General features: G+C 45.0%; 16 protein-coding genes, 1 long non-coding RNA gene and 1 other non-coding gene across 46 annotated transcripts; 10 read left to right on the top strand and 8 right to left on the bottom strand.

Annotated features, from left to right (window-relative positions):
• Positions 1 to 5,277: 5,277 nt before the first annotated feature.
• LOC100842784 (protein transport protein SEC13 homolog B) lies at positions 5,278 to 7,932 on the bottom strand. 2 transcript variants are annotated; one of them, XM_014896280.2, is made up of 2 exons: positions 7,614 to 7,932; positions 5,278 to 6,471 (listed from the first exon to the last, which is right to left on the bottom strand). In XM_014896280.2, the coding sequence occupies exon 2, from the start codon at positions 6,422 to 6,424 to the stop codon at positions 5,519 to 5,521; it is 906 nt and encodes a 301-aa protein (XP_014751766.1). In that variant the 5' UTR covers positions 6,425 to 6,471; positions 7,614 to 7,932; the 3' UTR covers positions 5,278 to 5,518. The 2 variants fall into 2 exon arrangements, with proteins under 2 accessions (XP_014751766.1, XP_014751770.1); XM_014896284.2 differs by having other exon boundaries at positions 7,736 to 7,932.
• Positions 7,933 to 10,693: 2,761 nt separating this feature from the next.
• On the bottom strand, positions 10,694 to 17,229 carry LOC100842270. Of its 2 annotated transcripts, none has more exons than XM_010229897.3 (6): positions 16,528 to 17,229; positions 15,453 to 15,700; positions 12,628 to 12,853; positions 12,460 to 12,545; positions 11,364 to 11,455; positions 10,694 to 11,255 (listed from the first exon to the last, which is right to left on the bottom strand). In XM_010229897.3, the coding sequence occupies exons 1-6, from the start codon at positions 16,951 to 16,953 to the stop codon at positions 10,996 to 10,998; spliced, it is 1,338 nt and encodes a 445-aa protein (XP_010228199.1). In that variant the 5' UTR covers positions 16,954 to 17,229; the 3' UTR covers positions 10,694 to 10,995. The 2 variants fall into 2 exon arrangements, with proteins under 2 accessions (XP_010228199.1, XP_003557341.1); XM_003557293.4 differs by having other exon boundaries at positions 15,453 to 15,667.
• Positions 17,230 to 37,331: 20,102 nt separating this feature from the next.
• Positions 37,332 to 38,081, top strand: LOC104581679 (leucine-rich repeat extensin-like protein 3). The gene has a single exon (XM_010229896.3). It carries the CDS (start codon positions 37,524 to 37,526, stop codon positions 37,872 to 37,874), a length of 351 nt encoding a protein of 116 aa, XP_010228198.1. The 5' UTR covers positions 37,332 to 37,523; the 3' UTR covers positions 37,875 to 38,081.
• A 1,642-nt stretch (positions 38,082 to 39,723) lies between these two features.
• On the top strand, positions 39,724 to 45,289 carry LOC104581678 (probable endo-1,3(4)-beta-glucanase An02g00850). Of its 10 annotated transcripts, none has more exons than XM_024457522.1 (4): positions 39,726 to 41,217; positions 41,508 to 41,615; positions 42,035 to 42,087; positions 42,516 to 45,289. In XM_024457522.1, the coding sequence occupies exon 4, from the start codon at positions 43,560 to 43,562 to the stop codon at positions 44,697 to 44,699; it is 1,140 nt and encodes a 379-aa protein (XP_024313290.1). In that variant the 5' UTR covers positions 39,726 to 41,217; positions 41,508 to 41,615; positions 42,035 to 42,087; positions 42,516 to 43,559; the 3' UTR covers positions 44,700 to 45,289. The 10 variants fall into 10 exon arrangements, with proteins under 10 accessions (XP_024313292.1, XP_024313290.1, XP_024313287.1 ...); XM_024457518.1 differs by having other exon boundaries at positions 39,733 to 40,486; positions 40,583 to 40,698; positions 41,179 to 41,217; positions 41,508 to 45,289; XM_024457524.1 differs by lacking the exon at positions 42,035 to 42,087 and having other exon boundaries at positions 39,724 to 41,217; positions 41,513 to 41,615.
• A 225-nt stretch (positions 45,290 to 45,514) lies between these two features.
• On the top strand, positions 45,515 to 47,760 carry LOC100841972 (epoxide hydrolase A). Its single transcript, XM_003557292.4, has 4 exons — positions 45,515 to 45,805; positions 46,113 to 46,650; positions 47,005 to 47,243; positions 47,345 to 47,760. The coding sequence occupies exons 2-4, from the start codon at positions 46,171 to 46,173 to the stop codon at positions 47,586 to 47,588; spliced, it is 963 nt and encodes a 320-aa protein (XP_003557340.1). The 5' UTR covers positions 45,515 to 45,805; positions 46,113 to 46,170; the 3' UTR covers positions 47,589 to 47,760.
• Positions 47,761 to 52,309: 4,549 nt separating this feature from the next.
• Positions 52,310 to 59,583, top strand: LOC100841668 (putative S-adenosyl-L-methionine-dependent methyltransferase MAV_4873). Of its 2 annotated transcripts, none has more exons than XM_010229895.3 (7): positions 52,310 to 52,607; positions 53,181 to 53,356; positions 53,429 to 53,549; positions 53,932 to 54,056; positions 56,353 to 56,481; positions 56,560 to 56,785; positions 59,139 to 59,583. In XM_010229895.3, exons 1-6 carry the CDS (start codon positions 52,334 to 52,336, stop codon positions 56,773 to 56,775), a joined length of 1,041 nt encoding a protein of 346 aa, XP_010228197.1. In that variant the 5' UTR covers positions 52,310 to 52,333; the 3' UTR covers positions 56,776 to 56,785; positions 59,139 to 59,583. The 2 variants fall into 2 exon arrangements, with proteins under 2 accessions (XP_010228197.1, XP_003557339.2); XM_003557291.4 differs by having other exon boundaries at positions 52,313 to 52,607; positions 56,560 to 56,730.
• A 2,151-nt stretch (positions 59,584 to 61,734) lies between these two features.
• LOC100841364 (pentatricopeptide repeat-containing protein At3g06920) lies at positions 61,735 to 68,039 on the bottom strand. Of its 11 annotated transcripts, XM_024462302.1 has the most exons (5): positions 64,940 to 68,039; positions 64,679 to 64,817; positions 63,200 to 63,264; positions 62,136 to 62,293; positions 61,735 to 62,007 (listed from the first exon to the last, which is right to left on the bottom strand). In XM_024462302.1, the coding sequence occupies exon 1, from the start codon at positions 67,962 to 67,964 to the stop codon at positions 65,328 to 65,330; it is 2,637 nt and encodes an 878-aa protein (XP_024318070.1). In that variant the 5' UTR covers positions 67,965 to 68,039; the 3' UTR covers positions 61,735 to 62,007; positions 62,136 to 62,293; positions 63,200 to 63,264; positions 64,679 to 64,817; positions 64,940 to 65,327. The 11 variants fall into 11 exon arrangements, with proteins under 11 accessions (XP_024318070.1, XP_024318063.1, XP_024318064.1 ...); XM_024462295.1 differs by having other exon boundaries at positions 61,735 to 63,066; XM_024462296.1 differs by having other exon boundaries at positions 61,735 to 62,293.
• On the bottom strand, positions 63,251 to 63,359 carry LOC112270315. Its single transcript, XR_002962708.1, has one exon. It is a non-coding gene; the product is annotated as a small nucleolar RNA snoR127 (small nucleolar RNA).
• Positions 68,040 to 72,945: 4,906 nt separating the features above from the next.
• Positions 72,946 to 79,241, bottom strand: LOC100829665 (vesicle-associated membrane protein 724). Its single transcript, XM_003561227.4, has 5 exons — positions 78,764 to 79,241; positions 76,751 to 76,892; positions 76,529 to 76,649; positions 73,502 to 73,564; positions 72,946 to 73,416 (listed from the first exon to the last, which is right to left on the bottom strand). Exons 1-5 carry the CDS (start codon positions 79,002 to 79,004, stop codon positions 73,264 to 73,266), a joined length of 720 nt encoding a protein of 239 aa, XP_003561275.1. The 5' UTR covers positions 79,005 to 79,241; the 3' UTR covers positions 72,946 to 73,263.
• A 2,323-nt stretch (positions 79,242 to 81,564) lies between these two features.
• Positions 81,565 to 86,895, top strand: LOC100841064 (mRNA-decapping enzyme-like protein). Its single transcript, XM_003557289.4, has 8 exons — positions 81,565 to 81,978; positions 82,067 to 82,107; positions 82,890 to 82,939; positions 84,267 to 84,411; positions 84,973 to 85,029; positions 85,528 to 85,648; positions 85,806 to 86,318; positions 86,558 to 86,895. The coding sequence occupies exons 1-8, from the start codon at positions 81,802 to 81,804 to the stop codon at positions 86,606 to 86,608; spliced, it is 1,155 nt and encodes a 384-aa protein (XP_003557337.1). The 5' UTR covers positions 81,565 to 81,801; the 3' UTR covers positions 86,609 to 86,895.
• A 542-nt stretch (positions 86,896 to 87,437) lies between these two features.
• Positions 87,438 to 90,366, bottom strand: LOC100840760 (IAA-amino acid hydrolase ILR1-like 7). The gene is made up of 5 exons (XM_003557288.4): positions 89,974 to 90,366; positions 89,154 to 89,279; positions 88,691 to 89,005; positions 88,438 to 88,566; positions 87,438 to 88,172 (listed from the first exon to the last, which is right to left on the bottom strand). Exons 1-5 carry the CDS (start codon positions 90,301 to 90,303, stop codon positions 87,795 to 87,797), a joined length of 1,278 nt encoding a protein of 425 aa, XP_003557336.1. The 5' UTR covers positions 90,304 to 90,366; the 3' UTR covers positions 87,438 to 87,794.
• A 572-nt stretch (positions 90,367 to 90,938) lies between these two features.
• On the bottom strand, positions 90,939 to 93,584 carry LOC100840150 (IAA-amino acid hydrolase ILR1-like 9). The gene is made up of 5 exons (XM_003557286.4): positions 93,176 to 93,584; positions 92,532 to 92,657; positions 92,128 to 92,442; positions 91,910 to 92,038; positions 90,939 to 91,817 (listed from the first exon to the last, which is right to left on the bottom strand). Exons 1-5 carry the CDS (start codon positions 93,527 to 93,529, stop codon positions 91,431 to 91,433), a joined length of 1,311 nt encoding a protein of 436 aa, XP_003557334.1. The 5' UTR covers positions 93,530 to 93,584; the 3' UTR covers positions 90,939 to 91,430.
• A 4,485-nt stretch (positions 93,585 to 98,069) lies between these two features.
• LOC100839851 lies at positions 98,070 to 102,984 on the top strand. Its single transcript, XM_003557285.4, has 2 exons — positions 98,070 to 98,642; positions 102,584 to 102,984. Exons 1-2 carry the CDS (start codon positions 98,481 to 98,483, stop codon positions 102,746 to 102,748), a joined length of 327 nt encoding a protein of 108 aa, XP_003557333.1. The 5' UTR covers positions 98,070 to 98,480; the 3' UTR covers positions 102,749 to 102,984.
• Positions 102,985 to 103,322: 338 nt separating this feature from the next.
• Positions 103,323 to 107,097, top strand: LOC104581677. Of its 6 annotated transcripts, none has more exons than XR_002962116.1 (8): positions 103,323 to 103,792; positions 104,144 to 104,397; positions 104,485 to 105,149; positions 105,252 to 105,320; positions 105,424 to 105,885; positions 106,061 to 106,390; positions 106,490 to 106,710; positions 106,777 to 107,097. It is a non-coding gene; the product is annotated as an uncharacterized LOC104581677 (long non-coding RNA). The 6 variants fall into 6 exon arrangements; XR_001406161.2 differs by having other exon boundaries at positions 103,324 to 103,792; positions 105,424 to 105,607; positions 105,726 to 105,885; positions 106,061 to 106,710; XR_002962114.1 differs by having other exon boundaries at positions 106,061 to 106,710; positions 106,768 to 107,097.
• Positions 107,098 to 108,883: 1,786 nt separating this feature from the next.
• On the bottom strand, positions 108,884 to 109,991 carry LOC100839548. Its single transcript, XM_003557284.4, has one exon. The coding sequence runs from the start codon at positions 109,764 to 109,766 to the stop codon at positions 109,098 to 109,100; it is 669 nt and encodes a 222-aa protein (XP_003557332.1). The 5' UTR covers positions 109,767 to 109,991; the 3' UTR covers positions 108,884 to 109,097.
• Positions 109,992 to 111,334: 1,343 nt separating this feature from the next.
• On the top strand, positions 111,335 to 111,970 carry LOC112270598. Its single transcript, XM_024458371.1, has one exon. The coding sequence runs from the start codon at positions 111,335 to 111,337 to the stop codon at positions 111,968 to 111,970; it is 636 nt and encodes a 211-aa protein (XP_024314139.1).
• Positions 111,971 to 121,779: 9,809 nt separating this feature from the next.
• Positions 121,780 to 122,866, top strand: LOC100829059. Its single transcript, XM_024458368.1, has 3 exons — positions 121,780 to 121,976; positions 122,047 to 122,366; positions 122,586 to 122,866. The coding sequence occupies exons 1-3, from the start codon at positions 121,780 to 121,782 to the stop codon at positions 122,864 to 122,866; spliced, it is 798 nt and encodes a 265-aa protein (XP_024314136.1).
• Positions 122,867 to 126,536: 3,670 nt separating this feature from the next.
• On the top strand, positions 126,537 to 135,590 carry LOC106865684 (protein ACCELERATED CELL DEATH 6). 2 transcript variants are annotated; one of them, XM_024457547.1, is made up of 3 exons: positions 133,731 to 134,317; positions 134,491 to 135,113; positions 135,210 to 135,590. In XM_024457547.1, exons 1-3 carry the CDS (start codon positions 133,736 to 133,738, stop codon positions 135,277 to 135,279), a joined length of 1,275 nt encoding a protein of 424 aa, XP_024313315.1. In that variant the 5' UTR covers positions 133,731 to 133,735; the 3' UTR covers positions 135,280 to 135,590. The 2 variants fall into 2 exon arrangements, with proteins under 2 accessions (XP_024313316.1, XP_024313315.1); XM_024457548.1 differs by lacking the exons at positions 133,731 to 134,317; positions 134,491 to 135,113 and adding an exon at positions 126,537 to 127,347.
• The last annotated feature ends 1,536 nt before the right edge of the window (positions 135,591 to 137,126 follow it).

The following is a 137,126-nucleotide window of genomic DNA, read 5'->3' as shown; positions in this document are numbered from 1 at the left end:
ATCTTTCCGAAGCCCAACTCTCTCCACACCATTTCTAAAGTTTCAAAGTGCTATATCTCCCTCCATAGAACTCTCCCCTTGTTGATTCTTTGAGGATTGGAGGAGGACATCTAGATCTAGGGTTTCACCAAAGCAAAAAGTTGATTCTCCTTGTTTCCTTTGTGGATTTTGTTACTCTTGGGATTTTGGGATCCCTAGCCGGAAGGTGTCTCTTCAAGGCCTCCAATCTTGTGAGGAGGTGCCTGAGGATTCGGGAAGGAGCCTCCAATTAAGTTGTGGAGTTGTGCCCTTCTCCTTGTTTGTAAGGGTTCGGCATTCGTCCTCAAAGAAGCCACTAGTGGAACTCACCTCACCTTCGTGGTGTTGTGAGAGCTCATCCCACCTTTGTGGTGTGGTGAGTTGGAGAATAGAGTGAGCCTTTGTGGCGCCTCTACTTTTGTGGTAGAGCACTCCTCCAAACGGAGACGTACACTGACCCCAATAGGTGGAACTCCGGTGAAATCTTCGTCTCCCCGTGTGGTATCATTCTTACCCCTTTACTTACTCGCAAAGCTTAATTGTTTATCTTGTACTTCGGCTAGTGCTTCGGCTATCGCATCATACTAGGGGTGTTCATCATTTAGACGTTTTAGTGAACCCTTGTATTGTATTGATGCTTGTATCCTTAAAAGTGAAAATAAAAAGTAAAAGTGTTAGTCTCCTATTCACCCCGCCCCCCCTCTAGTCGACCATACTGATCTTTCAGGTGGCAGCCCTGCCGACACAACAATCGTACGCCCCTTCGGTGTATACTCCAACGCCTACAAGGCAAACCCTTTTCATCCTTGTGGATTTCGGTAGCCGATTGGTGTTTCCTTGCTCACTAAAACGATCCTCGTTCCATTCGTAGCTTCGATTTCGATTCTTCGTATGTCGATTTGTTGCATGAGAATACGGTGAGCATCGATTCGGCGCCTTTGGAGGACTATGACGACACTGGATTGGGTGCCGAGGGAGCCGGGGGAGGAGAGGAGAATGATCTTGAGGAGATAGAGGAGGGGGGTTTCAACGGATCCCAACCTAAATGCGCTCGGCGGGAGAGCAATTACTCCGAAGTCAAAGACGTGACATTGGTGAGAGCATGGGAGAGTGTATCGCTCGATGCCGCAGCCGAAAATGATCAAACCGGCAAGAAGTATTGGCAAACGATCGAGGACAAATATCATCGTATGATGAAGGTTCCTTCGGCGCGTACATTGAGGTCACTCTAAGGAAGATTTGAGACGATGAAGACTTGTTGCAGCCGGTGGAGTGGTTGTTTGGAGCAAGTGCGCAATGTGCCGCCAAGTGGGTGCACGATTGATGACTATGTGAGTGAAATTGAGTCAATACATGTTTGTTTGATTCTTCCCATTGGACAATTTTGACTGTTATGTCCATTTTAAGGACGAGATTGCAATGGCGAGGTACAAGGAGATGCCGGCATCAAAGGGGAGGCCATTCGTACTGTACCATTGCTGGAAGGTTTTAGAGCATAGCAAGAAGTCGAGATTGAGGGATGAAGAAACACCTTCGAAGAATGGGGCCTTCGTTGAGTTGGATGATGTTTAGTGATGCACCGCAGGGTGGAAGGAACCTGCGCAGGCTGGATGGAAGGAAGAAAGAGAAGGAGAGGTTGAATAAGCAAGGAAAGACCTCAAGTTTGACGGCCAAATTTGATGAACTGATGAAATCAAAAGAGGTTACCGCGGCTAAGAAATTGGAGGTGAAACTCGCATTGGCCGGCAAGAAGCATGCGCACAAATTGGAAAAGTGGCAAGCGGTGAAAGAAGTGGAGCAAGAGAGAATGAAGATCGATGCCTGGAGGACTGCAATTGAGGAAGAGAGGGGAAAGATTGATGCACCGCGGACTGCAATTGAGGAGGCCAAAGCGGCAAAGGATTTGGAGGAGGAGGAGAAAAGAGTCATGACAATGGATCCTAGCGGCCTTGATGAACTCGGCCGACACTGGTGGCAGATGAAGATGGAGGACATCATGTTGCGTCGCCGCCAAGCTCAAGCTGTCGCGGCCGCTGCTGCCGAAGTTGCAGCCTCCACCTCTGCTCAAGCTGCCATTACCGCCGCTGCCGCCGCTACTGAGACCGCCGCCGCTAGCGATGCTACCTTTGCTCCATCTGAAGGCAACAACGTTTGATTGTCTTAATTTGAACTTTCATGTGATGTGCAAGTATTTTGTGAACTGTCAAACTGTGAACTGACGAAGTGTCGATTTCTATTTTTGGTGGGCGTATTTTCGGTTTTGCAAGCCCGGGTAGAACAGATCCCGCAAACCTCACGGAACTCGTTTTTCGGTCTGGTTTGAGGGATATGTTCTGGCCGGGTCTTTTTCGCACCCCAAAACACAGATTCAGCTCATCGAAACGCGTTTTTCGGGTTCAGAATATGCGAGAGCCGGTAGAGATGCTCTTACTCTTGATCCCCATATAGTACAAATCAAGTATTATGAGGTAGCGATATTTCATCCCTTGACGATCACTATCCGCAAATTCTGCATGTAAAATTACACTCAAGCATGAGCACAATAGTAACCAAGAGGGTTGCGAATAAGCTAGTTGTTAGCAAACTCAGGAAGACTGTAATTGGTCTGCCCGAGGGAGTAGGATAATGCCCTTTCGCCTTCGCTTGAGCTCCAAGTTTAAGAAATAAAGGAATGGTAACGTGATGAAGTTCCTCGATAAGAAAACCTTATGGATGATTTGTAAAGGATACATGACCTGGAGACCAGCCTAACGCGTCATGGAGTCCTACTCGGAGACTAGGATGCAACCGCTATGCCGCGCATATATAGGTGGTCAAGTGTCCACAAGGAGTAGCAATTGCAGAACCGCAGCAAACCGCAATGTCACACCAGTGGCACCCGGGGTACCACCGTTGCACGACGCGTGGGCCTCGTCGCCGAGTTCCCGGGAGGATCTCATCCCGGATAGCAACTACAAGCAGCCCGGCAAGCTACCAGCCTTGAAGGGCTAGCGGGACTTCAGAAAATATTCCCTCCTGGGCGCCTCCCGAGAAGTCACTTGCCGGGAGGAGGGGTTCCCGGGCGCAGTCCCACCTGGGCGCCTCCCGTGAAGTCACTTGCCGGGAGGAGGGGTTCCCGGGCGCAGTCCCACCTGGGCGCCTCCCGGGAAGTCACTTGCCGGGAGGAGGGGTTCCCGGGCGCAGGCTCCCATCGTGTGGGCGGGGCCGAGCAAGCAGAGCAACGGCGCCACGTGGATGCGCGCTGGGCGCACAGTGTGCAGTCTCACCAGGGCGAGGAGTGAGCCGCACGACGCATTTAATAAGCCGACAGGAGGGGCGTTATCCGTCTTGTCGGGCAAACAGTGGTTGTCTAGTCCTATTCTCTTAGGCTCTAGACCCCTAGCAGCGGGGTTGGCGCTCATGCATGCATGCCAGCGCACCGAGGAGGAGTCGCCCAAGCTCCTTGTTCGCCACTTGTAAACCATGCACCGTGGCACCTGTGGTATCCCTTTGGCTATAAAAGGAGGACCCCCGCTAACGGTCAAAGGGTTGGACGTTCGGTTGGGTTCTGTTCGGTTCGATCAGCTCACAGTTAGCCTCTAGCATTAGCAGAGAATAGTAAGGAACACTTAGCCAGAGGAAGAGAGTACCCGGGAACTCACCCGGCAACCTGTAAACACTTGGTTTTGTGATAATACGAGTTCAGACAAGCAGGACGTAGGGTTTTACACCTCCGGGTGGTCCGAACCCTGGTAAAACGTGCGTGCATATGTTCCTAGCTTGCATGCATTCTGGGTGCATCTCTTTGCAGGTTTCGTACGCCATCGGCCACGCCGGCAATCGCCGGAGCGATCCCCGACGCCCCCGCCGAATCTAAAAGGGGGTGTGCTAGCACGCCCCCGGTGTCGGAGCCCCGTGCGACGACACGCAACAAGATCATAACACCGATATTAGGAACCATGTGAAGACACAACATAAGTTTAGGTCGGGCAGAAGCTCACTTTGGGAAAATTGCTGGTTCTAAAACCGTTGCAACTCGTGTATGTGTCCATCATGTTTGGACTCGTTCGGCCACATGGCTTAATATAATTAATAAAAGTATACTTCGATTGTGCAACAATTTTCAATTTTAGGTTCCCTTTTACATTTCGAATCAGGGCCTCAAATTCCTCGATACAACCCTGGATTTATCGGCAAGAAAATGATTTCCCTGACTTTGGGTAATACAGCTACAAATGAAGTAACCGTTAATGCTGTCGTTGCTGAAATAAAAAGAAGTTCCTCTTAGCCTGTGATGGCTTGTCCTTTCATGTTAGATGTGCCTGTCACATACTAAACCTGGTTGCTATAGATGGTTTGCAACTAACATTTCTAATGGTTCTCAAGTGCTCTCCCCCACGGCGGGAGGATTTCCATCAAATGTGCATCTGAGTGCGGGTTGGATACAAATTGAGGTATCTATCTCAGTGGATGTTTAGATGAAGTGGAATTGAACCTACCTCTTGCTGAATTGATGCCTTTATTATAGATAACCTTTTGATACGCTTTGTGGTCTTGACGAAAAGATTACACAAGGTACAACCATTAGATGCTGATTGGAAAATGGTTTAAACACTTTCTATATGCTTGAAAATGTTCATCGCTGTTACTGAGTTGTTGTCAAGTACTTTATATCGAACACTGAACTTATTTTATCAAAGCTTTCTAAAGTTAAGGTGTTCATTAATGAGTGGTGTTGTAATGAAGATGAGATTGACAATAAAATGGCAAACTCTATGAATACAAACTTTGACAAGTATTGGACGAAGTCACTTGTTGCTCAAGGTGTCGCTTACTTCCTTCATCCTAGACATAAGACGACAATAAGTTTATCCATACATTTACTTGTGGCCAAAAAAGTCTATGGCCCTTTTCATGTCGTCGGTCCCCAAAACAACTCCCCAGCACGAGCTCGCAACCCTCTGCTCCAACGTCCAACCCCGTGCACCTTCAAGCCCCCAGCTCCCTTTAGAGCAAGGCCTGCCACTACCGCGGCCGGAGCAGGAAGATGCCCGGTCGCGGTTACGTCTGAAGACACCTTTAGTTTGCTTTCAAAAGCTATATGACATGTAATGACAACATACAGAATATAAAGGATGCTACTCCCTCTATTCCATAATTCTTGTCGAAATCTTACATGTATCTATACATTTTTTAGAAATAGATACATTCATTTTTGGACAAATTTGAGACAAGAATTATGGAACGGAGAGAGTACATTGTAATACATGTTAATACCTGTAAGTTGTAACAGCCGTTGTGTTTAACCATGACCAAGAAACAAGTTAAACACATGCAGAACCAAATACTTGTACCAGTCACAAAGTGTAGAATTCTAAAATCACACCCCGTCCAAAGCGGAATTGCTGATGTGGAGTATTAAAATCGGTAACGAATGTTTATTGAGCACTGGTGCAAACGCTAGCACAAACACTTTCTGATTCATGCATATGCACAAAAACATGAAACTGTCACAAAATTCCTACGGCTCAACCTTCAGCACCTCTTCCCATTGCCCGCCTGATGCTTCCTTCCAGAGTGTTATGTTGCTCTCACCGGCAGCTACAGACAATATGTTTCCAGTCAAGGACCAGGAGACCCTCCACACAGGGGTTTTAAAGTCGTGCATGACCATTCCCTGCCACTTATCACCGTCTTTGACTCTGGTCCAAATGACAACCTTCCCGTCTTGGCAAGCACTGGCAATGGTCGACTTAGCCAAGCCTAAAACTGGTGGCCATGCAACATCCCTCACACAATCTGTGTGCATGTCTGAAGGAAGAGCGCTGTCCAGATTCCAGCTACCATTGGTAAATTCCCAAACTTTGACGACAGAGTCAAAACCACCAGAGACAAGCTTACAAACAACCTCCCCTGAACTAGCCAGTAAACCAAGTGCTGTTGCTGGAGCCCATGAGATCGCTGTTGCACCAACAGGGTGTGCACGCTCAATGGTTGCAGTGTCCCATCCCCCATCAGCTCGTATAGTCATGATATATATGTTACCATCGGAACAAGCACAGGCAAGGCAAAGTCCTACCTCGTATGGTGCCCAAGCAATGGAATTGACAGAGGACTTGTGGTCTGCAAATACATGTGCTTGAGACCAATGACCCCCAGTACCCTCCTTCCAGATAATTACACGTCCATCATAGCTGCATGATGCGAGGATGGCTCCATACTTAGGATGGGCCCATGCAACACGCCACACGGGGCCATAGTGGCCACTTAGCGTTGCGAGGAGCTTGGATGGGGCTGATGCACCCCCAATACTCACGACCTTCACTGTGTAGTCTGAGGAGGCAGTGGCAAGGCGCTTTCCGTAGTAGTCGATGGCAGAATCATGGATCATGTCCTTGTGGTCCAACTCTATTTTCTTTGACAACATGCTTCCACGTGAAATTGTGCCACAGCTTCTATATCCTCCTTGAAATCCTGCATTTGCAGTAAAGTACCATCACAATTCACAAGCATAAGCTTCACAGAGCAAATTGAGACGAGAATATTGAATCCTGACAGACCTAGAAAAAGAATTACTACTCCCTTCTTTTATTTTACAAGTCAATGTTCAACTTACACCAGAGGCTAATGCAATTTATATCCACAGTTTCTCACGTTACAAAGTTCATCAAGAAGAGAAAGAGAGCGAAAGAGAATGCAGAAGAACCAGTCATCGGAAATGGAGTGAACCAAAGCGCATTTAGCAGAGAATGATACGTGTTCTATAAGGAAGATGCTCCAAAATGTAAGATCCAAGGGAGGCAGAACACAAATAAATTGCACCGGAAACAAATTATTTTTCTAGAAACACCAAAACCAAGCTCTTTGTAATACAAACAGCTTCTTCGCCAAAAAAAAAAGGTAATACAAACAGGTTAACAAGTATTGGCGGAATCAGATTCAAGCAAATCAACCATAAGCTAGGCGTGTATGATGTGATGAGCTAGTGCAATACCAAATGGCAGAATAATGAACACATCAATGGATTAGCTGAACTAACAGAAAGTTCTACCCTTCCCCAACTCAACTACAGGAAATAGGTCAAAATTGTCATCATATTTCAAAATATTATCCGTTCATTTGAAAAAAGGCATCAAATCCTACCGCATCTTCAACATGGATTCTGCTGGACGGAACACTGACCAGCAATTTACAGAGTGAAACAGCATCAGAAGAACAAACACGTGAGCTCTACTTATTCACAGAACCAATCAAATTTCGATTATTTTCCATCCCAAACTGCCTAAAAGCGAGCTTCAACTAGGTGAAAAGAACTATCATAATCAATAATCGACACCAGTTTTCTTATAGGCGAGCTGGACCAAAGATCCGCCCAGCCCCCTCATATTTTTCCTACTTGTAACCAGAAACAATAAAAAATAAAAAATGAATCTAATTCCGGAACATCAAATCATCCAGGGTGTTCAACACTACGGAAGATCTAGAACTCAATCAGCCAGGGGCGGAGTCCACTGAGATCTTGGACCTTTACAAGATCTGATCCTCTGAGCCGCAAGCAAAACGGAATAACCGAACCATGGTACCAGCCACGGGCGGAGGACCCAGTACCGCCCTACCTTGAATTTTGCCTCAGTTATGAATTGGGGAAGATGAAACGGGGAGCTAGAGGGCGGAATCCGTTCGTGGGGCAATGGAAGGAGAAACGGTCGGGGGAGAGACAATGGAAAGGGAGATCAACCTCGGTGGAGGCGCTCGCGCGAGGAGGAAGACGAGCTAGGGGCCTGGGGCGCTCGGCACCGGGACGGGGAGGGAGGGGTGGCGTCGCTCGCGCGAGGAGGAAGACGAGCCACGGAGCGAGGGGGAAGAAGAAAATCCCACGAGAGGTCTAGTTGTTCATCATGTCAGACTAGGCGGGGTTTGATGTTTAACCCCTACCTTTTCTGGAAGAAAATAATGAAGAAGGGACATGCAGGAGGAAGCGGAGCAGACATGACGCGTAGTTCGCCGGCCTACCAATTTTTGCGTATCGAACCCATGATTACCAAAAAGTTTGGCCAGATTTGTGAAGGGTCATGTGAAGATCTTGTTAAGATTTTTTTGACAACCAAATTTTGGATACCAACCAAACAAATTCTAAAATAATATAAGTTGTCAATACTTTGGTACTGCAAATTTGGTCAAGAACCAAACAGCCCCTCAGTAATCAGTCTCCATCCAAAACGATCGTGGAACACCTCTACGACAACCAATGAAAGCTTGTCGCCGTCAGCTTAAACTTTCCTTTGACATTGCGCTTCTGGAAGGCACCCCAAAGTGATAACCAATTAGGACTCTTTCCAAATTCCTTAGCATACAACGGCTATTCTACAAGACACAAGACATTCTATTCCTTAGTGTCCTACTTTCACGGCTCGGGATGACCTCCTCACTACCTGTCTATATCAATCACCTCGAGGCAGTCGGCAGTCGCTATTCACAAATTCTGGAACAACCTACTTGACCCCAATCCATGTTCTGGAGAAGAGGCATCAGCCATGTTCTAGAGTCCAAAACGGCAACCAAGAAGGAAGGTGACATGGTGGCAGCACAGGCCCGCGCCACTAGTTTCAGTGCTTGCATCTTCATTGAACCCCGCATCAACGTTGAGTTTGACATAACCCTCTTTAAGTTTCATAGAACCGCGACTACCAGTCTTCTTGCTAAGAGCATCTCCAGCAGCCCCCCTAAAAGGCCCCCAAACAAGTTTTGGGGCCGTGGCGCCAAAAATCTCACCCGGCCCGCCTCCCCAAAATGAAAATTTGAGCCGGCGCGGCCCAATAAAATAGCTGGCCCTCTCAGGCCGAACCCAACCAAATGGGAGGCGACTGGGGGGTGGGGGGGGGGGGCGGTTGCTCGCATTCTTGCCGCGGGCTTGCCCTATAAGCGTCCATTAATCACCCTCTCACCGGTTTCCCACCGACATCTCCTCGGCTCCCGAGGCGAGTAATGGCGGTTCGCCGGGTCAATGACCGCCGGTTGCAATGCGGCCGCGTCCCAACGTATTCTCGACGCAATAACGTCGTGTTCACCCCTCCCGCCAGTCTGTATTCCCCTCCTATAAAAAGTAGCGCCTCGCCGCTGGTGGACGCCATTCGCTCTCGCCCCCGTCTTCCTCGCCATCTCTCCTCGCCCCCAACTCTCTCTCTCTCTCTCTCTCACCCACCAAAAATGGCCACCAGCGACGAGAATTGGCCTCACCGTTCCCTCACGCTCCCCAAGGTCGATGCGCTGTGCAAGCATGACTACCCACCGGCAGGTGGGCTCTGTTGCGCACTTCTGATGGCGCCGCAGGGGGAGATGCCGGAGTGGAACCGGTAGACCGGCACCGCATGGCGGCCAGCCTGTTCGCCGACTAGTGCGACGCCCTCATGGCCCGATATGAGGGCGAGGGCCAGCGCCCGCCGCGCCACAACATCAACGGGCGGCACAGGTTCTTGGTTCGGCGTACGCTCGTGGCGCTGCTGGAGCACATCGCCAAGGACGATCGTCCCCGCCTGCAGATTCCAGTAACAGCGGTGCCTCCGTCCGGCCGGCACCGCTCTCTGGCCGGCCACTCCTCCGGCTCCGGCTCGTCCTCCCGCAACGCCTCCTCTTCGGCGCTACGCAACAAGGAAGAGTCGGGATCGTCCTCCTGCAGCCTCACGGCCACCTCTGCCTTGTTCGGCCAAAGCCGGAGCCGGAGTGGGCGCCGGAAGAGGAGTACGAGCACCGGGCGCTCAAGTACCGGAGTGACGGCGACCCCGAGGAATTCCCGAGGCAGCTGGTGGCGCCGCCAGCGCACCAGCCAACAAGAGGCCGAGGAGGTGCACCGCACCGCCTCGGCCTCAATATGATGGTAGACATGGTGCTCGCCCGGAGCGAGCGCGAAGCGGCGAAGGCGGCAAAGAAGAAGCCGTCCATAAAGAAGGAGCCTGGCGTGATCGTCCTCGACAGCGAGGATGACGACACCGACGGAATTTGACACCTGCCTCGATGAAGACTAGGCTAGGGTTTTTAAATTTTCGAATTATGTAATAAACTCGCCATGTTCAGTTAAATTTGCCTGTGTTTAGTTTAAATTCGCCGTGTCCAATCAAATTTGCCAAATTAATTTTGGGGATTTGATATTGGGGCCACGGCTGTGTCACGGTGGGCCCCCAAATTTATTTTTGCGTCGGCGCCTCCAAACGTCCTAAAAATCAGCCGCGCCGGACGCCAAAATGGGGGGCGCGGGTCTAGATGCTCTAAGGGCTCTGAAATTGTTAGATAGCGAGGGCAGCACGTCCGTCGCCGCTTGTCTCTCCGACTAAACGCACCAGCACGTCGTTGCGATCAGTTCCTGCAGCACAACATCGGAGAAGAGGCGGGCTCATGAGTCAAGCGTTGTCAACAGAGCTTCAGAAACAGCCGAGCCGGCTCGATCAACCACTCTGCAGTCTTGCAGATGGGGCAAAATGAATGCGTGCACGAGAACGACGGATGAGCAAAAGAAAATATGAGAAAGCTTCAAAATGGACGAGAAATTTCGCGCAGGGAGCGTGATGACTGAGCCGAGAACGAGGTCCCAAGGCGCCTCATCTCTATCCATAAGTAGGACGATTATCGCTCTTTACACTCTGGCACGAAAACGGGGAAATATTAACGATTCAAGGGGTGTAAAAGCACAGCGCAAGAAACATGGTAACCTAAATGAAAATTGTATAATCATTATTTTCTTGTACTACAGATCTCCCACTATGTTCTTTGCTTTCAAAAGTTTACCTACACCGTTCCCCAAAGAACAGTTCGCCTACACCAAAAGGTTTATTGAAGACATTACAAATTAGCTGCCTGGCGTTAAACAGATGAGTGACAAACAGGTTCCAGGGCATTTGAAGCTACGTTACACGACCATCAGCATAAAGTTACAGGTAGCCCGGATGAGGCATCAACAGAAAGAAACCAATGATCATTTACAACGAAAGGGGAATCAGCATCCTGTCATCTCCACACTGTGTTGTAGTGATTAAGAAAGAACCGGAAGTCTGGATGATGAACTTGCCGGTTGCGAAGCCAGTCATCAGCTGCCTGCATCATGGAGGTGGCAAGCTGCTGCTGCTCAGGCCTGTCTGATGACCAAATTGAACTCCGCAATTTATAAGGCGCCAGTCCAAAGACAGGCAGTGTTAGTTTACCAGCTGCATTCACGCAGTGGTTGATGCCCCCAAAACTGGGGCATACAGGTGTGCTAGGATCAATACCTGCAGGGAAAACAAGTAATTATTCAGATAACTGATGAGGTAAGTCACATGGAATTATATAAATGAAGGGAACCAACAGATGCAAAAAAAAAAAACGTGAGTGGTTACCCTTGAAAGGTGTTGCCAAGTAATGAAATGTCAAGAAACATGCATCGAGATCCTTGAGTGTTGGTCCAGTTGGGATTCTGTATATGGGGTACCTGCAATTGTAAGCCCGAGGATGAAATCGATAGGAAGAATCATTGCAAAACGTTGTTGCAAGTATTGCTCCTCTACACAGTTGTTTTAGCTGAGATTCAGCAATGTGAGGCTCCCTTCGCATCAGTTGATACACCATACCTGTACTAATTATGAAGTTTTGAGTTAGTGGTTCATTCCTTCCCTTCCACTCAGACCACACATGGGGCCACAACTTCTGCTAAACAATTGTGGGGAGGAGAGGTTCAAACTCAAAACCTAAGGTTCCTTGGCATGTGCCCAAGCATTCCCTCATCTAGCCGATAGATGGGCTCTTCCCTACCACAGTAGAGAGGTTCTAAGGCCTATACCAGAAAGGGAGCAGGCTAGAGAACTTCTGCTTATTCTTTTGCTTTATTTCTAAGATATCGGTCTCCTCTTCAAACAGATGGACTCAACAATAAATATAATCTAAAGGATAGGCAATTAAGTAACTGAGGATAGCAACTCCTAAACTCAGGGTGACAGTTAGGAGATTTCATTGGATGCCAAGATAAGCCCTGCTGCTGCCAAGTGCAGTAACCTATGTGATTGACATGTCACAGTGTTACATTTCCCACATAGACATAGTAGCATATTGCTGCATTGCGTGATCTAGATCTTGGAATAAAACACATATATGACAGTCCGGCTAGCTTGAGTTGCTGGTGCTGCTCCTTCGGCATGGTCCGACATCAGGATATCATCACAATGTCCATGCCGTAACATCAAGAAAACTACATGAAATACTACAGAACTTGATCAACATCTGATGAGGCAATTGATGGTGAGCGGAATATAAAGGTAAACATGGTGCAGTCATACAGATCAGAACTAATTATTTGCAGACTAAAATTATATAGTCTGAAATTATTATTTATAATGCGAAATCTCAACAGAATGCTGCCAAGACAATGAAAAGGCGGCAGATGCTACCATTGAAAACAAGGCATCATAAACTAAATGAGAGAATCTGGAGTGTTAGTACCATGCAACAGACATCCAGCTGGTTGGCAGTAGATCACAGCTTCTGAATGTATTTAAATCTGGAAACTTGCTTGCAAGAATCGATACCTGAAATAACGTACAGAATAAGCATACACGAGCAGGATATGTGTGGAAGCCATTCCTACTGACATATGGAAAAAAAACTTGCCTTGTCTGTTAAAGGTTCTCTACCATATGGTGGATCTCTCTCCAGGTACTCGAATATTGGACGAGAGGATGGTGAATGCACTTCACCATCATTCCTTTGAAATCCACCATTCTCCAGTGGACATGGAGCTTCCACAAGCGAACCTCTTAACCTGTCGGCATCAGTTCCACAGCTATCTTCGCTGCCAGTATCCATAGATTCGGCATCACTTTGCTCCCATGGATGCCTTACATAAGCAAGAAAATTACGTAAAAGGTTATGAACTATGAAAATCACAACTGAAGAAAACATATACAGAAAATGGAATCAATGATTTTTCTCTTTATCAATTTTGATATCTTTCATTTACTTTTATGTCCACAATCATGTGGAACAATACGTTACAGCTATAATCAGCACACCATACCAAGAATCTTGTAATTCTAGACGAGGTATACACAGCTAAAAGAACAAACAGGTAAAAAGAACTACTCCCTCCGTCCCATATTAAGTGACTTTCTATTACATGTATCTAGACGCTTTTCAGGCATAGATACATCCATATTTGGGTAAATTTGAGTCACTTAATATGGGACGGAGGGAGTACATTTCTCAACAAATATCTTACTCAATCTAGCCAAAGTTGTCTTTGCATTTCAAATATGGAAGTTGAGCAGAACGGTTAAACCTACACAGTTATATGCTCATTTACCCAATTTCCGCTCTATGTTCACAATGTACAGATAATCCCAGATATAGAATGGCAGATTGGTTTGGCACTAGTGACTGTTATGCAACAACAAGTAACGTTAAAGTTTCATTTACTCAATTCATATTGTCAACAAGTACATCTTCATGCCAACCAATGAAAATACATAGGATATGATGGGTGTGAATCTTCAAGTTTCTACAGTCGGTTGAAACTGTGCAAGCATTTCTATCACACAATTTTATGGAACAATATCTAACTAAAATATTTCAATATCGGTCACTTGTGTTCTAAAATAACCGATATCTATCAGCAATGCCGAAAACTACGATCACACAAAGCATAATTCTGCAAGCAAAACTCAAAGCTTTAACCCCAGAACCTCAATAATAACTAGCAACAGCAGCAGCGGAATGCATGGGTAGGTTTTGGGCAGAAGAGGGGTTTGTTCACTTGTTTGAGAATCCACCCCGCCCCCCCCCCCCCCCCCCCGGCTTCTGCAATACAACGGGGCATCACACAAATTATACTGTTGGTTTAACCAAATCCAAGGAACAATTAATTTTTACAGGAACCACAGGCTGCACAACGGCCCATAAGACAAAACGTTGCCAAATACTCCCTCCTCTGTCCTTCCCATATTAGAGGTCATTTTAGATTTTTCTCGAATACCAAGGACGTGTTGCAGGTGCGCGGGTCGACTAAACAAACATTAATTCCGGTGGCACAAAAATCAAGAGACCTCATCGGTATCCCCTTCGCTCATTAATGATATAACAATGCGTGCATCATGGCCAGCCAACCAGCGAGCACTGCGCATGCATGCATAGGAGCCAGCAAGCAATTTTTCTGCTTTACTTAATCACCCGAGTGAAACCGAAAGCATTGCATACATGCTTTATTTAACTGCATCTAAAACATGTTAGATGAGAAATCCTGAGAAAACTAAAAAGACCTCTAATATGGGACAGAACGAGTATTAATTGCTCTAGTTATTATTTTTCCTAACTGGACAATGTTTGCAGGCACACACTAAGTGCAGCTTTATTGGCACTGACACATTAATTAGGGTTAATCAAAAAACACGAACCAAAGTTAATAACATTGATCAAGAAGATTATACAAAATGAACCATTGTTTTCATTTACAAATAAGTATAACCATACCGCTACTTAAGTTCTCTTACAAAATCTGGCCACAGCTAAATAATGATCTATTAGTCTCCCAGATGATGAGGTGCTGCTGTGATATATACAAATTTTTAATAACTGCAAGATGGATAAACTATTACCACACTACATTTCATAATTCCAATGATAATCTCTAATCACTAAAATAAAATGGCTCCAGAGCAGTAACTAATCAATTGTTCTAGCTATTATCGGAGACGTAGGGGCTGTTTGGTTCTTGACTATTTGTGCCTTGCCAAATTTTGCCAACAATTGGCTAGCCAAAAAATTGGCTAAGGATTTGCCAACCCATGGTTGACCAAAAATTTGGCAAGATTTGTGAAGATGTGAAGAAGTTGGCAAGATTCTTTTGGCAACCAATTTTTTGGCTACCAACCAAACAAACACCAAAATAACATGGGTTGCCAATTTTTTGGTAGGGCAAGTTTTGGCATGAACCAAACAGCCCCATAATACAAAAAGAACTTTTTTTTGCAGGTAGTAATACAAAATGATCTGATGGAAAACTCCAGTACAGCATCAGAGAAGCCCGTATGTCTGTCACATTGCCCATACGTCACATTCAGTTGATCATTAACATAAAAACCAGGCGTAGTTAAAGCATTCACATTTCCTTGACAAAAACATGATGTGGGCAATCAAGTCAAATTGTGTGTATGACACACTTGGTTCAAATGTAAATTACTCTGAACAGGCTGTGTTTAATTTGGCGGTCAACAAGATCTGAGAGCTAATAGTAAAGTGCATATAGCACATAGCAGAGGCAGTGTCTGCACTACAGAAGAGCAATGCAGAAGTTCAACCATAAATTTGAAGGGTTCGCCAACCATCAAAAAATCATGTTCATATTGTTTATCCAACAAAATCAACGATACACAGACAAACAGAGGCACAACTGAGAGTAATCATTAGAACAAAGTGAAAACGCAATGGGAACATATCCTTACCTAATATTTGTTGAAAGCCTAGATGGGTCAGCATATAGCTGTATTGCAGAAAGTGAAGGCACATAGTATTGTATCACAGATTCACTGCCATTTAACAGAAGGGGTACACCAGCCCCATAGAAACTCCATTCACTGAATGCCTCCCAGAGATCTCCAAGGCAGAAATACGGACGTAAATTTGTAGCATCACCACTCCTTCGCCCTCTCATGCTCATCTGGATAATACCTAATCTGTCAGTACAACCAAACTAAAACAGTACAAAATAAGAACCACAAAGCATAATGTTCTTTCATAATTCTCATAGGAAGCACTTCTTTCCTTACAATACCAACTCAAACTTTCCTGAAACCATATTAGTGATCCAAACAACAGAACAATGCCTAGCACAGATTTCTTTTTTTAGAACAAGGTGTTTACCCATCCGCCACCCCTCGAGACTAAGGTTGGCTGAATCGCAACCCAGAACTCGTCCAAATTTAGATTTAGAAAAAAAATTGCACATATAATAAATAAAACAAATCTTGATACTTTGGCATTTCAATTACGCTGCAGTTTAAAGCATATCCGCCCGAAAATATCATCCCTAGTCAACACTTTCCTGTAGCACAAGCCATTGCCTAAAGCTAAGAAAGATAAATAAAACAAACTATCAAGAACAACATAATTTGAAAGAAGCACTGATTGAGGATTTCACTAGCACTAGCAGGACAAAGACCTTAGCATATATCTTCTACAAATGAGTAACCTTACCAGGTATCAGCAATTAATCTTTTATTGCACATTATGTCAGACTTTGCTGGAACATTTTTGCTAGTTTAACTTGAAACAAGGTAGGTATACTTTTCCATAATCACGGTTCACAAACCTTCCCTAGTCATAATAACCATCATCGAATCAAAATGAAACTAATCTTCGCCACCCACGACTTAAAATCCAACAATGCATGCTCTTATTCTGCTACATCTGCTCATCGTTAACAGCTGCCGCCACTTTTACACGCTCACACTGCAACCCGTAACAGCAAAGCCAAGCACGTAACTACTTTACCAAGGAACAGATTCTTAGAATCCTAACCTTGGGAAGATACTGCACGGGCACGGAAGGCGTGGTGGAACTGAGGAACCTCTCGAGATTCCCCGCCTCATCCGCCACCGCCGGCGCTGCACCCACCACCTCTGCCTTGGCGGACTTCACCGTGGCGGATGGCTTGGACGGGACCGACGGGGATACAGTGGCGTCCACCCGCTTGTCCACCTCCCTGGACGGGGCAACCGCGGTAGTCTCTGCCGGGGCAGGAGGCGCGGGCTTCTGCCTCGCCGTCCTGGGAGTCCCCGTCGGCGACGGCGATGGGGACGGGGATGACGGGAGCTGTCCTTGGGCCTGGGCCTGGCTCTGCTGCTTCTGCTGCCGGCGGACGTGGGGCGGGTTGTAGAAGCGGTTATTTTCGAATCCGCGGGACGAGGAAGACGCGGCGGCGGCGGCGCCGGACGGGCCGGCCATGGCGGCGACCGCGGGGGTGCGGTGCTAGGGTCCTGGACGGCGGGGGGGAGCGAGCGGCGAGCTGGGGTCTAGGGTTTTGGCGGGTTCTACTTTTGGGGCGCTGGGATCTGGAGGGGGGAGAGGAAGTGGAGGAGGCGCCGACGCGAGGGCGAGTCGAGGCGAGGGGAGAGGAGGCGGGCGAAGGAATTAGGAAAGGGAGAGAGAACGGGAGGGAGGGAGAGAGGGTGCGCGTCTGTTTGCCGTTTCGGTGCGTCTGTACTACGCGCTCCTCCAGTCCTCCTCCTCTCTTCGCCTCGTGTACCAGACAAATTATAGGCTTACCCACGAACATTTCAGAGCTCTCCATCTGCACCGTCCGTTTGCAATCACACGGATTAGATGAAATCCATGCTATGGAGATCGGACTGTCGAAAAATTATGCTGTTTACCGCATATTTCGTCAGTACTGCGGCGAGCTCGTGGTTTCACTTCCTGTTGAAAGTATTCCGTTTATGGAAAATAACACTAACGTTTTGATTTGAAGCTTTTAAAAAAATTCAAATTTCTTAAATGAGAAAGTGAAGTTGCTGCTGTTGTTGGTGAAGAGGCCCATGGTGGTCAGGGAGATTTAGCATCTCTGAGATTACCGAGGAGGTTGAGATGCTTGATTCACACCCTGAGATTCCCATTTCTCAGGGAGTTTCTGAAGAGGCATACATCGAAGGTGATCATATACAAGCAATGGAGGTGGATGTTCAGATGAATATTGTGGACCACAATCAGTCTACCAGGAGAGATGTTCAGAGGCCTCCGGTCAGGATCAGTGAGAGGCTGAGGGAGCAAGGTGGTAACTACACCAGGGTCTACACCAGAGCTCCCACATTATAAGCTGCCAGAAATCTGGAAGGTACCAACTTATCTGTTTTTAATTCATTTGTTGCTCTAAATGATGATGACATGATTAATAGGGCTCTAGAAATTGGCATTGATATGGATGACATGCATTTGGAGAAAATACATTTATTACAAGATCTTGAAGTAGCTAGACATAATTTGGGGGCCAAAAAAGAGGAAGTAGTGGAGGAAGGAGCACCAATTGCTAATGGGCAGGTCATTTTGTTAGATTGGGAAAATGATCATATAGAGCAGGAAGATTTTACTCCTGTCATATCCAGGAAGACCAAAAAGAAAAATAAATCTGTTGTTAAAGTTGCACCAAGGAGTAGGAGCCAGTTGGATATGTCTAATAAGACGTCTGACTCTGCTTCTCACAAATGTGAGGAGCTGCCTCCTACTAGGAACCGCAAGAAAAAATCCAAATATCTATGAAAGTTTTGATTTGGAATTGCAGTGGGGTGGGGAAGAAAGGGATAAGTGCTTATCTCAGAGGTTTAATTGGAGATTTTGACCTGGATTTTTTGGGGATACAGGAGACAATGAAGAGTTTTTTTCTGATTCCTTTTTTAGAGGAATCGATCCTATGAACCAATTTTGTTGGAAATGGGGAACTTATGTGGGGAGATCTGGAGGGATTTTAGGAGGCTTCAGATTTTCTAGGTTTGACATTATTCAGTTCTCTAAGGGGAGGTACCATGTTAAAGTGCGGGTTTTGGATAAGAAGCTGAAACACCACTACCACATTGTGATTGTTTACGGTGCTGCTCAAATGGCTGACATGATGGTTTTTTTGGCCAACTTGGTGATATTTGTGGAGACCAGAGTCTACCACTTCTAGTAGGAGGGGACTTTAATATTCTTAGATTTGCCTTTGACAAAAATAAACGTCTTAAGAGAGATAGAAGAATTAGGTTGTTTAATGTCATTATTAATACACATGCTTTGAGAGAAATTTCTATGTATGGTGGACAATATACTTGGTCCAATAACTAGCAGAATCCTACTCTTGAAAAATTGGATAGAATTCTTGTTAGTGCTTCTTGGAATAGCTTGTTCCTCCTTAATGACTGTCAGGAAACTGGTGAGAGAAATCTCAGACCATAATCCTCTACTTCTTGATACATGGAACATAGTGACATCAAAAGGAAAGATTTTCGTTTTAATACTAGTTGGTGTAAACTTCCTGAATTTAGAGATAGAATTGTTAAAATTTGGGGGTGAAATACTGTTGCCCAAGATAGCTTGAGGATAATACAAGAGAAGTTGAAAAAATCCAAAAAATCCTTGAAACGCTGGGGACACAATGTGAGGGGCTATGACATTAAAAGGAAAAAGGATCTTTTTGAGGAATTACAAGACTTGGAAGCTCTTGAGGAGATCCAACCTCTCTCTGTAGATCAGCTGGCAAGGAGGTGGGATATTAATGCACAACTCATGGAATTGTATGAAGGGGAGGAAGAATACCGGTAGAAAAGATCTTGTTCCAATTGGTTACTGGAAGGAGATAATAATACTGAATTGTTTCATAGAGTGGCTGCTGGGAGGAGGAGGAAAAATATCATTTATAATTTGCACAGAGGGGATGATGTGATTGAGGGGACTCCTGCTTTGGTTAGACATGCTACTGATTTTTATAAAAGCTTGTTTGGCCCTGCTGATGGTTTTAACTGTCAACTTAGAAATGAGATGTGGGATGCCAGGGAAAAACTATCTGATGAGGATAGACATGACTTGGATAGAACATTTGATGCCCAGGAGATTAAAATGGTAATAGATTCCATGGAGAAAGGTAAAACTACTGGCCCTGATGGGTTTCCCATTGAGTTTTATCAATCCTGTTGGGATATCATTAAAGATGACACGGTTAATCTGTTTAATGACTTTCATGCTGGTATTGTGGACATGAGTAGAATTAATTTTGGTATCATCACATTAATTCCAAAGGGTGAGGATGATGATACAATTCAGAAATACATGCCTATCTGCGTGTTACAAGTTTTATTCAAAATCTTTTCGAAAAGCATGACTATCAGGCTTGTCCATATATGCATAAGTCGATACACATCTGTCAGAGTGCCTTCATTAAAGGCAGGAATATTATGGATGGGGTGTTGGCTCTGAATGAAATCCTGAGAGAATCCAAGATTAAGAAACAGTAGGGGATTGTCCTAAAAATTGACTTCAAAAAAGCTTATGATAAAGTGAACTGGCAATTCCTATTGTAGTGTGTGCAGATGAAGGGATTTAGTGACAAGTGGCTGGGATGGATTAAGTTTGTGGTCTCTAATGGCACTCTGAGTGTGAAAGTTAATGGTGAACTAGGACCATACTTTGGTATCCATAAAGGAGTGAGACAGGGGGATCCCCTATCCCCTTTTCTGTTCAATTTAGCTGATGAATGCTTAGCAAAAATGATTCAGTCTGCACAATGTAATGGAAGATTGACTGGCTTGATACCACATTTGATTGATAAAGGGGTTGCAATCCTACAATATGCAGATGATACCATTCTGTTCATCAGGGATGATACGGAAGATGCTAGAAATCTGAAATTGATTCTTTACTACTTTGAACCGATGTCAGGTCTGAAAATCAATTTCCAAAAAAGTGAAATAATGATGATTATTCAGGATAATGATAAAGCAAAATGCTATGCTGACATGTTCAATTGCCAGGCAGGGACATGGACTATAACATACCTTGGGGTGCCCGTTAGTGTAGATAAAATCATTGTACATAACTGGTCTATTTTGGAATAAAAAATGGAGAAAAAGTTGGCTGGCTGGAAAGGGGGGGGGCACTTTCAATTGGGGGGAGAGTTACTCTGCTTGCCTGTCTACAACACCAGTGTACCATCTTTCTATGTACAGAGTACCTAAAACCAATCTAGGGAAGCTTGATAAGATCAAGAGGAAGTTTCTGTGGCAAGGGGGTAGTCTCAAAAGGAAATACCATCTAGTCAAGTGGCAGTTGATTTGCAAGCCAAAAGTTAGAGGTGGTTTGGGAGTGAAGAACTTAGAGCTTTTTACTATTAGTCTACTCTGCAAATGGTGGTGGAAACTGGAGGTTGAATCTGGTATTTGGCAATCCATTATAGATAAGAAATATCTTAAAAGGGGGGGGGTATTCATAATATCAAAGGAAAACAATCTGATTCTCCTGGTTGGAAAGATTTGCTCCATATCAGGGCATTGTATCTGAAGGGGAGAAGAACTGACTTCTGGGGCAAATCCTGGTGTGGGCATTCTCCACTGAAGGACCAATTCCCTAGGCTCTTTGACATATCTGATGATGTTGGATGTTCTGTGGCTGAGATAGCGGATAGACGTTGGTGCCTCACCTTCAGGCGGTTGTTGGATGAGAGCTGTCAATATGATTATACGAGACTGAATTCTAAACTAATGGGCATGGGGGTGAATGGGGAGGAGGATAAACCTCTTTGGATATGGCCCAAGAATGGTAAATACAATGTCAAAACTATGTATAATCTGCTGGCCAATCAGGGCCCTGTCAGGTCCTTCCATCATTTGTGGAAGGCCAAAATCTCATTAAAACTTAAGATCTGGTTATGGCTGATATGGCACATTGCTACCAAAGATAATATGCTTCGTAGGAATTGGAGCGGGGATATCACCTGTCGTTTGTGTCCAGAAAATGAAACCATTCATCACCTTTTCTTTACTTGCACCGCGGCTAAATACACCTGGGGGATTGTGGGCGTTGCTATTGGGGCTGGTACTAGACCGTTCTCCTTTTCAACATATTTCCATTGGATCCCGAGTCATTTAAGACTCGGCTGTAATTTGCAGATAGTTGGTTTGGCAGGATTTGCTGGGCAATGTGGAAATTGTGAAATAGAGCTTGTTTTGAGCACCATTTGATTCGATCTCCTGCGGAATTGATATGCTATGCCTGTGCATTTCTGAAATATTGGGCAGGCCTTCAGACTGGTGCGATGGAGATGCTCTGCGTGAAAGAGCCAGGATCCTGCAGGAAGAAGCGCTGCGTCAGCACCCTAGCAAGCTGCAACTGACTGGAAGAGATTAACAAGCGGTATGGTTGATGGTGGGGAGACGAACTGACCCAAGAGCAGGTTCTGTGAAGAGAGATCGCGGGGATGTTGAATTTTTCTGTTTCAAACTTCCAGCTATGTGAGCTTTTGTTGGTGACATTAGTTCGTCTGTACTCGACAAACTTCCTTTCCTTTTCTTTCTGTTGCTGGACAACTGGGGTGCGTTCTTGCCAACCGCGGGCAGCAAGTGTGTGAGAACTACGTGTGTGGTGTGAACCTCTTTGTTGTTCCGTTATCTTTCTGATAGTGGAACCCGGCCTCAAGGGGTCGTAAGGAAAAAAAATCAAATTTCAGATTCTAGCTTTTAGTTTGAAATTTTAATTGTTTGCGTGTTTTTTAAAAAAAAAAACTCACTTCTCGGTGGCGTTGACTACCCAACGGCCTCCTAGAGCTTGGAGGCGCACCGGGATGAGGGTGACGGTGGCGGGCCCTCCTGCTGGCCGACACTCCTCTCCTTCCCACGCAGCGACAGATCCATGACATAGCAGATTTGTTCGATTCGGGCCATAGGAATGCCCTGGTGGCATCGATATCCGATTCGGCCTCCTCTGTCGAAGATCGCATCCCCCTGCGGGGAGAAGGTCTGTTGGCGCCATCGGAACAAGGCAATGTGTGGCAAAGCAAGGAGAGGCGATGGCAGGGGAGGGGAGGCATGTACGACACGACGGTCAGGGGAAGAGGGTAGGTGTGGATGAACACCAAAGCGGTGTTGCGAAACAAAAACTCTACATTGATGTTTGGCAAGATGTGTATGGATGACATACACATCTTAATTGATAGGTGCATATATTGTCTTATTATTCTTGCAATTAATATTGGACAACACTACTATAAAATAATCTATCACTGGGCATGTACATTACAGTGCCGATGTCAGTGGTTTATGGTTAGTTGTTATTGTGTACCATTGACAGGCAAAACGCCTGTCAGAGAAGATTGCATGGCAGCGATGGCTGAGTTTCACTTGTCAAATGAGACCCCTCCAGGACAAGCTAAAGATCGATTTCAAGGTCTCACGGGCTTTTGGATTTTGCCCATGAAAAATCGGGAGTGCCATGAGCGTCAGTATGGGCTAGCCCATCGGTAGAGTTAGTTACGTTAACGTGAAAAAAGTCGTTGCTCATTGTAGAGCCAAACAGACCGGTTAGTATTGTCGCGGTCAAATGTTGGCTACAATTAGCTTATATAGTACTCCCTCCTTTCCTTAAAGATTGGCATATTAGGTTTCATTAAGACAAAGCTTTGACCACAATGTGGTTTATATGTTATGAAACCACAAGTATCATTAAGTACTTTCGATAACGAATCTAGCGATACTAATTTTATGTCATATAAAACACATCTTGATATAGTAATTTGTGGTCAAAGGTTTGTCTTAATGAAACCTAATATGTCAATCTTTAAGGGATGGAGAGAGTAACTAAAAAAAACTTCTAGTTGTGCAGCCCTCGACCTATAGAGCCTCTTAGTGAAACCACCCACCGAGGAAGCACAATTGCACATTCACAATGACGTATTTTTCAAGCTCATTTTTCAAAGAGCCGTCACTCGTAAACATTTACAACATGATATTACAAACGCAATTTCGTGCATATACATTTTATCCACATTACTTGGTCTTTGTCGGTCTCATGCAATCACGGGGAAAAAAACATAGCATGTAGATTTAAAATCATAGTCTTACAGGTAATATTAACAAGTTAGGTTCATTCGATGAAAGAACTTAGCTAGCATATGAATATTGTAAAATAGTATCTGACAATAGCATCATATGTATGCCTTCAAAAATAATTTAGGAAGGTGTCCAGGATCCTCTTCGCACCGTGATGTCTATCGAGGTACTAGTGACAAATCACCTGTAACTGTAAGGCCACTCTCTGAAGGCCAAGATGCATCGACGGCTGAAGAAAGGCACCTAATGAACTTGTTAAGCTGAATGTCAATTCAACCTTTGATGTTGATGCCATGTCTGGAATGGTGTATACAATTCTTTGGGACAGCAAAGGAGAATTTGTTGCTGCTGGAAATCCGAACTTGAACTGTTGCTCAGATGTGACACCCGTGATGGCAAAATCTCTGACATTTGATCTCTTGTCACTCACAGCCGGATGCAATGATGTGATTGTTAACTCGGATTGTTTCGAGGTGATCAACACAATGAAACAGGGAGGACGCTCTTCGTCTCTTGGTGTTTTCATATATATAGACGATGTCGGCTTTGAATACATCTCGAGAGAAGCGAGTCAAGCGTCGCGCATGAATTTGCTAGGCAACAATGGGAGAATGATCTTCTACTTGGCTAGAGAATCTCCCAAGCTTCATTCCATTTCTTCTTATCCAAGATGCAACTGCTATTACTAATCAACGAAGATACATTTTAATGTAAAAAGAAGAGCTCCTCCTTCTCATGCTGGAATAGCAAATAGGCATCATCATTAGCTTTCTTCATGGCTGAGTTGTCCCTACGGTTCTTCGTTGCTTTTCTTTGGTTGTATGCAGAATCAAAGTAAAACACCTTGTTCCAAGGTACACAAGTCACAATGAGGACTGTTCTGATACATTGAAAACATATCAGTTCATTTTGAAGTGTATTGACGTATTTTGTCATTAAATTGAGTAAAGAAAAATCAGAATCAATCAAGATCAATCATTTTTATGACATATCAATTAACCTAATGATTTCATGTCAAAATAACAATTTCCATCTATTTCATGGCATCGGTTATATTTATTGGACTGATCTATATCAGCTGACAGATCATGCAATAGCCTGAAAATTTATAAGATTACTTTTGACATGGATTGACACATTTGACCAAAGTTTGATTTTCTGAATTAGAAATCGTCTGGGAAAAAAAACAGAGGCCATGGTTGGATTTGTCTCGTCTAGTTGATCGGAAATGATTATAGGATTGCAAAAAAGTTGGAACTTGAAATGATATATTCTTACAACTTTTCTTGTCAGCCACTAGATAAATTTTCGAAAGAAAAAAATTGCAGCAGATAAAGGGACAGTTCTTTTCGGTTTACTGGACCGGCTTCTTTGAGAAGCCGCTCTCTCCCAGCTTCCTAGAGAAGCCGGCGTCTAAATTTGATTAGGCTACCAAATTAGTTTGGCCTAAATTACTTTGAAAACGTAGCTGAATCTGAGATACGGCTTTTCCAGAAAATTAGGTGATGGCAACTTGTAAAAGAAGCCGGTCCTATAAGCCAACGCAGCAAATTACACTTTGGGCGTAACCTTCCCTAACCTCTAAACCCCTGTTTTTCCCCAAACCGTTGCTGCCGCCAACCTGCCGCTATAGTTCCAGCGCCGCCGCCGCCGCACTACCGCTTCCCGCCGCTGTTTTGTGCTGCTGCCTCCCGTCTGAGCCACCATTAACTGGGAGGTAGCAGGGAGGAAGTAAGATAGCCAACAGCTTTGCTGCTGTGTTGCTCTGTCGACTGAATCAGGAGCCAGCTTGGGAAGAGGAAACAAGAAGAGAGACTGGAGAAGACAAAGTGTTGGTATGAATTCGCCTAGTTTGAGGCAGAACTAAGTGTTGGTCACAACATGAAAATTGTAGATAATTTCCTGCTGATCATCGTAATGTGCTTGTTTGCATTATTTGGGGAAGGGAGTCCAGATTTATAACCTAAAGACAGATCTCTCCGGAACATGTTTCAGAGTATAAAGTAAAGGAAGGATGTTGGGATTTCAATGTCTTGTTGAGGGCCATAGCAATGCTTTTATGTTTACCTCTTGATTGTCCTTGCACTAGTCCTAAAAGATACTTATTCAACTTGTATTCTTGCATCTAGTTGATTGTTTACGGGAATTTAGGCAAGTACCTGATGAGCCTCTATTTATACGGTTTCCATTGTGTGTCGAATTTCTACGCCTTCTTTTATTTGAGGCAAGTGCGTGACGATCGCATGTTTATTATGGTTTATGGTGTGCGGTCACTTTAGATTGTGCAATCTTATTCAACTTGTATTCTTGCATCCAGTAGGTTCAATTTGGATTTACTTCTTCGTTGAGTTCTTTTTGTTTGCGGTGATCATCATCAGTTTCCCTGTTATTTCGTTTTGGACTAATCCGGCAAGGACCGGTGAAAATGTTAAATATGTCTAGTCCAGTCAGGGAAGGACACATGATGTGTCAAATCCGGAAATATTAACTTCAGCCATACATGTTTGATATTTCAGCTTTATGTTGTAGTTTATCTTAAGTTAATGCTTCATAATGGTTATTTTCCCCAATGTACTTGGATGATTAATCTACTCACACATGTTTTCTTGTTGAGTTTATTTGGATTTCAGGTACTTCGAACATAGCATGCATGGAAAGGAGAAGTATCACTTCACATAAACATCACTTATCATCTTATACTCGTGTGGATTAGATAGGATCGTACCCTATAGAGAACCATTTCACATAGGTTGCTTGAGGATTATTAAGTTTCTGTCATGGAGTCTAGTAGACAGTTTATGAATTTGTGCATGTTTATTTAGCTTGTCGTCGATCTCCATATAAACAAGAGAGGTGACGCCGAAATTTTCAGTTTTCTTTATGGGAATTAATGTAGCTAAGTTAGTTGATAATATTGCAGGCAGGAAAGATACCTGGGCGTTACGGATCAACATTTACCTTGTTTACTTGCTACAAAAAAAAGAGTTCACTTGACAGGTAAGATACTTAGGAAGGAACGTCCACTGTTCCTTGCTTCCGCCATTGCCTCACAAGCTCTCCGCGCCCCAACTCTATGATGTCGTTTCAATTTAAATAAAAACCCTGAAACCCTCGATGGCTCTCTCTCCCACCTCCCCTGGCGACAATGGCGATTCCGGTGCTCTCCTCGTCTGATCTCTTGATCTGGCCGTATGGATTCCATTCTCCACTGGGATTTCTCCTATGGAGAACGGGTGTCCGCTCAGGTGTGTCGCCGCTTTAATTCCTCGGTGGGTTTTGGAGGTTCTCCTTCCTATAGGGAGTTCTTCCTCGTGGTTTCTTTCAAGCGTTTCAATTTTCCTCTAGATGTGGATTCGGTTTCTTTGGCTCTTCAATCCTGTTGGGAGGCAATGCAGAAGATTTCCGTGTGTCAGTCCTCAGTGATCACAGATTCAGATTTTTAGTGGTTGGCAACAGAGTTGGACATTTCGTTCGGGCACTTGACTCATATTCATGTCCAGATTTCTACTGTATTTTCTCCTTATTCAGTGGCTCTGTTGTTTCTCCCTCATTGGTTTTCAATAGGATTGATCCACCAAACAGTGCTCATCAGGATATTCCTATCAAGACTGTCTTTGAGAGGCTTGATTTTTTGGGTAAGGGTCCCGATGTTCGACCAGCTGATCATGGCAATTCTGCAGTGTTTAAGCATTCTGATCCCCAAGGGGATTGGTCCAGTGATCATTCTCGAAATCATGGTACTCCTTTTTATTTAAGGAATCTTGATCCTATTTTGAATCTGAAAAGCAAGCCCATTGCCATTCGTCCGGATTTAGTCCCTCTCAGAGATAATGCTAAGCTGGATCAAGCCAAAAGTTCAGAAATTCTCAGTTCGTCAGTTTCAGATGACTCTTTCCTGGTTGGTGGTGTTCGTTGTTCTCTCCGGCGATCATCGACGGTTAGCTGGCTGATTCGGTTTGGTGCCCCGCAGCTTTCGCGGGAGTTGTTACACGATCTGACGCGGGTTATTCGCGTTTTGAATTGCAGGATTGCATGGAAAAGGCTAATTTATGTGGACGTTGCCTTCGACCAGGTCATACACGTAAAACCTGTGGGCTTTCTAGGGCTTGCTTATTTTGCTTTGAAGTGGGCCATACTTGGGCCTCTTGCCCAGCTCGGGGTCCCCCGTCTTCCAGTACCCCAGGTGGTTCAAACGGAAGAGATTCTGCCGCGAATCCGTTACGGTCGATGGGCAAATACTGGAAGCCTAAGATGTCTAACTCCTCCTGTGTCCGGTGCCTGACGGTGGGACACCCAGCCGCCTCATGTACCGCGAGCCCACGCTGTCAGAATTGCAACAAGAAAGGACACGCTGTTGTTGGATGTCCACGTCAGCTTGTGAAAGAAAATAAAGGAATTTTGTGTTAGGTTCGTTGCATAGGAAACAAAAAATTTCCTACGAGAAGTGCGGAAGAAACCCAAGAATATATATACTAGATGTATGTAACGAGAGGGATCATGAACACCATACCCTCGTAGACCGCTAAGCGTTACGATCACGAGATCGTTGTTGGTGTAGTGGAACTTTCAATGAGATCAATCTCAGTGCCGAACGGACAGCACCTCCTTGGTATCCACACGTTCAGCTTCACGTTATCTCCTCCTTCCTCGATCCAGCAAGCGAGAGGGAGAGGTAGACGAGATCCCGGCAGCACGACGGCGTGGTGACTATGGTGAATATTCTCACGGGCAGGGCTACGCCGTGCGCGTGAGAAGAGGAGGAGAGGAGGGCTCAGGGGAGAGAGATCCAACTGAAAGCTTGGGGTGTCTCTCTCCCTTGCCCCCCCTTCTATTTATATAGGGGTAGAGGAGGCGTGGCCGGCCAGGACTATCCCGCGGCCAGGACTCTCCGGCGGCCAGGACTCTCATGCGGCCAGGACTCTCCCGCGGCCAGGACTCTCCTCCTGGCCGCATGGGCCCTGTGGGCTAGCCCCTCGGCCCATTAAGGCCAGGGTGCTCCCTCACAGGCCCATTTAGCCCAGGGATAGGTGGGCCTCAAGGTGGAACCCTCCGGATCCCTCCGGAACCTTCTAGAAGCTTCCCGGTCAAAACCGGGAAATATTCCAAACTTTCCAGAACCCTGAAAACAACTTTCCATATATAAATCTTTATCTCCGGAACATTCCGGAGCTCCTCGTTGCGTCTAGGATCCCATCCAAGACTCCGAATCATAATTCGATATCATCATCATTTATCTCATCTAACCCAAGCAACATGAAACGTTAAGTGTGTGACCCTACGGGTTCGAGAACATGTGGACATGATCAAATATCAATAACCAATAGCGGGACCTGGATGTCCATAATAGTTCCCACATATTCCACGAAGATCTCATCGGTTGAACCACTATGTCGAGGATTCAATTAATCCAGTATCCAATTCTCTTTGTCTCGCGATATATTACTTGCCCGAGATTTGATCGTCGGTATCGCCATACCTAGTTTAATCTCGTTACCGGCAAGTTCTCTTTACTCGTTCCGTAATATAATACCCCCGCAACTAAACACATTAGTCACATGCTTGCAAGCTCATTAGGATGTTATATTACCGAGAGGGCCCAGAGATATCTCTCCGTCACAAGGAGTGACAAATCCCAGTCTTGATCCATACAACCCAACAAGCACCTTCTGGGATACCTGAAAAACACCTTTATGATCACCCAGTTACGAGATGACGGTTGATGCCCACAAAGTATTCTTCCGGTACTAGGGAGTGGCATGATCTCATGGTCTAAAGAAATAATACTTGACATAATAAAACATAAGCAACTTAAACTTAAGTGACACGATCAAAAGCTATGTTTAGGTTTGGGTCTGTCCATCACATCATTCTCCTAATGATATGACCTCGTTATTAAATGACAACACATGTCTATGGTTAGGAAACCTTAACCATCTTTAATCAACGAGCTAATCTAGTAGAGGCGTATTAGGGACACGGTATTTGTTTATTTATCCACACATGTATTTGAGTTTCCAATCAATACAATTATAGCATGGGCAATAAACATTTATCAAGAACAATGAAATATGATAATAACAAATTTATTATTGCCTCTAGGGCATATTTCCAACATTTTGGTCTGGCGTATTAAGGACTCTTCATCTTCCTCGAGCTCTGCTCCCTCAAAACCACCTCCGGGGTCGGCGATTGTCCAGAAATCCATGGCGAACTACACGGTGAATCCTCTCCCTTTCCTTCCTCACGGGATGGCGATCGATCATGGACCTCCTGGACGCAAGGTACGGGCTGACCTGGTGCTCTCTAGCTCTCCGTCCCTGTCTCATGAGTTGTATGCTTTGGCGGAAACCAATCTGGCTGTTCCAATTCACATGAAAGATGAGTTAAGAGGTCAGTTGATTGATGTGGTTGAGCTAGCTGGCTATGAGGTCACCTTTGCTGAAGACTCGGCCATTGCTTTAGGCCTTTTTGGCTTTAGGTCGGCTGTTGATCGTGATGCTTTAGTTGGTCGAACTTTTGAGATAGATGAATCTACAATGCTACTTTTGTCAAGCATGATGAGGGTATCAATTGGCGTGTTCCGGCTGTGGGTAGAGTTAAGTGGGTAATGTTGGTTAACTATCCTATGGATTACATGACAGAGTACTGGATTGAGAAGACAATTTCCTTGTTTGGTAAGCTTGCTCTGTGGCAGGGTCCACGAAACAGATATGCTCGGGTGCTTGTTCGTGCCTGGATTGCTAGCGACAGACTTGTCCCCCAAAGTATTGTGCTAAGGGAGCTTGGTGGGCATCGCCATTCTTGGACTGTCCCTGTCTTTCTTCTCAGAAACGATAGCTGGACTGGTCATATGCATGATGTGCCTAATGATACTGAAGATGATCCTCCACCGGATGGTAGGCCACACCCCATGTTTGGTCCCTACGAGACTGCTGAGCAACGCTTTCAGAGAAGATTAAATCAATTTCTGACCCAACAGGGGATGATAGGTGGTCAAGGGCATATGCTGGCAAATCTTCCCAATGATTTTGTGCTTCCAGCCCAGGGGCAGATTAACTTTCAGGCTTTTCTTCGTGATGAAGGTCTCAAATTCACTGATGGCATTGTTCCCCCTGGCAATGTGATTGATAGTCCCATGTCTGCTTGGAATGATCTCCTTTCTGACAATAGTTCTGAAGGTTGCTTTTGCCCTGGTACAACCCCTGCTATGGAACTAGAATTACCTGTCTGCCTTGATATTGTTCCTTATGTGCAACCTGTGCCTATGGATGGACTGGGTCATATCTCTGTTATCAGTGCTGTAGTGGACAACTTTTTGAAACCCAACTTGTTCTTGGGGGCTAGATCCCTTTGGAGTTCCTCCCTGCCTCAATTTGCTCTCCTTTCTGACCTGTCCTTGGGCTCTCACACTGTCCCCTGTGACCTGCTGCCCATCGGAAGAGTTGTGAGAAAGCTTTCCATCTTGGACAGTGCCTCCTCTTTGCAACATGACACTGACATTGTTGAAGAGGAGCCTGCTCTTTCAACTGATGAAGATGACTCTCTGGCTGTTGTTCCTGTTTATTCTGGCAGAAAAACAGGTAGAAAACCTAAGTGCTCTACCCCACTTGTCTCCTCTGGCTTGAGAAGAAGCCCCATACCCAATATGTACAGAGGTTTCAAGGTGGACATGCCCTCTGATGTCAAGAAGAGACAGTCAAAGGTCAAACCTCAGATGATTCCTGACATGGCTAGCTCCTCTTCGAATATCCCTGCTTTTCTCTCGGTGGAAGAACTTCAACAGGTGGGAACTGATGTTTGTGGCATCCCTCCTGAGGAGATTACTGAAGACAGACTCCTCCTACAGAGAAACTAGTGTTTCTTGTTATGTGTGTGTACTGGTTGACCTTTTGCTTGGCGTGCTTCTATGGATCTTTTAGTCTGTCGTGTGAAAAACTTCTACTGTTATTCTGTCTGGGTTCAGTGTATAAGGCTTATAATCTCTGTCAGACTTCATGTCTAATTTAGTTCAAAGTTGGAATATTGTGTGTTGGAATATTAGGGGTATCAATTTGGGTGATAAACACACTGCTCTTCGTAATCATATTAATGAGAATGCTGCCTCTGTTATTTGCATTCAAGAAACCAAAATGTTTGATCACTCCTACATCAGAAAATTTTGCCCTCGAAGATTTCATAAATTTTCTTTTGTTCCTAGTGAGGGTAACTCTAGGGGGTTAATCACCATTTGGAATAATGCCATTTTTTATGGCACAGTCTTATTCAGTGAGCAATGGGCGATTGTGATTCGATTTAATTCTACTCAATCTGCTGATTCTTGGGTGCTCTGCAATATCTATGGTCCTTGCTCTGGGACAAAAGAACTGAATTTGTTGAGTGGTTGTATGCACTAGAGATTTCTTCGGACGATAATTGGATTCTTGCTGGTGACTTTAACTTCATTAGGTCACCTGAAAACAGAAACAGACCGGGGGGGTAATATTGATGATATGTGGCTCTTTAATGACATTATCAGAGTTCTCTCCCTTTCTGAAATTCCTATTGCTGGTGCAGTTTACACTTGGAGCAACATGCAAGATCCTCCTTTGCTTGAGCAGCTTGACTGGATTTTTTCTTCTTCAAACTGGCTGGATCCTTTTCCAAATACCTCTGCTTCTGCTCTTGCTAGGCCTGTTTCTGACCACTTCCCTCTTCTCATTGCTGTTGAATCTAAAATTCCGAGAGCAAAAAATTTCAGATTTGAAAACTTTTGGATTCAACACCCTGGTTTCAAAGAGGTGGTTGTTGCTGCTTGGTCTATCCCTGTCAGAGCTTCCAAGTCTGATATGATCCTCAATGCCAAACTGAAAAATGTTAGAAGGGCCCTCAAGCATTGGAGTAAATCTTTGTCTAGGTTGGCTCTCCTTATCTCCAACTGCAACAAGGTTCTTTCTTTTATTGATGGTTTTGAGGAAATTAGATGTCTCTCCACTCCTAAATGGAACTTCAGATCAATTCTCAAAGCTCACATCCTTAGACTTCAGTCTTATCAGCAACAGTACTGAAAAAAGAGATGTACTATCAGATGGGTGAAATTTGGTGATGAATACCAAGTTTTTCCATAGAATGGCCACTGAGAGACATCGCAGGAATGCCATTGCTTCTCTCCAACTCCCTGATGGTAACCTTGTGATCAATCATGATGCCAAAGCTGGGGCTCTTTTTCAAGCTTACAAACAAAGATTTGGGGATTCTGCCCCTCATGCTCTCTGTTTTGATCTCTCTCAGCTTATTAAAAAGGTTGAGGGACTGGATATCCTCTTAGCACCTTTCTCAGACAAACAAATTGATGATGCCCTCATGCAACTTCCTGTTGACAAGGCTCCTGGGCCTGATGGTTTTAATGGCTGCTTCCTCAAAGTTTGTTGGGATATTATTGACAAGGATTTTTACAGGGTTTGCAGAGATTTTCAAAATGGGGAGATTGATCTTATCAGCTTAAACTCCTCTCTGATCACCCTCATCCCTAAAAAGCTTAACCCTGTTGGAATCAATGATTACAGGTCCATTTCCTTGCTGAACTGTTGTCTGAAACTGCTGACCAAGCTCATTGTTGATAGATTACAAAAATGGATCCTGAAAGTGGTCCATAGAAACCAATATGGATTCATCAAAGGTAGATCTATTCAGGACTGTCTGGCTTGGGCTTTTGAATATCTTCACCAATGCCAATCCTCTGGTAGACCCTTAGTCATTCTCAAGTTAGATTTCGAAAAGGCCTTTGACATGATTGAGCATGATGTTATTTTGAAGATGCTTGAACATTTTGGCTTTAATGATAGATGGATCTCTTGGATCAAAACCATTCTCTCCTCTGGGAAATCTGCAGTGCTTTTAAATGGTGTGCCTGGCAAGAAGTGCCAATGCCTTAGAGGAGTCAGACAGGGGGACCCCCTATCCCTTTGCTCTTTGTCCTTGCTGCTGATTTACTGCAAGCCATCATCAATAAAAAGTTTTCTCTTGGAAATCTTCAGGCTCCTATCAGTAGAGAAGGGGATTTTCCTGTCATTCAGTATGCTGATGATACTATCCTGCCTGTGACTCCCAACTTAGTCACATCAAGAACCTTCTCGTTGCTTATGCTGACTCCACTGGACTTAAGATCAACTTCCATAAGTCAAGCCTTATTCCCATCAACCTGGAGTTTAAAAGAGCAATGGCCCTGGCTGGCATTTTTGGTTGTGAAGTGGGCTCTATGCCTTTCACCTATTTGGGTCTCCCTGTTGGTACCACTCAACCTATGTTTTCTGATTTTCTTCCTCTAGTTGACAGAATTGAGAGGAGAATGTCCAGCACAACTGCCCTTCTCTCTTATGGGGGCAAACTTATAGTTGTTAACTCTGTTCTCTCCTCATTTGCCACCTAATCAATGTGCTCCCTTCAGCTCCCTGTGAAGATCATTGAGCAAATTGACAAAATCAGGAGAAGATGCTTGTGGAGTAAAAAAAACCTGCAAATGGTGATTCTTGTAACTCCCTTGCTGCTTGGGACCGTGTGTGTCATCCTAAAGATAAATGTGGCCTGGGTGTCATCAATCTAAGAGTTCAAAATCAAGGCCTGCTTCTGAAGCACTTAGATAAGTTCATTAATAAGATGGATGTCCCTTGGGTTAACCTCATCTGGGAGTCCTACTATCCACAAGGTGCTCCTCGTGCTGCTACTCCAGTCGGCTCCTTTTGGTGGAAATCTATTTTCAGTTTAATGCCTATTTTTCGTGATATCACTTGTTGCCAACCTGTGAGGGGAGACACTATCCTGTTATGGAAGGACACTTGGGATGATGAAACTCTCTCTGAGAAGTGGCCTTGTCTTTACTCTTTTGCTAAAAATGTTGACATTTCCCTTGCTGATTACTGCAACATTGGCAATCTGGAGGATTCATTCCATATACCTTTGTCCCCTGAAGCCTTCTCTGAAATTGAGCTCCTTGACCAGGCCATTGCAGATGCTGATATGTCTATTATGAGAAATGACTTCTGGAAACCTGTTTGGGGCAGTGCTTTTTCCTCTAGCAAATTCTATTCCTTTTGTTTCAAAACACTTGAGGTTCCTAGGCCATTTAAATGGATCTGGAAGTCTAAAGTCACAATGAAGGTTAAAGTCTTTGCATGGCTACTACTCAGTGACAGACTTAACACCAGGAATATGTTGAACAGGAGGAACTTCATGGTTGGTGGTGACATAAACTGTGCTCTTTGTGATGCTGAAGTGGAAGAAACCCTCAATCATTTGTCCATTAATTGCCCTTTTAGCTCCGAGTGCTGGTTACAAATTGGGATTTATTGGCCCATTGAGGCTAACTGTTTGGATATCCTCCCAGAGATTAAACTCAATTTTGGCAGCCCCATTTTCTTTGAGGTCTTTGCTTTAGCTGCATGGAATATCTGGAAAATTCGTAATGATTTAATCTTCAAGGGAGCTCCAGCAACCATCCAAACCTGGAGAGCTAGACTGAAAGCTGATCTCATCCTCTTAGGCTTTAGGGTGCCTCAAAACCTGTCCTTTGAGATTACCACTGTATTAGACTTCCTCTAGTTTTCCTCTCTGGGGCTTGTCCCACTTTGTAATTATGTAATATCCTATACATATCTTTTATTTATTAATATACCGCAGTAGGAGCCTCTCCTACTGTTATTCGGTCAAAAAAAAAGGAAGGAACGTTCGAAGGAAACTGACAATAGCTTGGCATTGAAGTTATAAAGCCGGTTGTAAAATTTAAGTTACGGAGCTCATTGAATAAATAAAATGGCGACCTTCTCATTGAATAACTTGAATAACAAGTCGTTACACGAGGCCTCTTCCCTGGCCACGAGGACGGCCGCATTACCATCGCGCACGGCCTGACATGCGCCCTCTTCATCTTCTTGCCCCTTCAGCAGAGGAGCCCATCGCTCCGGTGCTGTTGCGCCTAGTAGGATGACTCATCATGGAAGAAGAGCGAGAGAGGTGGAAGTCTTGGTGGGGGAGGTAGCAGAGAGGAGCACCATTGGTATGGACTGCGAGCGGTTGAAGGTCGAAGCTGCGCAGACTTGCAAAGGAGAAGACTCTAGGCATCAAACCAGTCCGAATCATGCAAGAACCGGACTAGACCAGCTAAATCAAAGCCCTTTTTATGATTCTAATTCCGACGGATAAAACCAGGGGCGGAGACAGGCCCCAGACAGCCAGGGCTGTGGCCTAGGGCGTGAGATGTTTTTCCTTGGTAAATTTGGAAGGATTTTGAATTTGGCCTGAGCAGTTTTCATCTCTGATTTGTTCTTTTCAGACTATTATGAATAGTTGGCCTTGGTCTTCATCACATCTTGCCTCCGCCACTAGATATAACCCACGGTCAAAACCACTGTTAGCCAAATTGATGGCCAAATTAGGGTTTTCTAATACAGTTTAGCTCAAGAGCAATAGTTACAGAAGAAAGCCACAAACAAACAAAAGGTGGTTTCTTGGGTACCTGATACTCCATTGGACTAAATGGAGTATTTGGAAAGGGTATTATAGTCTTTTCACATTAAAAATCAAAATAATGTCAGATTTTTCCTTGCCTATCGCGTTCCTGTTGGCTGCTGATCCTGATCGCGTCACTCGGCCTCCGGCGATGCCGCCACCCACCATGCCGCTCGCCAGCGCCGGCCTCCTCCAGATCACTGCCGGGGCCCTCACAGGGGCAGCCGGTGCCGCCGCAGCCAGCTGGCCATCCTGTAACGCGCCGCCGCGGACTTCGCGCAATTTGCCGTCGCGGCCCTCACAGCGGCCTCCGGCGCCCTCCTCTAGCGCCTCCACGGCCCTCGCAAAGGCCGCTGGCGCCGCCGCAGCCGGCCGCCATCCTCCAACGCGTCGCCGCGGCCCTTCGCGCAATTCGCCGTCGCGGACCTCGCAGCTGCGCCTCCGCGGCCCTCGCAAAGGCCGTCGGCACCGCCGCAGCCGGCCGACCATCCTCCAACGCGTCGCCGCGGCCCTTCGCGCAATTCGCCGTCGCGGACCTCGCAGCTGCGCCTCCGTGGTCGGCCATCCTCCAACGCACCGCCGCGGCCCTTCGCGCAATTCGCCGTCGCGGACCTCGCAGCGGCCCCGTCGGCCTCCTGCAGCGTGCTGCCCGCCGCCCTCCGCGCAGCTCACCGTCGCGGGCCTCACAGCATCCTACGCCGTCCTCAACTCGGCACGCCGGCGCAGCCCCCTCCCAGCAACCTCGGTACGTCTTCTTTTTTTCGTTTGCAACGGTTAGATTACGCATGTACCCCTGCCTTCTTAGTACTCCATCCGGATACTCCGAATGCTCAAGTTGAAGTATCAAAGAGTAGCAAGCAATCTGAGCCGTTAGACGAAGAAAACGAACGGTTCGTATTAATTCTGGTGCACCATGGAAGAAGAGCTCTAAATAGGTCTGCAAAGGCGTGTCCTGGCTGGCGTCTGAATAGGTCTGCAAAGGCGTGTCCTGGCTGGCGTCCAGTCACCCTTATCTGTGCATGAACGTGTCGATCCGTGTCCTGCAAGAGGAGAAATGACGACAAGCGTACAAGCGTCTGCAACCAAAAAAGCATCGCATAGGCGCCTCACGCTGACGCCCGTACGTACTGGCTGGATGCGCAGGCGCAGCGGCCTCGGGGGCGGTGGCACATGTGCGTGACACGCGCCCTAGCTTGGTCTGATCCACCGACGAAAAAAACCGATGAGCCGACCGACCAACACCCACGCTACTGTATTCATCCATCACCCGCCGTCAGATACACAGACCGCTATTGGCGTGACCAACGGACCAGATCCCAGCCTTCCCCGAGGCCCATCGCGCCACCTCGTAGATGTCAATAGTGCGAAGGGGAACACGCTTCTCGAAGTCAAAAGCGAAAGCCTGCAGTACAAGTACTCGAGCTAGTAGTTCAGGTTCACTTCACCGTTAGCCCAAATCTCGCAGCTCCCATGGCATTCCCCCACCAACAACTCCTCCTCCCCCTGCTGCTGCTGCTGCTCCTCGTCTTCTCGCCGTCGCCGCGGCCGGCCGCCGCGCAGCCGCCGCCGCCGCTGGTGCAGCAGTTCTACTACTACTCTCCTCCCCCGCCGTCGCCGTCGGCGCGCCTCACCGCGCCCCCGCCGCCGTGCAATTGCGAGAAGACGCCGCCGCCGCCGCCGGCCGCGGGGATCTACACCCCCGTGCCGCCCGGGCACTACGGGTTCTTGTCTGCCGGGGCCCAGGCGCCGGCCGGAGGACAGCTCCTTCCGCGGCTGATTTGCGCTGCTGCCACTGCTGCACTTCTTGTATTCTGTTGTTAATCTCACTCGCTGCTGTCACTGTGGCACTAGCTGTGATTCGTATGGATTTGTAAGTGACTGGAGAATTTCATCCAAATCCTGCGAGGATTATAGTGTTTACTCTAATATCCGTGCATTCTGTGCACCAAGAAATTTATTAGCTTGCCGTATTTGTTGTTGCTATTCAGATTTTACTAGTAGTTGAAAAATTATGTGTGTACGCTGGTATGCCTCACGTGTCCTGATTCTCGGACAAGACGGTTAAAGTCTCACTCAGCAGTCTGTACGTCATCCTTACTCTCATTTCTCTGTTGTTTGTTCCGCACTTTAATGCACAACAAACTAGATCCAACGGCTAAACCATTCTTCACTAAAAATTTAGAAGAGTTGGGCATAGCAAAACCGAAATATTAAAGAGGCTCCGGGACACCGAGTAGGCCGGTGCCGCTGCAGAGTTCCCTCGCGGTCATGGTTCAGCCACATTTTGTTTACCGTCGCTTAGCTCCTGGAACGTGTTTGGATTCCCCAAAATTTGAAGGAAAAATTCCTATCATGTGGAATCTATTGTGTAATCCTATGATCTAATTTTTTTTCTGGCAATTGTACCATAGATCAGAATCCTCTAACTATTTTTTTCAAAATTCATATGTTCCAAAGATGGCTTTATATTTTTTTTAACGAGGTTTACCATTGCCGTTGCAATCTTGGATCTTTTACTACCGGCTCCTCCCCATGTATAGATGGTGCGAGGGAATCCGCCGAGAACCTTCACGTCTTTAACCTCCGCCTTGGCCAGTCCAGTCTCGCGGCTATTCTGTGGTTCATGATCTTGTGTCTAGTTCTATTTTTTTTCTCTACTCTATTTGATTACCATGCGGTGTCTTCGTATGTTAGAACCGCGTTACACGTATTTGATTCACTTCAACCCATCACTAATTAGAATTTCAAATGCAATCCAACTCATACATATATTCCAACAAACTCTGCCGTGGTGAATATATCATTTAACCATCTTGAAATATGGCCATCCGCGTGTACCTTGTACTTGAATTTTACATGAGTTTTTCTACTACTTCACGACCCCGCCTGCAATTGTAGTGTCTTCTTTTTTTCATCGCATTTCGTGCTTTCAAAAAAAAAAATCTTATCCACCCTTGTTTTGTGCTCCCTTCTCGGGGTATGGTTCAATGCCATCACAGAGCGATCATTAATATAAGGAACAATGTGCTTATTAGATGCCACTTATAAGAGTTACTGAACTCAACATCATCACTCTTGTTAAATGCCCATTTGAAAATTGGACGAATTTTCCCACCACATCGTCGATGAATAGTCATGCCACACCATAACTTTAATATATTTTGCGAGTAAACATGCATGGTGCGCTACGGATACATATGCCCTTAGCGTGGCCCATATGCAGTTTCACCGACCTAGTCAGATACACCCTTGGTTCTGCTAGAAAACCTTATAGATTGCTTGAAAATGAGTTGTTCGAAAATAGTTATTCCACTATATGATTACATTGTATGTGACGTGTAACTACGCGGTGGTGGGCCGATGATTACATGGGTCCTAAGCTGAGCCCATATGGGGATGCACGGACCTAGTCAGAGACACCTTGGTCCCAAGAAAACCTTATGGGTTACTTGAAAAGGAGTTACACAGGTTCCTCCAATCAAAATTAGGATACTTGCCTCACGCATCATAGAGTTCTGCCAAAATACGAAAGAGCAACCTCCATACTGCGCATATATAAGGGTGGTCAGGGGTCCGCGAGAAGAGAGGTAATCAAAGGATTATAAAAGCCTGTGGTAGATACAAAGCCTAACCCGCTCTGTCCCACAAACTCGCCTCGTTCCCCCTAGGTCCATTGTAAAACGTCATTGTACACCCATATTCTTTACTATTCCTTAATACGTCGTTCCTCTCCACCTCGCCCCGCCCGCCCGATTCCCGCACCACGCGCTGATTCCTCAAAACAACGTATCAATCAATCTCATTACAAAACGACCTGGCCGTAATTAGCTCCTCTCCGGTCAGTCTGTGATTCCTCCCGCTTCACCCCGACACCCCAAGTCCCAACCTGCTCGATCCCCTTCCCGACACCCCAACCTGCTCCATCCCGCCGCCGCTGCCCCTTCTCCGGACATCGCCGCAAGCGCGCCTGCCGAGATCCGCTGCTGAATCGCCCCTGTGCCGACTCGTCTGGCGTGGTGATGACGGCGCCGCCCGCAAGCAATGGAACCGCGGTGGTGGTGGGCGCCGGGTGAATTGAAACGGGGGCGAAGGCGGCGGCAGCGACTTCTACTCCACCTTGTTTTCTCCGCTCCCCAATCCCACGCCCGAGACCATACGCGCGTGAAGGCTTCGTCGGCGCCACCCTCTGCCTGGAGGTGCTCCGCAGCGGCGCCCAGGAGGTCCGGTTCCTCAACCTTCGCGCCTCCTCCTCCTGGTCCTAGCAGCTCCTCGACGCCGGCGTCCGCTTCTTCCAAGGTCACTTTCCCCTCTCGCCCAAATTGGCATGGCCTGCTTCAGTATAACTGTACCTCCCAAATGTAGTTCAGCTAATGCCTGGAGCTGAATCATGATTTGGTTGGAGCATAGGATTTATTAATTTCACTACAGTGCAGGTAATTAAACTGTTGCCAATTCCATCTACAAACTGGCCTTCATTGTTGAACTGAAACTGGTTTATGTTGCACATAATGTACCGTGTTTTCTTACAGAGGTTGGGATGAGCTAAGATTTTGGTGATCAATTCCGTGAGGCAATAAATGCATTTCTAGCACCAAAATGTCAATGACCTGATGTAGAAAAGTTTGGCATAATTTTCTTACAGAAGGTATTTTCAATTTCAGTTCATTTTTTTAGAAGGTTCTCGATCATTTCATGGAGAAGGTATTTTCAATTTAAATATCAGTTCATTTGAATGCAAGGATGAGCTACTCCAGATTTTGTGAGTGAGAGTGTAATGGGTAGTTTATTACTGTAGTTAGTTAGCTGTTACCAGTTCTTGATATTTCTGTAAGAGCATGTACAATGCAAGGTGCTAAGACAGGTGCTTACGAAAATAAACCAAGCACTTTTTTAAGCACCAGTGCTTATTTGTATAGAGGAGGTGCCAAGTTAGGCATCTGCTTAGTCTAAATAAGCATCAGTGCTTAACAAAAACCGGTTAATTTTTCTAAGCACCCACCTAGGCATCTTGCATTGTACATGCTCTAATGATCTAGAAAAACATTTCTTAGATGGTCTTCAAAGGTAATTTTAGATGAAGGACAGAGATGGATCACATAATTGTTATACTTTCTTTTTTTTGCAGGAACAAGTTCTGGCCAATTTCTTAGGTGACCTTCAAAAGGTAATTTTCAAAGGATGTTGGATATATAGCAATGATAGATCTACCATAGCAAGATTACCTGGCATACTTGTTCATGTTCAGGTTACCAACCTGGATTTTTGTAATTACTTTGGTTTATTTGGAAAAATTGGAAAACAAGGTTGCCCATACATTTGTACTTCTTATTTCAGTATCTTGCTCCTTGGTTCCATATAAGTGCCTTTGATAAGTTTCTATTTTCTTAGCCTATTCCATGAACTAAGTTGTTTCTGCAGATCCAGTTTTCTTGATCAAATTCTTTCCTTCCTTAGGAAAGATGGGTACTGCACTGGAAGAGGCCTTCAGGTGACATGGTGTTGTAGTTATTTGTACATGCACTTCGTGCATTCCCTAACTGATCAGACCGGTGGGCGTGCACGGTGAGGCAGCTTAAACTCCTCCCTTTGTTTTCCTCCATTAGTCCATTGTCTTACTTCGTTGAGGACATCAGAATTTTTTAGTGGTATCTGACTTACTGGAATCTTTGAGAAAAGTTATTATATGGTATTACAAATAGAAGACCTGATTTTTTTTTCAAATGACCGTATGAATCTTTCTTCATTTTTAGTTCTTTGTAGATTCAGAATACTTCTAGCATCGGTGTTTTGCTCCCCACGCCCAGTTACTGTGACATCTGAACATGTCACATCTGAGTATTGTGTGCTTTTCAATTGACGAATTTCATTCCCCCGCAATGGAATTAGGTGTCACTTTTGGTTTTTACTTGGAATCTGCGCCAAATCAGTTTGTGTGCCTGCTATCTAAAGCCTATTATTTTCTCCCATATCTTGTATGCCAGTTTCTACTAGAAGGCAACCTTACATAGTTACATACAAGGAAGCATAGTAAAAGGTATACATGTTGCTGTATTGTTTCCTACCTACAGATTATATCATTGTTTGTCGATTTTTTTTTGGTACATATACTAATAGTCCTCATTTGATAAAGGAATGTGATGGAATAACACTTTGTTGTCGATGTGTGAAAAATAATATTCCAAATGATTCTGTAATTGTGATATCTTTTATTTCGGCCTGTATTATTGATGCCTCAGTGGAAGAGCACATTGTTTTTGTTATTGTTTAAATCATGATACACAGATGCAGCTAGTACCCAAGCTAATGTTGAATGCTTAAAAACAAGCAAATGTTCTCGTGTTCATGTATTCTTAGTACTGTATATATCCTTTTGGTTTTTGCACTTGTGAATTTTCTGTTTAATGCCAGATAACTTCTTTTTGTTGTGAACGGAATCAAAAGTATGTGTTTCAATCGATATAGATCCAAGAGAGCTACTGAGATGCACCATGATCAAAAGGAGGGAGAGAGCAAGTGAAAGACCAAGGAGAGTAAAAGAATAGGGTTGGGTGGAGAAATTAAGATACATGCGACCAGGGTTGGGTGGAGAAATCAAGATGCTTGATGGGAAGAGAAAGAATAGGATCGATGCACAGTGATCACGAGAAAGGATTAACTGTTAGAAATAAACTGGTTTTGACACATTTAATAGCGAGTGACAGAGCATTGTGCTTAATTTGTCACATATTGATGAAATACAATAATGCATCATGCCATTTTCTGGTTCGGTAGCAACCCACGGGCATTTCAGCTATTACACAGTCAAGTCAGACTAGGTTTATTACCGGACCAAATGGGGGTCAAACCTCGGTAATAAGTCGGAGTGTTTGATTTGTTGGTACCCGGAGCATATCCCTCGATAGTTGGAGCCAACAATATCGCGCTTGATTCTGCGACCGACCTCCTTCGGTAACCAAGATGGTCCAGTTTCCATAAACTGAGAGTCTGTGAAAGTTTCAGAACATTTTCAGGCTGATTTCTGGCTTTTGTATTTAAATCTAATAAACTCTGCGGGAGGGATCAATTATACCAAAATTAAGCTCCTTTTTCTTCCCGGTTTCTTCCCTGATGAAGTTTTAAACGTTGACCATGGACAACTCTAGGCTTACTAGTACTCTGACCCTGTCCTTCCTATTTAGAAACAAGTTTAACGGCAAATCGTTGACATATACCTTACCCTGTACAAGTGTACAACCTCTTGTCTATTTTTCTTGAAGGCTAGCACTCTAGCTAAGTTAATTGACAACCACAAAGTGGGCACAACACTTGTCAGCGAAGGCACGGTCATCTCTCCGGAAGACATGTCAAACCATGCATGCAGGGAGGCGAGTCCTCTACCGTCCACACCGCCAAAACACACGGCGAAAGACCGGTATATAACTCCATGCAGAGCCCCACCATTCGTCCATAACACGGGACGGGAGTGAAACAAAACACCAAGAAATAATCAGCTAGCTAGCTGCATACATGTCCGCGACCATGGCCGGCTCCCTCGCTCCCCTCGTCCTCCTCTTCCTCCTGGTCTCCACGGCGGCCCCCGGCGCCGTCCGGGGCAGCCCCTACAGCGACAACCTCCAGGACGCGTGCAACAAGACGCTGTTCCCCAAGGTGTGCATCCAGTCGCTGACGACGAACCCGGAGACGCGGACGGCGGACGCGCGGAGGCTGGCGGAGCTGTCCGTGTACGTGGCCAAGGAGGTCGGCACGACGGTCGCCGCGTTCGCGCACCACGAGCTCAGCGGCGTCAAGGACCAGGACGTGCTGTTCAAGTGCCTGGACAGCTGCTCCGACGACATCGAGGAGGCCGTGGCGCACCTGAGCGCGCTCACCAGGGAGCTCACGGACGCCAAGTTCCTGGAGGTCAAGTCGTGGCTGTCGGCCACTCTGGGCGGCTCCTCCACCTGCGAGGAGAGCTGCAAGGACGCGCCCATCAGCGAGCTCAAGAACGCCGTCGTCACCAAGAGCCTCGAGTTCGAGAAGCTGCTCCGCGTCACGCTCGACCTCATCACCGAGGCGTCCGGGTCCATGTCGGCCGACGTCGCCGTGCCCCCCACGGCATGGGCGCCCGGTGGCTCCTACGGCTCCGCTGCCAGTGCCCCGGGTGGGTCCTACGGCTCGGCCGGAGCGCCTGAGTCCTACGAAGCCGGATCCTCCTCCGGCAGCAGCGCATCACCGTCCTCTTCTGGCAGCGCTGCGGCGCCATCGTACGGCGACAGCCAGCCGGCCAGTAGCTCCGAGGCGCCGTCCACCTCTGGCGGCTCTGACGCGGCGGCGCCCTCGACTGGCGACAGCCAGCCGAGCTCTGACGCGGCAGCGCCATCGACCGGCAAGAGCGCGCCCAGCTCCGAGGCGCCGTCCGCTGGCTCTGACGCGGCAGCGCCCTCGACCGGCGACAGCGCGCCCAGCTCTGATGCGGCAGCGCCATCGACCGCGCCATCCTCTGACGCGGCAGCGCCATCGTACGGCGACAGCCAGCCGAGCGCCGAGGCACCGACCTCTGGCTCCGACGCGGCAGCGCCCTCCGATGCGCCGTCGACCTCTGAAGCGCCGGCGCCCTCGTCTGGCGACGCCAGCGGGCCGGCTGCTGACGCGCCGGCACCGTATTGATCGAACGCCGATCGACGCGCCGTCTACCGGTGACGCGATGCCAAAGTCCCCCAAGCTAGGCCGTCGACTAATACCCAAAGACCCGCGTAGTAGTGCGCACGGCCGGTTTCCAACACCAGTCCCCAGTACGGCCGGTAGTATGGGACCCATTGCCTAGGCTAAAGATTCCCAAAGTTTTCCTTTAACTCGATCAATTCCGAAAGTTTTTTTTAATTAACCGAAAGTTTTTTTTTTCGTTCTTTCTATCGCATCTTTCTTTTCTTGATTCATGATTATTCAATATACCCTATTGAATAACCAGTCGTAGTATTGAAGATTGTATGGGCCGTTAAACCCGGAGTGGAAAGCCTTTGATCATGTGAGTGGCCGTTTTTTTGAACAGAACGGCATGTGAGTGGCCGTTGATCAGCTTCGGCCCTCACTTGGATGGTCTATTGTAATAGTGGTTTTCTTTTATTTGCAAATGTAGTTTTCTTAAATCAGAACATGTTAGGGTATGCATCGTAAGGGCAATGCACTAATCTTCTGTAATGATTTCTTTTTTTTACAATGGAGATGACCATGACTATATCTTTGCACAATTTTGGTCATATACACTTTGTTTGGACCAATAGTTTTTTTCATATGAGCTGGCCAACAACTCTGCACAGCAAAGGCTAAGTCAACATCGAGCCTTTGTCCGATCAAATTGCAAATAAGGATTGGTTAAAAGACAAACAAAACAATTCTTTGGTGATCGTCTGCCCAGGGCAGAAGATCATCTCGCGTCTTCTGCCCCACCTACCACCCGACGCCCTCAGGTCTCCCTCTCTCCTAGTCTTGCTTCCTTTCCTCTCCCTCCGATCTCCTCTTCGTCGTGCTACTGCCACGTCGCGGGCTCTCTCCGTGCCTCCTCTCCCTTGCGCTACCATCATCACGCGCTGCCGCAAGGGGTGGACGGATCCGTGCGTGCCGACATCGCCATGGCCTGGATACGAAACGCACAAGCCCTGCCGTCGCCGCCGCAACTCCTCCTAGTGCGACTGTCGGTCGCCCCGGCGGGAGGAAGCAGATCTACGCCTCCGTGGAGGCCTCCGCCGTCTTCGCCGCTAGGAGGCCGCTGTCCGGTGAGTTTTGTTTTGCAAATTAAAATTAAAAGCAAAAAAAAACATATAAATAAAAAGTTCGAAAATTAAAAGCTTCAAATCAAAAAATAAAAATGAAAAGTTGAATTTTTTTATAATAAAAGCTTTCAAATAAAATAGAAATAAAAGTTAAAAAAAAGGTTGCCAAAATAGTCAATGAGTCAAGGTAATTAATAACAGGTCGAAAGAGGGAAATAAATAAGAGAATGTAAGAAAAAGGACTCTCAAGTGCAAGAATAAGAATGGGTTCTTGGTAATCTGAAAATCTCCCACTTCAACCCTCACACAGTCACACCAAAACAAACCAAGAACAGAGCAGAGCACGGCCGGCGAGTCAACAGTCAAGCATGGCGACCGGCGCAGGCGAGGTGCGGCACTGGACCGCGGCCGTGAACGGCATCTCGCTCCACGTGGCCGAACAAGGCCCCACCACCGGCCCGGCGGTGCTCCTCCTCCACGGCTTCCCCGAGCTCTGGCTGTCGTGGCGCCACCAGATGTCCGCCCTGGCGGCGCGGGGCTACCGCGCGCTGGCCCCGGACCTCCGCGGCTACGGAGACTCCGAATCACCCGCCGGCGGGCCCGCCGCCTACACCATGCTCCACGTGGTCGGCGACGTGGTGGCGCTCCTCGACCACCTCCGGCTCCCCGACGCGCTGGTGGCGGGCCACGACTGGGGCGCGCAGGTGCTGTGGCACCTCTGCCTGTTCCGGCCCGACCGGGTCCGCGCCGCCGTCGCCCTCGGGGTGCCCTACCTCCCCCGGTCGCCGGCCCCCATGGCCGACCTCTTCGCGGCCCGCGGCGACGGCTTCTACATGACGCAGTTTCAGGTGATGATGAACTCTGCTCTCTTTCTTACCTGTATCTTCTTCTGATATTCCTCGAATTTTAGCTGCCATTCTTCTTCTTACCATGGGATCCATATGCTAACGTGCACACAAAATTTGTGCTCCATAGAAGCTTCAGTTTGAAGTGATGACATTCTAAATCTGAAGTATGATCAAATTTGTGTCCTGAACAATACATGGGCTGTTAATATGGGATCAAAGATCTGTTCCAGTTCAAAACCGTGCCAACCTTTGTGGAACGGAGGGAGTATTTAACTTGTATAGAAGTACTATCTTAGCTTAGTCTATCTTCAACTTTGCAGTTGTAGCCATATCATTATAACAACATGTTTGCAGGAGCCTGGAAGAGCCGAGAAAGCATTCGCTAAGTACGACGTCGCGACTGTCCTAAAGAAGTTCTATTCCCTTGAGCTAGACGACCTCTCTGCTCCTCCTGGAGTGGAGGTCATAGATTTCTTCCAGGCATCGTCGTCGCCGCTTCCTTGGATGACCGAGGAAGAACTACGCCAGTACGCCGACAAGTTTCAGAAGACCGGCTTCACGGGGGGGCTCAACTACTACCGCGCCATGGACTTGTAAATTTGAAGCTCGTGACTTCTCTTCACTGCCATCTGTGGAGTTCTTCTTTTCTGTTTGATCCAGGATCTGCTCCAATACTGTCACAAAAATGTTGCAGGACTTGGCAGCTTACTGCGCCCTGGCATGGTGCAAAGATCATGGTGCCCGTGAAGTTCATCGCGGGCAACAAGGACGTCGGTGTCGAGTCCTTTGGAATGAGGCACTACATCGACAGCGGGGAGTTCAAGTCCAATGTTCCGAATCTTGAGGTTGTGATCATCGAAGGCCACCATTTCCTCCAGCAAGAGCAGGCCGAGAAGGTGACCTCTGAGATACTGTCCTTCTTGGAAAAGTTTATATAATCTGGACTAAGAAAAAAGACAGAGGATGTTGTAAGGCTGTTTTAGATTCTGTGAGGTTTACATTTCCTGAACTGAAATCTATTTACTCGAATAAAAGAGCATGTAAAATACTACAGATGACTATGCAATAAAGCGGGTTTCTTATCAATAAAGCGGATAGGCATATTGCTCTCGTCTTAGCCAAACAAGAGAATACATGGAAGCCCAAGGTGCCTCAACAGGGAGTAAAATTCTTTGAAAGATGGCACAAACAAAACAAAGATATATGTTTACCCGCAAAAAAACAAAGATATACTCCGTATGTTCTGAGTGCAGCTGGAAATACTAGTAGCTCAGAACAGATAGACTATGTTCAGAAATCAAAATCAACAGATACTTTGTTTTACAATACAGTATTTGAGAAAATGCAAATCCCCTACTCCCAAACAACAATAACTGGGGTTTTCACAGTAATATAAATCCCAGCAATACCGTAATACCTTGAAATCAATTTTCTTGACAAATCTATGACACGATCTAATAAGGTCAAGATATTATCAGCACAGATGGTGGAAAGCGACGAATTCTATAGAACCTGGAGTACATTTGGCCATAGGTGCGCAGTTAACATCCATTGCAGTGTCCCCGCAAAAAAAAACATCCATTACAGTGGTTCACAACAGAAGAGAAAAGCAAGAAAGAAAATAAAAGAAATAAGTGGGTCCTGACATGCAAAGTTGATAGCTTCAGGCTCTGTGGTTTATATGGCACATCTTACCACCATTGTCATTCCTGGACATAAAAGATGGTGCTAAATCAGTGGGAGTTCACTTTTCTCAAATTTGGCAGAACTGGATCTGCTAGGAAGACTTCACAAGAACTTTTTTCCGATACTAGTTGCTTCATGAACTATATTCATGAATCTTCTACTGAACACAGAGTTTGTATTTAAGCAGCCGATTTAATTTAGACATCGTCTTCATAAACACTACACCGAACATATTGGTGCAGGAAGTACATCGATAAATCCCAAAAATATTGAGAACAAAGAAGACAAAGGCATCCGCCAGAAAATTTTGTAGGCAGGTAAAACCCAAAGTTCTTTTAATTTTGTTTATGTGTATTGCTGGTTCCTTTGAAAATTTAAGGGCTAAATAGTATATTCAGGATGCCTTCGGGATGCTCTGAGTTCAGACCATACTAGGTGATTCTCCGTTGCTGCAGAAAGTTCTATATGCACATCTGGATATGATGTTAGGAAACAAATGATAATAATACTATTCAATACAAAAGAAATATGAATATTGTAGGACAAAACGTCTTTATCATACGTAACACCTATGCAGCAAAACAATATGAGTAGTTTTGATGCACATGAACATCGAAATCTGTGTATTTGCAGATCTTAAAAATATTGGCATACATATAAGAAACTGAACATCTCATGAAAATCCATATCATACCACCTAGCTCCATGTTGAGTAACTGATCCTACAGTATTTTCTGAATATTGCTTGATCATCTTTTTTGTAGCCGGTTCCTCATCTTCTTTATGTGAGCCTGAAATATACTAACTTCTAAATATTACTTGTTTTGTTGTGTCCTAACAAGCCTGACACATAAAAGATGTAGACTTTATGGTTGTTTAGTGGTCCCTTCCTGTAGCAAATTCAGATCCTTCTGTTGGCTCAAACTGTGTATTTGTACCACCACAAAATTCTTGTGTAAAGCTAGCTCTCCTAGGTATCAAATATTAAATTCAAAACGATCGTCAAAATGGATTCCTAGTGGTTTACAACGCATGATGTGGATGGTGATGTGAACATTTTGAATTCTCATGATCTGCATGATGTGAGATGTAGACGCGTTGCATGTCAAGCTTGCAAACATTTAACGAAAATAGTGGCATCAACTTTATAGGTATTATAGATACGCCGGGTGTGTGTCTGACAAAGATGTCTTGCTTGGTGCCTGGACGCCTAGGTTTCAAGTGTGCTTTGCCTCTCACGTGACAATATTTTATTTTTGCAGTGGTTGCTACTTTACTCTACCCGAATTTGAACATTTGCTTACCGATTAATAAATGCCCTTTTAGAGTCACTGTAGGCCAATCCGACTAGCTGAGGATAGGAATGCAAGGTTAGTGCTAGATCTTTGTAAGTTTGCATAAAAAAGTATTTGTTTAAACAAAACGTAAATATGGATCTTTAATTATTATCCTGTTTTTTTCTTACAAACTTTTCTGTGAGAGATTAAAATGCAGGAAATCCCTCAGCAATGCACGGGATATCGTCTAGTATCGGTTGCAAAAGAACCTACTGTTGCTGCCTAGATGGAATAGCAATGAACCGTATTTGGTGAAAGCTATCTCATACTCACCCAACTAATCAATCATATCCTTCAAAAAAAACTAATCAATCATAATTACTTTTTTTTGCGAGAATCATAAGTAAGGAATTAATATGGACATGTCGATTCTTCGTCTAACAGTGAATTTGTATCATCCTGCTTGATATGTTCACATTAGTGTTGTTAGAGTTTAGTTAAATGATTTCCCACATAAAAGTTGCCGTACATCCAAAGATTATATATTTATAAAAAAAATCTCATCTGATTATCAGCCATTGGATTCAGCAACCAGATCTTGTTAATCAGAATTGAAAGTGTGGCATCTGCTCGTACCGGTGACTGCATTTCAACTAGCGCATCTTTATTTTCTCAGTAGTCACCAAGTCATACAAGAACCGCAAGACTAAGTACCAATCATAGTCCAACAGTAATATGCGGCAAACACTTTTGAAATGAAAAGGCTAGCCAGGCACGGACCAGGTCATACGATAAACGTATTGCTAACCACACGACAAAATCTTGTACTCCCTCCGTCTTTAAATAAGTGATGCGGATTTGTACAGATTCTTATACAAATCCACGTCACTAATTTCCGGATTAAGGGGGTATTTTCTTTGAAAAATGATATGTATGAAATTAATAAAATCCTTATGCAAAAGAATGAGACATCACCAGAGAGACGAATAAAATTGATTATGTGTCACTTGTGTGTGCGTGAGAGATTATATAGAGCTATTTTTAACTATTGCTTTATTTATTTAGATCATAATTTCCAAATTGCGCCTGAAAAGAATCAGAGGAATAGATATATGAAACTCGACCATTGGTTAGGACATTCGATTATTTTTATACATTTTTCATCCACACTGTGAACTGTTTCTGCAATTATGACCTAGGAATGGCCAACAATGACAAAGTCAGTATAGATTGCGTTGCCGTGCCTGTGGTGAATAATGTTTTATATACAAACACATTCTGTTATGTATACGGACTTAGTATATGTGCCATCTTATAAGCAGACATCCTGCATCTCTTGGGCGTTATAATAGATTCTCTCATATATTTAGCAAAATTGTTACAGAGTATTTAAGATAAAAGTTAGCAACGCTATAATCACATGAAAGATTGTGCAACATAAATTAATTGCATTTAACCCCAAAATATATAGCAAAAAGATTAGACTCTCGGCAGTGCTACTGCACAATATTAGCAAAATAAAATGCAAAATATACTCCGGCTATATGTGATGCATTAACAGACAATAATTCTACCAATCTTCTTTTTGTTAAAATCTTTCTAGCGGTCTAAGCAAATGCTCTATATGTAATTCACGGGCGAGAAAAATTAAAACAAAAATACAAGATTGAGACGGCCAAACCTACTAGTAGTATTTTTGATATTTTCGTTTGTGGATGGTACCATCACCGGTGGGGCATGTGACGTCCACAGTCCAAAGGCAGAGTTGGCCCCCAGACAACCCGGGCTGTGACCTGAGTCGTGGGAGATTTTTTCGACGCGCGGCCTACCAATTATTGGGCTTGTGGACTGCAAACACCCTAACTCAGGGGAACGAAAACTCACACAAGCGATGACGCAGAGAGAGATCAGGAGTTTGTTGATGTGTGGCTCAGGGGAGTAATCGTGGGGGTTGGCTCTTCGACTGTGTGAGAGAGAGACCGCCGCCACCCGCCAGTGTAGTCCGCAGCACGCCGCCGTTCGCAGGCGTTCTCCAGCCTCCAAGACCTCCCCCCTCCTCGCCTAGCCAGTAGCCACATGCGGCTGTGGCTCGCCTTTCGGCCGTTGCTGACTACTCCCGTCTCCCTCCTCGAGTCCCAGTAAACAACAATCCAGCCGGTAGTCCCAATCGATGTTCTGAATGTTCCAACTCTCCTGTGTCCTCTCAACTAAACATATGTTCTTTGATGTTATTCCTTTGATTTAGTTTAGATTTTATGTAGTTTATAGTTTAGAGTAGAAATCAAGTGAAATCGATAAGTTCCATTATATAATTTGTTGCCTTTTACAAGACTCTTGACAAATCGTACCCCCTCTGTTCTAATTAATTGGCGCCAATTTTTTTTTAAAAAAATCCTTGATATTTTCCGAAATTGACCTGCAGTCCATGTCTAACAGAACTTTTGCAAAAAAAACCCTGTAGTTTTTCGAAGTCAACGCGCAGTCCACGTTCAATTGAAAACGTGTACTGCACTTGATTTCGTAAATTAATAGTTTTTTTTTGCAAAATGGCCAGCGCCAATTGGAAACAGAGGGAATTGGAAACGGAGGGATTACTTATAATTTACTTGAGTACTGCGTTCAAATTGAAAAGGAAAATCCGTGAAATTCGAGAAAATTTTTGGCTGAATAATTTTGGCCTGGGGCGTCGACAATTCCTGGCTCCGCCGCTGGTCCACACTATGGATATAGTCCACACCATGACCGTGTTGCTGACGCTCGGTGCGCCGCCGCGCCACCCACCTCCACGCCTACCTCCCCCACGGCCAGCCGCGTTCTCCTCCTCCTGGAGCTGCCGTATGAAGAGGGGGCCCTTGCATCCGGGGACCTTCGCCAGCCCCGCTGACGCCCCCCGCGGTCGCGGTGGCCCGCTCCCGCATCCAGAGCAGCGTGACCCTCTCCTCCTCGCCGCCCTCCGCGCCGCGCGCCTAAGGGATGAGGAGTCCCGCCGCCCAGGTTACCACTATGCACCCCGTGTTCTTGCTCTTGCTTGTTTCTGGTCAACCATGTTGTTGGTACTTCTACCTTGCGTATTACCGCCACTACGTGTTCGACGAATTGACGTTATGCTTTTCCCCCAACGTGTGTGACTCTCCTCATGGAATGCAACAGTGCGCTGCTTGACTTCGTTTAGAATTGTAACTTGTTCTCCTTTTGGGCAAGACAAAATCCCACGAATAGTATGCTTCAAAACCTGATTTATATGTGCATGTGCAGAAACAAACTATAGATAGATTTGGCACTATCGGCCTTATCGAACCCCCAACTAATGTGGTCTGTAAAATCAATCTCTTGGCACAACTTGTGACACGTTGTTCTGTAGGCCATGCAGTCATGTCAACATGCCAAATCATGATCATTCTTGACTAACAAATTTAGAAGATACTGATGGGGTATCGTCACTTATTTGGATAACTAGGCTGTGCCCCCTATAGGCTATAGTGATGTACACCCTTGACTCTCAGATCATTATCTTTTATAGAGATACGATTGTATGTCTAATTTCCTGTAATAATTTTGTGGTTGCAGATCCTCTTTTTATTGATCCATATGCTGCTGTGCTGCTTTCGCTTGATGTGGCACAACAAACTTCGGATTATCTGGTTTCACATTTAATGCCTTCTGAAGACCATTATAGGCTAACTACTAGATATGTTGATGAAAAATTGGAACATTTGATAAGCAGTTCAGACAATTTTAGACAGGTACTGAAATTTAACCAAATTAGATGCTAAATTTGTCTGCTCAACCTCTGGAGCAAGGCTTATTCCTTATAGATTGTTTTGTTGACAGATGGAATGGACACTCGTCCATATAGGTTGTGCTGGCCAAGGATGTCTGTTGTGTACGATGTATCACCTGGAAGAATCTTCAGTACATCAGCCCAGCAACTCAAAGGTGCGTTAGTGTTACACTATGCAGAGTCCTGTTTTCGCCCGTTTTGAGGGACTGGTGCATGTTTATGTTGACGTTTCAATCGACGGTGAATATTTGATTTTCGTTTGCCTTCTGACTACTTTTTGCTTACAAATCTGAAACAGCAAGATATATCTTATTTGAGATTATATAGAAATATAGAATCATGAAGGCAGTATTTGGTGGTACACTATATCAAAGATTCATTTCTCGTATTGTTTTCCCACTGCTATATTTGTAACATTGGGGTTGATTGCAATATCATAACTCTCTTTTGCAAAAGAATAAATTACACTAAATTGACTTAATGAGAGCTTCAGAAAGATTGCCAAAAGCTCATGTAAAATTTTTATTGGTATGACAGGAGCAGGAGCAAAAATATCGCGGAATTGTGTTGTATTTCATACTCCTTTAGAATCTCCTGATTTACAAGAGGCCTTGTGCAAAAATGGCTTCAACGGAAATAGGCCAAGTGTGTGGATCCTACAGGTAACTAACCTACCATTTCCTTCAAAAAAATTGCTGCTAACCATTCTTTGTTTTTTATCTCCCTGGCCAATTAATTATAATAGTTGAAGGATTCATCTATAGCACTGGTGCTATAATTTCAGCTGTGCATTTTGTATGAATGAGGCATAATCATGATGTCTTACAATTGTAGTGTGACATTTAAGGTTGAATAAGTAACTTGCTCTTTAGTTTGGATGTACAATCACCAGCATATTGCTTGCAAGACAAAGTTGCAAAATTATCAGTTGCTGCATGCACATGCTTCCATTTTCATCTGTTTGATACCATGTGTTACAGACACTTATTAGGGAAGGCACTACATCCGTCGCCCCAAGCCTCTGGCTGCGTCCGTAGCCACACCAGATGCAGCACACGGCTAATCTTTGCAGCCTAGAAAGTCCAACTTATCTAGGAAACTTATATTTAAAGTAAATAAGAAAGTTTCATTTTCCAATTCAACCTCTCTGATCCATAAAGGGGCGGTAGTCTGTACTCTAGGGATATCATCAATCGATAAACCAAGAAAATCGCCCCAAGAGTTTCAGAGCCTCACGTGATGGCTGGGGAGTCCCAGTGCAAATCTGAGCGCGAATCTCATCGCTGCACCCCTCCGTTCTGTCTCTTCTGACCAAAATCTCCAAGTTCATGACACCATGTGTTTACCAGAGTATCAAAAACTGGTGCTAGTAGGAAATGGCTGGTTCATTGGTTTCCTGGTGGGTTCAGCTCGCTGGAGTAAATTCTGGAATTGGGTAATTTCTGTGTTATTTATTCTACATCTGTACGAACGAGTAATACAGTATGGATGAAAACTAAAACTCTCAGCAAAGAAAGAGGAAAACATAACTAGAAAATAGTCAAACCGGAAATACCTAAAAAAAACAAATCAGAAACCAGCAAAATATGTCTGTTGGATGCACGGGATTACCAATTTTGTTTACTTCTCAAATTCCTTGTCATGTGGGGGCGTACCTACCAGCGTAGGGCTCGCCCTGCTCCAGGTCCTCAGCCCTAGTTTGTGTTTAGTTCAATTGCTTGCTAGTTAAGTTAAGAAATAGGATCTGAGTCGGAAAGGTTTTGTCCCGTAGAAGGTTACCCTGCCAACCTGATCTAATTAGAGTTCTTTTCTTCTTTCCCAAGTTGTAATTGGCTATTTATAACCCACCCTAGTCAATCAATAAAGCAAGCAGAATAATTAGTCTAATCTCTCATCCCCTTCCTCTGTGCCCTGCGCCTCTCTCTCACCCCGATCTCCAGCCATAGGGCGGTGTGGTTACCAGCCTCGCCCTCTAACCTACCACGACTACAACCTCCGTTCCAATCCACAGCTTCCTGGTTCCCAAGCACGTGACATTCCTCCTTTCAAATCAACTTCTATACCAAATTGCTTCAGTCAATTGTTTTGCCGTTTCAGCTGGTTTTATGCAAAAACTGGAAAACTTATGTGCCTTGATAAGTTTTCATGTCTGGCTCGAGTATAAAAATCCCTGGTCTAGGTGCCTTGTTAAATTCTGGGAAGTTTTTGCAAATCTGGTTATTGTTGATGCTGAAATATAGCCATTTAGCCTGCTTTCAAATATTGCTGTGCACTCAAAGCTGTGCACAGAGGGCATTCATGTGTTGCAAGAATCAACAGAGACCTGAACCGACTCCATCGTAATGCAGTCCTGGACTATTGTGACACGGCGCTTTGCCAAAGATGGTGGAGCTGTACTGCAAGGACAGGACTTCAGAGGGGACAGGGGTATAGGAGCTTGATTGATAATCAAATAGGGCCAGTCATTTTATAGCCGGCTAACATGGAAGGATCAAAACACAAACTTGCGCCCCTCCCTATGTGGTCCTGTTACGGCATCCAATACGTGTGGCCCCATATGACAGGGTCAACCTCCAACCCGAGAAAAAAACTGATGGTTGGAGGACTAGTTTTGGTTTGGACATGACTAGACTAACCCATCGGATTATTACCATACAACAACAACAACAACAACTATAGCCTTTTGTCCCAAGCAAGTTGGGGTAGGCTACCATCGGATTATTACCATGCTCCCAAGAATTCCTGTTCGACTGTTACTCGATAAAAAAAACTGCAACCAGTGACCATATATCCCTTCTGAAGGTGACTTCCCCGTTTAGTATATGTATGATGTATTGGATAATTTAATTGGCAGTAGCAAATTCTCAAGGAGCTTCAATTTTTTGCGGTTTTTTGTTGAATAGAGAAGCTCTATAAAGTGCATTTTGTAAAACAAAATTGGCATGTCAATCATTGCAGGGTTTACCTCTGTTCACTTCTACAAGTTTGGAAAACCTTTTGCTTGTTGTAAGCAATTTAGCAACGAAAGGAAGTATCTTCATGGGTGAGGTGCCACATTTTCCAGATTGTACAGCAGCATCAGACCTGGTTGGTTAAGTATTTACTATAAAATTGCATATATATTTTTGCTTATCAATAACAGTTTCGTTGGCCTACTCTATGCAGTTCTCCAAGCAAGGCTGGCTAGACAAACTTTTCTTTACCTGGGGTTTCCGGGTCAGCTTTGATCACTATGAAAATGTTGCAAATGATATTGGCCTAGATCTAGCCCCCACATGGAAACAACATGGTGGAGTCCTTTTCGTTGCAGAACAGCTGCGGTTTTCAGATGCACAGGTAATACAGCCAATGGAAGACACTTCACATCAATTTTCGGTTTGACAGTTTCGAGGTAGGCATGAACGCTGACACATAACAACATCATTTTCACATGAGAACCTTGTTCATCATTTTTCCCTCATCTGGACCTTATTCCTAGCCACCTGCAGTGGCAGAGACACCGCCCGGCCAGCTAGGGCAATTGCCCGGGCTCCAGCTCATGACATTCAATTAGTGTCCATCCAATGATTTAAGGCTGATTTTTTTGGGCAAAGATCTATGAGAGTGGCGGTGTGCAGGTTTTGCCCTGGCTTCGTGAGCCGTCTGGCTCCGCCCCTGGCCACCTGATTTCAGTCTCCTGATTGATTGAGCAGCCAAGGGACTTGGTCTGGTCCTGATATAAGTACTGCCCTTAGAAAAACAAACAGACAGACAGACGTACAAACAAATAAAAACAACAAAAATGCACCCACATGAGCAGCCTAGCTAGAAGCCTATAACGGTGAGCTTGATGAATCTTCCACGAGAGACCACTATCAGAAAGAACAAATCAGCCAACTTTTCACTGTTCAGATAGGCAGGAATAGTTGCATATCTGTTTCTCATCATTTGTAGAATATATCTTGCTTATTGTAACCCTTAATCATGTCATTCAAAAGGATTGCATATTCAATAACCATGTTTTTTTACTTCGTAGAAGAAATCTAGCTGTTAAAAGCCTGCACTGATTTTATGCTGTGAAAGATCCTACTGGAGCACTTGGCATTTATTTGGCTGTAAGCCCTTGCACTACTTCAGTTTGTGCAATAAGCTCCCCTAGTCTACTAGCCCCTCCTTTCTGCTGTTAAACCATTGAAATTTGATTTTGCCAATAGTACCATCTGATTTGATCAATCAAGCCTTCAAAATATAGAACTGGACCCTTCCAACTAATATATCTATTGCATGGTCTGATGGCCGTTAATGTTAGCTAATGAGGGTTGGTAATTGGTACTTGTTCATATTAACGTCCTTGCGAGATTTCTTTCCCATCAAAATTGTAAATTGGCAAGTTTTTATGTAAAAAGGTTTCTGATGTATCAATTATCTTTGAAGCAAGCTATAAAATTGTAGTAGTACTCCCTTCGTTCCTTTTTATAAGATGTTCTAGCTTTATCCTAAGTCAAACTAATTAAAGTTTGACCAAGTTTATAGAGCAATATACTAATATCTAGCAGTATGCATTTTGCCTACTGTACGTTCCTCAAAAAATATACTAATATCTAACAATATCAAATAAGTATACTATGAAGATATATATCATCAAGGAATTAATAGAATTAATTTAGAGTTCTAGATGTTGGTATATTTTTCTATAAACTTGGTCAACTTTTAAAAACTTTGAAATTGAATGAAGCTAGAACATCTTATAAAAAGGAATGGAGGGAGTGGTTAATTATTACTTTATTTAAGTTGAAGTACATTGGTAGTGGCAGCACCCATGTTGTAAATATGTTAAACCAAAAGTGCCCACAACAACAACTAAGCCTTTTGTCCCAAGCAAGTTGGGTAGGCTAGATATGAAACCCACACAGAAGTTTGTGGAAAATAAAAGTAAACACAAAAACAAAGAAAAAAAATCAAGGTTTAGGCACATGGATTGCGGATTTCCATGCAGCCCTGTATGAAGCCAGATCTCTGGACACATTCCAGTCTTTTAGGTCCCTTTTAACCGCCTCCACCCACGTTAACTTAGGTCGCCCTCTACCCCTCTTTGCATTATCAAAGCCCTTTAAAATCCCACTGTTAACTGGTGCTTCTGGTGGCCTCCGTTGGACATGCCCAAACCACCTAAGTTTGTTTTGTACAAGTTTTTCTTCAATTGGTGCTACCCCTACCCTATCACGAATCACCTCGTTTCTCATCCAGTCTCTTCTTGTGTGACCACACATCCACCTTAGCATACGCATCTCTGCAACACTCATTTGTTGGATGTGTTGTCTTTTAGTGGGCCAACATTCTGCTCCATAAAGCATGGTAGATCTGACGGCCGTCCTATAAAACTTACCTTTTAGCTTTTGTGGGACCTTCTTGTCACAGGATTCTAGACGCTTGCCGCCACTTCATCGACCTTGTCTTAAACCAAAAGAGCCCAATTAGATGAAATCAAATAGTGCAAGGACTCTAATAGACAACAATTTAACTCAAAAAGAATGGTTGCATATACTTCACCAGTTGAGGTTGAAAAGAACAAAATAATGCTTTGGGAACCTGATTGCTCAAATTGAATACTACTCCCTCCGATCCATATAAAGTGTCGTCCACTTAGTACAAAATTTGTACTAACTTAGTGCAAAATGGGCGATACTTTTTATGGATCGGAGGGAGTATTGTTTAGGGCTTATAGGTGGACTCAACTTTGACCTTCTCATTGCATGGCTTGACAGATGGAGAGCTTCCGGATGCACTTTGAAAGAGCAGAGGAGGATGCTGATGAAGAAGGATTTGAGGAACTTTAGTTCAGTATTCGCTGCAGGAGTTGTGCTTCATGCATTCTTGTCTTTCTCATGTTATTATGGACGACCGGGAGAAGCAAATGGTAAGGTCCACCTTGATAGTGCCTTCGGGACACCAGGTTTATTGGGTTTGGGTTGTTACCTTGTCTCGGCATGTTCCCTAGGCCGAGTCGCCGGTTGAATAATTGTTTTGTTGTGACCGAGTTCAAGAATGAAGTGCAGCAGTTTGTGCCTGCTGGCTGCTGGAAGAATCAGCATATTGTTATGATGAAAGCACGAACTGGTTGTGACAGTAGGTCTTATTTGAGCGTAAGAAACATACTTCCTTTATCCACGTTACTTATTGGAGGACGGAGGGAATAGCATCTTGTGGCCACTACTACGTGAGATCACATTACTCTCTTTAACCAAGAAGATACCCCCTCCATTTCTAAATAGATGTTCTAGTTTTGTTCTAAGTCAAACTTTCTTAAAGTTTGACAAGTTTATAGAAAAATCTACTAACATCTACAATTCTAAATTAGTTTTATTAAATCCATCACAACATGTACTTCTTAGTAAACTTATTGATATTGTAGATTTTAGTGCCTTTTATAGAAACTTAGTAAACTATTAAAAATTTGACTTGCGATAAAGTTATAGCGCCTGGCAAGCACACTGATAGGTGAAACGAAGAATCACAAAAAGAATATGGATTTCTTTACTATAGAGGTCCGTGAAGCTATTGTTTCAAACAACCATGGTAGTCTAGTGCTTAGGATAGACAAGGGTCATGGAACAGGTTTTTTTTATTGCACCCTTTTTTTTCATATATTTGATGGGAACATGACCTTGTTCTTTCTGACAAAAACAAGTACTTCCTCCGTCTCATAATTCTTGTCTCAAATTTGCCCAAAAATAGATGTATCTATTCCTAAAACGCGTTTAGATTCAAGATGGCAATGGTGCCCTGAAACCCGAAAACCCTCGGGTTTTTACCTCATTAGGGAACGGGTTTGGGTCAAATTTAATCCCCGCGGGTTTGCTCATGGGTGAAAAGTGAAACCCAGCGGGTTTCACGGGTTCAAACCCGGTCCAGCACTTCCCGAACCCGGTACCTGTGAAACCCATGAAAACTCAATATGGCCCATAAAAAATGGTCTGGTATAGCCCATATTTCTATCCCAAATGGTGTTGTTTTATGTGTGAATGGTGTTGTTATATGTGAGAACTATATGATATTGTTATATGTGTGAAATGGCGTCTAAATTATAATGTTTTGTCTTATCTTAGTGTTGAAACGAGTTGTTTTTTATTCATGTTGCTGCTGCAACTTTGGCTTGGTGCTGAAATGCTGGCGGGTTCGGGTTCTCCGACGGGGATGAAAAACCCGATGGGGACGGGGTTGGGAGAAAACTGAAACCCGCGACCGGAGACGGGGATGGGTTTGGGATGAAGGTCGCGGGACGGGTTTGAGCAGTGACTACCCGACGGGTTTCGTCACCGTTGCCATCCGGAGTTCAGATACATGCAAGAGTTGCTGATAATTCTCTAGCTCTTAGAGCAAGCTTGCTGCGGACTCAACTCCAATTGTCTGCTGTGTGGACGATGTGATGAGGATGGTGCCCTTTCGATCATAAGTACAAAAAAGTTGAAGAGGTTTCGCTGGCGATGGGTTTTGAGCTTTCGAAGAAAGTTTGAAGAAAATACGAAAAGAGACGCCTGTGGCGGAAGTAGCATACTGAGCTACTCCCTTTGTCAAACTTGGTATATTCTTCTGTAAATTTGTTCAAACTTCTTCAAGTTTGACTTGGAGCAACGATACAACTTCTTAATTTAGAAACGGATGTGGTACTTGTTATGCGATAGAGCATCTATAGGTTGTTTCAATGGTAGCCAAAATTCACCCTACCAAAAGTTTGGTTATACACGTTGGTCTTTGTTTGGATGAAACAACTTTTTAGCAAACCAACACTTCACTGACAAATCAAGTTTATATTTTATACTTTTGTCAAAATTGGTTAATTTATGAGCAATCAAAATCTTCACCAAATTTTTGGTAGGGAATGTTCAAATTGGTGCCAATATGTACCACAATTTTTTGGCCATGACCAAAAAATTGGTCCTTGTTTGAATGGTCGTCAATTATTTAGTATGCCAGCTCTAGTTTAGATTTTTGGCCAAACTTGGTCAACTCACGTGCAGGCAAAAACCATGACTAATTATTTGGCTACCAAATTTTGGTAGGACAAACGTAACCTAAACCATACACACCCAACAAACATGGGCTCAAACCAAACTAAATGCCCTGCCAGAATTTTAGCAACCAATACAAATTTGATGTTCATTTGGTTTGTTGCCAAATAATTGGAAGGCTACGAAATCTTGCCCACCTTCCCATCCCTTTGCCAAATTTTTGATAAACTGAGCCCAAGAAATTTCTAACCAATTTGCTAGCCAATTGTTGGCAAAAACTGGTTGGGTATGAATTGGAATGAACCAAACATACCATATGTCCCGCGTGATGCAGAAAACTTGGGAAGGGAGATAGAGAAATATCAACTTGTCATATGGCTATGTTCCTCTGTATCCAAAATTTATTGAGATGTTTGTCAGGAAAAGATTCCTATAAACAATTAGTACATGGGGTTTGAAAGAGATGTCTCTTGCGGAACTTCCTGAGGACCCCTCGTGTAAAGGCATCCCACGGGTGGAATAGAACAACTCTGACAAGAGATTCATTTCTATCATTCTACTTTCACTTCTCGAGGTGTGAGGTCCAGGCGTGTAGACGGGGGAGGCCAACGGTGCTGCTCATGAACTGGCAAAGGATCATGCCAAAAAAAATAAGGTAAAGGTTAACCCATAAAGATTTAGAAAAAAATAAAGCGTTTTGCTTTCCTCCAAATAAAAAAAGAACAATTAAAACAGTCTTAGCTGCTAACCTACTCTATTTATTTCTTTTTAAAACCGGTGAAACACCATTGTAAAACAATACACTTCTTTTTCTTTATTGGGCAAAGAAAATCTCCCAACAAACATTGTAATGAATAAATTTACAGCTGACGGATCAAGCAGGCCGCAAGCCCCTCTACATCCCCGTGCACCTGGAAAGGGTAAAAATGAGATAGATGTTAGGAACACATTTCTTAGACAACAGAAAGTATGCACGAAGTCATAGTTTGGCATGCGAGGATAGTGAAATGAGGCACTTGATTTAATAGATATAACTTCGGAACTCAGAATGAAGAGTCAGAACTGAACAGCACACATCTGGAACAGCAAGCATGCCCATGGAGAAGCTCAAGCATTACGCAATCAAATATTGGATGACTCCAGGTGGACTACGTCCACAAGGCCTGAGGACCAGAATTCAAGTCACGAGTGGTCTCCACCGCCTGTAGGGTCAGTTATGATAAATGTCGATGCAGCTATTTTCTTCCAGCATCAGCGTGCAGGCATTGGTGTGGTCATCCGAAATCACCTAGGCCAGGTACTTGCTGCTTGCAGACGATTTGTTGAACACACAACAGAAGCAGAAATGGGTGAGGCCATTGCAATGCGTCATGCTTTATTGTTTGCTGAACAAACTGGGTTCCAGAATGTTACTATTGTGTCATCTGATTGCTCTTCTTTGATCAGCAAAGTCAAGAACACCACTTATGACAAGTCTCATACATGTGCCATTGTCTTCGATATTAAGAGTAGGGCTCCAAAGATTAAATCCTGTATTTTTACTCATGTTTTTTCGATCTTGTAATGAGGCAGCTCATGTTCTGGCGAAGTCCGCATAATATGATGAACGGTACTGTTGGTTTAATGAGTCGCCTGATGTGATCAGTACCATTGTATAATGAACAATTGAATTAATGAATGAATGCTGCCCATTTTCAAAAATAAAATCAAATCAAATGTGCACAACACAAGAGCAAACTAATTGTCAAGATGACGAAGAATTTTGAATAAAAACTCAATTTGTCTACAACATTGGGAATTTCTGGTCAGGAAGTTACCAATCTCAATTTTATCATCATTGATGCAAAGCTTCAACTCTACTCATCTTCTCTTGTGCCTGTGCCTGGCAAAGAAAAGAATCTTCACCAGGGGAACAGATAAAAATGGTATCTAGAGGAGCACATCAAAATATGATTTGGCTAACTTTCATCATCCAAGTTAAAATACATGATTAGAACAGTGCGCATAAATTAAGAAGGCTAGTAGGAAGAAGGTGCATACCAATATCTCAATTAAAAAATACTCTCTCTGTTCCTAAATACTTGTCGTGGTTTTAGTGCAACTTTGTACTAAAACCACGACAAGTATTTAGGAACAAAGGGAGTAGCAAACATTGTTCAAATAACAAGAATTACCATTTGCCACAAAATCACTGAAAATATAGAAATGTCCTGAAATTTTCAGAAAGCAGACGCAAAAATAATTCAATTTTCAGAAAGCATATGCAAATAACAATTCAAACTGTTGTGGCAAAAATGCAGGCACTCCCTCCAATCCATAATAAGTGTCTCAGATTTTATACTAACTTAGCACAAAGGTGTACTAAATCTGAGACAAATCTGAGACACTTATTATGGATCGGAGGGAGTACAACTGAGCTTGAGCTGCTGTCCTAGGAATAGCAAGCATGCCGATGGAGAAGCTCAAGCATCACGCAATAAAACTCGAACACCACATGTACGAACTAATAACTAACCATGGAGACAAGAAAATATGTTAACGGAAGTTTCTAGTCAGCAAGTTACCGATCTCAATTGTATCATCATTAATGCACTTCAACTCTACAAGTCTTCTCTTGTGCCTGGCTGGCAAAGAAGAAGTCTTTACCAGAGACACAGACAGGGAGGATATATAGAGGAGCACATATTAATTTGATTTGGCTAACTTTCATCATTCAAGATGGAAAACTGATTGGACATTGCCCAAACTTAAAAAACAAGGCAAGAAAAGAAAGGACACATGAGTGTAGCGAAATCTTGTAAAAAGTGGTTCTCCCTCCGATCCATAAAGTGTACTAAAGTTGTACTAAATCTGAGACACTTATTATGGATCAGAGGGAGTAATATTATTTAGGTAGAAACTGATTATGATAATTACCATTTACCACAAGATTGTCATGAAAATTAGTAACACCTGGAAAAATTTCGAAAGTAGATGCAAAAATAAATAAATCAAACTGCTATGGAAGAAAAGCACACATTTAACTGTCAAACATGTCATTGACTGCATTCTAACAACCAATTTGTGGGAAATCTGGAGTGGACGCGAACAAAGCAGCAACTATACTTTCAACTCAATATGGCAAAAAAGATAATTTAAGATGCCAGAAACATTTGTCAGCAAGCTACCAAACACAAATATGTGTACTTCAACAGTTCAACTCAGCCTTCAAATCATCTGATTGATGCCCGTTTACAATCCAGGAATTTTCAAACAAGAACACCAATTGAACAGAAGTCTTGAGGAGCACAACCTACCACGATCTGGCAAACTTTCATCATTCCAGATGACGAAATATTGTCTGGAACTCCAAGGAATTGTTTGAAAATGTAACCAGCAAAGAGGGAACTATTCCACTAGAAAATCAAACTGAAGCTTCTTCAGTAATTCTATTTCCTACAAAGGTTTGAAAACAAAATGATGTTCTGAAACAAATTAATGCAAGAACTTGGCAGGATTCAAAATTATTGATTTATCAATAGTTCTTTGGATAAGAGCAAGGTGCATCCCAGAAGTACCTGGAGAGGAGTTTGGTTTCAACTTATAATATATACTGAAGCAGGAATTCTTTGTTCTTCTCCAGAGAATAACCCTCCAGCCCACAACCTTGAAGATACTAAGTAGCAACGAGCCAGATATGATTGAAATGATAGTCCATCCCACCTGAAGTTTCAAGATTTTGAGCCTTAACAGAATCAAGGGAACTCATCAGATTGTTGTCTTTCCAAACAGCAATAAAGCAGCCATGCACTGGATGCTGGGCACCTAAAACATGTTCAATCACATCAAAACTTCCATCTCAGGGCACCGAAAAAGTACGAATTGTACAAGCCGGATCAACCCAGGCATAGCAGAGATCCATGTTCTGCAATCATCCAAGTGTAATGTTACATGGATCCTGAATTACTAGGATCTATAAGCATGCTGAGACTTGGCAATCTCACTGAGTACTGCACCTACAATCGCAGCTTGCTCGAGACATTCAGTCTTGTTCAAAGCATCTAAAAGACTGATGCATGTCTTTACGTTGAGTCTACATCCCCTTAAACGAGTTTCTTCAAATACCTGATATGCCTCCATTGGTCTGTTTGCATTACTCATACCCTCAATAAGAGCATTAAAACTTGCTGAGTCAGGGATTCCACCATTAGTTTTGAACCTCTCAAAGAGACTGTAAGCATCTGTTATGTTCCCTACCTTTGCAAGCCCCGATATCATGGTTGTGTAAGTGACAACATTAGGGATCAAACCCTGTTTCTGCATCTCTTGCCAGAACACAAAAGCCTTATTGTACTTCTGTACCCGACAGAGGCCGTTTATAAGAATGCTGTATGTATAAGTGTTCGGTGAACATTTCATTTCCTTCATTGACTGAAAACAGATCAGGGCCTCATCAATTTCTTCAGTTTTCACCAAGGCATCCATGAGACTATTCCATGTATAAACATTTGGAGTGAGACCCTTCTTCATCATCTCTTCTAATATTAAATAAGCTTCATCTATCCTACCAACCTTCCCAAAGCCATCTATGAGAGAACTATACAGAATAACATTCAATTCTATTCCTTTTGATTTTGCTTCTTCAAAAAGCATGTAAGCCTCATCTAACCTATCAATCTTCGCCAGACCATCAACAATGGATCCATATGTAGCAACTGTAGGATGTACATGTTTTACCTTCATCTCTTCAAGAACTTCATAGGCCTTGTCCACCTTCCCGGATTTGCACAGCCCATCGACAACAGCATTGTAAGCCCGAGCATCAAGAGCGAAACCTTGCTGACTCATCGCCTGGAAAATATTGGATGTTTCTCTAGCCTGGCCAGCTTTCGTGAGACCATGAATCAAAATGGAATAACTGCGGACATCAGGAAGAAAACCAAAACTCTTCATGTCCTCAAAAATTGCTCTACCCTTTTCAACCTCACCCGCTTTGAAAACACAATCCATATATGTATTAAGTAGGGTAAGATCAGGACGGCCTCCTCGTCGGATCATCTCTTTGTAGATTTTGTGCCCATCTTCTTTCCTGCCATGCATGAAGAAGTTCCTGATTAAGGAGGTATAGATAATCGGATTAGCGTCATGGCCTGCATCCAACATTTTCTCAAATAGCCTGTAGGCATCATCAATCTTCCCCTTCTTTCCAAGGCCATCAATAAGGGAACAGTACGTCACAGAATTAGGATTGCAACCTCTCTCACTCGCACTTTCAAATATCCTATGAGCCTCCTCAAGCTGGTTTGCCTTGCAGAGCCTATCCACCATTATATTAACTGACAACAAGTTTGGAAACAGACCAGCAAGCTCCATCTCATCCCGTATTTTATATGCTTCATTAACCCTACCAGCCATGCAAAGCATATCGATAATGATATTATAGGTCGAGATGTTTGGCTTGGCATCCTTCTTCATGACATCAAACAAGGTCAGTGCCTCATCAACCTTCCTCTTCTTCCCAAGGCAAGTGAGGATTGAATTAAATGACACGACAGATGGAATACAACCCCTCTCCCTCAAACGCTCAAGCAGCTTGTAAGCATCATCAAAACGCTCAGCTGATCCATATCCCATGATCATAGTATTATAAGCATATGCACAAGGCACATCCCTTTCAGCCTCCATCTGCCCAAATAGCTCCTCGGCCTCACCCAGCCTCCCGGCCTTGCAAAGCACCCAAACCATGCTTGTGTATGACACATCATCAGGTCGTAGACCATGTGCTTTAAGCTCATGAAAGAACTTCCATGCCATGTCTACACTCCCAGCCTTCCCAAAACAATCAATGCACACATTGTACAACACAATATCTGGCTCAAGGCAGCTCCCCTTCACCTCATCCACCAGCGCCAATGCTGGCTCCATTTGTCCCTCACGTGCCAGTGCCCGCACCAACGTTGTGAAAAGAGGCACACTGACTTCGTAGCCAACATCCTGCATCTGCCGTAGCAGCTCCAGCGCACGCTCTGGCTGCCGTGCCTCTGCCAGTGCGCCAATCAGCACCGTGTATGCCGAGAATGGAGGCCGGAACTTGAGGTGCCGCATGGCGCCAATGACGCGGAAGGCGTCCTCAAGGCGGCGGGAACGGACAAGGGTGGCCACTAGCGCGGCGCAGGCAGGATTGGGGAGGCCGTAACCAAGGTGGGACATCTCTTCCAGGACCTTCTCGAGAGCTGCCAGGTCGTGGGAGAGGAACGGGAGGACGGCGTTGTAGGCGTCCGGCGGCAGGGGTTGGGAAGAGGAGGCGGAGGCGAGGAGAAAGAAGGGGGCGGCGAGGGAGGGGTTCTTGAGGGAGCGGAGTACGTAGACCACGACATCGTGGGCGGGAGCAGGGGCAGAGGAGAGGGTTGATGAGACAGCGCCGGCGAGGTCGGGGGTCCAGGCGGGGGCGGCGAAGAGCAGGCGAAGGAGCTCGACACTGAGGGTGTTGGATGTTACCGGGGGTGGAGAGTTGGAGGATAGTTGGCGGTGGATTCGGAGGATGGTGTAGTCGACGAGGACGGGGGCGCGAGTCGCCCGCGTCCGCAGCGCCGCCGCCGCCATTAGACCAGCCTAGTAAACCCTAGCAGAGCAGTGCACAAACAGCTGCTGTTCTGGGGAGTCGTTGAAGAGATGTTAAACGACGGACCAAAGGAACACAAGAAAGATTTTTCGGTGACCGTTTGGTATAGCTGGCCAACGGGCTGGCCCAGGCCCGGCATGGGACGGCCCACGACTTAACCGGGCCGGCACGCACGGGCCTGGAAACGGGCCGGCAGCCCGTTCCGGCGAAACCCCAGCCCAGGCACGGCACACTAGCCCGGTCGGACCGGCCTGGGCCCGTTTAGCACGGTGGGCCGAAAAAACGGCCCGGCACTACCGGAGAACTGTGAATCACGGTGGGTCGAAAAAACGGCCCGAAAAACAGTCTGTGATCAATGAGGCAAAGTGTCATACTGTCGTATGGGGTAAACGTTGAGCTGTATTAATAACTGCCTCGTTAAAAAACCTTCCACCCCTAAGGAAGGAAAAGGAGTGCAGCGCTTGTCACAAATAGAAATGAGTCCGGTGCAACAAAAGAAAATCATTGCGAGCAATTAAACGACACAAAGCTTCTCTAGCATTTTCAGGATTATAGGAGAAAGTGTGTACCGTCCCGTCGGGGTTGTATTTGAGCGTGCTCTGTCGCTCCTTGGACTCAGCATCCTTCTTGGCGTGCCACTCGACGTGCCTCGCCAAGTGGCCGGTTCCTCCGTTGCCCTTCATTGAGTACACCTTGTCGCAGCCGGCATGGTTGCAGTTGGCCCTCCGCACCACGCTCCCGTCCGCCATGGTCACTTCTTCCTGGTTGAAGTGATCCCACACTGCCGAGGTCTTCTTGCGAGCCCTTTTGGCACTTGTGGGGCCGTGCTAGTGGATTGGGTTTCGATATGTTGGGTGATATGAGATTGTTGTGTAGAGGGAAGGTTGGCATTGGCGGCGTCGATGAGAGGAAAATGGGCGAATTGTTCTTCAGGGATGTGAACATCAAAATCCCCAAGTGGGAAGTCGTACATGGGATTGGGAGGATCAGCCATCTTCTTCCTCTAGTATTCTCCAGAGTCCAGATCCACACTCGCCTCACCTGCCGGCCGCCGGGGAGACGGGGAGTGCTGCGGTCCAGATCCAGACTCTCCTCACTGCCGGCCGTCGGGGAGACGGGGAGTGCTGCCCTTTATAGCCCAAGAAGCTAAATGGGCAAAAACAACCCCTTAAGCTAAACGAGTCGAATGGCCCGAATAATGCCCTTTGTCCATCGGTCTCACTCCCGCGTTCCCTCCCTTTGTCTGTCGGTTTCTCTCGCGCGCCAAGCCTCCCCCGAAAACCGAATCTCCCACCCGTTGTCAAGCCCCGGCTCCCCTCTGCGCTCTGCCAGGCCAAGCCACCGGGCCGTTTTTTAGCTTAACGGGCCATCGGGCCGACTGCTGACACGCGGGCTGACGGGCCACTAGGCGTGCCTGACGGGCCGCATGTTAAACGGGCCGTACCGTGCCGGCCCGCGGGCTAGAGGATGAGGCCCAGGCACGGCCCAAGGCGGGTCGCGGGCCGGCACGGCCCGTTTAACTCCGTTCCGGGCCCAGCCCGTCACGAGCCAAGCACGCCGAGCTCGTGGGCTTTTTGAAAAAGCTCAGCCCGTTGGCCAGCTATACCGTTTGGAATGGAGGAAAAAAACTCCATTTTATTTGTAAAAATAATAAACCACATTTTCTTGACATTATACATATTTTGAGATTAAACCGTGCTCATTTACATAATTAGCGCTTCACATTTTCTTTCTATGAATGACATTCACTAATGGACAGAACCCGTCAGAGAATATGCATGGAAACACCTAACAGAGTCAAATCCAATAGAAAATTAGGAATCACATGAAAACATCTAAACTCCCAATAGAAAAATCACACTACTAATGGAGTCAAAACCGATAGAAATCACATTTTATGTTTTTCTTATTATTCTCATGTACATTGTCTTATCTGAAAACCCTAATAAAATGGAATTTATTTGCACGAGGCAGTGCCAAGCCTAAACGTAGTAAATTAGAGCTCAATCCAAAAGGAATATTCTTTTTAATCGTCTACCAATGTTCTAGTATGCATTTCTTAATCTAAATCTCAATAAAAAAGAAACTAATTATTAAAATTCATTTTCTTTACACATACTAGTACCCAAGTTGATAGTGGTAAATCATGCCATGTTAATAGGATCCATTCCAACAAATATCACCGTTTTGATGAACTACATGTATTTCACTATGCATTTCTTATGTTAATAATCCTAAAGAAAATGGAATATAGTCACTAAAACCAATTTTTCTACACACTATAGCACTGATTCTTGGCATTATAAAGTTCTAATTTGGTTTTTGATAACTTACCTATGTATTACATCTGCTTCTAAATGTAAGAAGACCTATTTTTTTCCTAAGTCGAATGGTTTAACCAAGTTCATAGAAAAATATACCAACATCTACAACTCAAAATTTGTTTCATTAAATCCATCATGATATATATTTTCATAATATCTTATTTGATATTTTAGATGTTGATATACTACGACAAAGCTATGACTTCTTACATCTAGGAACATGGGGAGTATTTTTCAAGTTTATAACCTAATCAAAAAAGGATTTAGTTACTAACTAAAATTATTTCCACATGACAACACCAAAAGTTGGTGTTGGAATTCATACTTATCTAAGGAGTTTGAATTAATTAGGATTTATGGTTGACCTATCATAAAAATTTCAGCTCATTTTGACAAAGCTTTGGATTATTTGAATTTCAATAGTGTTTAAATTAAAATAGAATTATTGGATCAATTGGAACTATAAGTACCATTTTAAAATTTTAAAGGTCAACCAATATTTTTTTTAATTAATTAGGATATATTAGCCTCAAATATAAAATCTTGTGACCATATGTTTTAAATATGAATGTTTCTCTAGGGGGTTTCAATTCGGATTTTATGTTTGACAATTATTTGAGGGCTCAAATGGGCTCCATATTTGATTAAAAAAAATTACATAACCATATATACAAATGATCTTGACATAAATATTCAAGGTTATTGACTAAATTTTCAATTATTATATAGGGTTTAAAGTGTACATAGAAAAAGTTTTCTTTCTTGGCCATTTTTACAATACATAATTAATGTAATGACGTGCTCAAATTATGCTTGATGATGCTTAATAAAGGATCCATAATTTTGCTTCATTACAATAAATACATCTATTTTGGTTCAGCTGGTGATAGGTTTAAATAGGAAGATGGGGATAAGGTTTGGTAGAAAAGTTAGAATTCTATTCTTAGACATCAAGTTGTGCCTTCCCTATAAAAGAGAAATCATATGTTCTTTATTGATTATCCAGTGAATAAGAACAGACTGGTAAAGAACTAAAAATCTAATCCCCATCCCTGACCTTCTCTCCCTCTCATCCCCTGGTAGTATGGACGGCCAACCCTTGCTCCCGGGAGCTGTACCACGAAACCTGTCCTGTTCATGCAACTTAGGTCATGTGCAGCGTGGTGAAAATTCAGGTGCTAAGAAACTTAGCACCTGGTTCTTACCACTAAAGTATGCAGGTGCTAAGGAAAAAATACGAGAACCGGTTCATCTAGTTGCACCAGGTTCAACCTTCATTAAAATAATTATTTATTCTACAACTTATGGGTCCTAGCTGCTGCAGTTTCGCTTGAGAAGAATAGCAGGGGGAAAGTAGATGGATGGAGGAATAAAATAACTCTGACTGCTGGGACCGATACCAAATACAGCACGTCACAAAACTATTATGCCAATTTCCGTACGAAGTGCTTGATCTTGCACACATGGGTGGGCATAAAAACTAATGACCGAAAACCGAGTAGACCAAGACCGAAACCAAAAAGACCAATTAGATACTTTCTCTATTTCACAATACAACGTGTATAGATTTGTGCATTTGAACTAAAACAGCTCTCGTTTCTAGTGCCTGACCACTCATATTGAGTAAATAATAAATAGATGTGAGTAGTTATTGGCCGGGTGCGGGTACCAAGAGAAAAATGAGATGTATTGTAAAACAAATGATAAAAATCTACACATGTTGTATCGTGGAATGGACGGAATATTTGGGTAGAAAAATTTATAAACTGGATTTTATTCTAAAGTCTGACTGCTGGGACCAATACCAAATATAGCACGTCACGAAACTATTATGCCAATTTCCGTATGAAGTGCTTGATCTTGCACATAGGGGTGGGCATAAAAATCGATGACCGAAAACCGAGTAGACCAAGACCGAAACCAAAAAGACCAATTAGATATTTGGGTAGAAAAATTTATAGACTGGATTTTATTCTAGTAACTCGGGTATCAATTCACAAAATATCGACGGACCAAATATGACCGAACTTCGTAAAAACCAACCCATTCTCCAAACCCAATCTAGGCGCCAAACCATTCGTATGCAAAAATCACAGCACACCAAAGGCAATCGATGGTTTTACTTTCCTAGTCCCCGGTGCCCACGTTGATATGAAAATTCAATCAGAAATACAAGCAAAACATTGCCAAAATTTGTACCGATTCACATATTGTTTTGGAAATATTGCCCATCTTTGTAAATTTCGGTCAATATCGAGCTAAAGACCGAAACTTCGAGTAACCAAAATTTCAGGTAGCAAAGTTCTTCGGTAAAATTCAGATTTCATATTTTAGAGACCGAACTTCTCATCATGATCGAATGCCCACTCCTACTTTCACCAACTGAGCAGATTGAAGAAAGTTTGCATACTTATTGCTGCCATTCTTTCTTTATGTTCTGTGAACTAAAATGCATCAATATCTTCCTTCCTCAATTGGGTTAGAGTTGGAATTAACTGTTCTACAGAATGAGATCATCAGGTTTCTCAAAGAGGAAAAATGAGACAAACACGATCCGCTGAAAATGCGACACAAGATTTATCTTTAGGCTAGAGAAAAGGGGAAAGAAAAAAGAAAACTTTAAGGCTTGACTAGCAAATTCAGTTCGCTCCACACAAGGAACAATACTACTATGGAGTACTAGAGTCCCAAAATAAATGATACAAATCCACGCCACTTATTTCCACGCGGAGGGAGTATATCAATCTGGTCGTACAGTCCCATTCCGGCTCTAAAGAGCACAAGACCAATTCAGATTCGTTTACATCACCATTCTGGTTGTACAGTACAAATACAACTCTAGAGAGAAGAACAAGACCAACTCAGATATTTTACATTCCTACCGCAATAAATGAGGGGTGGAGTCAAGCCATAGAATTAAGCATGCATAACAGTTTTATACCATTCGTACTTACCCTCAATGCTTGGTGCAGTCAAAGCCTTGACAAACGGATACCCAGACAATTATAACAAGAAGCAAAAGGATTCCGAGGATCACCAATTTAAGCTTCATGCTCTGCAGCCATGTCTTCCTACGAATTTTCACACCCTGTTTCTTGAACTCCTGAGCCTGGATTACATAAGTGACACACAAGATCATCATGTATGCCGTGGGAAAGCAGCACAAGGAACATATTGTTTGGTAACCAAAGTACCTGGCTACACAGATCGGAAGTCTTGTCTTGAAGTTCAGTCAACTTTTCTCCACGGTCCAAAGTCTGAAAAATACCACGAGACGGAAATGAGCTATCTCTAACATCTTGGAAGCTTCCGGAAAAGCCTGCATGTCAGGAACTTCACATTTTTGTAAATAGCTTGGGCTGCTGCTGCATGTCAGGAAGCCAAGGAAAGTTGATGTCCATCCTTTGTTGGACAAGGCCGGCAGGGAGGCTGCGCGGTTGGGAAGCAAAACATGTTAACTCCCACAGGGCGTAGCGCGTTGGTGAAGTCCACTCTCTCGTCTATCCTCGCTTATCAGTTGACGGTCTTAAACTTCCCTAAGTGGGTGATAATTTGGCAGCGAGGGGATGGGACCATGAGGACGTGTGTGCGCGTGCGTGTGCGTGTGCGTGTGCGCGTGGGTGTGTGTGTGTGTGTGTGTGTTGTAATTGTGCACCGGAGACTGCAGACCACCTTTGTAGGGACTGCCCCGTCATGAACGAAGTCTGGGAGAAAATTCAGCAGTGGAGTGGAGGTTTCCAAATTCCAATCAACGATCAGTGATGTTATGTCGATGGAGAAATGATGGACAGGATGTCAGTCAACAATAATAAGAGGTGTGAGTTCAATGGCCATATCAATGTACTCGGTTTGGAATGTTTGGAAGGAGCGAAATAGTCGCTGGGACCGCCTGAGGTGTTCCACTTGTACCAATCGGCGTTTAAGTCAAGGGTTGTTGTCGACCATCCTGCAGATAGCAAGTAGTCCCTGTTTTTCCTCTGCTTTTTTTATGGTGGAGGGGACACTTGCCTTGACCCTTTGTTTCAAGGCTAGACGTGATTTGCTTCTTACTCGCATGGCAGAGATCCTGCCATCTACCTAAAAAATTGGCATTCTAAAAACAGATGTAGTGTTGTTGTTGTGTTTCCTGGCTTTGTTTGTTTTTGCTAGCTTGTAGGGTTTTGGTTAACCTAGCTATTTGTTTCGTTTGGTTTTGCTGGTTTGCCTTGTAACTTTTCACCTCTCGGTGTTCTTCTTAAAATACAAAACGACATGTGTTTAGATGCTTGTTCAAGGATTATTTATTTATTTATAAAAACAGATGGAACACTGTGACAATTCCATGAATGGGTAGAAGTGTGGGATAATCCATAACTGTTCTATTTTCAGTTATGTTTATCTGACAATTATTAAGTCCACTGCAGTCATAGAAGCAAATAAATAATACTCTCATGGAAAGCTTTGGCTTGGTTAAACAACTGTAAAATTTATAAAGGCCAAATGCCAGCCATGGTAGATGGCACCTTGCTATCATGAAGTCAGCATACCAAGTATAATGCATGATACTAATGTAACTAAGTAAGTATGATAACTACCATACAATTTGTGTTGCCTTATACACTTGCCATTCTACTAGGCATTAAAAGTAAACCCTACATCAACATCATGTACTTGCTATCCTATTAGCATTAGATCCTACCACTATTAGATCATGAATTGTACATCCTAGTATCCTGCTAGCATTAAACCCTGCCATTATTGTAAGAGTTAAATGCACCAGTGGTCTATGAACTTGGGATGCATGTGCAGGTTAGGCATCGTACTTGAAAACTGCTAAAATCAGGTGTTATAACTTGGCAGGCTTGAGCACCTGCGGTCAAAATACAGTTTTGTAGGTTTGCGTGCTGATGTGGCTTGCCGACGTGGACTAAATGGGCCAGGCCGGCCATACAATCTTGCGAAAAAACCCTTCACTTGTTTCAGGCAGGGACTAGATCGTAAAACAAGATCTGGTTAATTTTTCGCCGTGTTAATGACGATGCCATCGTTGCCGGCAACGGCGGCGAGCGCCCGGTACTTGTCCTTCCTAGTGAAGCCGGAGCACTCTTAGAAGAGCGAAGAAGCTGGCTGCTTCTGCACGTGGTGGCGTGGCTGGACCTGTTGCGGCCGCCACAAATGAGCTCCGGCCTGCCGAGAAGAAGATGGCTTCCAGGAGCATGCGGTGAGAGCAGATAAAGAGCGAGCCCGTTCTTCCTTGGCGCGACGACGTGCATGCCCAGGGCGCGGATGGCGTGGTAGAGAAACGGCATCGGGACGAGGGAGGCCGTGGCAACGCGGCTAGGCATGCAGGAAGGCGAAGGGGCGACGCTTGACTGCTACTCGTGCTCCTGCTCAGGAGATTCTTCATGGCACTCGTGCTCGATCCGATGTGCTCCTGCTCGAGAGATTCTTGATGGCCGGAGCCCGGAGGAGACGGGGAGTGGACGGGAGGGGGGCTCCTCTGCTGAAAACGGGGTCTCGCTGAAAACAAGTGAAAGGCTTTTTGCAAAATTGTATGGCCGGCCAGTGCCATTTAGTCCACGTCGCCAAGCCAGGTCAGCGTCCATTCTTACGAAATCGTATTTTTGACCACGGTTGCTCAAGCCTGCCAAGTTATAACACCCGTTTTTAGCAAGTTTCAAGTACGATGACTAATCTGCACATGTCTGCCAAGTTCATAGACCACCGGTGCATTTACCTCTTATTGTAATGTACAAGTGTGCAGAAGAACGTCCAAAAACTCATATAAACTGAAGAAGTTAACATGAGTGTTTTCATTTGTTAGGAATCATGTTGAAATATATTAGCCACCATTTCCCAAGACCATATGCTTTTGGGTGAGCTGATTTGGTGCATGCGATTAAATAGCATACCAATGCCAAAAGGTCTTGAGTTCAAGGCCAAGCCAACACGCTACTAAAAAAATTACAATTGTATGTATGCAGGACATCTGTATGAAAAGTTTGATCTTGCTTAATGCTTATTCTTTATGTGCTTTTGAATCTATTTGTATTAATATGACACTTCAGTACTGCTCAGCAATCTAAAGTAGGAGCAACTCAGCACGAACTTGTGTCCATGATATTTGGTTTACGTAGAACCAAGATTAACAACGAAGGATAGCACACTGCAAAATGTATAAACAAAACACCACAAGAGCTTGTGCTCTACCTTCTTTGAATAGAAAGGTGAAGGAAGTGTACCTTCTCTATGTTGTTTAACATGATATTTTTAACTTCGGAAACTTGGGCTTGCACTTTCAAAGTTTTCTCTATTTCATCTGAATGATCAAGAACATACTGCATGTGCTGCTTTATAACTGGTCTGCAGTGAAAAGGTTCAACAATCAGTACAGGAAAAGGAAGAGCAGGCAGGGTGATATAACATTATGAACAATTTCCTGCAGCATTTATGAACAGACATACCCGTAGTCCTTATTTAGACTTTTTGCAAGAGCTGTATCAGCTTTACCGCCTCCATATCTCTTCATGAAGTCATCTTTCATCCTTTCTAGAAAGGCCACCGTGAGATTCTTCGGAACAGATTCCTTTGCGACTACACAATAGGCTACAATAATATGCAAAGAGCAAAGGTGTCACCAACTCATCATGACTATAGATAGTACTCCCTCCGATCCATAATAAGTGTCTGGGATTTAGTACAAAGTTGTACTAACTTTATACTAAATCCCAGACACTTATATGGATCCGAGGCAGTAATTATTTTTATGAAGTAAAAATATAACTAGATCCCTAAGGGCTAAGATTCCAACATAATAATACATGGTTCACACATGATTATGGAAACAACATGGTTCATAGGCATTCTCATTAAGCCTCCATTGCTCCAGGATGATGAAGTTTTCTTTCTTAGGATAGGAAGAGAAATGCGTCCTCTTGTCTCCGGGATGGGACTGCCATCATCAGCCAGGGAGAAAGGGCATCACGACTTTGGTAACAGAGAGAATTGTTTTAAGTTTTCAAAAGCAGACTGTCATGTAAAGTAGTTTAGTTAATATGTAGTGGGCACAGTCAGGGGCGGAGCCAAGACTTGAACTTGAGGGCGGCGAAAAAGCCTAAGACCGAAGACCTCAGAAAATTATAATATCACAATGTAAAGTTTAAATATAGCATCGATATCAAATCATAGCAATATATATGTCTTCCAATGCGAGTGCACGCTATATTTATATCAGTGTTAAGTAAGATCCACGACTACCAAGCTCGAGCAAGTCCACAATACCATGGAAAGCGTAAAAAAATAAAAATAAACACAACTGATTAGTCCATTATCTCATATGCAAGGTACTAGTTAACCTGCTTTGCATGTTGTACTAATCCATAAAAGAAGTACTAGCTCGATCAAGCACTAACTTACAGTATTAGTCCATAAAGAAGTATTAACTACTCTCTCCGATCCATAATAAGTGTCGGGGGTTCAGTACAAAGTTAGTACAACTTTGTGCTAAATCCCCGACACTTATTATGGATCGGACAGAGTAGTGTTTTATCAGAACTGAGAACCTATCTTTAGAATTGAGGGCTTCATTAGATAAAAATCCATACACTCGTCAACAGAATCAATGTGACAGCGCTGGAGCCGAAAAAAATTGCAGGATCAATGGAGCCGCAGCGGCTAGCACCGATGGCAACGTCTAACTGGTCTCCTGACGGATAGCGAGTGGTGCTTGCGACCACCAAGCATGCTCTGGAACTAGTAGCAGATCAATATGATTCTAGGGCCACAAGTGGATGAGAGCATGATCTGCAGAAACCAACAGACAACTTCTCAATTGTAGGCATATGGTTTGCTTGCTAGTCGGGCTTCAGTAGTCTAGGTTATAACATGTCGTACCTACGGGGATTAGGCATGGGCCATAAGTCTAATTATAAGAGCCTATTTCTGATGCTTAATTGTGATGATATTTTTCTTTTACAGTCTTCTTCTTTCACATATTTCTTTACTGTTATAAAGATTCGAGTCAGTTGGTGGCGGTCCATTCACCACTACCAAGATTACCTCTTATGTTGGTAAGAAATTAATTGCCGTAATTATAATACATGCATAACTGCCTTTTGATTAGTTGATTCGGTTGATGTATATTTTGAGATATTATTCATTTTGCAGAAAGTTGAAGACTATGATGACACAAGTATTTAAATAACTGACGCAATAAAGAAACTAATGTGGCAATGGACAAGCATTTAGAATGTCGTCATTCTAATGTGATCCCGGCTCTTATTCAACTTGGCAATGGTGGTTGTTCTTTTCCTAGAATATGGAAATTGGGTCTTGTGTTGGTCAAGATTTATATGCTGCAGCTATGAAGGTTGAAACATCCCGACATAACATCTTAGCACACGACTAAAACCCCATTGATGAAGTAACATCACTGATCAAAATGCAAAAGTTTAATACATTGACTGATCATGTCTTACCGTAGCCGCGGTCGAGGAGGAAATTGAAGGTGTGCCCGTCGCAGCCGTAGCTGAGCCGGGCCGGCATGCTGCCAGGATTGGCGGAGCCGGCGGGGAGCCGCTGCAGGCACTGCGCAGCGAGGGCCGGGAAGTTGCCTGTGAACTCGGTGTACTCCGCCAGCACTGCTATGCCGCGGGCCACGAACGCGTAGATCAGCCACTCCCCCTTGCCGCCGCCCTCCTTCGGCGCCGGCGAAGCCATGGGATCCGGAACGCTGCTGCTGCAGAAAGATCTTGGGGGATCCACGGCAAGATCAGCGTTCCTGGATTCAAAAGCGAGTGGAGAGATCAAGAAGAAAGGGGTGGGGATTTTGTGATTTCTTGGTGCGGAGGGAGAGTATCAAGTACGACTGTGCTGGCGGCAGGAGTAGACTGCTCCCGGCTTTTTGCAATGCCCCTGCCCTTTTTCCATTTCCCACTGTCTCTCGCCGTTCCCTTTTCTCCGGTTATTCTTTATTAAAGAAAACTTGACTTCTCATTCTCATTGCTCAGAGTATCTCCAATAGGAATACTTCAGCCGGTACTCCATGCTCCACCTCACTCCTTTCGCTGAGACGGAGGAGAGAGGTAGGGAATGATGTGATATGGTGTATGCTGCAGAAGTAACGGTAGCAGCACTGGTATCAAGAAAATAGCTAGAGCAAATAGAGTATGACAAGTAGGACATCAACATACAAAACTCTTCCAGAATATTATATTAGGAGAGAGAAAGGAGACGTAGAGATGAGGTGGATAGTATAGTATTGGTACTAAAAATCAACCGTCGAGGATGCCCTTAGCGTCGTCACTGATTACGGCATGTACATCAGTACCCCTCCGTTTCATAATTCGAAATCTTACATGTATCTAGACATTTTTTATGAATAGATACATTTATTTTTAGACAAATTTGAGACAAAAATTATGAAACGAAGGGAATACAATACATAGACCATAGTATAGGCAACATATACAACAATCTATGTGTAATATGTGTAAGAAGTTTATTTTTAGCTTAACCATAGGTGAGAACAAGTTACAGACATTATCCATACAACAACAAATTTACCATCAATACGCCGTCTGTAATCATGCTACAGACTATCTATAATTCTACAAACACCAACAATCTCTCTCCTCATCCTCTTTCTGCCACCTCACCGAAACCACCTTTTACAGACAGCCATTGTACATGCCCTTAGTCCGCTATTTAAACTTTGCTAGAACTTGATCCTAAATAGGATGGTTCGTTTCGTCACAAGGAACCTAACCAACTCAGAATAGTTCGTTTGTTTATTCCGTTCTTGCGCTACATTTGCTCAATCTCTAATAATATAACAATAGTGAGTATGCTATGTAATAGTTGGAGTGTTTGAGTTGCTCAACATGATGGTCTCTGTGTTAATTCTCAACTCATCTTGAATGCATGTGCTTAAAGGGAATGCTTAAGAAGAAAAACCGGTTTATTCTTAAACACCGGTCCTTATTTTCATACGTACTAGAGATGTCTAATTAAGCACCTGTCCTATAGAACACAAACATATGGAGATGATTTTGGATGCTTCTAGTTGATCCCAAATTAAGATAAGTGTGGGATTTATTTTTGTTGAGACAAGTCTATATTCCTCTGAAATGTTTGAATTATAACCCAACTAAATAGAAATCACATATGGTGTTCTTAATATTCTATAAATTTTTCAGCTCATTTGGACAAATGATTTGGAAATAAACAACTTATTAAGTTTAAACCTCCTAATTTTTTGTAGTGGACGTGGTTCGAGTTGAGACCGAGTTAGTTCGGGCCAACGTGGGCGAGGTGACGTGGCTCCACATCAGCGAAGAGTAGGGACAAAACCAATCATTTCGATCAAGAGGTATTCTAAACTGTTTTCGTGGTTTTTTTAGGGAAATGTTTTCAGTGTATACTTCAAACTAAGGTAAAATCAAACGTTATAATCCAAAGTTGGTACTCCCTCCGTTCCATAAATGTTGGTGCGTAACTAAATCGGAGTACAAATTATCTGAGTCAACATGGAATTTCTCAATTTAATTTGTGGTAGCAAAGACATAAGAACACAATGTGTATGATTCTTGGGACCGGCTCTTCCTTGGTTGATTTATTTCTTGTAGGTTGTACTACTTTTAACTCGTTGATCCATCTAGCGGATATTCATGATGAGTTAAATTATGGCAGGAGTACTTTAGTATCAATGTTTAACCACTAAAAATTTGATGTACTCCTTCCGTCCCAAAATAAGTGACGTGGATTTGTATTCCACGTCACTTATTTCCGGGCGAGTGGAGTATTTGGGTTGAGCATGGTTTTTGCGGAACGAAAAATATATTTATTTGTGAAAACAAAAACTAAAGAACAATTTATTCGAGTTTAGTTTGCTAGATTAAATTTATCCACACTAGTTCATGATAAATCTTAATATCTACTGCACCACCCTCCCATCGTCAAAGGTGCTTTGCACCGATCATTAACTAATGTGTGGCTCACGGCCGGCAAATAACTCTCATACTTTTCGTTTGCACCTGTCTCCACTTGTTCAATTCTCTACTCAACAAAGACATTTGTGCTCCGATAAACGTTCACTTTTGTGTCTGTACCATACCGATACCATATTCGTTCTGTATTTGTTTTTGTCCTTGTTTTTAATAATACCTTCTTCCGCATTGTTCATGTAATTTCTGTATTCGTTTTCGGTTCAGCTAAAAATGCGAAAACAAAATGAATCATGTATGTATTCGTTTTCAGTCGTGACTCGTGAGCCCGTGATGCGCATGCAAAACCCAGGCCGATATCGGCCAAGCAACCAAACAAAATGTTCCATCGATCTCGTCCCCCCAGCTCTAGTCCTCCTCGTACCAACAAAATCAATAAAATCCTGAAAAAGAGAAAGGAAAAAAAATAATCCTTTCGAGCCTCTCGAATCCTTTCCAAATCCAGTCTCCAAACCCTAGAAGCCACAATTAGGGTTAGGGTTCGCTCCTCCTCCAGCCGCGGCGGCGTGGCCATGGCTCATGGCGGTGGCGGAAGGGCGAAGGTGACGCCGAACCTGGCGATGGATGAGGAGGGAACGCGGATGCTCAACCTCACCGTGCTCCAGCGCCTCGACCCAGCCGTCGAGGACATCCTCATAACCGCCGCGCACGTCACGCTTTACGACTTCGACACCGTCCTCAACCAGTGGGTAGGTGTTTGGTGCTGGTGCAATCTGGTTGGTTTCGTATTCGTCACAATTTGGCCTGACATTTTAATGTGGGGCTTGTATTTATTAGAGCCGGAAGGACGTGGAAGGCTCGCTCTTTGTCATCAAGAGGTTCATTTTCGTGCCTAATTGTTGCGTTTGAATTCTGCTGTTTTTGTATTTGCATTATCAATTCGACCAAATATTTTACTGACTGGTTCATGTAGTCAAAATATTTTAATCTTATCCAAGAATGAGTACGTTTGTCTTGAAGAGTAATTTGATAGCACTATAACTGTATTATGCATTATCAATACATTACAAAAGCAACCAGCGGTCAGATTTATGTTCCTTAGACCCATGGTCATACCACACTTGTTTCAATTTTATCTGACAATATTTTTATGAATGCTTAGGCCTAGCTTATGGAAATGATGAGTAGATTTGTAGAATACATTGATAACATTCATAATTTTATTGTATACCACAAATGTATTACAAAAAAATTGGTAGTCAAAATTATGTTCAAAATGTCCATAATGACACTTATTAGTTATTCCAGTAAAAAAACAATTAAGAATTATTAGTTGCTGGAGCCTGGAGGTAGTGGCTTCTAGTAACGAATTCCCAGAAATTATAGAGGGACTATGCCAGCCTCAGGGAGACAGCCTGCACAACTTTACTGCAAACAGTAGCTCTGTACAGAGTCTGTGCAAGGAAAACAAAAAATGAAAAAACCGAAGCTACGAGCTTTTGTCGGCATATTTCTAATTGTAAGGGGATGCCTGTGCTTGTCTTATTCTGCAGATAACGCAAATGTGCCATGATACTTGCATGTAGGAGGAACGAATTGCATATGGGTGCTGCATTTAGTACCGTTATATTTTGCAATAAGAACTGTATGTTTCTTGCAGGAATGCTCAGCCCAGATTTCAATTTATTGTCATGAACCGTCGAAATACAGGTATCTTTGCACATAACTTGCCTGGACAGACTTAACCTTTAACCAAGTTCATATAATTGGTTGTGTTTAGCCTTTGTAAATGATATGCTTGACAATAGTCATATGATTTGTTACTTTGCTATGCACAAATGCATGATATCAGCGAAACATATTTCTTCTTTCCTTGTGTTAGTCTTGTTGACTTGCTGTTGGCTCTTATAAGACCTTCTATTAACACTTCAAATTGTAAGGAAGGACGTTTTGTATGCTAAAAGGATACGAAAGCTAGTATCTGTGTATGCCATTGTTCCCTTAAGTTAGTTTTGAGGTAGATAGAATCATGAGATATGTTATTAGGAAAATTAGTAATGGCGAATAAATAGATAATTAATTTTGTATTTACTTACTCCCTCCACTCTAAAATTTAGGTCATTATAGTTTTTAAATTATCTCTACGAACTCATTTCATTCACATGTTTCTAGGAACTTTGCCCCTTCACTGTTCTTATTATACCCTCTCCACCTTTACTCTTCTGAATGCTTAAGTACATATACCAAAAGTTTGTATCTGTCAACACCATAACAATGCTGGTTACCATTAATGCATACTTGAAATGAGCCATGACGTGTTTACTCATACATAGAGCACATGTAAGCCAGAGAACAGTTGCTTCTTTTGGGGACAACAGAAGGTTATGCTAGTCAATGCAGCTCACTCCTTAATTCCTGTGTTCATGTCTAAAACAACCAGCATTTGAAAGAGAGGATGTGGGGCGGATGTATTTTTTTACCTTCCATCTTCCTATCACCATTTACAAACAGAAAGACCTTTCTTACTTTTTCTTTAAACCAAGTTTGATGGTTTTGTACTCTGTTTATTTATACTGCCAAAGCAAAACATTGACTTGCCAGTGGAAATTCTAGTGGACTCCTGCGGTCTTACATACCTAATATGGTTACCTTTAATTTTTGTTAGCAAGGATGGTTTGACAGTCATAACATAAAATTAGCTTGTTAATTGTTATGGTAAAATTAAGCCTATAGATACTGGTGGATCCCAATGGGGTAATGCTCTACTGCTCCGATGGGTTAATCAAGCTGATTTGCTTGTAAGCACATGTTTCTTGATGATCTGCAAGGTTTATCAGATGGCACATGTCATGGGTGAAGGTGTTCTTAAGTTCAGAATATTCACTTTCTTGGTCAGTGCAAGTATAGTATTGGTTGGTTGATCCCCAATGGGTTCTTGAGGAGTTGAATTGTTTTGTTTTGCAAGTCACAGTTTTCTGCTATATATATGTTCCAAATAATGGTTTCTTAGCATGTGCTTCCCTTCCCTTTATAACAGATAATCTTGTTGAAAATCTCTTGGGTGATTTCGAGTATCAGCTTCAAGTTCCCTATATAATGTACCGCAATGCTGCACAAGAAGTTATTGGAATTTGGTTTTATAACTCTCAGGAATGTGAAGAAGTTGCTAACCTTTTTAGCAGGTAGCTTTCTACAGATGTTACTCAATTACTTCCTTTTTTTGTCTCTAGAATCCTGCTCGTGTTTTCTGGTTATAAGTATTTTCAATTCATGTATCTTGTTGCTAACTGGTTTTTGGCTGATGTGCATACTAGTGTTAAATCAGGATTTTTATATTTTTCAACTTCCCATTCTTGAATTCAGTTCATTGATAACATGAAAACCCAAAGGGTTATAACCCAGCAATCTAACTGTGCTAATGTCTGTGTGTGTTAACAAAAGACGCGCCACAGTTTTAATGAGTTAGTAAATGACATGACAATGAAGCAATGCTACAACATACTTTTTTCACAATAATGCCATGATGCTGCTCTTATACAAATGTAAACAGAAAAAAGAATCTTTCTTTGCCATGTATTGCAAATTGTAGTTTTATATTTACTGTGACTTACAAGATGCATTCCTTTCCATACATGCCATGTATTTTCTTGTAGTTTTACTGATATTTATTGTAGTTTTATATTTTCTTGTATTTGCCTTTTCTTTCCTTACATGAGACGTACATGTCTTGTGCGGTTTTGCAGGATACTGAATGCATTCTCTAAGGTCCCTCTGAAGCCAAAGATTCCCTCGATCAAAAGGTGCTTGAAATGTCTGTGCATTTTGCTCCTTTACTAGATGATAGAAGTTACACCAATCAGTAGGACAAGATAGCGCTTATTCATTTTTATTGGGGATCAAAATACTAAAGCATTCCTTGGGGTTATTTACCTGTGCGTTCCAAAGAATTCCCAAAAAAAAATTAGTGCTAGAAGATGTGAAGCATGTAATAAGTAGAAACAGATCATATTTCACGATGCAAAATGTCAAAACGTTGTATTATATTTTGTAATTTTTGTACGGTGCACATGACACGATTTTTTTGCATGTTATTTTCACATGTTCTAACCTTTAAAGAAGTTTAAAATGCACAAGTGCAAAAGTTCTGGAAGGGGCGCGTGAGGTGATTTCTGGTTGTTCTTGCTAACGTTGGCCCTACAGTTGCTGTTTTGATACTCTTTGTTACATTGAAATGTATATTTACCATATGTAAAGCTGTTTCTTATGTGGTGGTTTTACTGTACTGAATCATGTTAAAGTGAATACGAAGAGCTGGAAGCAGCACCTGCTTTGGTTGAAGGTCCACTAGAACCGCCAGCTTTGGATATTATAGCCCCTACTAACCATGCACGAGAAGATCCCTTGTCTGCATTCTTCAATGTAAGGAATTACGATTGTTCTTGTGGTTTTACATTGTATTATGATTACATCATGTCAATGGTAGTTTAGCTGCCTTGCAATGTAAGTTGTGTAATTTCTTCAAGATAACATCTCAAATTCTGATTATCTTTTGTCAAATGTGGATCTTTGAGAACAGGCTGCTGCAAACGTTGGTGGTGCATCTGGAGCAGTAGTTATGGGACATGCGCCAAATGAATCTTTTGGGGCTGCTCCATTATCTTCACACGCGCAAACAAGTATTACTGCATCGCAGCCTCCAGCCTTGCATCATTTGCATCCTTTGCAAGCTTCCTCGGTTTCTGGGATACCCCATGATGTTCATGACGGCACTGGTGTTATATCGAGGTCCACGAATCTTGTAAATCCATCACTTTTTTCTCCATTGATGTCTTCGCAGGCAATGGCTTGCAATAATTCTGCAGTGCCAACCGTGCCACATCAACATCATTGGAACACTCAGCAACCACAAAGTGCTCCCTTGCTTCAGCCTTTTCCATTGCCAACTGCTTCGCCTTCGCCGCCATATGGGACTCCGTTACTTCAGCCATTTCCACCACCAAATCCATCCCCATCTCTTGCATCAGCACCAGACTACAGCTCTCTACTGTCCAGAGACAAAATAAGGGATGCATTACTGAGAATTGTAGCGGTATGTTCTGTCAAAAATTTCTGTAGGCATTCATACACATTTTCTAATTGATCTTTGTTGGAGCGGTGAATTATTTTTGTCGTGAATAATGTTTGCTTCAATTTTAGCTTGCCATAGGTTTCAAAGTCCTAAAAAAACTAAGCTTATTTACCAGTTTCAATGATTGCTTCATTTTTGTTCCTGTTGTTTGGTTGCACACTATTTATTCACAAAGTGCTGCGTTTGCTTGTTTCTTCCAGAATGAAGATTTCATTGATTTAGTCTACCGGGAGATTGTGAAGGGACAATAATTAATCTTCAAGGGAGAGCTGTCTCTTCGTCAGGCTTTGTCTGTTGTTTAGACACATGTCTTTTGACAGGCCTGTAATTTAATTTGTACTAGAAGATATGCTCATGTAAATTTATTGGTGGTGAAGTTCGTAGGTGCACCATCCTCCATTGGCGGAATTTGTTAATACATCTACTGGCACCGTTAAATATGACGTTTGTATTCTTGGTGTAGAAAAGTTTTGGTCCTAATTAACATGTCCGACATATTCTACCACAGTAATATTTGTGAATCGACCGTTAGAACCGACGTGGGTTCTGGAGCTGCTTCAACAGTGGTCGTTTTACTCCAGGATAATCTGGATTAAGGTGAAATATATCCTTATTGTTGCCTTTGATGGAAGTATTAGCAAAACCTGATAAATTCACGTGTGCAGAGTGCAATGAACTTGTGCTCTGAGCCTCTGAACCATAAGTATGCATAAGCAGAGATTATTTCCTCCACAGTTTAGTCATGCATTTTAGTCCGTACGAAGCAGGGCGGTGACTTAGAGCACTAATCCTTCTACGCCTGTACGTTGCCAGTACGAATCAGGAGAATCAACATATCTCTATATACACGTTATCCCGTTCGCAAATTTGAACTTCGAAATCCTAATAGATCATTCTATAAGTAATCATGCTTACTCTTTTATGGTAAACAATTTTAATATTGTCATCCTATTAGGTTAGACAAGATAAAGTCGACGAGAGAGCGAACGAGGATTGAATGAACGATGCAGTTAAATAGCATGAGAATTGTGACAGGGAATGCCACACAACAATTTGTCAGCAATGTTGCCATACAACAACTGCTTAAACATTGTGTTTATTTATTACTCATTACTGTTTCTTACCGGCAATATGTATTTCAACCCTAAAATCTATTCTCTCCGGTTCTAAATATGTGTACATCTAGCAGACAAAATATAAATCCATAATAAGTGACGCTGATTTAGTAAAAACTGTACTAAATCAGCATCAGCAGCACTTATTATGGATCAGAGGAACTAGTGAATAACATGAGAACTTGTTCATAATTCTGAACAAACTGGTCGTATTCCTATCAGGGGCAAGACCACATGGACCAAATTAATTACACGAGACCTACGTTGCAGCTGCAGAAACGAAAGCAAATCTGCCAACTTCGGCATTTCACTATTTCTAAGTTTAGTTTCCCGCGATCGTGTGCTTCTTCAAGTACTCCATCGCCACAGCGGCATGGAAGGAAGCTCCTACAGGGAGCACACCCTCATCGATCACGAAGTGAGGGGAGTGCAGCGAATGCACCACTGTTTCCATGGCTTCATCGCCGACTCCGATCATGAAGAAAGCCCCTGCAAACCTCTGCGCGTAGAACGAGAAGTCCTCGGAGCCCATGAGTGGGGCAACTACCCTGACGTTGCCTTCTCCTATCATGGCTTCTGCCACTGCCCTGGCATGATCATACATCCCCTTGTCATTGACGGTGGCTGGGTATGACCGCCGCTCCTCCATGAAGTCGACAGTCACGGTGCATCGATTCACGATGGCGAGCGCTTCAATGATCTTTGAAAGAAGCATCAATTTATTCGCAAAAAAGAAGAAGCATCAAGTTAACAGTTGCAGATATTTAATTAAGTACTCCCTCCGATCCATAAAAAGTGTCGCCCGTTTTGTACTAAGTTAGTACAAATTTTGTACCAAGTGGGTGACACTTTTTACAGATCCGAGGGAGAGTACTGGATAAGTGGTACGTTTTTTTTACTGTAGTGTATGATTGAATTGGTTTTAGATAGGTTGGAGATGAAGAATGTTTATCTGATTAATTTACCTCCTCGATCCTCTTTTTAAGGTAAGATAGGCCTTCTGTTGTCAAGCTCCTGAAGGTGCCACCGAAGGATACCGACTCTGGAATGACATTGTAAGCATCACCTCCTTTCATGAATGTCACAGAAACCACCTGAAAGTCCAGAAACAAGATCATACCATTTACAAAAGAACGCATGTGATGCACAAATTAAGAGATGCTCTAGGCTGGATATTTACAATGGTGCTAATGCAAGCATGCTAAACTGATCACATACTGCAGACTGGAGGGGATCAGTTTCCCGGGCTACAATTTGCTGGAGGTTGATGATGGAAGAAGATGCCATGACGATGGGATCTACTGCAAGGTGCGGAAACGCCGCATGACCGCCTTTTCCAGTGACCGTTACTAAAAACCGGGCTCCTGCTGCCATGAATGGCCCTGGCCTGGAAGCAACGACACCTACTTGAAGGCTTGGATCGACATGCAAACCAAAAATGGCAGAGACATCGTCTAGAACACCTTCCTCTAGAACATGGTGCGCGCCAGCAAAGCCTTCTTCTGCTGGCTGGAAGACAAGCTTCACAGTACCCTGATGAAAACAAGAAGCAATTACATATGTTACCAAATGCTCCAGAATTTAGATTAAGTACCAGTGTGAGCCAGCAATTACATATGTTACCAAACTGAACTTCACGAATGCTGGTTAATTAATGGTCACACAATGAATCACACAGTACCTTGATGTCTTCCTTCCGAGATTGAAGTAGCTTAGCAGCTCCTAGAAGCATTGTTGTGTGAGCATCATGTCCACATGCATGCATTTTTCCACTTTCCTGGCTCTTGTATTCCCATTCTACTAATTCCTGCAAGGCGTGGCTATGAAAGCATAATTTTTCGAAAAGCTTGTAATGAAGAGAAACCACAGAGGTGTGTAAACATCCAACTCAACGTCATCAAGAATCCTTGTTTCACAGAAATGACGCAAATCTCCTCTCAAACAGCACCAATAGAATACTATTCTCTTGCCGTCCTTGGTTTTGTCTCGCGGCCGGTTCGACTGAATACTATATTGCCTCGCTTCTAGATTTAGCATCCACTTGGTTGTCGGATGATGTATGATTGGTACAAGCAAGTATTCTGACCAGTTCCTTGGTTGGTGTAACAAATTTTATTGCTCAACTAAAGATCGATCATGCCTACGGCGGCGGCGCTTGTGCGGTGCTGTGCCAGTGCCTGCATCTGTCTTGCTACTGAAACAGAAATACTCTGCGTACAACACACTGACTTAAAATAGTGTATATGTCTGGATTAATACTTTCCATGATGTTCTAGGAACCGATAACGATACTCGATCAATCAACCTGCACCTTTTCAGTTCACTGATCATTATGCGGTTAGGTTATACCTACCGTCTCAAAATTATTACTGATGTCGTAAGTTCTACTAGCAGATATGGTTTGTACTTGACAAGAAGTGGGCAGTCGTCCATCGAACTGATCCAATGACGAAAATTGTTTCAGAATCGGGTAGGGCGGCCGCGCGCGCGTGTGTGAGTACCTGCAAGGGGAGCGCGTCCATGTCCGCCCGGAGCGCGACGACGGGTCCGGCCCGAGGTCCAGCGATCGTGGCGACCACTCCGGTCTTCGCGACGGGCCACGCGTAGGAGACGCCGATCGCGTCGAGCTCGGCGCGGACGAGCTCGCTGGTCCGGTGCTCCTCGAAGGCCAGCTCCGGGTGCTGGTGGATGCGCCGCCGCACGCCGCGCAGCCACGCGGCGAACCCCGGCGCTCGCGCCGCGCTTAGGAGGTCCCTTGCCGGCGACGCGGCGTGCGGAGAGAGTTGGGCGAGGAGGAGGAGGACGACGAGGGGGAGCAGAGAGGAGGCCATGTTAGAACGGGGTTGGGCTGTGGGTGAGCGGAAGCTACGAAGTCTGTTGAGCGGTTACGCGATAATTGGGTCCTCACGTCATCCTTCTTCTTCTTTTCGAAAAAACAAGGGCTCTGTAGATTCACGAAAAGACAGTGGAGTAGCCAGAAAAAGGTGTACTCCGTACCAAGAAAAATTGTAAAATAAAAAATTCAATAAAGGTTTTTAACGTCTATCATCATATCTAAGTGCTTCCAATTTCAAGGACATCGAAATAACATATGGATCATGGCCTCCCTCATGGGTGTGTACTTCCGTTTGGTTTTAGCACGAATGTGCATTAGTAAAAAAAAAAAAGTTATACTCCGTATCTTAGTTTCTAACTTTTTCTCCTCGTAGGTTATTTCGAACTACCCATAACAAATAATAGCACAACATTCTCTTTAAACATGTATTTTTCTAGTTAGTAGCGACGCAATGGTTATAATGATAGTATCAATGTATCCGTAAAGTTGGCTTTGCTTATCGATCAAACACATCATATATGTTGCACAAACCTCATAGGTTTTAAAAAGCTACCCGAGCCACTTAAAAAAAGGATCTAATATCGCTGAACACACAATGACGGATTACACATGAACACCTTGCAAGCAGGCTTTGAAACCATTGGTACTTTGATAAATTAATGAGGAATAATAACAAAACCATGAAAATGAGGAATGATACAAAAAACATGAAAGAAGCGCCACAAACTGAAACTCGAGCCCAAAAACAGAGGCTTAGAAGGTTGTCGGAACTCGGAAGTTGACCGTGGGTTTTCTTCCATGTAGATGACCTTGGACTGCTCACCTCCGATGGAGATACTATGGTTAGGTGTTTAAAAATCGAAAAGTTAGGATTTTGTAACACAAAAGCCTTGAATATTGAGGTTCTATGATATACACCCTTTTTGAAAGAGTGGGCGGGGGTGTGTGGGTGGCTTGGGTGATGTACCACGTCCCCACTGACGCGTGGGGCCGGCCCTAGCTGCCGGCGACTGTAAAGGCAGTACGTCACTGAAGCACCGTTCGGGGTGCGGAAGGTGACCCACATTATTCCAGAGCAATACGGATGTGCCTCCGACTTAATTTCTGGGTCCAGTTTCAGTTTCACGCTGTTGCCGATACTGATACATGCTCATTCAGGTAATCGATTGCCACAGCAGCATGGAAGGCAGCTCCAACGGGGAGCACGTCTTCGTCGATCACGAAGTAAGGGGAGTGTGTAGTACGGACTTGCTTCATGGTGGTCTCGTTGCCGACACCGATGACGAAGAAGGCGCCGGCCATCCTCTGCGCGTAGAACCCGAAATCCTCCGCCCCCATGAGCTGGGGAGCGAGCCTGACGTTCTTTTCCCCTAGCAACCTCCCGGCCGCCGTCTTGGCAAGAGCATACATCCCTTCGTCGTTGACGACGGCCGGGTACGGCCTCATTGTTTCCTCCATGAAGTCCACGGAGCCAGAGCAACGGTGCACTGCGGCCTGCCCTTCAACAATCTGCACAAGGAAATAACATCAAGATGGATGTCAGTGAGGAGTAGAGTTTGCAGATTCAGTTAGTTAGGGATGGTGATTTCTTTTTAATTGACCTCTCTGATCCTCTTCATGAGATATGCCAAACCTTCATTTGTCATGCTCCTCAAGGTGCCACCAAAGGTTGTAGATTCGGGGATAACGTTGTAGGCTTCTCCTCCTTTCAGAAAGGTGATGGATACAACCTGAAAATTCAGAATTCTCAGCAATTGTTTGAGTTGACTGCAGAGAGTGTAGTACAAATCACAAAAAGGATTGTAAGCAGATGACATACTGCGCCCTGGAGGGGATCGATCTCCCGGGAGACGATCTGCTGGAGAGCGAGGACGGCAGCCGATGCAGCTACAATGGGATCAATGGCGTCATGGGGGCCTGCAGCGTGCCCACCTTTTCCTGTGATCGTCGCCAAGAATCGACCTGACGTTGCCGCAAATGGCCCTGGCCTGCCTGCAACGACACCTACCGGAAGAGCTGGATCGACGTGCAGGCCAAAAATGGCCGACGCGTCGTGGAGAGCGCCTTCTTCTAGAACGTAGTAGGCGCCGCCATTGCCCTCCTCTGCTGGCTGGAAAACAAGCTTCACAGTGCCCTGTTGATTCGATGAGAACAAAAATCAGGTTTTTAATTTGGATGAGGAATGTAGAACCAAAATCGATCTGTAGGTCAGAGAATTAATACCTTTAGGTCATCCTTGCGAGATTGAAGTAGCTTAGCAGCTCCCAGGAGCATTGCCGTGTGAGCATCATGTCCACATGCGTGCATTTTCCCATTTTCCTGGCTCTTGTATTCCCAATCAACCAATTCCTAAAACAGGAGAGTGTGGAATTTGCAGGTCGGTAACTTCAGTACTCTTTCTCGCAAAAAAAGAGTACTGCAGGTCAAGCAAGCACAAACTAATTTTTTGTTTTTAGCAGAAACGGCAGGTAGGCACTGAGTCACAGACGTGCGTACGTATGCGCACACACATAAGCTTCCCCCAGAAGAAAAGTAAAGGACGAACGAAGTGTAAGGATAATCCATTTTTCTTTGTCGCGTGACCTGAGCTCAGCGGTAAGCCTGCAACGACCGTATCTGGCTATCTGCTGCTACATGCCTTGGATGGAACAACACATTTCTTACACGAGGGTTCAACATTAAATCAGAACAACTTAACACCACAGAAGAATTGCTCGCATGTTAAGAGATTTTCACAATCTTCTCCGGATAAGCAGAGGCAGCCCTTGTGCCTATGTCCAATTATCATGCATCTCCGAGTCAAAATCATAGCGTGAATTGCGAGAGAGGAAGTCAGAGAGATAAGTATACTACTCCCTAATACGGACCTGGAGGGGCAGAGCGTCCATGTCCGCCCGGAGCGCGACGACCGGCGCGCCGCCGGAGCCGATGGTGGCCACGACGCCCGTGCGCGCGACGGGCCACGCGTAGGACACGCCGATCGCCTCGAGCTCGGCGCGGACGAGCTCGCTTGTGCGGTGCTCCTGGAAGGCAAGCTCCGGACGCCGGTGGATGCGCCGCCGCACGCCGCGCAGCCACTCGGTGACCCCCGGCGCGCGCGCCGCGCCCAGGAGGTCGTCGTCGTCGTGTGCGCGGGCCGCCGCCGCCGCTGACGACGTGAGTGCCAGGTGGAAGAGGATGATTAGTAGGGCGAGAGGGGGAGCCGAGGAAGCGGCGGCCATGGCCGGAGGGGAATGAAGTCGGGAGTTTGGCTTCGCGCTTGGTAGGTGGTCACTTGTTGCTCCTTTTATTAGTGCCCGGGCGAGATTAATAAAACTCCTTTTATTTTCGGTTTCCGAAGTGTTTCATGCGAAAAGGGGAGGGCAGACAGGCAAATCACATTGGATGGGGAAATGTCGTGCCTGGAGGGAAGACAGCTCCCTAGGAAAGATCGAAGGTGCCGGGCCCGAAATGATCCAAGGGATTGACAGAGTTGCCTCCAATCTGTGGTTACAAAGGCAACAAATATGGGAAACCCATTTGGCTCCCAAGATTCAATGCTCTCTATAGTTCAAATATCATGAAAATCATTTTTTAATTTTTTTTTAAAATCTGATTTTTTTTAGTGTTAGTGTACATTTTCGTGTAAAGATTGCCGGCAAGAAAATGCAAGCGATAAAAATTACCGGTGAGAAAATATAAATAAGAGTATGGATGGTGATTCTTGCACGTCTTAGCAACTAAATTCTGAACATGCGTGTAAGAAATTAGCAAAGCCGGCCGCGACACTCCTCTTGCTTTTCAGTTTGTGAAGTGTTTCCTTGAACGGAAATGAGGGATAGGCAAATCAGATAGAATGGGATTGTTAGGTGGAAAAAAAGGTTAGATAGACAGACCGAGGGCGTGTATAGCTCATAGTCGTTGTCATTTTTTGGGTGTCGTGTTTTCTGACCAGGAACGTGCACACAGAGTAGACACAAAAATGTAGTGTTCTTGTTCTCTTTTCTTCCAATTTCACAATATAAATTAACGGATTTCCTAGGGATCAGTCGCCTGAAAAACTTGTTTCCTCAGTCGACAGCGGAAAATAAAACAGTTAAGTAAATAGATAACCGAAATGAAATCAGCAAAAGGCAGTTGGCCTGTTGGTGTATCGATGTTTGCTTTGTTGCAGACGTCACAGGTTCGACTCACATCCTTCCCAATTTCTTTTCGCTTTTTGTTTCCTTTTATTTTTTATTTTTGGTTTATAATTTATAAATCGTTTCATTTTTCTTTTAATTTTTTATTATCTTACTTTTTTGTTTTTAACTGTATATACGTGCACTAACGTAAATTAGCAGTATACGATAATTTGTACACTTTTTTTGTATCTCAATTTTCTTTTGGACGAGTTGTGTATTCCGAAAATTTCACTCAAAATTTTAAATATTTCACCTGAATTTTAGAATCGTGCATAGCTTTCAGCTGTAATTTTTAGAATCCCGCATAAAGTTTCACCTGACTTCTTAGAATCGCGCAAAAAGTTTCACCTGCAATTTGAGAATCACGCATAAACTTTCACCTGCAATTTTTAGAATCGTGCATAAAATTTCACCCGCAATTTTTAGAATCGCGCATAAAGTTTAACCTGCAATTTTAAAATTGGGCATAAAATTTTACCTGCAAATTTTAAAACTTGATTATTAATTTTTTTTGTTGCATTTTTCCTTTGTCCGTGAAGTTTGGCTGTACCGTGAAAGTGTAATTTCGTCAGGATCGATCATTTATCAAGCCAGTACCAAGGAGTGGCCAAAAAATAGAACTGGAGAACACTCACGTACACTCACACACAAGTATACATGCTCTCTCACACACACGGACAGGTATGCTGGCCGGTCGACTGAGAAATACGATTTCTCAGCCGACTGAGCCGTAGACACTTCCATAAATCAAATTGAGCGACAATGCCCATTGTCATAGAGATGGACCCAAGGGGATATTGGCCGGTGTTTCAGCAACATGTCTTTGTTTTGCACCTTTTAGATTAACGTTCCAAGGGCATTTCAAAGTCGACTTTTAATTGAATCTTATTTAAATTTTCTAATGTGCATTAAAGAGAAATAAGAGAGAGACGAGAACCGACTTTTCATCAAGAATTATACTCTTAATTGAAGAATTAACCAAAAGTCAGCTACTCCCTCTGATACTAAATTCTTGACTCAAATTTGCTCAAATATGGATGTATCTATTCTTAAAAGCGTCTAGATACATGTAATATTTCGACAACAATTTAGGATCAGAGGGAGTAAGAGTTAAGCTTTTTACTATTGTACAATATCACAGTTAATGTTAATAAATTATCTAGATTCCGTTTAAATACACAATATCCATTGTATTGTATGCACTATTCTACTGTTGACTCTAAATGACAAGGATAGTCAATACTAACTATACTGTTGTACATGGCCAAAACCCCCCTTCTGACTTAGTTCTACACACCAGATCCCAAGCAGCTACTGACCGACATTTTTCTCCAAGTCCAATTTCTTGCTTCGTAACAGACGATCTTATGATTGATCTCAAGAGAACAGATTGTGTAATTAGGCATCAAAGTAATGACTGAATTCAAAATAGTTACTCCCCCCATAGAAAAGCATGGAAGAGGTATTGGATAGTCTACGCTCAATTCGGTCAACCAGAAGAAAACCAGTCAAATACTTCCTCCGTCTTAAAATAAATGTCGTGAATTTGTATAAGATCTTGTACAAATACACGACCATTATTTTGGAACGGAATGAGTAGGATTTAGTGGTAACCAGCGAAAGTTTCAAATATGAACTCCCGTTACCTATCGGCTCGAGTATTGAAGAGCATCATGGCTCTTCTGGCTTTGTGCTTCGACAGGTTGCTGGTTCGAAGTAGTAGCGTAGTCGTGATAGTTTTGGACAATTGTGTTCCGTTGATTGTTGTGTCGAAGGATTTCAATCATTTTGGCTAAGAACATCTTCAGCAGGACCCCTAAACATGGCCCCTACTTAGTTTTTAGGGGTTGACGCCAAAAAACTCTCTTAAATCCCACCTCCCAGCCCTCATTCCCAGGGGCTCCCTCGTCAGCCCCTATTCATCTCCACCTCAGCAATCCTCGCCCTCACGCACGCACACGCTCGTCTACCTCCGTCCATGCACTCTACTGGCCTTTCCTCCTCGCCACGCAGCTCGGTATCCTCTGCCGCCGGCACCCGCCTCTGGCCCCTCTGAGCCGCCGCCTCCCTTGGTCCCCTGCCGCGCTGCCGCCTCCCTCGGCCCATAGCAACGCCACCGCCTACCTCCCCCCGCGCAACACCGTCTCCCGCGGGCTTTCCTGCCCGACGCTGTCCACGCCGCCGCCTACCTCTGCGTGATGTCCCCGAGGCCGACCCCGTGTGCACCGGTTTGCCGCCCGCCGACGCCCTTGGCCGCGTCGCCTCCGGCACCCTTGGCCGCGTCGCCTCTGGCACCCACGACCGCGGCTGCCGGCCTTCGCGGGGAAGAAGGGCATGCCGCCCCCTCCTTCGCCCCCCCCATCTCCATGTCCAGGGCCGTACCTAGGAATTCGGGCCCTGGTGCGAAATGTTAAATGTGGCTTTGAAATAAAGAAAAAACATTGCATAACCAAAGTTTGCAATATTATTTTTCGAAAAAAAGAATGACATTTGGTCTTTGCATCGTTTGATGCGCACATACATCAATTATTAAAAACCATTCAAAGTACGTTTCTCAGAGTTTACGGGTTGAAAAAGGCAAAAAAAAAGGTACATCAATCGCCTTCAAGTCTAAGATTGGCACACCATCTAAACCGGGTGAAAAACTTCCGTGCTACCGTCTCCAAATGGTTACACCCAGATCCATAAATACTTGCATCTCGGTCTAAATAGAACAACATCAAATCTTTATCCTAAAATAATAAAGGTTGTGAATTTGTGCAAAAATGAAAATAAGAACTAAAGGTTGTAACAAAGTAAATATGCTGAACTCTGGACTCAAGTTCTACCGAAAAAGCTAAACTCGTGGCCGAACCGTGGTGTGATCTGATGGACGAGTAGAGGAGAAGCAGAGAAGCCGGCCATCTCCCCTTTGCCCCTCTTCGCATGGTGCATTATCCTTTTCTTTTTAATGATCCCAAAATTTAATGTTAATTAAGCATAGCTAATTAGTAGTAGTCGGATTAAACTTGGAGGCCCTTAATTTTTGGTAGCCCTGAACAGATGCACACCTTGCGCCTGCCACTGTACGGCCATGTCCATGTCGCTGGTCTCTCGTATGGGCTCGAGGAAGAAGACATGATAAAAGAAAATGTCTCATTGACAGATGGGGCCCATTTGTCATTGTAATGGAAAACTTAAATAAGGCCTGAAATATGTGGGGTACTGCTGAAGATGGAATTGTAATAAATGCTAAAAAATTTAGCAGGAAGTGCCTAAACAACATTTAGGGCATTATTTTAGGGTTACTGCTGAAGATGCTCTAAGCTATCTTGTGACACTTGTATTAATTCAGAAATATTTATGTAAGACACACTGTTTCCTTTAATGAAGCCTCGGTTTGTCAAAAATAATATTTTCAATAGTAGCAGCAAGATCAGGGGCATAAGATAAAGATAGGATATTTATATTTAGAAACATGGCAGTAGAATTTATTATTCTATTATTTTTATACTATTTTACTACATCCAGATTTATGAAAATTAGTAATTAACGTGTGTTTTCAATCCTCTTTGGAATCCTCAGAATGAAAAAGAGGTTCTTGCCATCTTGATGAGCGCTGTACCCACGATTCTTTCTTCCGAAGAACTCGTCTTCCTCTGACTACAAGCAGTCCACGCGCTCGCTTCCCCTTTGCCCCCAACGAAGCCTCGACCCACGACCGTCTTCCCCCTACCGGCGCGCCTCCGCCTGACCGCCTCCGCTTATCCTCCGCACCGCGCGGCCACCGCCGGCACCATCCCGTCTCGCCGGGGAGCTCTTCCAACATCTGCAGCCTTCCCTGCTCCTCCGGCGCGCAGCCCTACCGGAGATCCGGGGGGGTTTCCTCTTCCCAATCCCGTGATCGCATCCCGTTCCAGTTCTTGACTCATCGCGTCCGCTCTGTGGCTATAAAATATCGTCAGCAGGTCTTCTGGGGGCGTTGCGATTCAGGGTCCCTGGATTAGTTGGTGCCGGCGGCGGGGCGGTGATGAATACGAGGCCGGTGGTGCTGGTCCTCCTCCTGGTCGTCCTCATCATCACGTCGCAGTTCGAGTGGAAGCAGCAGATCGAGGACGCCGCCGACGCCGACCCCGCCACTGCGCGGCGGCGGCAGCAGGTTCTCGCTAAGGAGGACGCCGTCAAGGAGAAGGTGAGCCCACCGGAAAGATTCTTGTTTGTTGGATTAGCTGTAGCTTCTTTTTAGTTAATCTGTGGGCACCACTAAGATTATCTGCAAGTTAGGTGCATTCTTTGGCTGGAAGTAACAGATGACATCTGTCAATCTGTCATATTGGTTTGTTCTAATTTAGATTCAGATTTAAAATCGAAATTGCGATCAGAGACTAGCCAAAATGGGCCGAAGTTGAGTTTACTTCTGTCAAATAAGTATTGAGAAGAATAACTTTTTTAATTCATCGATATAGATAGCCAGTTAAGACCAACACGTTGGATTCTGTTTTTTCAAGCTAGATAAAGCAGGTAACTCCAGTAAGCTTTTAAAATAATAAGCGGATTACACATTTGCATTATTACGTACAAGAACATCCAGACATACAACTGTAAACCCTCCGCGAAGCCCCTGCCTTCATATATGCAGAGCAGCTGTTTGCAAGCCTATTTCTGGAATGGTTTGCAGACACTGTTTCTAGCCTATTATGGCACACTAGTGAAAATATATTGTCTGATGAACCCGTACATTGGGTTGAGAAATGTTTAGTGACAATTACTAGATAAGTACTGAGTATCTGTCCTGTTCCATGGGCAACCAACTGGTCAAGAACCTCACGTGTGTGTAGCCAGATTCGGAGATATTTGGGTGTTCAGAAACACAATAGGAATGATAGGACATGGGAACATTGAGGGAATCTTTAATAAAAAAGGAAGATATTTATGTTAAAAAAATACGAGACTCTGTATTGTTCATATTGATATCTGTCTACTGAGAATTTGGATGTGTTGCCTGCAGCAATTCAAGTGCATGCATAAGTGAAATTGTTACAGGATAATAATCAAATTGTGCATCATTTGAGTTCATATTAGGCCCCCAAAAAGGGGAGGCTCAACTTGTTTTTGAGAACCATTCCAGGCTTCTATTTGCACTTACCCTCAGTGGCGGAGGCAGTGGGGGGGCCAGCAGGGGCCTTGGCCCCCCCCAATAACTGTCTATTCTGCTCTGGCCCCCCTCACAAATATTTCCTGCCTCCGCCCCTGCTTACCCTCAAAATTACGCAGTTCAAAAACTAAATTATGCATCATTTGAGTTCATATTAGGCCCTAAAAAAGGGGAGGCTCAACTTGTTTTTGAGAACCATTCCAGACTTCTATTTGCACTTACCTTCAAAATTACGCAGTTCAAATCCTAAATTATTGATAACAGGATGCAAATTCCTCGACATAGTTATATCTGCACTTATTCTGGTTTGTTGAAGAAGATGTTAGGTGCTAGGATTTTGGAGAGTGAGGGGCTCTCAAAGGGATGCAAGTTCAAAGAAATGTATTTTCTCCTTTTCTTATTATTATCTGAAAGACTAACACTATTGATGTAGTGACTGTTGACTTGATCAACGAGTTGGATCCATACTCAAACTATCTATCCTAATCTAACTAATCTCATCTCTACGATAGAGATCATAGCTTAACTAACTTAAAGGATACCGTTCCTGCCCTTGTTGGTGCTGCCATGGCCTTGGCCGATAAACACATGATTATGAAATTCTCAGAAAATCATGCATCTAGATGTTAGCAGATCTGCATATGCAAGACATATGCAAAAGAGAGTTTTTTACACTGCGTATATTATCATCTCAGTACTTGCTAGTGCATATATTATCATGACTTGTCTTTTTTGTGGAATTCATAAGTGCACAAGTAAATAGGTTTAGGCGCCATTATGTCTAGATCTACATTTCTGTGGGTGATACACTACATCAATCATTGACTGTCAACAATAGGATTGAAACATTTGCCAATTGTTGTTTCGCGGACAGTCTTCGATACACTGAGAACTGTTTAGTAACAGTGACTGCATAACTGCTTAGTTTCTGGCTTCTTTTTATGGACACCAACCAGTCAAAAATCTTAGGAGTGTGTGACCTGATTTAGGTTATCAGCTTGTTCAGCAAGATAGTAGAGATGATAAGCCATAGGAACTATCAAGTGATTTTTCATGAAAAAGAAAGCTTTTGTTCCGCTGAAAGCATCAAAAGACCCTATATTTCTATTTTTGAGATCTGACTCCTGAGATTTTGGGTGTGCGGCAAAACTTCAGCCGTTCTTGTCCAGGCAAAGTGAAACTGTTACAGGACAATGGTCAATGTGTGCCTCTTTCATTCTTTTGGTTCATAGTTAGTTCAAAGGTGACTCTTTTGAGGAAATTGAAAGTCAGGCCAGGCTGGTATCTGAAGTTGCTGGTGTAGTTAAACTGTTCCAACTTGTAGTTCCAAAATTGTGGATAATGGCATGCAGATTTCTTGCTCATAGTAGTACCTGCACTACAGTCTACAGCGACAACAATCCGAGAAGTCATTTTGTGTGTGGCAAAGTGGTCCAGCGACATGAGTTTGCTGGAGAGCTGACGGGAGAGAAGGTTCACGGACAAATCGAGGAAAGTGAGGTTTTTGAGCTTGCAGAGGTGCTAGCTCACCTCGCCTGCGCACCCACGGGGAGCTAGAGGGAGTGGGTGGGGGGGGGGGGGGGGGGGGGAGGGTTCGGCTTGTTTAGAATTCCTGTCAAGGTCCTATACTCCTGTCCGATGAGCCAATCATTTTTGTGCTTAGTTCAGTAGCTACATTAGTCATATACTGATTACGAAGATAAAAAGTGTGTTGCCTTTGTTAGTCATGTAGTCTGGAATTCTGAATAGAATTGCTGTAGGAACCTAGGAGGGGATTGCCTGGGCTTTCATCAGACAGAAGGTCCTGTGTTCAAATTCCAATGACCTCAATTTTCTCTTAAAAATAAAATGTTTCACCTCCTTAGTACTTCATGCCTACAAATAATATGTTTCTTCTTCTTGCTTCGTTTTTATACCTCTTCTCCAGAATGAATGAAATTTGTTTTTCTTCGTTTTGTATGTTGTACTATTTCTCTTTGAGACGAATGACTTCTCATATATTTTCTATATCCTTTAAAGAAAATAGGCCGAGCTGTATGTTGTGTGGCTCTTGCGTTATGGGCTACATGCCTTATAAGATTGTTTATAATTCTCGTCATAGCCATATTAGTTTCGGGCTGTATTTTACTGAATAATTTATATAAAATATAAGCTAAAAAAATAAACAAGGGTAATACTCCCTCCGATCCTAAATTCTTGTCTCAAATTAGCTCAAATATGGATGTATCTACTCTTAAAAGGCGTCTAGATACATGTAATATTTCGACAACAATTTAGGATCGGAGGGAGTATCAAATAGTTGGCTTGTTACGTCACTTGAGCTTTCAAGGGTGATAGAACTGTTATATATATTCCATTTCATTACCAAGGAGGTAACACATTAATTAGATTATCAAGATTTTTGCAACTTTGAACACCAACTGAGGAAATCCTTGACCTGCCACTCGTTACGGGGTTCTCAAACATGGTGGTTTTCTGCGCTTTACTCTTTTTTCTGGCTTTGTGTATAAGCATCAGTGTGAAATCTAAATATATTCACACACATGCGCACCTGCAATAAGATGTATGGAAAGATGTTCATATGTGCCAGACAAAACAAAATATGGAGTAAACATTTCATCTTCTTTTGTAGAATGCACATAGGATCATCTTTGTGCCTTTTGCATGTGCACATTTTCTAACATGACATCCATGAATTGTTTGGAGAAGTTTTAGTGCAGGCTGGGTAAATGCCAGTGCCTAGATCTTTTCCCTTGGATAATGCAATGCATCTGTCGTTCACTCTCAGAAACAGAATTGAGATGTTGATCAATTCTTGTGGTCCCAAATTCTGATATGCAAGATTCGACCACTTATCATGTTGTTTGGAGATGCACTCTCTTAATTTGCATTTGCTTTGCTAGGGCATGAGTTATCTAGAGCTATACTTCTATGGATCTTCTCATCATTCTCATACAAGGTTTACATGCTATGTGCAGATACTATTATCTCAGGAGAAAAACATTCAACAGCTCAATGAGCTTATTGAGAGCCTTCAGCGGCAGCTACTGCATTGCCGGGGTAGCAACAGTACCGTCCATACCGCTACAATTGCTGCCACCAAAGTTAGTGAGGTGGAGGCGGAGGAAAACATTGATGATTAATACTCTAGTAGATAAACTCTTCCCATGTGGTTCTTTGATTCTAGTACAGCAGCAAAAGAGCAAGGGTTAACCAGGCACTGTACTCTTTGTGTCTAATGGGGGAACAAATCGTGCTTTAATCTACCGTCTTGTATACGCTGCTAAGGCCTTCCCTCCTAAGTGTAATTTGTAGTATGTTCTTTTTATATCACGGCTACTAATTCAATTGGAAAGTTATTGATCATTCTTTGTTGTGATGATGGATCATTGATGCTTCTGCACAGAAGAGTTGCATACTCTCCATTGTCTTTTTGCATTCTAGCCATGAATGCATTTTGCTGATGATATAAAGTATCTTCTTTCTGTAAGAAGAACCCTGTCATTGAAAGCTCAACAGAGGCACAAACACAATGGAATACACGAGCAAGGACAAATAATACAGAAAAATTACACCCTTGCATCTATTACACATATGAAAGGCGGAAGAATTGACTGCCTTGTGAATGCCTCTACGTGTCCCTATCCCCACCGTGGGTGTGCCTTCATCCCTACCGTTCGTTAGCTTTTGTTTTTCTTTCCCGATCTGCCGCGAACTATCTCGATCCCTCCCGTCTCTTCCCTCCCCCGATCACCCTCTCTCTCTTGCTTTCTCCCTGCCAGCGCTCGTCTCTCTCTGTCTCTCTTTGCCTTCCATGCTCCCAGCTCCCCCTTCAGTCAGTGTAGGGTTTGCTCACCGCCACCGCCCCCGTCTCGCTGAGCCGTCGACCCCCTCTGCCCCTTTCCCACAGCGGCGGCGGCCCTCTGCCGCTCTCCCCTTCCTCACTTCGCGGCCGTCTGCTCTCTCCCTCCTCCACACCTAGCCGCCGCCCCTATGTCCCTCTCCCCATCCGCCCGCCTTCGCTGCCCCGACTGAGAGGGCCACCACGGCCTCCCGTCCTTCATTCCCTCACCACCCCTGTGTCACGTCTGCAGAAGAGCGCGAAGCCCGTCGGCGTGACCCACTACCATGATGTGTCAGAGATAATCTTGATCTCATCAGCTAATTAACCACCATGTTCGGCCGCAGTAAGAGTTCTCAAGTTAATTAATCAACCATGTGGTTTGATTTGCGGGAATGAATATGTTGTGCCCTGTGGTGTGGTTTTTTTGATTCAGTCGTTTTAAACACTTGTGGATAAGCAACATATAACAGATAATTCTCTAGCAGGAAACAACAACATGTTGTATCGTTGATCGTTCAGATTGCTAGCATGTAGTTTGAGTTCTTAATTATGAATTCTGTGGTTGTGAGGGACTACGGATATTATTTTAACATCATGGCATAGCAGAAATCATGCCATTTATATAATGTTTGCAAGCTACATTAATTGATGTTTCGTGCAAACAAACTGTAATATTTGTTTCACATGACTGCAGGGAACATATGCATGGTACTTGAACTGGTAGATGACCAACAGCCCCATGGCATATGGTGAAACTGCTATTAGAAAGGCAAAAAATGGATACTGGAAGTGCATAGATGTTCTAAGAATACCAACAAGTACATGTACTGTTGGTGCAAAAAATTAGTCAGAATTTTATGAAGGCGAGTTGCCATTTGGTAAGAGAATCAGGTGGGGGTGATGCATGAATATCAGGTAGAACATAATGATGAAGGGGATGTACCACAGGTAACCCATGTTTAGCTCGGTCATTTTGTTCATATTGCTTAAGCTTTAACATGCGCCAATGACTGACACATAATGTATTTTGGACAGGGTTGCAAGTCTTTGTGTACAATATTGTTGCAGGGAAACAAAAACTAAACTCCTAAGTATGCATATATTCTGTATTGTACTCCAACACATCCTTGGTTTGCTCCCCTGGTCTATCATTTTGCTCATATGTGCCTTCTTGTTCTTATGCTTCATGATTATGCCATTGGTTAAAGTACAACATGGTGGCGACTTTTTATTCCTGGAATTTTTCCATGGTGTTGTCTTTTGGGCGAATCATTTTGATGTTACCAAGCTTAAAAGTTGCTACAAGTCCAAATAGAATTTCTTGGCTCCATGTTTTGAGAGTATAGTTGCTTCCGATAAGAAAGTTTACCTTTTAAGTACTATACTCATCAGTGATAGTATTCCAGGTTATAACAGTCTTCTGAGAAGCGGGTGTCCGGGTTATTCTGGTTGTCAATTTCTGGACAAATTAGAGTTTCAGAGGATATTTTTTCCTGCTATATATTGTCAGCTATTTCCCCTTTTCGTTGAAGCAGCAGAAGTAATATTGTCCATTTTACAAAACAAAAAAAGAATGTTGGTTTACAACCATATTCTCTTTCTTGCTATCTCAATATTAACAATGTTGACACTAAGGTCTCTGATTTGTGACGGCGGATCTGCAGTGGTTTTTTTTCTCCGTTTGTTCTCTATCGGTGCCGGTGAGCCTTAGCCGAGTTCGGCCTCTCTATTCTGTGGTGGTGTGTTCTCCTCAGTGCCGTGGGATTTTACTTTGTCTTGATTGTGCTTGCCTCTCTATGCAGGTCCTGTGTGTGGCCGTTCGGTCAGGTGATTAGCTTCGTTGTTCCTCAGGTGACTGTTGTGGCAGGACTGTAAGTCTTTGGTATTGCATGTTCAGACATGTCTTTTCATTCTTTGGCATAGATGCTTGTGTGTTTTAGTGTTCTGAGATCTGGCTGCTGTCTTCTTTTGCAGCTATGCTTGCCTTTTCAGGAAGTTAGGGCTCCAAAGTATGCATAAATGTGAGCAATCCAGGCATGGTGGCCTTTCGGAACAAGTATGCCGTAGTCTGTTATAAGGTACTAGGATCACCAGGGGACGCTTCACTGTTCAATGGATCGTGGACAGAGGTCGCCGTCTCACCGCAGCTGATATGCAGGTTGCATACGTTGCTTATTTGGCGTCTTTGGACCCGCATCTAGCAATGATAAATGCAACCTTGTTTTTGTGCCTGGAGGAGTATATTATGCAGTACTGATTTTGTGTGCCATATGTAGAACAAGCTTTTTAGATGCAAGATGCAGATAAGGGAGGTGTCAAACGAGCATGTCTGTTGGTTTTTTTTTCGTGCGATACCTGTTCCTCGAAAGCAAGTGAGGATGACGTCGATTATAGGTGTACGAATCCTAACTGTTCTAGCAAGTCAGCCAGCCCAAGGTGTGCTCACGGTCCTCCCTAATCTGACCTTGTTTGTTTTTGTTCAGTTGATCCTTTTTCATTTATTTCCCTTGCTGTTGCTTTTTGATGTTTTCTTTTGTATTTTGGGAAAAGTGTTTTGGTATATTATTTTCGTCAGGGACGTGAGTTATATTATCTGTTCGCGGAAATGCAGGTACAAACTCATGGTTGCAGGGGCAGACAAGAATGCATCGATTGAGCTTGTGTTTTTCGGTGATACAGCCAGAGATCTCATTGGAAAGCAAGAAGATGTCTTGCTCGCTGAATCATATGCTTCTCAGCTAGATGTCCCTAGTGAGATTTCAGCGCTCGTGGGCAGAAACTATGTCGTTGATGTGACATTATCTCGCTACTGTCTCCGCCAGGAGAATATATCTTTTCAGGTCATGAGTTGTGTTATCCTGAAGAAGGTGTTGTCTTCCATGAATTCACGGGAACAGATGCACCGGCAATTTCGTCTTCCCTGAATGAGTCATCGTCTTCAGTACTGATGTTTTTTTTCATGCGAATTTATTGGACAAAGTTGTTCTTTGTGTTTTGGTCCTCCAACTTCACCTACGGATCTTATGGATCTCCTGTGCAGGTTTGTAGGATACTCCCACTCATAGCCAGCCGCAACTCCGCAAACTCTACATGTTGCTTCTACTCCTCGCTCCAGTGTTCTGGTATAGAGTTATGTTCTCTGAGTATTTGTTTTATCATGTGATGCACATGATTTATTCTTGCCGAGGAAGAGGTTCATATCAAAGATGCGAGTACCTCGCTGACTACTGCTCAGCAAGAAAAACGCAAAAAGTTTAAGAGGTAAATGCTCATGTAAGTTGGGAATTCATTCCTTTCGGGCCAATTTATATTGTTTAGTGATGGCAGGTCACGGACAGGGTCAGCAAAGTTGCGGAAGAGGCAAAGGATGCGGAAAAAGAATGATGTTGCATGACTCTCGCCGCCGTCAGCGTTATGTAGAAAGGATAAGTTCTCCCAGGCTGGTCAATGCGTGTTTCTACTACGTGTGTGTGGTTTCTGTGCTGTAGTGGCAATGCTTTTGTGCTTGTGTAAGATAGACAGTGTTTTGTTGCTGGACTAATGTGTGTCTGGGCTACTCGTTGTGTGGTCACACTTTGTGTATGTGGTTCGTTGACTGTAGTATGGAAGCTTTTGTGCGTACGTAAGATAGATGATATTTCGTCATTAGTTTAAGTGTTTCCAGGGGAAGAAACTTATCTTTCTTTTTTTAGAAGCAGGGTAAGAAACTTATCTGGCGCTAGCACATGCTTTTTGTTGCCTTGATTTTGAACTAGATGGCCGAACATCAGGCCACTAAAACAGCCCATCAAGCCCAAACCACCCAATATCACAGCCCACGGCAGATTTAACCGTCTAGTACTCCTTCAAACCCAGATCCAACAGGATCGCCTCCATTGAAGGAGGCTTCAGTGGATACTAGAGATAATATCACGAGGGCAGTGCCAAAGGACAGTTTGGTACCCAATCAACCTGACAGGTGGACCCAGGTGGTTAAATTTATCATTGATCACATCTTAGCTGTAGGTCTAGGCTTGTCGATAATGATTAGTATCCCCTTCTTCATTTTTAGTTGGGCACACACATTGAGATTTAACTTTGACCACTAATTAGATAACTAATACACTCCGATCCATAATAAGTGTCTCAAATTTTATACTAACTTAGTACAAAGTTGTATTAAGTCTGAGGCATTTATCATGGATCGGAGAGAGTATATTTTTGTGTACCATAAAATTATATAGGTTTTGTAGTTGAAAAAGTTCTAGATAGTATGATTTTTATGCAATCTAATCCACATATTAGTAGTGATCGATATTCAGGCATTTTTTCAAATGCGTGCACACCCATTGTTATGCGATAAAGGAAGTACCAAAATTGAGTTTCCATGTTCAAAAATCCAATAATTATGCAAAAGTGCAGTAAGGTACTTGAAGCGGTAGTTTTAAGTAATTATCTCTGAAAAATATATTCATAAAACGTAAAAAATAATTGTCCCATGAACACAATTTCTCATTCAAGATAACTATAGTTTTTTTATCATAGTAATTTTTGATTCATTTATTCTTTTAGTATAGACTACTCTTTTTCCAACTAACTATATTTGTTTTTCCACATACTAGCTAAATGCATGTACGTTGAAAAAAAATACATATTACATATGCTTGAGTTTTTAAAAAATATTTATGTGCTCATTTTTTTTAAATTTCGTCCTAAATAAGGTTTCTCACAAAAAATGATAAAAAGTATTATCTCAAAGGTATACATCATACTAATATTAGGATGTAGTCTTAATATGGTGAAAGAACAACGTACCGCCACCAATTCGAATCTTTATAAGTCATGTAAAGGTTTTAAAAAATATTCTAGAAATCGTAGTATTTTGCTCCATAATACATTTTTGTTCAAGCGGCGTTTTTTCCCAAGACTATTTCAGTGGTCCCAACATACATTAGAACATGTTTCACAATGAGTAATATCTTTTTTCTCGGAGATGACTTCCGAATATTTTTTATTTTAAGCTGGTGGGTTGGATATTTATGCCTAGTATTTTTTTTCAATAATTGTATTGCAAATGATGAAGATTTGAATTTTTTTCGAAAGAAAACTTTTTCTCGACATGTTTTGTTTTTGCGCACGGAAAGAAAATTTGCTCCATGTGAATAATCTAATTTTTTCTATTTTTTGGACAATTAATTTTTATAGTTGGAAAATGTTCTACGGAGTAGTACAGTCAGAGCCCATTGGTGGTTGCCTGAAAGGAAAATATAGACCTCCTCCGTCCCATATAACTTGTCTCAGATTTGCTACGAGTCGAAGGGAGTATAAAAAAACTGCAAGACATTTTGTGAAGGAATTCAAGCCGTGAAGAAAGAGCTTGCCGCAATTTTAACCAGAGGGAAAGACATCCCGCTTCTCTGGATTTTACATCTAGACGAGACGACGAGACAGCGCAAAAGCAAATCCGGAATCCAGTCCATAGTTTCAGCGGAAAAGAGCACACAAAAGGAGACAGACAAACAGGAATTGAAGCAAACAAATTCCCCTCGTTTCCACCAACAATCAGCCAAATGGGCAGTTAGTTTCAGCGAATCGAACTACAAATCCCCAAAGAAAAAAGAATCACTAGCCAAAACGATGAAGAAACTCCTAGTAGTCCGTAGTCCGTACTAGCAGTTCTTCTCGGGCTTCGTGAGCTTGCACTTGACGGCCTGGAAGACGACGGCCGGCGTGCCGGGCGGCGCGAGCTGCAGCTTGAGCGGGCACTTGGCCTCGAACTTGCACTTGGTGTATCTCGCCGTGTACTTGACCTCCCCGGACACCACGACCTCCACCTCGAACACCCCCGTCGCGTTCTGCTTCCTGAACTCGGCGACCCCGGCGTTGCCCAGCGCCACGTAGGCGTTGTCGGCGCCGGAGGCCAGGTGGTAGACCCGGGTCTTCCCCGGCGGGTGCTTCTCCCCTTCCGCGGCCAGCCTCGCCCGCTCGAACCGCTGCCCGTCGAAGTTGTATTCGGCGTCGAGCGGCTTCGTGTTCTTGGCGGCCATGGCCCAGTTCTTGTTGCGGATGTTGAGCGTGAGGGAGATGTTGTAGGCGAACGCCGTGGCCTGGGAGGTGTTGTCCAGCAGCGTGAGCCGCGTGAGGGAGGCCTCCGGGACGCTGACCTCGGCGTGGCGGACGAAGCCGTAGGCGGCCAGGAGCACGGCGAAGAGCACGACGCCCGCGACCACGGCGAAGCACACCGCGCAGCAGAGGATGGTCTCCCGCGTCTCGGAGGAGAGGCACGGGCAGAAACAGTCGCAGCAGCTGTCGTAGCAGCCGCAGTCGCTGCAGCACATGGCTGGATTCGTCGGGTTTCTTGGGCTGGATCTGAGACTGAGATGAGGAAGAAGAGGCTAGGTGGTGTTGCGTTTGCCTGCTTGGGGTCACTCACTCTCACTGGCATGGAGGTGAGACTAGCAGTGTTGGTTCGTTTTTTTCCTACCGAGCAATCGATTTGGAGCGGGGCTGATTTCGTCGTTGCATAGGCTTTTGGGCTGCTGTGATTGGTTTGCATTATTGCAGCCAGTGTTTTTTTTTCCTTTGTATAAGATAATGAACCAGTCTGGGTGTGTTCCTTTCTTCACGTGGAAGATGGGACCCGATCCCTGACAGAAACAGACAACATGGCGTACAAGCTGGGTGAGGAGGAAGACCAATGTTTGGTCAAGTCGTCGGGCGTACTACATGAGGCGTAGGATGCTCTTCAGATTCGAGTGATGGTGCTACTTTGTAGTAAACGGAACGGATAGCCGAACTGGATGCTACAGTACCTCAGCACGTAAGAACGATGTGCGCTCCTGCTTACGCGGTGCAAACGAAAATGTAGCAGCGGTAAAGTATTCCGAGATTACGATCTACAGATGATTGGAGGAGTGAATTTCGGGTTTTACTCTCTACTTTAAAATTCTTGAAAGCAGCTACCGTAACTTAGTGAAATGTTTCCAATTTTACCCTATTTAGTGACTGAAAATGTAATATAGAGGTAAAGTACTAAGATAAATGGGGAAGTATCATGTGAAAATGGCCGTTCTGTGAAAATGTGCAAACTTTGTTTGCCAGCCACCCGCAGACGGCCAAGATTAAACGTGGAACCGTCCACCCAGTTAAGACGACCGAAGAGTTCTACCGGATCTTGCAAGAATACGCTCAGGACGAAGATGAAGACATCGCCAAGAAGGACACGCCACGCGGCACGCCTGAAGGGACTCCTGCATCGGATCAGCCCCACACATCCGCACCATCTTCCAAGAGGAAGAGGAGGCGAGGGAAGAGGGCGCCCGACGATTAAGCTCGAAAGATCTTCGCCGTCGAAGGGCAAAACTCGTCCCAAAAGACTTGGCAGCCCAAGAAGCCTCCTCGCCCCGCCGAGGGAGGTGCCGGGAGATGCCTCATCCACAACTCGGCAAGCCACAACACCGAAGAGTGCAATACCCTCATCGCAGCTCATGAAGAGTTCCAAGCACGAATGCAGGCCCGACGCAAAGACGAGAAGGTGCCCGAGGCCCCGCGCCCCGCCAACGTCATCCTTGCCGACCCTGCGCCCAAGGAAGAGAACCTCCCGTTTCAAGAACCTGCTCACCATGTCGGGGTGATACTCAGGGGCTCCACCACAGGCCGGGGGTCAAAGAGGCAACGCAAGGAGTATGCGCGCGAAGTCAACGTCGTTGGAACCTTTACCCCAACACCACCACCCAAGTGGGCAAGTGTACCCATTTCCTTCACCGAGGAAGACGCTAAGGGGATACGCTTCCCACACGACGACGCCCTCTTCGTGACGGCCATCGTCTCAAATTGCGAGCTGAAGAAAATACTTGTGGATGGCGGAAGCTCCGCCGACATCTTGTACCTGAGTACGCTAAAGAAGATGATGGAGCCACAGGGAGGATACAAGAACGGTTCCTTGCAACCGTCGCTTTACCCCCTAACCGGCTTCGTCCCGGGCAAGTCCATCCAGCCGCTCGGCCAAATTGAGCTCCTCACGACCTTCGGAGATGCCACTAATCATCGGACCGAGCTCGTGCGCTTCGACGTGGTGGACATGGAGGCCTCCTTTAACGCCATCCTTGGCAGGACAACCCTGAACCGCCTCTACGCTGCCGTCCACCACAACTTCCTATGCATGAAGATCCCGGGCCCAAAAGGCGTGATCACGGTCCGTGGTGAGCAATCCTCCGATAGGAAGACGCTATATCGCCACGAGACTAAGTGCGCCGAGAAGGGAGAAGCGTCCAAAAGCGTCCACATGCTCTCAGGCACAGGGGAGTCCAAGACCGATCACCCGGAACGCTACATACCTAAGCCCCTTCCCGAGGGAGAGCTTAAGGAGATACACGTCTCCGACAACGACGCCACGCGCATCGTGAAGTCGGAGCCGACCTCTCGATCAAACTCGAGAAGAAGCTCATCGACCTACTCTGAGAGAACTCCAACCTTTTCGCTTGGTCTCCCTCCGACATGGGAGGAGTCTCACGCGACGTCATGGGGCATCGGCTCGCCGTAAGGCCCGACAAGGCGCCCGTGAAGAAGAAACTCTGAAAACTCTCCACGGAGCGAAGCGAGGTCATCAAGCAAGAAATTGCGAAGCTCTCCGAGGCCGGACTCATCCGAGAAGTTTGGCACCCCGAGTGGTTGGCCAATCCGGTCTTGGTGAAGAAAGCCAACGGCAAGTGGCGGATGTGTGTTGACTTCACCGACCTGAACAAGGCATGCCCCAAGGATGACTACCCTCTCCCGCGGATCGACCATCTAGTCGACTCCACAGCGGGATGCGAAAGGTTAAGCTTCTTGGACGCCTATTCAGGGTATCACCAAGTTCACATGGCCAAGGAAGACGAGGAGAAGACCAGCTTCATCACTCCCGTTGGCACCTTCTGCTATCGCAGAATGCCTTTTGGTTTGAGGAACACCGGTGCGACTTTCCAACGCCTCGTCAGCCTTATCCTCAAAGGGCAATTAGGGAGAAACGCCGAAGTCTATGTTGATGACGCCGTCATCAAGAGTCAAGCGGCGAGTACCCATCCCGAAGACCTGCAAGAAACCTTCAACAACCTCCGCAAATACGGCGTGAAGCTCAATCCCGAGAAGTGCGCGTTCGGAGTTCGAGGAAGGAAAACTCTTGGGTTTTCTCGTCTCCCAACGGGGGATCGAGGCCAACTCGGAAAAAATCCGGGCCATCCTAGAGATGGAGCCTCCTCGCTCCGTCAAAGATGTGCAGCGCCTAGCAGGGAGGATGGCGGCATTAGGACGATTCATCGCCCGATCAGCCGAGAAGGGTCTTCCTTTTTTCAAAGTCTTGAAGCGCCTCAACAACTTTGGGTGGACTGTCGAAGCTCAAAGGGCCTTCGAGGAACTCAAAACCTATTTGTCGACTCCTCCACTCCTCGCGAGCCCGAAGCAGGGAGAACCTTTGCTCCTGTACCTCGCCACGACTCCGGTCGCGGTGAGTGCAGCCCTCGTGAAGGAAGAAGATGGGTCGCAACGCCCGGTGTATTACGTGAGCGAAGCTTTGGGAGGAGCAAAGGGTCGATACACCCAGATCGAAAAGATCGCGTACGCCCTTCTCATGGCCTCTCGAAAGCTCCGTCATTACTTCATGGGCCACACCATCATGGTGCCGACGACGTTCCCCCTCAAAGAAGTCTTCGGCAACAAGGAAGCCACCGGGAGAATCACCAAATGGGCAACGGAACTAGCTCCCTTCTTGCTGGAGCTTACCGCGAGAACGGCTATAAAATCCCAGGTCCTCGCTGACTTCGTGACCGAGTGGCATGCGCCGCAAGCCCCGCCCGAAGAGACGTCGCCCAAGGCCGGGCCCCTCGAACCACATTGGATAATGACGTTCGACGGCTCCAAGCGCCTCAACGGTGCTGGGGATGGAGTCGTACTCATCAGCCCTGAAGGGAAGATCCTGGAGTACGCCGCCCACCTCGACTTCAACGCAACCAACAACATGGCGGAGTACGAAGCACTCCTTCTCGGACCCCGGTTGGCTAAGGCCATGGGTGTTCGACGCCTTCTCATCCAAGGTGACTCTCAGCTGGTGATAAACCAAATGGACAAGTCATATCAATGCCTTGATGAAAGGATGAAGATGTATATTGAAGAAGTTCGCAAGATGGAACGGTACTTCCTGGGCATGGAGGCACGGCGCATCCCACAAGGAGAAAATCACATTGCCGACAGATTGGCCCGAACGGCCGGTTCCAAGAAACCTCTACCACCCGGCGCATTCTTCGATGTGATCCACGCCCCATCCATAGGAGAAGAAGCTGATGACTCTGACAAAACTTCAAAGACCAGCATGGTCATCGACAATCTACCCTCTTGGATGACGCCAATTATCCGTGCCTTAAAAGGAGAGGTGGACGAGGAGGCGGAAGGCCCAAGCGCCAAAACTTTGCTTGCAAAAGCAAAGATGTACGTCCTCCTCGACGGCATCCTTTACAAAAAGGGTGCGGCCGCGCTACTCAAATGCATAACCCCCGACAAGGGGGCTGAGCTCATCCAGGAGATCCACTTCGGAGTATGCGGCCATCATCTTGCGCCAAGAGCCACCGCGGCGAAGGCTTTACGACAGGGATTCTATTGGCCCACCATGGTGCAAGACGCAATCGCAATATTGCAAAGATGCGAAGGTTGCCAAAAAATGGCTAAGTCAATCCATGCGCCGGTGACAACCCTAAAGAATATCCCAATAACTTGGCCATTTGCACGCTGGGGAATGGACCTTCTCGAGCCTTTCCCCGCATGCACCGGGGGCTGCAAATACCTCGTGGTGACGATTTATTACTTCTCCAAATGGATAGAAGCTGCGCCACTTGGCAAGATCACGTCACAGGCCATCCAGAATTTTTTCTGGGAAAACATCATATGTCGATATGGTGTCCCACGAGAGCTAACCGTGAACAACAGCAAGCAGTTCAGCTGTGCGGAATTATTTATATTCTACGAATGCCTCGAGATCAAGCTGCACTTTACATCCGTGGCCTACCCCAAGAGCAACGGCGCATGCGAGAGAGCCAATGGACTAATCCTCCAAGGGCTCTGCCGAAGAGTAGAACACACGGCCGGCAAGGCAAGAGGAGCATGGGGGGACGAACTCGCCAGCGTGGTTTGGGGCATACGCACCTCCGTAAGCCGTTCCTCGGGCCGAACACCATTCTCTTTGGTGTATGGCACCGAAGCAGTTCTTCCCGCCGAGGTAGAGTTCCGCTCACCTCGGGTCGAAAGACTCCAAGAAGCTACTCCACTCGCCTTCATCGAAAATGAAGAGCATCACAAGACGGCCGTCGATCTTGTGGAAGAAGCTCGTGACAAACCCCTCATGAGGCACGCCATCTACGAGCAGAGCGCCGCACGCTTCTACAACACGAGGGTGCGGGAACGAGCTTTCTCCCAAGGAGACCTCGTGTTGAAAAAGAACGTCGACCCAAAACTCCAGCACAAACTTGACCCTAAATGGGAAGGACCATACCGCATAACTGCGGTATTGGGCAATGGTGCATACCACCTCGAGAACATGGAGGGGAAAAACCTCGTCCATGCCTGAAACGGCGACAAACTCCGGCGTTTCTACGCATAAGGAGGAACCTCAAGGACGACCCTCGCCACTCTCGAAAGAAGACTATCAGCGCCCAACTGGCCACTTCCATACGAAACTTCGGGGGATCGTAAGCGCCAACCGAAGCCAAGTCGTATCCCAACGGCGACAACAATTGATTATGCGAAAGTGTGATCATAGCGAACGATCGCGAGCTGTATAAACTAAGGATATATAGTACTGCGCCAAGAAGGAAATAGAGTACTCCAAAGAACACATGTTGAGCCAAGTTAACATTTCCGATAATGTTGGCTACATGGTGAAAACATAAGAAAATACATGCCGAGCTAAGTTGACATTTCCGATAATGTTGACTACATAGCAAAGCATAAAGCACATCAAAAAAGCTGCCTTACAACCTCTATGTCTAAGCCTAGAACATGCAAGTCCTGAGGCTATGTCATAAGTGGATATGCAACATCGCATAAGTAAGTAGCTGGGGTACCTTGTCGCCTCAAAAGGCAACAAGACACAAGCCCCACCGTCGCTCTCCTGAAGAGCAGGCTCAAGGCAGCACACGAAGCGTCGAGCCAGAGCGTGAAGAGGAGCTCCCTGGTCCGCCAGAAACTTCTTCACCCGGTGAGTCATCTCACCCTCAAGACCGCTCGTCCCGGCACCGCCGTCCAGGATAGCCGCGACTACCGACGAAACAAGTCGAGCACCCATACTCAGAAGGCACCTCTTCACGGCGGGCTCAAGAAGCTCCACCTGTGAAGTGAGCACCCTACTCGCCTCATCCGTCGTACGACACGGGGGAAGATCCGGCTGAGGGGAGCCCTTCAAACAAAGTATCATCTCTCGAATCTCCGAAGCTTGGGCGTGCAGGAGCGAAACCACCTCCAGACGGCTGTCCGAGGGGGCGCGGGCACGAGGGCAAACACTGGTCCAAATCCGGCGTCCTCTGACTCCGCCTTGAGGGAGCCGACCTCCCCTCAAGCGTGCTCCACGTTGAGTCTGGCCACCACCAAGTCCTCCTCGGCACGACGGGTCTTCGCGATTGCATCCTTCTGGCCCTCCTCGGCAAGGTGAGCCCTCGCCTCCATGGCCGCAAGCTCCACCGACACCCGAGAAAGCTCAGTCTCGACGGCCTCCCGCCGCGCCCTCTCTGAAGCCAACTCAGTCAGGGCAAGGGTAGCCTTCGAGGTCTCGGCATCCAAGGCCGCCGAAAGCACCCCAACCTAAGCCTTGAGTGCGGGAAGAGTGCCCACGGCCTCGACCAAGCCTCTCACCTAGCAAAGGAAGAGAAATCATGAGCGATGACCGGTAAAATGGGCCTAGCAAGAAGGGAGACGAGGAAAGCGGACTCACAAGCTGCAACGCCTCGAGCGGGTCTCTCACTCCTCCCTCGGTCCTCGGAAGCACCTCTCCCTCCTCCGGAATTGGGGGCTCGGCATCGGGAGCATCAGGCGCCGCAGGCCCCGTACCTGAAACAAGACAAGAGAACCCCGTGAGAACATTCCCGAAAGGGAATTAAAATGCTCAACACGCGCGCACTCACCGGTGGCAGGAAGCTCCTCCTCGACAGGCCCACGAGCCGAAGAGAACACCGGAACACCCGCGCCGCTGGCTTCCGAGGAGGTATCCACCACAAGCTGAAGCCCGGTCCTCTGGGACAAAACCTCATGCTCGTGTGGCGACGGAGGCAGGATCTTCTCAATGTCGATCTTCCTGGCTAGGTGCATGTCCATGGACACTCTCAAGGGAGACCTCGACTCAGCCATGTCGGCTAGGTCAGGAGAAGGGAACTCGGAGGACGAGGGATCTTGGGCATTGGGGCCACCGGCACACCCAACCCAAGCACGACCTGAGGCTTCACCTTCCCACAAGTATCTCTAAGGTGACAACCAACGGCGATCATCGACGGAGTTGCAAGACGAGAGTACCGCTCGCCGGCCTTGATGAGCTTCCCGAACTCGGGATCCAGGCGCATCGGTACCGAGTCGTTGAAGCACGCCGCCACGACGTTGTGGCATCCCCCCTTGCTGATGGTATCGACGTAGGCCTGATACTCCACCGAGTTGTACGGCCCGACCATCTGGGAAGCCCACTCGGTCGCCTTCTCTCGAGAGAAAGCCGCTAAAAAACAAGCACAAGCATTAGCCAGGGCTAGTGTCAAGCAAACAAGAATACTTGAAGCAACGACTCAAGTATCACGAAACTCGCTTAGCCGCGCAGCATGGGTGACGAAAGGCCAAAGGGATCCCCAGCTCTGCCTGTGGTTGCGCCCTCATCATGCAGCGGCCCGCCATCACCATCTTCTCAAGAAGGTCGTGGAAGCTACGCTCTGAACGAGCCGACTTGATCCCGGCAAGCTCCCACTCCTCGACCAAGGACGTGCCCATGAGACGGACGACATCCCGAAGCCCCCCAGGCCTAGAATGTCGAGGGAGCCTACCGGAGTGACGCAAGCTCGTCTCCGAAACGTCGAGGAAAAACCACAGCGAGTCCCACGCGTCGAACAGGCGCACCGCGCTCTTCACCGGCATCAGGGAGAACTCGTCGTGGAAGCCAGGACGGAGCCTCACAGCGACCGACCCAAAAGCACTCCAAGTGCTCTCGTCGGGGGTGTGACGCTCCTCCACGTGGACGGTGAACAGCAACAAGAACAACCTCATGGTCGGAGGCTCCCTCAAAGCGGTCTCGCAAAGCCACCTGAACATGTTCAGGCGCAGGATCGCTGAAGGAAGCAACTGTGCCAACTCGATACCATAGGTATCCAGGAACTCCAGAAAGAACAGGTGCACAGGCAAGCACAGTCCGCCATGGAACCAGCTGGTGAACACGATGATGTGCCCCCGACGCCTCTGCGGCTCCAGTCGAAGCTCACCCTCGTCAGGAAGTGAGGCAAGGCTTGCGGAAGCAGCCCGCCTCCACAAGGTCCGACAAGTCCTTCTCGGTCGTCACCGATGCCGGAAGAATGTCGGGAACCCGTCCCGGCAGGGCCGGAAACGGCTCAGGCCGAGGTTCTCTCTTCGGGCGGATGACCTTCTTCGACCTCCGCGGCTTGCCTCCCGACGTCCGCGCCTCGCCCCCGCTCCCGTGGGAAGCCTCCCTCTCGACGCTCCCGCCGGCGCCGTCACGACGCTCCACGTCGGATCCTGCCATCTCGCCTACAAAAAGACGCCAAAGGATTAGTACAAGTTGCAAAAATTCCTAAGGAAGCAACTAGGGAAAATCCACGTCACAAGGCCATGCACAACCACCACCGAAAAAAAAATGAGAGCCTAGCTCCCACGAAGCCCATGGCCCGCTGAACCTTGGGGGTCCTCGGTCTACAAGGGAATGGGCCTTAGGCCGCATGCGTGTCCGCCGGCCCAGGACGCGCAAAGAAGGGAGGGGCCCTAGCCCCCTGGAAACCATCAACAGCCCGCGGCCCAGCTACCGATCCTACCCAGTAAAAGAAAAGAAGGGGAGGGGAGGAAGCCAGGAAGCGGCACACAGGGTGCTCGACCAAATGACCGACGTCCCGAGCTCGCCCCGCCTGCGCTCCGCGGACGTCGACACCCTGGTTGTGCCTGACGTATCCCGAACTCCATCACCCCGCGCCTCGCGCACCCTCACCGAGCACGCCAGACGCCCTGTGCAATGCGTGTGATGTGCCCTTGCCGCGGCCAGCATGCCACGGACGTGCCCCGGTTGCAACCCGCAATCGTCGCGCCCGCGCCCGTGCGCGTCTCGTCTTTGCCCTCACCGCTCCTAGAACGCGCCCCCGCACGGCACCCGTGGCGCCCTGGCCACACGCTCGCACCGCTCGGGTCGCACGTGCCAGGTATTCGACGGAATGACCGAGGCCATCGGCTCCCTACTACGCACCCCGCGACGCGCAAAACCCTGTGCTAACGGTGTCCTCGACGAGGAGGAGGGACTCTTGGCCGCGGCTTACCTCGACAGGGACACGGGAACGCTCGAGCACCACCACGACGCGGCTCGAACTGCAAGCAGCATCGGCAGCGCTCAAAGCCCGGCACCCGACGGAAGCTCGACCCCCACGAAGCCTTGACAATCTTCAACACCCGCGGCGGGCCGGGCAACCTCCTGGATGGGCCACACGCTGCCAAGGGGCCCCTAGTCGCCACCGGTCCCGTCCCTTCCTTCGGGTACCGCCGAGCTCGTCTTCAGCACCGGAAGGGGAGGAAACGGGAGTGGGCGTGGCCTCCCAAGCCTCCTGCAGCCCCATTTTATAGGCCGAATGGCCCTCCTCGGCATCTGGGCCTAGCCACCCACGGGTTGACACGTCACCGGCCATGGGCAGGCTTTATCCAGCTCCAAGACAAAAACCAAAGAAGGAAAAGCAAAAAGGAAGCAAAGGCAGGCGCAGGGGGCGGTCGTTTGCTCTCCCGGGACCGGTCCGCACCATCCTGGCCGGGCCCTGGGGCGCCGGCGTCAGCCATGCCCCACCGACGAAAGAGGCAACACCTTTTCCGCCCGTATGCAGGAAGAAGATGAGCCGCATCCGTCGGATCTAGGGCTTTGGCACATCCATGGCTGTCTGATCAGAGCCACTTACCCCTGAACCGTTACGCAGGCCGATCGGGTCGGGTGGGCCTCGGCCCAGTTAGCAGCCATAAAAAAAGAGAGGAGCTTCCCGGGCCTGGTCGGACACAGCCTGCGCGCTCGAGAAGGCCCACAAAGCTGGGTACGGCCCAAATGCCCGCCCGCACGCCCATGGAGAGGATTTTTTCGCAGAAAAGACCCTCAAGACTTGGAAAATCATGGGCGGCCCCTTGGCGGCCCGGAAGTTTCGCGCCGGGGTCCTCGGAAAGCTAGAAGTTGGAAAAAAAAAACCCGGCAGCTTAATCCTCCTGCAAAAGAAGCCCCCCGATCTCCAAACTTCGCCAGAAAGGCCTCCGTGGCCGTGGTTTTTTACGAAGAAGACCTCGAAAATATATGTTCCATCGGAAATAGACTTCATGACCGGCTAAGCCTCGCAAAGGAACCCACCTAGGCTTGGTTTCTCGTCGAGAAACTAACCTAGCCGGTGGTTCTCCATGCCGAAGATTCTGAGGCCCTAATTTTCCGCACAAAAATCCCTAGGACCCCTTGGGATGCGCCAAGATTCACAAAACCACAAGTTTTGTGCAACAAGCCCACCTAGGCCGGTTTTCTCGTGAAACCTACCTAGCTGGTGGCTCGCCCGAAGGAGAGTTGCGCTCCAGGTATCGGAAGAAGAATCTCAGCACGCCGCCAACATCGAAGTTGACCCGGAAGCATTCTCAATGCCTCCGGCTCAAGGGGGCTACTGTTGTAATATAATAAAATCCTTACATGGACTGGGCTGTAATCCTACATGGTGACGACCAAGTCAACAAATCTCAAAGACCGGTCAAATTGCCAACAAGGCATAGCCATGCTAACTAAGCACCGGTCAAATGAGTCAAAGGGTCAAGCCTCCCATGCCATGGTCAAAGGAGCTAGAGTAGGGGCCAAGAAAGCTCTAGGGGTGGATTTACCACTTTACCCTCACTTTTCTTCTCCCCCAAGGGTAGCCATAGTCTTTTGTCATGGACCCCTAGGCTATAAATACCCCTCCCCATAGGGGCATGTATCATTCACTCTCCATTGGAATAAGATCAAAGGGGACAGGGCTAGAGAAACCTAAGGAGCCTGCTCTCGAGTGCTCGGGTCGAGCCTAGTCTCGACTCGACCTCGGGGACGCGACTTGGGAAGCCTAGTTTCGAGGTTCCGGGCCGTCTAGTACGACCCCGACTCGAAGTAGAGGGATCGGGTTAGAGTCTCGAGGGTATCCCAACCTCGTACTTGGGAAAACAAGTTCGGCCCAAGTCTGAGGCGGGTTCTAGAGATCTCTCGCCATAGGTGATTTGGGAAGACGAGTTCGGCCCAAACACTTGGCTAACGACCCCCTCGAAGCTTCTCCTAACATAGGACTAAGTCGTACCCACAGGGTCGACCAAACCTATTGAAAAAATATCGACGTGTCAACTTGTCCTAACTGGTACTTTTTTTTGGAGCATGATCTGGCTTTATTGAGTTGAGAGACAAATTACAAAAGATTGATACACGAACGAACACAAATAACAAAGATACTCAACAAAACTAAAAGTTTAATTGTAGTCCTTCGAATTAAACTTCTTTTGATCTATCTTTCACATCTTGATTCTTCTCCACATATTCGTTGATAAAATTGCAGAATACCATGCTTGCACAAGCTGAAATAACCTCAGAGGTCTTGTAAAAACCGCATAAGACGCCCACCTCAAACGGTGAGAACCTAAGAGCATCTCCAGCCGTCCCCCCTAAAGGTCCCCTAAATGGGTTTGGGGGGCGCCGAGGCCTAAAATCCGACCCAGCCGTCCTCCCCAATTTGTTTTTTCATTCGGCGCGGCCCAAAAAGTTAGCCGGCGCCCCCAGGCCGAACCCAACCCACAGGGGGGCGAGCGGGGGCGCCGGCTGGGACGAAAAACCACGCGGGCCAGCACTGTCAGCGGCACAACCCCAAAAACAAACCCTGTTTGCCCTGAATCGCCGACTTCCGCCCCCGAATCGACGACTTCCACCCCGAATCGCCGCCAGAACCACCCCTCTCACCGGCGGCTTCCACCCCCGAACCTGCCGCCGCATAGATCTTCCTTTGCCGCCGCAGTTCCAGTTCTGTCGTCCACCGCCGGCCAGTTCCAGCACCACGTCGGTGCCCACCCATCGGCCACCTCCTCGCTTCTTGCGGTCAAGGTGTTCGGTGATTTGCCAAGGCCATGGATTCGGACGACCAAGAGATGCTCGCCGCGCTTTTTGACGAGGAAGTCGCCCCTGCCTTCAGCGGCGAACAGGAGCATCAACTCATCGTCTCGTCGCTTCTTGCCCTCATCGCAAGATGCAGAGCCACCGGGAAGGGGAGGATCGAGGAAGTGCCGCCGCAAGAGCAAGGTCAGGCAAAGGATGGAAGGCTACTGTATGCTGTTTGCCGACTACTTCACCGACGATCCATTGCACAACGATGTGATATTTTGGCGCCGATTCAGAATGTCTCGGAAGCTTTTTTTGAAGATTGCCAAGTACCTCCAGGAGTACGACAATTACTTCAAATTGAAAAGGGACACCGTCGGCACACTCAGTTTCACATCAATTCAGAAATGCACGGTATCCCTCCGTTTGCTTGCGTATGGAATTCCTGCCGATACACAGGACGACTACCTCCGCATGGCTGAGTCCACGGCCATCGATTGCATGTACAGGTTCTGTAGGGCAATTGTGGCGGTGTTTGGAGAGCAGTACTTGAGGACACCCACTGCAGAAGACACAGCTCGGATCATGGCACAAAATGCAGAAAGAGGATTCCCAGGTATGCTTGGCAGCATCGACTGTATGCATTGGTCATGAAAGAACTGTCCATTTGCACACCAGGGAGTGTATAAAAGCCACAAAGGATCATGCATTGTGGTGCTTGAGACGGTGGCTGATCAGAATCTGTGGATTTGGCATGCCTTCTTCGGTATGGCAGGATCGCACAATGACATCAATGTGCTGCAATGATCGAATGTGTTTGCCAAGCTTGTTGAAGGCACTGCTCCTGCGGTGAACTATGAGATCAATGGCCATGTGTACAACAAGGGATACTACCTGGCAGATGGCATCTATCCAAGATGGTCGACTTTTGTGAAGACGATCTCAAACGCACCCGCAGGAGGAGCAAAATCTTGGCTTGCGATGCAACATGAAGCATGCAGGAAGGATGTCGAGCGGGAATTTGGTGTGTTGCAGGCTCGATTTTCCATCGTACACTACCCTTCTGTCACTTGGTCAAAAGATCAGATGTGGGAGGTCATGACTGCCTGTCATTGAGAGCGAGCGAGAATGTCCGGTGTTTGACACTGAACCGTATGAACGGATGGGTCCTCTAGCCAATGTCAATCACCAGGTGCCGGCAGCCTTTGTGCTTTCCTCGCCTGGCGGCAAGAAATTTGAGACGCCTGTACTCATCAGGAGCTTCAAGATGATCTGGTCGAGCATTTCTGGAGGCTCCGAGGAAACGTCTAGTTTTTCTTATTTATTTGCTTGAATTTGATTAAATTTGTTTGAAATGTGATTCAAAACTTATCGAATAATGTGCTTGTTTCAATTTGCAATATTTGTAAAATTTGGTTTGGGAAGGCGTTTGGGGTACCGGTTGGGAATCGGCTGGACCTTAAAAACAAATTCTAGCCGGCGCCCCCCCCCCCCCCCCCCATGCGGCCGAAAAAAGTGGCAGGCCGGACGCAAAATGGGGGGCGCGGGCGGCTGGAGATCCTCTAAGATCATTGAACGCACCATGGCTAGGGTAATATCCCTTGCAAGACAACTGTAAAACTGCATCTCTGTCGATGAATCAACAACGAAAAAGACGTGTTGTGAGAAATACTGACTCCATAGCATAGGTTGCAATGCTTACACCGAGAAAAACACAAAAACCAAACAAAAGAAGGTAGGAGTAGGAAAATTTGATGCCAGACGTTGATGTGTGGTTCCTCTCGTCTCTTAGAGCCAGATCGGCCGTGAAAGAGGAAGGAAACCGCTAGAGATCGAAACTTCTTCGAAGACGTCGGCGGCTAGTTCCCGCTTTCGTACTAACTTGTGCTTCTTTGCCGGCACTTTTGTACCCAAAGTAAGTAGTTTTAGTACATATTTGATTCAGTGTACTCAGTCGTATTTACGTAAAACATGTACTTTTATTTCAAGAGTTTATTCAGGCAAGTGTTATTTCGCCACTTCTATCTATTTTAACATGTGCAATATATTTATGTTTCTCATATCTTATGCTGTTGAGACATGATTTGTACACTAACTTTGTTACGAGAGGAAGCGGAAGGGTGGAGAGCAAGGTATAGGAGGTTTTCATTTGTTGAGCTGACGCTCTTTGGTTGTGTTTGGTTAAACGTAGGGATTTTGAAGGAATTTTTGGTGTAATTGATGTTTTATTTATTTTTGTTTATGTTTAAGGATGCCGCACTGGCATCCTCTCGGCTTGTTAGCCGCCTGAGGCCTGACTATCCCCACCGCCCGCCAATGAATTGAAGTGCTGAGGTGAGGAGATGCAGTACTTGCATCGAAATGCTGTGACATTTTCTCCAAGCGTACTACATCTCGGTTCTTTTCCTGAAGTCCGATGCTCAATGGAAGTTCAGTAACATCTAGAAAAGATCTGAAATATTGTGTGGAGGACCCGTACTATACACAAGGCCAGATTTGTTTTCCTTACAGGGTGGTACACAAGGCCCAAACCTCTCGGTGCCATGCACGTGATATACCCCTATCTTCTTTACCAACCATCTGTCCATTCTCCTTTTCCTAATCCCACTGCCACCACTGTGATGCTCTGCGACCCCACTGCTCCATAGCATTCATTTCTTTTTTTTTCCTCGTCATCCAAACCGGTGAGCTCCTCCCCACCCGCACGTGCAGGGCAAGCGCAGCAGTGAGAGAAAAATGGGAGAGCTTGACTTTGCCTATTTTTATACTAACACATTTTGTTGTTTGTGCAATTTTTTTAATAGTCCAAACAAACTCAGAATTTTATAGAATTTTGAGGATAGTTTTAAGATGGGAAAATCCATCTTCAATAAAAAAATTCAAATATTTCGGAGCAAGTTTGAAAATCCACAATTGGGAATTTGATACACCATATATCCAACGACATATACCATTTGTACATCATATACCAATGACATATCAATTCATATATCATACATCATATACCAACGACATATATCATATACCATTTCTTTATCATATAGTAAAAAACATATATACCAATGACATAATCAATGACATATACCATATGCGAATGGCATATACCATATATACCAATGACATATATCAATGACATATACCATTCATCTATTACAATATATTAAATTGGAATCGGCGGTGATGGGTGGGCGCCGTTGGTCGGTGTTGGTCGGTCAATTTCGTTAAAATTACAATCAATATGCCACTGCCCTTTATTTTCTTTTCCTCCCGCCTTATTCACGATTTCAGTAGCAGAAATTCTACGGTTTAGATTTACCGAATGTTATCATACGGTCCAAATTTGTCACAACATAATACAAACAGTCCAAAAATAAATCAATCTCCTTAGCATGAAATTCAAAATTCTTCGTATCCATCTCAGTATGGAAATCAATCCGAACCCAAACAAAAAATCTCGGTATCAATCTCAGTATGAAAATCAATCCAATCGAAAAATCAATGTCCAGACTTCGCCTCCACCGGCTCGTGCTTGATACACTTTCCGTTGTTCCGTAGCATTGCACGGGTTCTTTTGCTAGTATATCATATATCAGTAAATAAACCATTCATATGCCATATATCAATAAAAATATACACGATCAAACATTATTTGAACTTTCAAAATTTCATGGAGAAAATAAAAGAAATAACACAGAAGTAGAGAAAAGATAAAAAAAACGTCATGTAGTCACATCGTGCATCACAACACGTGCAAAACGTTGGAGAGAGAAGTAGAAAAGAGAGAAAAAGGTGTCAGTACTCATGTCATTGACGGGCTGCCTTTTGTCAGACCTTTGCTTTATTAGACTACTAAGTACGGAGTACATCACTAGTTTATTCTCTAATAGCAACTGGCACGATTCTCAATGACCAAACTTGTGGCTATGGTGATGGAGGTAGATCAGGGACCATTTCCGCTTGCGTACACAAGGCCAGATAAGCCGTTGGTCGCGAGCCCATGGGGCAACACGCCCTATGGCCCAACAAATCAAGTCGAAAGACACGCCCGCTTTCCTGCAAGTCAGTGACTGACGGTGCAAACGGAATCCCGCGAAAGTTTCGTTTCTAATTCAATTCTCAGATCACTAAATTAAATTCTGAACAAAATTTCAAATAAAAGATTTGAAAAATAAACTATGAACGCGACTTTCGCGGGATTCCGTTTGCATCCCTATCAGCGACTCCTCCTGTCCTCTTCCAGATCTCTCAGGTCATGACTCTTCATCTAGAATTCCAGATCATGCAACATCATCGATGCATCCATCCAAATTCGAGTATTCTATGCCAAATTTTTAGAAAGAGGGTCACATGGACCGGGCTTCTATTACGAGACAAAAGAAAAAAACTTGTTTGGAGTTGATTCCAGCGGAACATAAACAGCAGACAACGACAGTGTAGTCAGAGGTCACCGATCCAGAACAAGTTGCATGCAGATCAAGATGGAACCTTAACGACTATTTATAGGATCAAGCGGCCGATGACAAGGAAAAAGCCAACCACCATGTGGATGAAGCTGGAATCTAAACGACAGTTAAAGTGTAAAACATGGGCAAGGACAAAGTTTCAAAGACAGAGACAAAAGAGTAGTGGTGCATGGATCAAGAGCAAGACGGAATCTAAGATGCAAGAGGCGCATGCATCCTCGTCTTAAGCGATCGTTCGGGGCGCATGTACCATTGTGTAAAACTAGCTAGCTACAAATAGGTGCGTGTGTGTGCCTAGATAACAGCAGAAAGTACATCGAAGTAGACACTGTAGTGTAGAAAGAAAGACGCTTCGGGTGGCAATGGCGTGGAGCAGCTCTAGTAGTGAATCTGGAGAGCAGACTCCCAGATCCCCCTTGCCGAGCAGATTCGGCTCGAGAGTTTGCACGTTCGCCGAGTTCCTTGCTGCACGCCAGCAAGGCCGGCAGGATGAGCTGCTGCCCCCCGTGGTGCCGACGCCCGCCCCGTGCGGGCATTGCGGGCAGCGCGAGGACCTTGCTAGGCGCATTTGGTCGCCTGCGCCCGACACCGACGACGACGGCATTCCATACGGCAGCAGCAGCACGCCGCTGGATCACCGGGGGGCGGCGTCGGAGGCGTCGCTTGTTGACCGTGTCGCCTTCGAGGGGAACTCCTGCTTCACCTGCGTCAGGAGAATCTACCAAAAGACTCCATGGGTAGAAGAAAACGACCGCCAGGACACGCCACTGCACTACGCTGCCAGGTGCAGAAACCACACGATGGCTTTCCATTTCGTTTGTATGCTAGGCGATGCGTTCGGCCTTGCGTGGGCGACAATGGTGGTCAGGACGCTTAACACTTGTGGCGAGACGGCCTTGCACGAGGCAATCAGGCTGGGAAGCTGGCGCACGGCCCGGCTGTTCATGTGGGTGGATCCAGAGCTGGCCCAGCATCCTGAATCAGGCCAGGGCACCTCACCGATGTACCTGGCTGTATCGTTGGGACACAAGCACATCGCCGAGATGCTGCACAGTGAGAACCGTGGCAAGCAGCTGTCTTACTCCGGGCCAGATGGACAAAACGCCTTGCATGCTGCGGTTCTCAATCCATCCGGTTAGACACATTTCTCCTCTCTTTTTTATTTTGCGAATAACATTTCTCCTGACTTATCATAATTATATGCAACCTCTGTTACGCTATTCTTGTCGTGGGTATATTTTTTCCATACCCGCGACAAGAATAGCGGAACAGAGGCAGTATCTGTATTCAGTTTTCACGTATTTGATTTGGACACATACATATGGTACACAAGGAGGATAATAATTGATCGGAATTTATAATGAGCGAAGGTTCGCTCTTTAGTCTCTTGAAGAGAACAATATGCTGGCAATCCAATTGAGAAGATTGTCCCTGAGATCGTGCCATGTGTCTTGTGGGGTGACAATTTTAGTTTTGTGGCGTGATAACTTTAGTTATCTCAGGTAACAACTTTAATTCCGTGTGGGTATCAACTTTAGTTATGTGCGGGTGACAACTTTACCCCGTCGCGCTAGAAGGCTATTGAGCGAACGTATAATTCCGTGTGGGTGACAACTTTAGTTATGTGGGAATGACAACTTTAGTTTTATGCGGATGGCAAGCTTATCATCACGTCGGAAGACCAAGGAGTGAACGTTTGCTCCTATTTCATCCCATAATTGATTTATTTTTATAATATTCCGTCCGTCCAACAAATGATGTCTCAATTTTGACCAAATTTGAATGCATCTATACACTATGTCATGTCTAGATACATTCAAATTTTGACAAACTTGAGACATCTTTTGTTGGACGCAGGATGTACTCTATCGACCGGATATGTAATGCAAGTGGAGTAGAATGTATTAATGACTAGTACTAGTTCGTGACACATCGATGCTCACACATTGCGGTCCTCTTGATTCCTAAGATTACATTAGCATACAAATATGATAAGTATAGGATTGAAGTGGCATGTCATCGCTAATCCTAAGAATTCATATCTGATGTTTGATTCATCCTAGGAAATTTATATCTACAAAGAGGTTTGAGTGAATGGAAATTTTTCTTCAATATGCTCGAAAACAAGTACAAAGGATTCCTTCCCGAGGATTGCAATCGTACAAATCAAGGAACCATTATAGGAAACTTTCGTAAGGAATTAAAATCCTCTATAATTCAGAGAGGCCATACTACAGTACTTCAGCAATATCATATTCGTATTAAATATGTTCCTGAATTAATTTCAAATGTATTAAAATGTTCCTGAATTTACACATTTTTTAGGGAAATGAATTTATACATATGATTTCTCAAATTTGTTTTGTTAATTTTAAGAGTTGACCTCTACTTTGACGTCATCTGTTTCACATTTTCCAAATTTCAGAAAAATATTGAAATATCCCTGCATTTTAATTCTATAGTGCACACTCACATCTTCTCTCTGCATCCCCAACCAAAAAAAAGCCTAAGCCAATGATCCTTTCTGTCATCATATTTGTTCTCTCTTTTTTCCCACTTCGGCTTCTCCTCCCTAAAACCAAGTCCATTCCGCCCAGGTTGCCCTTGCCCTCTAGTCATCCAAAAATAAAAATAAAAGAATTAGGCTATTTTCAAATGAATCATGACTTTTTTTCCGGGGGAATGAATCGAGATGTGTGAGTTCATAGGGATGAGTGTATGCGCGCGTGTGAGCGTCTACGTTTGTACCGTGTTTCCAAAAAAAATAAAAGATGTTATAACCTTGCCGAATAACTGGGAATTTGTGAAGAGTTTGCAAATTTGTTTTTTGAGGGAAAATGATCTACTGCAAATATAATTAATAAATTAGAAGATATGTACAAAAGTGATAACCAAAATTATCATACCGGCCTATCAAAAAGAGTTTGCAATTGGTGCAATATTAAAGCAATAGGCAATATATTTACAGATAGAGTAAATTGCAGAAAAACCCATATGTAGCGGCTCTTGTAACAAAAAACCATGAACCCAGTTAATTTTAACCGATACCGACAACATAGAGACTAATGAATAACAGAAAACCCGAAAATGATGGGTTAGGGCTAGTTAACCTTCATGGCCCACATGTCATACACAGGAGCCAATTCTTGGGCTCAAAGCTCGTTCCTGGCGGCTCGAGCCGGCTAATTCCCGGCAACTCGTTCCTCTCTCCCTCCGTTCTCTCGCTCTCGATTCTTCTTCCCCGGCTCCGGTTGTGACTTGCGAGTGCCCCCCCCCCCCCCCCCCTCCGCCGCCGCCGTCATCCACACGGTCTCGGTCCTGGTTCATCTTCCCATTAAGGCGCTCGGCCTCTGCAACGCGCTCGAAGTGACGGCTCCGACCTACCTCGTCGTCGCTGTGCTCCACCCCACCCCCAAACGCCTAGGGGCAGAGCTCAACGACGAAGACGCGACCGCGCCCGCGAAGCCACCCTATGCTCGCCCCCGCCGCCTTTGGCTCTTTCCCACCGCTAGTGCTGGCCATGGCCGGACTTCCCACCGCTGCTAGCCATGGCCGGACTTCCCACCGCTGCTTGCCATGGCAGGACCGCCAGAGCTGCTGGGCCTCCTCCCTCTCCGCTCCCTCCCCCGATTTCTCTCGCCCACGGCCGCGCCCCACAGGCCCGTTTTGGTGCTAAGCCACCGCCGCCTCGTTCCCGACGAGAAGGGCCACGCGTCACGGACTCGCCGGATCAGAGTTCGTTCCACGCGCAGCCAGAGCTAGAGAGAGACAGAGAGGGCCAGAGGAGAGTCCGATCCGTGTGCTCGGCCATGGGGAAGATGCCCCGTTCTTGGAGATGAAGACGGGCACAGCGGCGGGCGTTCATCGCGTCTGAGTTCGTCGGCAGTGGATCCGCCGGCGTGCACGGCCTAGTCGATGCTCCATTGCCTGATTGTGCGGGTCTTTTTGGCTGGGAAGGGGATGGCCTAAGCCGGCTCGGCTTGTATCTCGGCTCAAGCCGTTTCCCTTCCACTTGATTTAGAAATTAGGCTCCTCTGTATGACATGTGGGCCACGAGCGATTAACTTGGGCAAATCGGACACTTTCAGATTTTTTGTTACCTATTAGCGTACAATTAGTGGGTATCAGTTAAAAGCCTTTGGGATCGTTGTTTTTTGTTACAAGAGCCGCTAGATATGTGTCTTTGTGCAATTTACTCATACAGATATCCTATCAAAATTTACTTAGGCTCAGTTGGCATTGCTGAACTGTGCTGCGCTGAACTTATTTTGTAATCTGCTAGGGTAAAATGCGCACAAAAGTAAGAAGAAGTTGATTAGCCAAACACAAAAATATGAAAAACGTGTGAGAAAAACGGGAATCCACCGCAACTCCAAAGACAACCTTTTACAACCCCACATATCCACACCGGTCTACCTCGTCTCTCTCTCTCTCTCTCTCTCTCTCACGCGCGCGAATCACCCCCTCTCTTTCCAAAGAGACCACAAGTAGGCCCTTGCTTCTTCGTGCTCAAGTTCGCATATGAACCCTCAAAGGTTTAGCCATTTAGGCAATACACCATGTCTTTTTTTTTGTCTGCAAGTTTATTTAGTTACCGGCCTTTCCTGTTATGTTTTTTATGGTCTCTATATATATCACTACCGGAAAACATCTCTTTGCCGGAGGCCTCGGCCTTTGCCGACGGCATTTTTTCGGGCCCTTCTTTACCGGTGGCAAAATTAAAAAGCCTCCGGCAAAGAATACAAAAAGCCTACGGTAAAGAAGTTGACCACGTGGACTTCCTGCTGCGGCTAACGGCGCCGTGAACATGAGGCCTCTTTGCCGAAGGCCAGACAAAAAAAAGCATCCGGCAAAGAGTGTCTATCTCGTCCTTTTTGTCTCCATTTCTCTCTTGTTTCAAATGATGATGTATACCACTACTTTTTGAGTTGAAATTTTTACTGTAATTTCATTTGACATTGACGACGAGTAATGTGAATTAAAATCAAAACTTTTTATGTAAAAATAATTATTTATCATTTTATAGAGCCGTTTAATAGGGAAAAGTGAAACAATACCAAAACTTTGTCAAAAATTCACAAAATTTGGCATGGTACCAAGTTATAGGTATATAACACTGGGATAAAAGTTACAAGTCAATACACAAAATGAATATGGTACATACTTCACAAAATGAACGATCTCACGAGTGAACATCCAAGTTTGAATCCCGAACAAAGCTTTGCATTAATTTAACCCATTTTTGAGTTGAGAATTTTAGTTTCATTTCATTTTTCATTAATGATTACTACTATGAATTAAAATCACCACATTTTATATAAAAAAATATTTATCATTTTCTATACCTGTTTAATAGGAAAAAATGAAATAATACTAAAACTTTTTCAAAAAAGAACCATTTTTGGCATGGTGTCATTTTGTGGGTATATTAACTTGGCATAAAAATTACAGGTCCATACACAAAATTAAAATGGTACATGCTTCACAAAATTGCAACATCTTTGTATAAGTTCCCAAACTTAGCACCCAAACGTCCAATTTGAATCCCGAACCAAGTTTTGCAATAATATTTTCCCTTTTTAAGTTGATTCTTTTACTATGGTTTCATTTACTGCTAATTAGAAGTAATGTGAATTAAAACCACCAACTTTTATGTAAAAGTAGTTATTTATCATTTTTAGAGCCGTTTTATAGAAAAAAATCAATCATACTAAAAAGTTGTCAAAAATTAGCAATTTTTTTCATGGAGCCAAATATTATGGGTATATAAGGTTGGGATAAAAATTTCAAATCAATACACAAAATCAAAATGGTACATTCTTCACAAATTGCACGATCTCGAAAATGAACCTCCAAATTTGAGTCCCGAACCAAGTTTCACAACAATCTGTCCCTTTTTTGTGTTGAATTTTTTTACTGTGGTTTCATCTAGATTTAATCATGAGTAATGTGAATTAGAATCAACACCTTATATGTAAAAATAATTATTTATCATTTTCTAGAGCCGTTTAAGAGGAAAAAAATGAAATAATACTAAAACTTTGTCAAAAAAGTACAATTTTTGGCATGGTGTTATTTTATGGGTATATAAACTTGGGGTAAAAATTTGAAGTCCAATAATAAAAATAAAATAAGAAAAACCTTTGCTAAGTAAACACACGAAATAAAACGAAAAATATGCCTTTGCCGGAGGCTAGGCCGCCGGCAAAGACTAAATAATCTTTGCCGGAGGCTAGCCGGAGGCAAAGCAAGTATGGTCACGTCACGGATCCGAGTGGCGATGCCACGGATCGATGACTTGGCAAGATCCGAGCCGCACATCATTTTCATCTCTCCTTTCTTGTTTCTCTGGACGTATCCTCTCTCTCCTCTCTATCTTCTCCTCGTCCTGCAATCTCTGTCTTCTCTCCCTCTTCTCCCCATCCTCCACCGACGACCTGGCCTGCACACCAGCCCTCACGCCGGCGAACTGGCCTGCACCCCGGCCCCTCACGCCGGCGACCTCGGTTCTTCCTCCAGGTGCAGGCTCTCTCCCTCTCTCCTTTTTCTTCTCTCGCCCCCTCTCCTCTCTCCGTTCTTCCTCCATGTGCAGGCACGTGCAGCGGGGAGGCAGCAGGTGCAGCAGCGGCAGCGCATCTGGCGCAGGACGCGGGCGAGGTGCGAGAGGAGGGGGGCAGAGGATTGGGGCATCTGGCGAGAGGAGGATTGGGGCAGAGGATTGGAGCGCCGCGGGCGGTGGCAGGCGGCGCACGGGGCAGCAGCGGCGAGCGGTGGGCCGAGCTTTTCTCTCTCTCTCTCTCTCTCTCCCCCTGTGAGCTTTGGGCTATGGGCGGCGTGCGCTGCGGGCAGCGGCGAGCAGCACAGCGATGAACAAGGCCGGCAGCGGCGGGGAATTTGGGACCCTGGTGATGTTTTTTTATTATTTTCGATTTTTTTTTCCGGAGGCTGGCCTCCGGCAAAGCCCCTCTACCACGTGGCCTTCTGTCTACCTCCGTGAGGACTGTTTGTTACTTTTCTTTGCCTGAGGCTCTTTTTTTGCCTTCGGCAAAGCCTTTGCCGAAGGTGACGAGAAAAAGCCTCCGGCAAAGAGGCCTTTGCAGGCTAGACTCCATGCCGATGCCCTTTGCCGGCTGCCCCGAGGAAAAACCGCCGGCAAAGCCTTTGCCAGGGGCATTAGTACCTTTGCCGGAGGTTCCAGGCCGCCGGCAAAGTCTGTTTTTCGTGTAGTGTATGTTCAAAACAAATATGGCTAAAAGCTACGGAAAGCACAAGTTAATATTTTGAGGCAAAAGTTAATAGACACTAAAAATCCCGACCTCCGCAACAAAGGATGACAAGATTTCAGGATGCATGAATCACATCAGAGATCGTTATAGAATGAAGCAGCTAAAGGCTAAAACAGACAAGAAAAAATTTATCGGGACGTCGACCAGATTGGTGTTTTTTTTACTACATGTAGTTGTTTTCTCCACAATTTATGTTTGGTTTTAAACAAAAAGGCCTAATTGCAGGTATGATAGAAATGCTACTCAACTGGAACGAGCATCTTATCAAAGAGAAGGACAAAAATGACAGTACCCCACTTCACCTTGTGGTTTCGGCGCAGTATGAACCATATGTTCGTAGATATGGCTTTCGTGTCCCCGATGTCTTGTTTCCGATGAAAAAACTCGCAACATGGCGCGTACTCAATGCTAACACATCTGCAGCGTACCAGCAGGATATTAATGGTTTATATCCTGTACACATCGCTGCCTTGATGAATAGGCGGGTCGCCATTGCTATTCTGCACAGAAAATGCAGAGGTTGCGTCGGACTTCGTGATAAGCAGGGAAGATCCTTTCTTCATATTGCTGTCCAGTACAAGAGCTATAATGTAGTAGGATATGCTTGTGGAGAATCAGAGTTTGCATCGATGATGAATTTCCGGAACAACGATGGCAACACCGCACTACATCTAGCTGTGGAGGTCGGGGACATTTGGATTTTCTGTCGTCTCCTCAGAAAATCAGAAGTATTATTGAATTTAAGGAATAAGAAAGGTGAAACTCCACTGGATCTAGCATGGAGCAAGAGGCAAGAGACAAGCTTTTCCTATGGACGGGTATTAATCTAGCTTCCCGTGTCTCTCATATTTCCCTGCTACTGAATCTAGCTTCCGCTTTCTATCTCTCTCATGTTTCCTTGCGGGCTTCTTGTCCTATAGAGAAACAGGATGGTACTAATGTGTATCAATTTATCCTTGTTTCATTTATCCTCTAAATAATGTTTTGGCAGAATCCGGAGAATGTGATACACAGCACACTCAAACTTGCCGGAGCTGTGCATGGTAGCTTTTGGAGAGACTATCTTGAACAAATTCACATCGGAGAGCGGAAGCCAACAAAAGAAGATGAAGAGAAAGAGGAAAAGAAAGATAAGAAAGATTCAGCTAAACTGACAGATGCGACCCGAACACTTGGCATTGGTTTGGTGCTCATCGCATCGGTGACATTCAGTGCCACATTCGCCGTCGCTGGAGCATTCAAAACCTCCGACAATAATGACGGTGGCACACCAACAACTCATAAGTGGTATTTCAAAGCATTCATTTTCGCTAACACATTGGCTTTCATCTGCTCCGCGGCAGCTACTATTAGCCTCATGTACTCCGGCATGCCCATGGTTAAATTGCAAATCCGCCGTAGGCACTTTCAGACATCTCTGAACTTGGCTACTAGCTCACTCAGTTGCTGGGCTGTTGCCTTCACAATCGGCGTATACATGGTGCTGGCCCCAGGTGGTCGTGTAACTGCCATTGCTATATCCGTCATCATTCCTATTGTGACGCTCTACCTATATATGCAAGAACTATTTCTAAAGATGTCTGCTGTTAGACAATCACTGATTGCCAGGAGAAGGTGATTAATTATCTTTGCATGTCTGCCGTTTTTATTGGATATCTAATTAATTGAGTTTTACCCTCTTGTACTCATCTTCAATTGTTTAACATATAGGATACCATCCTACGGTCAAAGAATGAGGGTGTGGATAATAAGCACGTTCTACGCAGGCAGAGGCAGGTAATGCAACGGAATAGCTACGTCAGGTCCTCCCAAGCATTTCTTTCCCAAAATGAAGAGAGGAAGTTTCACTATATCTCGATGTCTTCAGGTTGTCAGGCACCCTATGCTGCTGAGTTTTACTGTTTTTGTTGCCGGGCATGAACTGTTGCTGTCATGACCCGGATGTGTTTGTGTCGTTTAGACCTTTTCGTTTTATCTTCCTATATAAACCTCTAAGTACACACTGCTGGTTTCATTAATGAAACTGGGATCAGCCTGGCTCCTTTTACTCTAAAAAACTATATCTCAATGTAAAACGTGTACTTATTATAAAATAACTAGTTGTAATGTAAGAGAATATATAGAATGGAGAGAGTGAGAGATGAAATTGGAAATTCTTATTGCCTTTCCAATACAAACAGCTCTCATATATATAGCCATAGATGTGAGATGGAGTTACAAGCATTGATGCTAGGAGAGTTACACCATTAAACTAGAAGGTTATAATTTTGATGGTATAGGGGTTATGGACATCCACATTAATATTTCATAACACTCCCTCTTGGATGTCCATTAACAGGTGAATTGCAAGCCTCGTTAAAAACCTTGCCAAGGAAAAACCCAGTGGGAAAAAACCATGGTCAAGAAAAAAAGAGTACACACATATTCACTCCTCCTGATGGCAACATCACTTGATGTCTTTCAGCCATCGCAATCCGATACCATGTACCAATTTCTTGAATACTAAAGTAGGGAGTGCCTTTGTGAACAAGTCTGCTAGATTCTCACTTGAACGAATTTGCTGCACTGTTATAATACCATCCTTCTGGAGATCGTGAGTGAAGAAAAACTTTGGCGAGATATGCTTCACTCTGTCTCCTTTGATATATCCGTCTTTTAGTTGGGTTATACAAGCCATATTATCCTCGTGTATGTAGGCGCCTCCTTTCCCAAAAGTAAGTTACACTCTTTGCGAATATGATGTGACATACTCCTCAACCACACACATTCTCGGCTAGCTTCATGGTTTGCTTCATTGAACGCCATGAGATTGATGTGCCTCCACACATAAAGACATATCCAGTTTGTGATCGACCATTATGTGGATCAGATAGATATCCTGCATCTGCAAAACCAACTATTTCTTCTTTGATTGTGTTAGAAAAATATAAATCCATGTCCTTTGTACCTTAAAGATAACGTAGTATATGCTTCACACTGTTCCAATGTCGCCTTGTAGGACAAGAGCTATATCTTGCTAACAAATTAACGGAGAATGCAATATCAAGTCGTGTATGAGTAGAAAGATACATTAATGCTCCAATGGCACTTAAGTAAGGAACCTCAGGGCCAAGAATTTCATTGTCATCTTCCGAGGGCCTAAAAGAATCTTTCCTTATATCAAGTGACCGGACAACCATTGGGATACTCAATGGATGTGCTTTATCCATGTAAAATTGTTTCAAAATTTTGTCTGTATAAGTTGTCTGATGCAAAAGAATGCCATCTTTGAGGTGTTCTATTTGTAATCCAAGGCAAAATTTGGTCCTTCCAAGATCTTTCATCTCAAATTCCCTTTTCAAGCAATCCATTACCTCGGAGAGTCCTTGAGAAGTACCAATCAGATTTAGATCATCAACATATACAGCTATTATCACAAATTTAGCTCCGGATTTTTTTATGAATATACATGGACAAATAGAATCATTTTTGTACCCTTTTTTCGTCAAATATTCACTGAGACGATTATACCACATTCGTCCAGACTGTTTTAGTCCATACAGTGACTTATTCAATTTGATTGGATATTGTTCCCGAGAACCTGCCTCAGGCAGTTTAAATCCCTCAGGAAGTTTCATATATGTGTCA

This window comes from Brachypodium distachyon, chromosome 1 (genome assembly GCF_000005505.3).
Source record: "Brachypodium distachyon strain Bd21 chromosome 1, Brachypodium_distachyon_v3.0, whole genome shotgun sequence".
In the NCBI taxonomy this organism is placed as follows: domain Eukaryota; kingdom Viridiplantae; phylum Streptophyta; class Magnoliopsida; order Poales; family Poaceae; genus Brachypodium; species Brachypodium distachyon.
This window is presented reverse-complemented; position numbering and strand designations above follow the sequence as displayed.

Coding starts and splice junctions, on each gene's coding strand:
- LOC100842784 (XM_014896280.2), bottom strand. CDS start 6,424: ATGTTGTCAAAGAAAATAGAGTTGGACCACAAGGACATGATCCATGAT.
- LOC100842270 (XM_010229897.3), bottom strand. CDS start 16,953: ATGGCCGGCCCGTCCGGCGCCGCCGCCGCCGCGTCTTCCTCGTCCCGC. Junction 12,546..12,627: donor GAGAACCTTTAACAGACAAG/GCAAGTTTTTTT, acceptor ACGTTATTTCAG/GTATCGATTCTTGCAAGCAA. Junction 11,256..11,363: donor CTTGGCAACACCTTTCAAGG/GTAACCACTCAC, acceptor TTTTCCCTGCAG/GTATTGATCCTAGCACACCT.
- LOC104581679 (XM_010229896.3), top strand. CDS start 37,524: ATGGCATTCCCCCACCAACAACTCCTCCTCCCCCTGCTGCTGCTGCTG.
- LOC104581678 (XM_024457524.1), top strand. CDS start 43,560: ATGTCCGCGACCATGGCCGGCTCCCTCGCTCCCCTCGTCCTCCTCTTC.
- LOC100841972 (XM_003557292.4), top strand. CDS start 46,171: ATGGCGACCGGCGCAGGCGAGGTGCGGCACTGGACCGCGGCCGTGAAC. Junction 46,651..47,004: donor TCTACATGACGCAGTTTCAG/GTGATGATGAAC, acceptor ACATGTTTGCAG/GAGCCTGGAAGAGCCGAGAA. Junction 47,244..47,344: donor TACTACCGCGCCATGGACTT/GTAAATTTGAAG, acceptor AAAATGTTGCAG/GACTTGGCAGCTTACTGCGC.
- LOC100841668 (XM_003557291.4), top strand. CDS start 52,334: ATGGATATAGTCCACACCATGACCGTGTTGCTGACGCTCGGTGCGCCG. Junction 53,357..53,428: donor GTTCAGACAATTTTAGACAG/GTACTGAAATTT, acceptor TATTCCTTATAG/ATTGTTTTGTTGACAGATGG. Junction 53,550..53,931: donor ATCAGCCCAGCAACTCAAAG/GTGCGTTAGTGT, acceptor TTGGTATGACAG/GAGCAGGAGCAAAAATATCG.
- LOC100841364 (XM_010229893.3), bottom strand. CDS start 67,964: ATGGCGGCGGCGGCGCTGCGGACGCGGGCGACTCGCGCCCCCGTCCTC.
- LOC100829665 (XM_003561227.4), bottom strand. CDS start 79,004: ATGGCTTCGCCGGCGCCGAAGGAGGGCGGCGGCAAGGGGGAGTGGCTG. Junction 73,565..76,528: donor TGTTAAACAACATAGAGAAG/GTACACTTCCTT, acceptor GGTATTTTTCAG/ACTTTGGACCGTGGAGAAAA. Junction 73,417..73,501: donor CTTCCGATCTGTGTAGCCAG/GTACTTTGGTTA, acceptor TATGTAATCCAG/GCTCAGGAGTTCAAGAAACA.
- LOC100841064 (XM_003557289.4), top strand. CDS start 81,802: ATGGCTCATGGCGGTGGCGGAAGGGCGAAGGTGACGCCGAACCTGGCG. Junction 82,108..82,889: donor TCGCTCTTTGTCATCAAGAG/GTTCATTTTCGT, acceptor TGTTTCTTGCAG/GAATGCTCAGCCCAGATTTC. Junction 86,319..86,557: donor CATTACTGAGAATTGTAGCG/GTATGTTCTGTC, acceptor TGTTTCTTCCAG/AATGAAGATTTCATTGATTT.
- LOC100840760 (XM_003557288.4), bottom strand. CDS start 90,303: ATGGCCTCCTCTCTGCTCCCCCTCGTCGTCCTCCTCCTCCTCGCCCAA. Junction 89,006..89,153: donor CTCGGAAGGAAGACATCAAG/GTACTGTGTGAT, acceptor TGTTTTCATCAG/GGTACTGTGAAGCTTGTCTT. Junction 88,567..88,690: donor CTGATCCCCTCCAGTCTGCA/GTATGTGATCAG, acceptor CTGGACTTTCAG/GTGGTTTCTGTGACATTCAT.
- LOC100840150 (XM_003557286.4), bottom strand. CDS start 93,529: ATGGCCGCCGCTTCCTCGGCTCCCCCTCTCGCCCTACTAATCATCCTC. Junction 92,658..93,175: donor TGGACGCTCTGCCCCTCCAG/GTCCGTATTAGG, acceptor CTCCTGTTTTAG/GAATTGGTTGATTGGGAATA. Junction 92,039..92,127: donor TCGATCCCCTCCAGGGCGCA/GTATGTCATCTG, acceptor CTGAATTTTCAG/GTTGTATCCATCACCTTTCT.
- LOC100839851 (XM_003557285.4), top strand. CDS start 98,481: ATGAATACGAGGCCGGTGGTGCTGGTCCTCCTCCTGGTCGTCCTCATC. Junction 98,643..102,583: donor AGGACGCCGTCAAGGAGAAG/GTGAGCCCACCG, acceptor TGCTATGTGCAG/ATACTATTATCTCAGGAGAA.
- LOC100839548 (XM_003557284.4), bottom strand. CDS start 109,766: ATGTGCTGCAGCGACTGCGGCTGCTACGACAGCTGCTGCGACTGTTTC.
- LOC112270598 (XM_024458371.1), top strand. CDS start 111,335: ATGATGGAGCCACAGGGAGGATACAAGAACGGTTCCTTGCAACCGTCG.
- LOC100829059 (XM_024458368.1), top strand. CDS start 121,780: ATGGATTCGGACGACCAAGAGATGCTCGCCGCGCTTTTTGACGAGGAA. Junction 121,977..122,046: donor GCAAAGGATGGAAGGCTACT/GTATGCTGTTTG, acceptor GCGCCGATTCAG/AATGTCTCGGAAGCTTTTTT. Junction 122,367..122,585: donor TGCAGAAAGAGGATTCCCAG/GTATGCTTGGCA, acceptor AGCTTGTTGAAG/GCACTGCTCCTGCGGTGAAC.
- LOC106865684 (XM_024457547.1), top strand. CDS start 133,736: ATGCTACTCAACTGGAACGAGCATCTTATCAAAGAGAAGGACAAAAAT. Junction 134,318..134,490: donor CAAGCTTTTCCTATGGACGG/GTATTAATCTAG, acceptor ATGTTTTGGCAG/AATCCGGAGAATGTGATACA. Junction 135,114..135,209: donor TCACTGATTGCCAGGAGAAG/GTGATTAATTAT, acceptor TTTAACATATAG/GATACCATCCTACGGTCAAA.